This window comes from Dryas octopetala, chromosome 9 (genome assembly GCF_963921425.1).
Source record: "Dryas octopetala chromosome 9, drDryOcto1.1, whole genome shotgun sequence".
NCBI lineage: Eukaryota > Viridiplantae > Streptophyta > Magnoliopsida > Rosales > Rosaceae > Dryas > Dryas octopetala.
In genome coordinates this window covers 7,152,253-7,273,371 of record NC_141374.1, presented here as the reverse complement: position 1 = coordinate 7,273,371, position 121,119 = coordinate 7,152,253, and the positions used below count along the sequence as shown (strand labels likewise).

At 35.1% G+C, this 121,119-nt stretch overlaps 12 protein-coding genes and 5 pseudogenes across 17 annotated transcripts; 6 read left to right on the top strand and 11 right to left on the bottom strand.

Annotated features, from left to right (window-relative positions):
* The first annotated feature begins 3,683 nt into the window (after positions 1 to 3,683).
* On the top strand, positions 3,684 to 5,927 carry CSR1 (chlorsulfuron/imidazolinone resistant 1). Its single transcript, XM_086228065.1, has one exon. The coding sequence runs from the start codon at positions 3,759 to 3,761 to the stop codon at positions 5,751 to 5,753; it is 1,995 nt and encodes a 664-aa protein (XP_086084191.1). The 5' UTR covers positions 3,684 to 3,758; the 3' UTR covers positions 5,754 to 5,927.
* A 2,303-nt stretch (positions 5,928 to 8,230) lies between these two features.
* On the bottom strand, positions 8,231 to 10,642 carry LOC147273548 (rust resistance kinase Lr10-like; annotated as a pseudogene).
* Positions 10,643 to 10,653: 11 nt separating this feature from the next.
* Positions 10,654 to 14,611, top strand: LOC147273547 (rust resistance kinase Lr10-like; annotated as a pseudogene).
* An 8,452-nt stretch (positions 14,612 to 23,063) lies between these two features.
* LOC147273546 (uncharacterized) lies at positions 23,064 to 24,888 on the bottom strand. The gene is made up of 6 exons (XM_086257330.1): positions 24,848 to 24,888; positions 24,593 to 24,766; positions 24,404 to 24,511; positions 24,248 to 24,317; positions 24,050 to 24,148; positions 23,064 to 23,448 (listed from the first exon to the last, which is right to left on the bottom strand). Exons 1-6 carry the CDS (start codon positions 24,886 to 24,888, stop codon positions 23,359 to 23,361), a joined length of 582 nt encoding a protein of 193 aa, XP_086113456.1. The 3' UTR covers positions 23,064 to 23,358.
* Positions 24,889 to 25,101: 213 nt separating this feature from the next.
* LOC147273545 (uncharacterized) lies at positions 25,102 to 27,182 on the bottom strand. Its single transcript, XM_086228234.1, has 7 exons — positions 26,964 to 27,182; positions 26,654 to 26,866; positions 26,471 to 26,563; positions 26,274 to 26,387; positions 25,576 to 26,160; positions 25,200 to 25,475; positions 25,102 to 25,134 (listed from the first exon to the last, which is right to left on the bottom strand). Exons 1-7 carry the CDS (start codon positions 27,171 to 27,173, stop codon positions 25,102 to 25,104), a joined length of 1,524 nt encoding a protein of 507 aa, XP_086084360.1. The 5' UTR covers positions 27,174 to 27,182.
* A 335-nt stretch (positions 27,183 to 27,517) lies between these two features.
* LOC147273544 (uncharacterized) lies at positions 27,518 to 30,209 on the bottom strand (annotated as a pseudogene).
* A 46-nt stretch (positions 30,210 to 30,255) lies between these two features.
* On the bottom strand, positions 30,256 to 31,800 carry LOC147273543 (uncharacterized; annotated as a pseudogene).
* Positions 31,801 to 33,674: 1,874 nt separating this feature from the next.
* On the bottom strand, positions 33,675 to 36,569 carry LOC147273542 (rust resistance kinase Lr10-like). Of its 2 annotated transcripts, XM_086257328.1 has the most exons (3): positions 35,817 to 36,569; positions 35,401 to 35,436; positions 33,675 to 34,926 (listed from the first exon to the last, which is right to left on the bottom strand). In XM_086257328.1, the coding sequence occupies exons 1-3, from the start codon at positions 36,535 to 36,537 to the stop codon at positions 33,878 to 33,880; spliced, it is 1,806 nt and encodes a 601-aa protein (XP_086113454.1). In that variant the 5' UTR covers positions 36,538 to 36,569; the 3' UTR covers positions 33,675 to 33,877. The 2 variants fall into 2 exon arrangements, with proteins under 2 accessions (XP_086113454.1, XP_086113455.1); XM_086257329.1 differs by lacking the exon at positions 35,401 to 35,436.
* Positions 36,570 to 36,696: 127 nt separating this feature from the next.
* Positions 36,697 to 41,763, top strand: LOC147273541 (LEAF RUST 10 DISEASE-RESISTANCE LOCUS RECEPTOR-LIKE PROTEIN KINASE-like 2.4). Its single transcript, XM_086257327.1, has 4 exons — positions 36,697 to 37,628; positions 39,778 to 39,813; positions 39,935 to 40,006; positions 40,404 to 41,763. The coding sequence occupies exons 1-4, from the start codon at positions 36,836 to 36,838 to the stop codon at positions 41,552 to 41,554; spliced, it is 2,052 nt and encodes a 683-aa protein (XP_086113453.1). The 5' UTR covers positions 36,697 to 36,835; the 3' UTR covers positions 41,555 to 41,763.
* Positions 41,764 to 43,703: 1,940 nt separating this feature from the next.
* LOC147273540 (protein transport protein Sec61 subunit gamma) lies at positions 43,704 to 45,129 on the bottom strand. Its single transcript, XM_086227346.1, has 3 exons — positions 44,972 to 45,129; positions 44,757 to 44,869; positions 43,704 to 43,867 (listed from the first exon to the last, which is right to left on the bottom strand). The coding sequence occupies exons 1-2, from the start codon at positions 45,063 to 45,065 to the stop codon at positions 44,757 to 44,759; spliced, it is 207 nt and encodes a 68-aa protein (XP_086083472.1). The 5' UTR covers positions 45,066 to 45,129; the 3' UTR covers positions 43,704 to 43,867.
* Positions 45,130 to 54,432: 9,303 nt separating this feature from the next.
* LOC147273539 (uncharacterized) lies at positions 54,433 to 56,619 on the top strand. Its single transcript, XM_086228040.1, has 4 exons — positions 54,433 to 54,750; positions 55,288 to 55,349; positions 55,462 to 55,554; positions 55,672 to 56,619. Exons 2-4 carry the CDS (start codon positions 55,305 to 55,307, stop codon positions 56,617 to 56,619), a joined length of 1,086 nt encoding a protein of 361 aa, XP_086084166.1. The 5' UTR covers positions 54,433 to 54,750; positions 55,288 to 55,304.
* On the bottom strand, positions 56,566 to 61,383 carry TOM2B (tobamovirus multiplication 2B). Of its 4 annotated transcripts, XM_086228042.1 has the most exons (6): positions 61,250 to 61,383; positions 60,976 to 61,145; positions 59,628 to 59,693; positions 59,468 to 59,532; positions 58,791 to 58,881; positions 58,345 to 58,566 (listed from the first exon to the last, which is right to left on the bottom strand). In XM_086228042.1, exons 2-6 carry the CDS (start codon positions 61,105 to 61,107, stop codon positions 58,528 to 58,530), a joined length of 393 nt encoding a protein of 130 aa, XP_086084168.1. In that variant the 5' UTR covers positions 61,108 to 61,145; positions 61,250 to 61,383; the 3' UTR covers positions 58,345 to 58,527. The 4 variants fall into 4 exon arrangements, with proteins under 4 accessions (XP_086084169.1, XP_086084168.1, XP_086084167.1 ...); XM_086228043.1 differs by lacking the exon at positions 58,345 to 58,566 and adding an exon at positions 56,566 to 56,698 and having other exon boundaries at positions 60,976 to 61,346; XM_086228041.1 differs by having other exon boundaries at positions 60,976 to 61,341.
* Positions 61,384 to 64,592: 3,209 nt separating this feature from the next.
* On the bottom strand, positions 64,593 to 65,789 carry LOC147273537 (serpin-ZX pseudogene; annotated as a pseudogene).
* Positions 65,790 to 72,288: 6,499 nt separating this feature from the next.
* On the bottom strand, positions 72,289 to 73,926 carry LOC147273536 (uncharacterized). The gene has a single exon (XM_086257671.1). It carries the CDS (start codon positions 73,761 to 73,763, stop codon positions 72,489 to 72,491), a length of 1,275 nt encoding a protein of 424 aa, XP_086113797.1. The 5' UTR covers positions 73,764 to 73,926; the 3' UTR covers positions 72,289 to 72,488.
* A 2,900-nt stretch (positions 73,927 to 76,826) lies between these two features.
* On the top strand, positions 76,827 to 78,072 carry LOC147273535 (uncharacterized). Its single transcript, XM_086228233.1, has 2 exons — positions 76,827 to 77,928; positions 78,059 to 78,072. Exons 1-2 carry the CDS (start codon positions 76,827 to 76,829, stop codon positions 78,070 to 78,072), a joined length of 1,116 nt encoding a protein of 371 aa, XP_086084359.1.
* An 8,131-nt stretch (positions 78,073 to 86,203) lies between these two features.
* On the top strand, positions 86,204 to 95,470 carry PKP3 (plastidial pyruvate kinase 3). 2 transcript variants are annotated; one of them, XM_086256073.1, is made up of 13 exons: positions 86,204 to 86,599; positions 87,176 to 87,460; positions 87,962 to 88,127; positions 88,807 to 88,941; positions 89,060 to 89,170; positions 89,273 to 89,361; positions 89,876 to 89,938; positions 90,774 to 90,949; positions 92,501 to 92,603; positions 92,817 to 92,965; positions 93,959 to 94,067; positions 94,157 to 94,265; positions 95,299 to 95,470. In XM_086256073.1, the coding sequence occupies exons 1-13, from the start codon at positions 86,369 to 86,371 to the stop codon at positions 95,310 to 95,312; spliced, it is 1,740 nt and encodes a 579-aa protein (XP_086112199.1). In that variant the 5' UTR covers positions 86,204 to 86,368; the 3' UTR covers positions 95,313 to 95,470. The 2 variants fall into 2 exon arrangements, with proteins under 2 accessions (XP_086112199.1, XP_086112200.1); XM_086256074.1 differs by lacking the exon at positions 95,299 to 95,470 and having other exon boundaries at positions 94,157 to 94,542.
* Positions 95,471 to 95,555: 85 nt separating this feature from the next.
* Positions 95,556 to 101,064, bottom strand: NRT1.5 (nitrate transporter 1.5). Its single transcript, XM_086256072.1, has 5 exons — positions 100,956 to 101,064; positions 100,536 to 100,650; positions 97,840 to 98,057; positions 97,146 to 97,708; positions 95,556 to 96,839 (listed from the first exon to the last, which is right to left on the bottom strand). Exons 1-5 carry the CDS (start codon positions 100,980 to 100,982, stop codon positions 95,969 to 95,971), a joined length of 1,794 nt encoding a protein of 597 aa, XP_086112198.1. The 5' UTR covers positions 100,983 to 101,064; the 3' UTR covers positions 95,556 to 95,968.
* Positions 101,065 to 121,119: the final 20,055 nt, after the last annotated feature.

Genomic DNA, 121,119 nt, shown 5'->3' with positions numbered 1-121,119 from the left:
ATTTTCAATATAAAAAATAATTTAAAATACTCTAAAGAAGCCTAAACCCTAATATCATATACCATATCCTAGTTTGAGGTTTTTGGGCAATTGAAAAAAAAAATGATTTGAGATTTCGTTTGGCCGTGTTGGAGTTTCGTTTAATTGTTTTTAAACCCTAAACCAATAAACTCTAATACCTTTTTATATAAAAAAATAATTAAAAATATCGTAAAGGACCTAAACCCTAATATTCTATACGATATCTTAAATAATATAGAGTATAGATTATAAAGTATATAGAATTTAGTGTATATATTATAGAGTATAAATAATATATTAATTTTATTTATTCATTATACTAATTTTATTTCATAGTATTTACCTTCAGCGCGCATTATATTCATCTTATATCACATGAAACTTACTATATAATTTGGTTTCTTCAATGTTTTTTATCAATATAGTAGATAATATGTCAAATAAATATATAGTAAAGTTTCATTCAAAATTTCCGTATTTTGATAGTAATTTCCATCGTTTCCGTTTTAATTTCTGTCGAAATTTAAAAATCTTCGAAATTTCCGTCGAAATTTCCGTCGAAATTTCCATCGAAATTTCCATCGAAATTTCCTCGAAACCCGAAATTTTATTCCTTGCTTGATTCCAACTTTTTTTTTTTTTTTGTTATTTGGGTTTTAATGGGAGTCGTTGCAAATCAAAAGTGGCTTAATTTTAATGGGTTTTTCAATTTTGTTTTTTGGGAAAATTTTTCATTCAGGACACCTATTTTGGGGTCAATCCTATTTTAGGATACCCGTTTGGGTTTGTGTTAGTGTAGGACACATATTTACAATTTGTATTTTTGTGGGACAAACCGTCACCTCCGTCAAGAATTCCGTTAAAAATAGACATGTGCCATGCACATGACCTATTTTCAAGGGACAAAATGGACAATTCACCATAATATATTAAAATAATTAAAAATAAACAAGATTAAAACTAAAAATATATTTAAAAAGTTTAAAACTATAAACACAAAAAACACAAAAAAAAAAAAAAAAGGATTGAAGAGGGAGATGCAGATCTCACCCCCCCCCCCCCCGTTTTCACTCAGCCCCAACCACCTCCGGCGGTGGCTTTACTGCCGGCGACGACCCACCCTCTCTTCTCTCTCTCTCTCTCTCTCTCTCTCTCTCCCCATCTCTCCCTCTATTTCTCTCTTCCTCTCTCTTTAATTCTCTCTCTTTATCCCTCTGTCTCTCTCTCTCTATCCCTCTGCTACTCGATGCGCAACTGCGCATCCTTCACACCTTCACCCTTACTGCAAGTCTAAAGAAAGAAAAGAGCAAAGTCCACTTGCTATTCTCTTTATCTAATCCTCTCTCTATCATTCCTATCCATGTTTGCTCAAAGATGTAGACTCAAAGTCTCAAAATTTTCTTTTAATTTGTGAATATTTTTTACTTACCTAGAGAGCGTCAAATGTCAATGCCTGAAGACTTCAATGTTTTTCTTTTGGCTAGAATATGGCATTTCCGTATCAGACAAAGGGTGCTGAGTATGATTAAGAGGAATCAATCTTGATAGTTTCTGTAGATTTCTAAGAGATAAAGATTGCTCCATTTGGGATGCGTGGAAAGCAAATTGAGGTTCAGATCTAATTATAATTCTTGGAAATTTCATAAATAAATTTATATACATTGAAATTTCATCAATCTCTTAGAAAACCTTGAGAGAGACAGAGAAATAGAGAGAAAAAAGAGACAGAGAGAGGAAGAGAGGAAGAGAGAAATACAGGGAGAGATGAAGAGAGAAAGAGAGAGAGGGGGGAGGGTGGGTCGTCGCCGGTGGGTAAGGCCACCGCTAGAGGTGGTTGGGGCGATGTGCAGAGAAATAGAGAGAGAAAAAGGAGGGTGCGATCTGCAGAGAAAAAGAGACAAAGAGAGGAATAGAGAAATGGAGGGAGAGAGAGAGTGAGATAGAGAGGGGGGATGGTGGGGTCACTGCCGGCAAGTATGGCCACCGGAGGTGAGTTGGGGCTGGGTGGAGAAGGGGTGCGCTGCCATCTTGTTCTTCTTTCTTTTTTGTTTTAGTTTTATTTTTAATTATTTTAATATATTATGGTGAATTGTCCATTTTGTCCCTTGAAAATAGGTCATGTGCGTGTCACATGTCTATTATTAACGGAATTCCTGACGGAGGTGACAGTTTGTCCCACAAAAATACAAATTGTAAATATGTGTCCTACACTAACACAAACCCAAACGGGTGTCTTAAAATAGAATTGACCCCAAAATATGTGTCCTAAATGAAAAATTTTCCCTTTGTTTTTTGGGTTATGTTGACTATCAAGCTCTGTTGCTGCTTCTTTTGCAATCGACTCTAAGGAATCAGCAAAAAGACAAATTCCAAGTCATCCATTATGAGAATGTTAGGGCTTTGTTTTTAGTGAATTGGATTTTATAAATCTTGGAAGATTCATTCACTCCAATGGATAACCACCTGCCACAATGCTTCGGTGGGTAGTTTCGTTGGTAGTTTCGTTTTGAGGGGTGAATCGGTGGGTGGGTGGGTTGGGCTTGGGTTGTGGTAGGATGGGGGGTGTGCTGGTGGTGTTGCGTGATGGCCGGGTTGGGGATTGCTGGGAAGTGGGTAGGAGAGTGATTGGGTGGGTGGGCTGTGGTGGTGGTGGTGACTCGGCCATCTTGGCCGTTGGGGTGGTGGCTGTGTGGGTTATGCTTTTTGGAGGAGAGTTATGGTGGAGTGAGGAGGAGGAAGACGATCGTGAGGAGAGTTCACCTCATGGCGATCAGTTTTTTCATTTCTTTTTCTCTCTTTTGGTCTTCACGTTTCTTGGTCCACCTCTTTTGAGAAATCCATCTTCCGCATATACTATGTATATTGCCATGGATTATAGTTTCTCAATCGTGACTGTGACATATTAAGCTTGCATTTGAACCCAAATGTTTAATCCCTAACCCTTTTTATGCTCCAAGGGTCTTAAAAAAACATGTCAAAGAGAATGAAAAAAAGACCTCAAAAATGTCAAATGTTCAATCCCTAACCCTTTTTATGCGTCTTTGCAAAAAAAAAAAAAAAATTGTCAAATGAATCATTGCTTCATTGGTTACAACACAATTGGTATATTTTTAAGAATCATGTTTTAGAATTGGGCAAAAAGGGATCATGCTTTAGAAATAATTTATGTTCTTTTGGTATAAATGGAATCAGAGGAATACACTTGTTTTTCAATATAAGGCCACTAATCCTCAAATTATTCAATATGGAATCTGGAATATGGTGTTGACTCCAAAAATATTGGGATATTTTGAAAAATCTGGAAGACTAATCTATTTTAATTGCTATTAAGGATTTTTAACTTTATTTTTTAATTTTTTAATTTTAATTCTTGAGTATGCCCTAGTTCTCTTCAAAAAGTGCTCCAACTCTCTCGAGTGATACTATTCCTACTAATATTATGGCAAATGTTCTTGCAAATTATGATCATAATGTAACACCTGCTTGTAGTACGGTGAAGATTGGTTTTTGACGTGACATAAGTTGTAATATTTATTTCTTGTTACATTAAAAAAAGACCTACAAAAAGAATCTACATATAAATAAGACTTTTCTTGAGAATATATATAAATTACGACTTGAAAGGGCAAAAAACAAAATATAAATAGTACCTCTTGGCCACGAGTCTCCCACTTCTAGCAGCCACACCCCAAAAGCTGAACCTACCAATTCACTCACTCTGTTCTGAAGCGCTCAGCATGTCAACAATGGCGGCCACCATTGCTGCACCCTCTTCTGCCTTCTCCAAACCCTCTTCTTTCCCTTCTTCAACAAAAACCCAAAACCCCATCTCCGGATTCACCCTACCCTTTTCCCCTTTTCCTCAGAAACACACTCCTTTCCGCTCTCTCCATATCTCCAACTCTCTGTCTTCCAAAACCACCACCACCACCACCGCCACCACCGCTACCCCCACCACCCATTCAGATCCAGCAACTATAATTCCCCGATTTGCCCCTGACGAGCCCCGAAAAGGTGCCGACGTTCTCATCGAGGCCCTCGAGCGCCAGGGCGTCACCAACGTCTTCGCCTACCCCGGCGGCGCGTCGATGGAGATCCACCAGGCGCTCACGCGCTCCACCACCATCCGCAACGTCCTCCCGCGCCACGAGCAAGGCGGCGTCTTCGCCGCTGAGGGCTACGCGCGGTCCTCCGGCCTCCCCGGCGTGTGCATTGCCACCTCCGGCCCCGGCGCCACCAACTTGGTCAGCGGCCTCGCCGACGCGCTCCTCGACAGTATTCCAGTGGTCGCCATCACCGGACAAGTCCCTCGTCGGATGATTGGCACCGACGCCTTCCAAGAGACCCCAATTGTTGAGGTAACGAGATCAATCACAAAGCACAATTATCTTGTTCTTGATGTAGAGGACATTCCTAGAATTGTTAGTGAGGCATTTTTCTTGGCCACTTCGGGTCGACCCGGCCCGGTTTTGATTGATATACCCAAAGATGTACAGCAACAGCTTGTGGTTCCTAATTGGAACCAACCCATTAGATTGCCTGGGTACATGTCTAGGTTGCCCAAGTGTCCCTCTGAGGCCCATTTGGAGCAGATTGTGAGGTTGGTATCTGAGTCCAAGAAGCCTGTGTTGTATGTTGGTGGAGGCTGTTTGAACTCCAGCCCGGAGCTGAGGCGGTTCGTGGAGCTTACTGGGATCCCGGTTGCCAGTACTTTGATGGGTCTCGGGGCATACCCGAGCTCGGATGAATTGTCACTCCAAATGCTTGGAATGCATGGTACTGTTTATGCTAATTATGCTGTAGATAAGTCTGACTTGTTGCTTGCTTTTGGAGTGAGGTTTGATGACCGGGTTACGGGGAAGCTGGAGACGTTTGCTAGCCGAGCTAAGATTGTTCACATTGATATTGATTCGGCGGAGATTGGAAAGAACAAGCAGCCTCATGTGTCTGTTTGCGCGGATGTGAAATTGGCATTGGAAGGGTTGAATAAGATATTGGAGGGGAAAGGAAGAAAGCTGAAACTTGATTTTTCAGCTTGGAGGGAGGAGCTGAACGAGCAGAAAGTGAAGCATCCATTGAGTTTTAAGTCCTTTGGGGAATCCATTTCTCCTCAGAATGCTATCCAGGTTCTTGATGAATTAACTGATGGGAATGCAATTATAAGCACTGGTGTTGGGCAGCATCAAATGTGGGCAGCTCAGTTTTACAAGTACAAGAGGCCTCGCCAGTGGTTGACGTCCGGGGGATTAGGAGCTATGGGTTTTGGATTGCCTGCTGCTATTGGGGCTGCTGTTGCAAACCCGGGTATGACTGTTGTTGACATCGATGGTGATGGGAGTTTCCTTATGAATATCCAGGAATTGGCCACTGTCAGTGTGGAGAATCTTCCCATTAAGATTTTGCTGTTGAATAATCAGCATTTGGGTATGGTTGTTCAATGGGAGGATCGTTTCTACAAGGCGAACAGGGCTCACACTTATTTAGGGAACCCAAAGAACGAGTCTGAGATATTCCCGAATATGCTGAAGTTTGCTGAAGGTTGTGGGATACCAGCTGCCCGGGTGACAAAGAAGCAAGATCTTAAAGCAGCAATTCAGAAAATGTTGGACACTCCTGGTCCGTACTTGTTGGATGTAATCGTTCCTCATCAAGAGCATGTCCTGCCTATGATTCCGAGTGGTGGTGCATTCAAAGATGTGATAACTGAGGGTGATGGAAGAACAAGTTATTGATTTCCTCAGCAGCATCCGTCTTGTTTTAACCTTTCATGCGTGGTATGTACAATTTTGCAGTGCATTTAAAGTCTTTAGTTTATGTAGTAGTGTTAGTTTGAACAAGTTGTACTTGGAATAATCATAAAGATGTGTTAGGTTTCTTAACTTAAAAGTTATGTGTTGGGTCTGCCATCTCGTGCATATTTCAATTATGTTATATATTGTTCTCTTCATTCATAAATATATGTTATGCAACTGATAAAAAATAAAAAGATCAAGCTAATAAAATTGGCTTTCCAAACAAAATCCTCTATTTTGTTATCGAAACAAGGATGAAAACAGAGGTAAAGCCTCATTCGTTGTACAAGCCGAGAGAAGTAGACACTAGAATTAAAGAAGATGCAGGAGTAAATTCTTTGGTGGTGACGATGAAAAGCTTTTGATTGAATCTGGGGTGAGTTATTTGATAGTTGAAACTTGATACCACTAAACAATGTTTGATGTAAAATAGCTCACAACATAATACAACTAGCATATGATGTAAACAAACATAATTTTGCAAATGACTGGTATAGTAGTGGGAGCCAAAATCCACCACATGCGAAAGTCTTGATCTACCTCTTCTAAGAACATAAAGAAACAGTCTTCAAAAGGGCATAAGTTTGGTGTCTGCTAAGGACTTGAGAAGAAATGATAACTTGAAAGTAAGCTGGAGCTAGAGTTGCCCAAGTGTTGTGTGCCTTTGATTAATCATAGGTATATGGGTTTTTATATTGGAGGGGTCTAAGTGGCAAAAGGATCGTAGGCTGACTAGTCTGTAAACCCAAGACTCAAGAGGATCCTGATTCTTGAGATTGTTGGAGTTGATCTCCCTCCAAGGGTTTAACTCTTGATGAAGATTGAAGAGTTGTAACCCAAATTTAAAGAGATATGACACAACATTTGGAAGAGACATGTGCATCTCTATCTATGTAAAGGGATGATTCTATGCAGATTTCACGCAACCAAAACTCTCATTCCTCTATTGAAATTCCTGCTTTTCTCGCCTATGACATTTCAAAAAAACATCATTTTTTTTACTGTTTTCACGTAAGAAAAAAACATATGACAACCCTATGTTTTCACGTAAGAAAAAAACATCATTTTTTTTACTGTTTTCACGTAAGAAAAAAACATCATTCCTCTATGCTTTTCTCGCCTATGACAACCCTATCATCATTTTTTTTTACTGTTTTCACGTAAGAAAAAAACATATGAAAACTAATATATTGCAGAAATAGTTTCTAGAAATTCTTGGGCCGTCTTGAAAACTTTTTTTGGAGTGTTGGGTTGGTCTTCGAGAGTGCAAAATGCAGGACCAAGTGACCAACAATAGTAAATTGCTAGGCTTTATTGTATTCTAGAGACTTATTTGCACGTTCCACTTTGAATACTTGCAAGGGAAGGTAAATTTTTTTTTTTAAGGAAAGCATAAATTTTTACGTGCCATTGAAATATTATTTCCCTCTAGCTATAGAAAAATTATAACCCACATATACATTGTTCCAACATTTCTTTGTAAGGGGGAGTTTGTGTCCTACTTAGGGCTTTACCCATATTGGATAAAGAGTGAACTTGATTGGAGACTACACTTATTGAGCATTTTATATAGGAACGTCCCAACTCAGGGAGTTGACAACCAGAACTTGGAGACCACAGTCCTCAAGTCCTTGGCTATGAGAGAGAAGGCTTCTACTTTTGATTGAGGATGCCCAACTCAAACGGTCTTCTCGATCTATATATAATTCATCCATGTCTTCAAAGCATGGGTTATCTTTTGTCTTGGTACTTGGTTAATTATTAAAAAACTTCTTGTGGACGTGCTACTCGATACCTGGATTCCCTATTATCCTTATTTTTACTTCTTTCATTTATAACCGAGCAACATAAATCCAGGAATTGTAAATACATAGATGCCACACAATCACACCTAAAAAATGTTATAAATCTAATTAATCTTTTTCCCTTACCAATTGATAATAAATATATGATTAGGATTAAAAGGAGTAAAAACAAGTAGAGGATCTAAATTTGTAGATACCCATGTTTATTGTCTAACTGCCTTCTTGCACGGGATAATAAAAGATTTACAGAGAAGGTATATTCTCGATTCACATCAACATCTTCAAAGAAATGTTCAAGTTGAACAACAATGAAATTTCTTCAATGACGATTAAGAAATAAGAACAAGAAGCAAACATCATAAGTGCGCTTTTCCTTGACACAATGACACAGCGATGTGAAATATAAAAAATTGGCATAATCATAAATCATAGTCTCAATTACAAGATGTGAAACGTACTATCAATTATTTCTATTTTAAAACATAGCAATATGAAATTTATTGAACGCATTTGCTTAATTAACTATATACAACACCATAACTATCTTATCATGACAACACATAGTGACAGGTAATTCTTGAGGTATAGGTAGTTCTTGCAGGAACAATTGCATCAATTTGAAGTAGATGCAAAAGGATTAGGAGGCATGATTAGATTGTCACCTTCTCCTTCTAACATTTGAGCTACAAATTTCATGGAAGGACGATCTATTGGGTGCCATTGGATACACCATAGACTAACAATTGCAAGTTTCCTAGCAATCCGAACGTCACCTTTGTCCTCAATATGGATCTGTAGGTCGTTTCCTTGTTCTAAAAGGTTATAGATCCATTCCGGGAAGTAGACTTGGTTGGTGGAGTCTTCCATGACTTTAAAATTTCTTCTGCCCCCAACCATTTCAAGCAATAGCGTTCCAAAACTATACACATTGGCCTTATAGGACAAGTTACCAAAGTTCCTAGAGAACACTTCAGGTGCAATGTAGCCCATGGTTCCCCTAGCTGTAGTCATAGATATTGCACTTTGATCCTTGGAGCACAACTTAGCTAGACCAAAGTCAGAAACTTTTGGAGTGAAATCCTTGTCTAGCAAAACATTATTTGGTTTGATATCAAAATGGAGGATTTGTTGGCCACACCCTTGGTGAAGATATTCGATTCCTTTGGCTATGCCTAAACCAATATCTTGCAACTTATCCCAACCAAGGAATGAGTTCTTGTGATCTGCTGATGATAAGAAATTCTGCAATGAGCCATTTGGTAAGAATTCATAGACAAGAGCTCGTATAAATCCATCAGAGCAAAAGCCAACCAATCGAACCACATTGACGTGGTGGATTCGACCCATTGTTCCCACTTCGTTTATAAAATCTTCCCCCCCTTTTAACCTGAATCAATGTTGTCAAGTATTTTTACAGCAACAAGTAATTCAGTGGAAAGCTTCCCTTTAAACACTGTTCCATAGGCCCCTTGGCCCAACTTATCCTTGAATTGATTTGTCATCCTCTTAATATCAGCATAGGAATATCTACTTGGCTTGAGAGCTTTGTAATCATCTAAAAACCTTTCCATTCTCTGCTGATTTTCTTTTTCTATTTTGTTAGAGCTATACACATAGTAGATGACAGAGCTGGTTACTATAGCAACCACAGAAAGTGCGCAAGTTCCTGCATAATATGAGCGTCTGTGTTAAAAACACCCATTTTCTAGAAAAAAAAAAAAAAACTATTCTACATTGCCTCAATAACACCCCAGGCCCCTTGTAGGAAAGAAAAAAGGAAAGAAAATTAATGAAAAAGAAAAAAATCAAGAGTGATAACTCACCTAGTATCTTTAAGTTTGGCCTTCCATGGTTACCACCTATAAAATTAAGTTGTTAATGAAAGAAGTAGTTAGGTTTATCAAGTCAAATAATCTGCATAACATATAAGTCTGCATTCCTTGCATAAATATACAGACATACATACATACATATGCATACAACTAGCCTTGTCAATGAGCGGTTGGATTGGGGAGAAGTGGGAATGAATAATTTGAGGGAAACGGAAATGAAAGGGTATAGTAGTTTTGAGGAAGTAAGTTTTTCAGTTTGGAATGATTAATTGGAAGGATAAGATACAAACAATGTTATGTTGCCATCCCTATGAACTTAGACCTCACATTTAATCAAGAGTCAACTTAATCACTGATTTAGATTTACAGTTAGGTAAGAATGTAAGATTAACATTTTTCGTTAATTGGGATGACTGAAAATATGTTTTCGCAGAAGCAAAAAGTGAAGATAGATGTGGAGCTTAAATGGCATACCTTTTGGCACATCTAAACATTCAGTTTCCGTCAGGTTGTCTGCGAATTCATTCTTCAATCTGCATGTCTTGCCTTTCTCCTCGCAATGTTCACAGGACGGTTTGGACCAATTCAGTGTCAGAATGGGCAATCTAATGTCTGGAACTGATGTGTAGTCATGCATCTTGGTACAAGACACCAGGGGCAGTGCATCAATGGGTTCTATATAACCCTCATAATCAGAGCATACAGCATATATCTGGTTGCTAGGATTGCCAAGGCAAGGGCTCAATTTCGTCAGCCTGTAATAATAAGAGTCTGGGGAATATTGATCTCTTTCTATTGATGGTGGACAACTGAATAAGGTACAGTTAGTTCTGTCCTCTACGCATTCGAAGGGAAAAGAAGATGAACGAAGGTCGAAAATCTGTCTAGGCTAGCAACCACTTTGGTAGTATAATTCAATTTGTTGAGACGCATAGTCAATCTTTTTAACGAACAGCTCATTATTAGCTGATGATGGCATGTCGAGCACAGTTTGCTTGTCTTTGGTGCATGATAGATCAAAGCCCTGGTAACCACAATGGCTTGGCTGCCTGCCTTTAAGGCAAAATTGGAACCGGATGGCAGGGCCGTGGCGTTTACATCTTACTTCTGTGCTGCAATCTTCAAGGCCTTGTACTCTGCCGTGCACTACATCTACTACTATGAGCAACCACCATAAGAAATTCAGAACCATTTCTATTTTTAATGAAAAATTTGAATGCCAAAGATAATTCGGATTGTACCCTGTCCTGTGGCAACATCAACATAAGCTTTCCATTTCGATTACAAGGAGACCCTAAACACTGTGGGATCAAAAGGTACGTATGAGCTATCTTGTGAGCCAAACACTACTACTACTACTAGCACTGCTGCTGCTGTATTATACTTGTATTCGGGAAAGTATTACGTATTGGCAATCAATTACAGCAACTTCAGAATACGAGTTGTGGATGCTGATGTTGTTGATCAGAAGAAAGGCAACAACTACTTCTCCAGCCCGCATTACTCTTTAAGCGGCTCTAACTTCAGTATTGTTGAAGATTCTTACGCCTATTATGAACATCCCGACAGACCTACGTTATCAGAGCCTATAATTTTTTTGATGTGTGCAAATCAGATGAATTCTCCTATGTTTGTTGAATCTGCTCCATGCACAATGGACAAGAGCAGCGCCTATTCTTATCTCATGGTTGGCAACAACATCAGATCATTTGATTTGGGGGAGTCCTGCAAGATAACACTGATGGTTATGGTATCGCCTTCAAACGACAAGTACATGAAGTCTTGTGAAGGCATTTATAATGAAATAGGGAGTGGCTTTGAACTCTCATGGTTTAATTTCGGATGTGGATGTGGAGTTGATGAGAGTTGCGAGGGATTAGCTGCTCCCGCCGGACAGTGAAAGGTAGTACCACTAGCACTTTATCACAACATAAGAGTCAATCTATATATACCTTCATCCCTGCGCTTATTGCTAGATTATCCATCATTTAGAATTTAGATTTCAATTTTTTGGTTAGCGAAATGTAGCTAAGACCATAGAAAAAATAGCCAAGACACTGCATGTCATGCGGATGATTTTGACCCTTGGATATTGGCGGATTCACCTTTCCACTACTAGAATATAGTTTCTCTACTTATAGATTTGTTTATGCGAAAATTCAACATCAACTTGTTTCTTCTTAATTTCACTTTTCTTGAATGTTCTTGTAACCTACACACATTTCAAGACACTGTATACATCCTGTTAATAAATTCTAAATTAAGGCAAGTAGGCAACAGTATATTAATCTGTTGTAATTAATGGTTTTAGATGCAGAAAACTTTTCTTGGTACCACATGTTGGGTCGGCCCAGGCAGCGACTAATATTAATTGCATCGATATATACCATTTATAATTTAATCACTATATGGAGTTTTTGTTTTTGGCCAGGCACTATATGGAGTTTAAGTGTGAAGTTTTATCTGAAAAAATCTCTATCATGTTATAATTATCAATATATGCTCTTATGGTTAGTACAGATATGCTAATCTTTTTGTTTTCTTTATCTATTTAGAATCTTGGTACGAGAGACTAGAAACAAATTATCAGGTGAGTGGTCTCATCTCTCCAACCAGCTTATATAAGTGTGTAGTTAAAATTTTCTTTGTCCTTGCATTTATGATTGGTCAAAGTGTCAAACCACCTTATTCATTTTTATCGAATTTCTTCACTTCGTTTGCAGGAATACTTCTCATAAAGAACTTTTTTCTATTCTACACTACGCTCACTACCAATGGAATAGTTTACATCGGTAAGAGATGGATTTCAAAATCAGTTTGTTTAAAGCATACATATATACATATATATATATATATATATATATAAAGGGATTGCACTGGAGGGACCACCCCGCAATGTAGTCCAATAATCGGAATCATCTATTTTTTAAATCTTTATTTAAGAATCATCCCAGTAAATAAAAAAACGGAAGTCGTTTGACCATTTTAGTTATCAGAAATGTTGTCTTCGTTTATTTATTTTGTCATAGCTAGAAGATTAAATGGTTCCGATTTAGTTATTTTTTTGCAAGGATGATCCTTATATAAGGACCTAATAAATAGATGTGCGATTCGGTTCATTAGATTACATTGATGGTTGATCCCACATATGATCCCTTTTGGTTCTTATCTAAATGGATCCTCTTTATAAGTTTCTCATAATATATATGGAGGCCCTAATATATATATATATATGATTGTATGTATGGAGGCCCCTTCTGTTATGTATACAGTTCGACTCATATAAGGGACTTAATATGAGGGACGAATGAGGCATAACACATTCAATGTATTTAATATGATTGTAAAATCAATAATAGATAATGTTGCAGCCTTGCAGGCCATACTTTGGCGCTGCATGGTTGTGATCAACCCCTTTTGTGGTTTGAAGAGGGTTCAAGTTGGCTAGCGCCAATTTTGAACCGTGATGTAACAGTTTGGTTGAATCGCAATATATAATCAAGCCTTTGGCTTTTCCCTCAAAAAAAAAAAAAAGAAAGTAAATCTAACCATTAAATGTGTTGTCTCTCACTTGTCCTTTTTATGAGCCAAATTATCTATATATATTAGTCAATCCGACTCATATAAGGGACTTAACATAGGGACAAGTGAGGGACAACACATTTAAGGGTTGAAATATTTACTTTAATGAATATTAATTTCACAATCGTATTAAATTCAACCATTAAATATATTGTCTTTTACTTGTCTCTTATGTTATGTCTGTCATATGAGCCGGACTGATATATATTCTCATAATGAGCTAAAGGAAAATAATGCGTTTGATTGCAGATAGCTATGTGAACATGGATTTGGAAGGACATATATATCATCATTCCAAATAATTTTTGTTGTCCAAGGACAATGACAAAGTGGTTGATAGTATTATTGAAGCAGTCAATGTCTTCTTTCATTCTATTGATTCCATTTTATGAACTGCAGGATTTTACCAAGTAGCCAAATTTTTACTTGGCCTTCCCTTACTAACTGCATTACTAATATACAAATGGCGAAGAAGGCACTTGTCAATGTATGAAAATATAGAAGACTTTCTGCAGAGTAATAATAATCTTATGCCAGCAAGGTACTCTTACCTGGACATTAGAAAGATGGCAAAAGGTTTCAAGGACAAATTGGGTGAAAGAGGCTATGGCATCGTATACAAGGCAAAGCTTCTTAGTGGCCATCTTGTAGCCATCAAGATATTGGGTAAGTCCAAAAGTAATGGGCAAGAATTTATTAATGAAGTTGCTGCCATTGGAAGGATTCACGTACCATGTTAATGTGGTGCGACTTACTGGATTTTGTGTCCACGGATCAAAGCGTGCTCTTGTATATGATTTCATGCCCAATAGATCTCTTGAAAAATACATTTTTTTCTCAGCAAGGAGTTCCCTTCTTAAGTTGCAAGAAAATGAATGAAATTGCGCTTAGAGTGGCTCGTGGTATTGAGTATCTACATCGTGGATGTGACATGCAAATTTTGCACTTTGACATCAAGCCTCGCAACACATTCTTCTAGATGAGAATTTTTCCCAAGGTTTCTGATTTTGGGTTAGCAAAGTTATACCCATTGGATAATAGCATGGTGCCTTTGACTGCAGCAAGAGGAACCATGGGATACATAGCTCCAGAATTATTCTATAAGAACATTGGAGGTGTTTCATACAAAGCTGATATATATAGTTTTGGAATGCTATTGATGGAAATGGCTGGAAGAAGGAAGAATTTGAATGGAGACATAGAGCATTCAAGCCAATTTAGTCAAATCTACTTTCCTACTTGGGTTTTTGACCAATTGAGTGAAGGAAAAGACATAGAATTATGAGATGCCACTGAGGAGGAAAAGAAAATCATAAAGAAGCTGATCATGGTGGCATTGTGGTGCATACAATTGAAGCCTAGTGAACAACCTTTCGATGAATAAAGTAGTTGAGATGCTTGAAGGAGAAATTGAGAGCCTCCAAATGCCTCCAAAGCCTTTTTTGTATCCACAACAAATGCCAGTAGAGGATGCTGGGGATAATTCAAGCACTGCATTGGCATCAACAGTGGCAGAGTCTGCAGAGATCAATTTGATTGCAGATGAAGTTAAATGATTTATTGTTATGTGCATGCTTAAGGGGAAACTTAACATCCCTACTCAATAAGGGCAATTAACTTCTCTTTGTAAACTTTTTGTCCAACAAACTTCTCTTTGTATTTGATAGCACAAATATACTCTTATTTTTAGTTTTAAATGATTAAGCAAATAATTAAGCTTTGCAGCAAAGGCTTTGCTTTAGATTTCTAATAGCTATCTTGATGTGCAAATTCAATCTTTGGATGTATATATGGGAGGGAAATAAGACAAATTTGGTTTCTTGCTTTGTAAACAATGATATTGGGATTAGAAGTCATTTTGACATTTTTTGAAATGCATGAAAATGGGTATCTTGAGTCTGATATGTGTTGGATGCTCATAGATAGAATGGTGACTCAGCCTCCTTTAAATTGGAGGCCCATTTAGCTATTTACATTGTAAGCCCACTTAATTAAATTATTTGATTTTTGGGTCAAACAACTCAAACTCACTTATATAATCAATTATATAAGTTCATTGCCCATACGTGGCTTTACTTTAAATCCATTTTTTTTCGTCACCTTTTTTAAATATAATCAATATTATGATTTGTTATAATAAAAAATTTAGATTAAATATCAAATATCAATAATTTTTTCATAAAAACAGCAAGAAACTAATTTTTTTTAGTTTAGGTACTAACCTAGAGCAAAACATTTTGGATTAGATCATAAATTGGTTTGATATACAGTTGTGACTGTCGAATAGTCACAGTTGCGACTGTTTTAAATTCATAAAAATTCAAAATTTATAAGGGTTTAATGCTTTTCATTTAGGCTTGGAGGATGAAGTCTTATAACACGTGACTAAACATTAAAGTTTAAACCTTGCAAATATTGAAAAAACAACAAATCAATTAAAAAGTTATGACTGTTAGACAGTCACAGCTCGGTATAACCATGTTTTTAAAAATTAGTATATAAACTGAAATTTAGTATCTAAAGTGAAATGATATAAATGTTTTGGTGGTTAAAATGAAAAAACATTGCAATTTGATATCTACAGTCAATGGACTTTTGTTATAAATTATAATCAATATAATCCCTTAAAATATTATGATTTTTATTAATATGTTTGTTATTTTAAACTTTATAATCTAAAATTATAAATTTTAAAATTATTTTAAAATATTAAATATTAGACTCATTTGAAAGATCTAATTGAGACATTTTTAATAGAGGTCCGTTGATTTTAGGTACCAAATTATAATGTTTTTTCATTTTAACTACCAAAACATTTATGTCATTTTACTTTAGGTACTAAATTTCAGTTTAGGTAATAATTTTAAAAAACATGGTTATATCGAGCTGTGACTGTCTAACAGTCATAACTTTTTTATTGATTTGTTGTTTTTTTAATATTTACAAGGCTTAAACTTTAATGTTTAGTCTTTGAGTTATATGACTCCATCCCCCAAGCCTAAATCAAAAGTATTAAACTCTTAAAAATTTTAAATTTTTATAAATTTGAAACAGTCACAGTTTAATCACAACTGTAACTGTTCGACAGTCACAACTATATAACAAACTGATTTGTGACCTAATCCAAAATGTCTTACTTTAGGTTAGTACCTAAACTAAAAAAAATTAGTGGCTTGCTGCTTTATTGAAAAACTATTGATATTTGGTATTTAATTCTAATTTTCTATTTTAATAGTTTAATTTATAAAATAATTAAATTTATAGTTGTTAATTTATAAGAGAATATATAAAAATATTAAAAAACGTATAGGTATTGACTTATACAATTGACTTAAACTATTGTAACAAAATAATTTCATGTCAAGTCAATAATTAACACAATTAAAAAATAAAAGTCAATATAATTGAATTGAATTGTCAATTAAGACCCATCATTGCACATCCTCTAACAAAACCAGAGCTAAAGTAAGACAAATAAGAAGCATTAATAAAGGCATGAAAGCATCAAGCAAATTCTAAGAAAGAGCAAATAACCCATAACTGAAATTGCTCGGAGTACCATATCCTTGAGTGTGACAACGGCTAATGTTTCTCTGCAATCGAACGGTTGACATGATAGTGGTTGTGGCCACACAAGGTTATATCTTGATTGTTTATCTTGTCCATATCTTGAAGAATGAGGACCCTGAACCCTATATCAATCAATCAATCAATTTTCCAAGAAGCTTTTTGGCCATATTGAAAGACTTTGAACTTTCAAACAGCCCTCGCTTTTCAAGTCAATATATATCAATCAATTTATCAATAATTTTCCAAAAGTTTTTTGGCATTACTGAAAGACTTTGAACTTTCAAACAGCCCTCGCTGAGTCGCTTCTGGCATTATATCCTTTGCTGAAAAGCACTAGATATTATTAGATACAACCAAGGAATAAAATTTCGAGTTTCGATAAAATTTTGATAGAAATTTCGATAGAAATTTCAACGGAAATTTCGAAGATTTTAAATTTCGATAGAAATTCGATGGAAATGACGGAAATTGCTATAAAAATACGGAAATTTTGAATGAAACTTTACCATATGTTTATTTAACATATTATCTACTAAATTGATAAAAAATATTGAAGAAATCAAATTATAGTAGGTTTCATGTGATATAAGGTGAATATAATGCGCACTGGAGCAAATATTGTTAAATAAAATTAGTATAATGAATAAACAAAATTAGTATATTCTTTATACTGTATAATTTAATTATACACTAAAATCTAAAATCTAAACCCTAATACTCTATATATTCTATATACTTTATATATTCTATATACCCTAATACTCTTTATACTTTATAATCTATACATTAAACCTTATATACTCTATATTTTTTTAGAATATTAGGTTTTAAGCCTTTTAGGATACTTTTAATTATTTTTTTATATAGAAATGTATTAAAGTTTAAGGTTTAAAATAACTAAAAGAAATCTCAAACTTTTTTTTTTTTTTTTTCCAATTGCCCAAAGGCCCCAAACCCCCCCTCATTTTTTTTATTTTTTTTTCTTTCCTTACTTTTTTTCCTCGTGCCTCTCTCTTCAGTCTTTTTATTATTTTTATTATTTTTATTTTATCTTTCCTTCTTTTTTTCCCGTGTCTCTTACCTAGCCAAGCTCTATCTTCACTAAGTGTAACAACCCAAATTTTGGCTTATGGTAATTTTGTTATTTAAATTTTTCAAATTTATTTTAAGGTTTGTTTAAAGGAATTAGAAATTTCTTAAAATTTATTTTAACTAATTTAGACCTTTGGTTGTGGTTCTAGAGCTTAGTTGTGTGGAAATGAATTTTAGAAAATGAAAATTCAAGAATTTGACGATTATTATTGTTTTCATAATTAAATTATAAGAGTAGGATTTTTCATAATTGTTTTGAAGGCAATTTGACTATTTTGAGGTTATAGGAAATTAGTACTCATCAATACGAGTCCGTAGAATTTTTCGGTGAATTATTTGGAGTCTCGGGCTATTTTTGGTGAATTTCTAAAGTTGGAGAAAATAGAAAACATGAAAATTTCGATAATTTCGATAAATTTCGAAAATTTTGAAAATTTCAGCGAAATCTTCCCGAAAAATTATTAAACATGTGTTTTGATTTCGACACTCTTAACAAACGAAATTTTCGGCGAAAATTTCGAAATTTAAATCCTTGGATACAACCGTCCTATGCAACCTCCTTCTGGCAGTGTTTTATTAAGAAGATTAAAACATTATTATAACAACAACTATCAATGTAGACAATTATATTGCTATTTAACGCATAAAAAAGTTATATTTCTATTTAAAATTGAACTTAGAAATTTGAAATTAATTGAATAATATCTGAAATCATTTGCTTAATTATACAACACTAAAACTAATTTAATGACAATACTTGATCACAACGCATCTCAGAGGTGACTGGTAACTCTTGAAGGTATAGGAACTTTTTGCAGAAACAATTGCATCAATTTGAAGTAGATGCAAAAGGATTAGGAGGCATGATTCGATTGTCACCGATTCTCCTTCTAACATTTGAGCTACAAATTATTAAGAGTACTGTGGAACAATGTCTTACATTAGAAATCTAGAATTTTACATATGTGGTTATAAAGTTTTGGGCTTCTTAATTTATTATCAATTAATTTTGGGTTAAATTTTTTTTAATATTTTTTTTCATATCATATATATATATTTTTTTTATCACGTAATTTAATATATGATGAGAAAGATGAACAAGTTGAATCATTATACTCTTTTTCACATCAAGCATTTTTTCTTTCTTCCAATTGTTCAAAGAAATTCGAGCTTCCTTAATCCTTGTCACTAGCTAGTACATCTCCTATTTTTTAAGTTAAAATTTTATGTTTTTTCAAGTCAACACCAATGAAATATCTTCAATGACTACAAAGAAGAAGAAGCAAACATCATAAACGCAGATTTCCTTGGCAGGCGATGTGACATGTCGACATATTTTTCTCCACGGTGCATTTCCTTGGCACTTCTTTTTTTTTGGCCAATTCCTTGGCACTTCAAGTACTCTGACACCTCACCATAAGTAATTCTCCTTTGACAACGTCTATAGTGCTTCATCCAGCGATGGAGCTGGTTTCTTTTAATTATTAAGAATTTTTTTCTTATATAAAAGGGGCTGACATCTTTCCAAAATACTAAAAAAGATGAGTTTTTATTTAATTTGAAACCTTTCATTGAAGTTCTTATTACTTTGGCCAAAAAATAACATGAAAATCAAGATTTTGTAAAATTAAAGATAGATTTCGCATGCGCAAGTGTCGATAAATGGGCAACAGCAGTTCACAATCTTTTTTCTCTCTCATACTTGTATTTTAATTATATTTGTAGGATTATTTAAGGTTTATTTAATTATGTTTAAGTATGATATAGTATGTTTTATTTGATTTATGAGTTTAAGATTTAAAATTAATGTTATTCTTTTATATATATATATATATATATATAGTGTAATTGCAATGTGCGCTATAGCCTATAGCATGAAGTGCTTGAAAGTTATGAAATAAAGTGCTGGAATTATAGGAATATTAGAAAGTTGTCAGGCCTTAATAATTAATGCACTCTATTAAAATTATATGGACCTAATTAAAAAGACACTTAAACAGTCAAACTACATGAACTTAATTGGTCATTTTTCCTAATTTCTTTTGAAGCCTATATGTAAATCAGGTTTTGGAGCCTTCATGATTTTTTTTTTATTTTTTATTGGAATGAGAATTCAAACTTTAGATTTTTTTTTTTTAAATGTGAATAGAAATACTACTTAACCACAAGATAGTTGGGCTTCATGATTGCTTTTTAGTCCGAAGAAATTTCCCTTTCGTAATTTGATAAAAAACATGATTACAAAGAAAAAAGAAAAGTTGACATAGACCCTGCTAAAATCTGACACCCCTTCACAGGGATGTGCATTCACCACACATAGACTTATCTCATAATAACCACATCATACCAAAGACATATTCAACAAGTACTCTAGCTGGCCCTTTTTGGTTCAGGTTTTGGTAGCATGAGAATGAGAAGATATTTTTATTTTCATATTTGGTAAGTGCAAACATGATAAATTATTGTTTGACTCATGAGAATCTGATGCTCCAAAATGGAGAAAATGAATCATTCTTCTTAGCTTAGGTTTGGTTTTTCCTTTCCTATGAGAAAGTATTAATTATACTTTTTCAAGACCATTTTACCTCATTTTATTTTTTATTTCTTCACAAACCAAACATGAGAATAGAAATCTTACAATCTCTTCCCCTAAAAAAATACATAAGAATTGATTTCTCAAGAATTCAATTACATCAATTATGCAAACCAAACGAGTCCTAGAAATAACACAATTAAGTGAAGAAATTGAGAGGTGCTTGATGGTTAGGGACATGGGCAAGTGCATTCACAACTTGCACTTATCCAGGTCTGGGTTGGCATCAAAGTCCCAAGAAAAATTATTGTATGCATGTAAGAGTTATATATAACCTCTAATAACTGTTTCTCATCAAATTTGTTTAACAATTTTTGTTCACCAAATAATATGAAAGTGGTTTATTTGTGTAAATCGATTTGAACCAATTATAGACTTCTCATCTATTTTTAACAAGTAAGATATTGACATGTGTACTAACATATTATTTTATGAGCATATTAGTGAAGTAGTTTGATGACTCTTGCATTATTGGAAAAATTATTCTATATAATCGATACACTGTCAAGTGATATAATCAATCTTTCACAATAATTCCCTTATACTAGTTACACTATATGTTGGTATATTGATTATACCCAATAATTTTTCGCATTGTTGATAACAACCTTTCACAAGATCAAGAGCTAAAGAAAAACAAAGAAGAAGCATCAATGTAAGTTGGGGCTTGTAACTCGAGTGGTTGAGAGTATTTACCTCTACACCTAAGGCCAAAGTTCAAATCTCCCATCTCGCTTTAGTCTTCTTTGTAATAATAATAATAATAATAAAAAAAAGCATTAACAATGGCATGAAACAAGCATTAGGCAAATTCTAAGAAAGAGCAAACAATTGATTGCTTGGAGTACTATATCCGTGAGTTTGATAGCGGCTAATTATCTGCAATCCAACGGTGGAGATGGCAGTGGTTGTGATCACACAAGGTTGTGTCCTAATAATTTGTCATAACCATAAATGCTTCATCGTGTAATACCAATTCCAAGTCAACACCAATGAGTCTGGTACTCTTGCCTGATATTTATCGTTAATAGACTACATGCCTAAGAATGAGAACCTTAAAGAAATTTGCAAATCAATATCAATCAATAAACTTTCCAAGAAGTTTTTTGGCATTCTTGAAGACTTTGGCCTTAAACTTTTGGTATTATTGGAAGACTTTGACCTTAAATAGCCATCGCTTTTTTTCTTTCCATCATTTTCTTCCGTGGGAAAATACTAGATTAGAAATATCAAACAGGTCGGTCTGATCCGTTTAAGATAGACTCATCATGCTTTCGTGTCATGCTTATTAATTTTGGCCCATATAGTTAAGATCTAGGCTCTACTAGCTTGTTTTTCTTTTTGTTTTTTAGGGTGTAAATCCTATGATATTTTTTTTTCTTTCTTTAAATTAAATATTAAGATTTCTTTACTTGAAAAACTGAATTTCCTTGTTAAAAAGTTCTTTTTTTTTTTTTGGGCTAGGAATTGTTAAAAAGTTCTTTAAACATGAAAAAAAACAATGTTAAATAAGTCATGCCTAGTTCGGGCCTATTTTGTGTTCGTGCTTGACCTCTTTTGTGCTCGTGTCGTGTTGTACCTGATGAGCTAAAAACTTTGGCCTGGCCCGCCCATTTACTCATGTCATGTCGTGTCGTTCCTCACTACTACAAAAAACGTAATACACAACGGATTTTATCCGTTGTGTAAGTTGCCAAAATACCGTCGTCTAATCGACCGACGTCTATTGGGGTACCATTACACAACGGTTATTTTCCGTTGTCTTTATTACATTAACACAATGGTAATTACCGAAATACCGTTGTATATACATACTAAAATCTCATGGTTTAAAGGCTACTGTTGTTGAGTATATAACTACACCACGGTTTTTTCCTCGAACCCATTGTTTTATGTTCTCAAGACAACGGTTACGTGTACTAATACATGTATTTTACAACTATTTTAGTTATAAACACGAGGTGAAATACTCATTAACACAACGGTTTTTGGATTTTAACCGTGGTATAGGTCATTCTAAAAATAGGTGTATAAGATGTGTATATGTCTTTCATACTATGGTGTTTATATGAAACCGTTGTCTTCATTACATTACCACAATGGTAATGACAAAAATACCGTTGTATATACATCCTAAAAATCTCATGTATTAAAGGCTACTGTTGTTGAGTATATATATACACAACGGTTACGTTTACTAATACAAGGTGAAATACTCATTAAAACAACGGTTTTTGGATCCTAACCGTGGTATAGGTCATTCTAAAAATAGGTGTTTGAGATGTATATATGTCTTTCATACTACGGTGTTTATATGAAACCGTTGTATTATGAATTTAAGAACATCAGATTTAACTATATAACCGTTGTGTAAGATAGTAATTTCAAGTTTAATTAGATGTCTATAGATATTATATACATCGGCTTTCTAAGGTTTGTGTGGTATTGTTATGGATTATACAACGGTTTCTAATATGGAACTATTGTAAGTTAATGTTACAGACCACGATTTCGTCAGAAAAATTGTTGTAAAATGTTCCTGTTTACATTTGGTTTACATAGGCATGCAGTACCTGAAATAGCTACCTAGGTGTTTTTGGTACAACACCATTGTTCCAAGTAGCATGTTTCCCTTTATAATGTTAACATTCCTAATAAATTATACATTAATTCACAAAATCACAATTTGTTCAAATTTAAACTAATCCACAATAAATAAGGATTTTGGAATTGATAAAGTACCAAATATTAAAAGGAATTTCAAGGTAGCTAGTAATTGTATATATGTAGTTTACTCTCTAAACCCAATGCTATTCACACAACCAGCCATGCCATACACAAAAACCATCTATAACTCAAAAATCAACCATCAAGTTTCTAATCTACCAATTTGCTGCCATCAATCTAATCTAGCAATTAATTAAGCCTAGCTATCAATCTTGGCAGCACCCAAAAGAAGCTAGCAAAGTGATCAATGATATATATATACCCCAAGCTAGTCTAGCTAAACACATGGCCTACAAAATCAAGTTCAAAAATGCTATACGTCAAAAATCCACCTTCTACTCGATCTACATATACTGCCCCACAAAGTTTGCCCATTCAGCCCGGACTTCATCGATATCTTCTTGGGTATAAGTATTGTCCTTCCTTCGCTCCCACTGAAACAAGGCAAAAATGGAGTAGTAATTAAAAAGAAAATTCAACTCAAAATAAAAACATAATGAATCCAATAAAGAAATAAACAATATGCCCCTTAGGTAAAAAAGGCCAAGACAACTCATGATATAAGTGCACAACTACATTAATTAAGAATCAAGCACACATATATAACCAGCAAAATGTCCTAAGCTAACTGCACCCAAAACAGAATCCCCCAATGGCCTAAAGAAATTGCACCAGACCACTCATGAATTTGTTATTAATAATATAAGTGCATAACTACATTAATTAGAATCAAACTGAAATCAACCTCAAATTCACACATGCAAGTGATCATCAAACATGGGCCTAGCTATATAACATGGTCACTTCCACAAGTTTGAAAGAATCCACCCAGTATTCCCAATCTGCATGCACCCAAAACAGACTCCCCCAAGCTAATTTGTTTCCTTTTATTCCTTTACTACATTTCCAATTTTTCAGCCACAAAACAAAGAAAAGAATTTCAACATTTCCAAGTAAAAGACAATTTTCATATCACTACTCAGAGTTCACATGACCAACATAATGCCAAGTTACTTATACTTCACTAATGCATACCTTATTCACAAAAGCTAAGCTCTCATCTTCAATTATTTCCTTCATAAAACGCATAATAAAATAGCCACACTCCTTATCACTTGGCTGTTGAGGAATGCCCTAAATGCAAATAAACATTAATTAGAATGAGCACATATACAGTCCACTTAGCAATCTGTTATTTGAGTTTTAAAGCAAACTACAAACAAGCCAACCTACCGCCATATTTTTCCAGATTACTGCCTTACGCCCTTGCCTATTCCCTTGAGCATTGAAGATTCTAATCCCACTATCGCATGAAAAACCAAATGATTTTAACACTTGCTGATATATGTAAATGAACTTATAAACTGATGAGGCGTCTAATCAACTTACTTGTCTACCACAGTTTTCCATTCATCGCCGATCAGACGTCTTCTCATTGGGTCCATGAAATAGACAATCTCCTTGTCCGGATTGATAACAGTCAGCATCCAATGACATCTACACATTTATAATTCTCATTAAATACCTTATATGGTTGGAAATCAGTATTTACAATGACCACATAAATGATTAACTTACCCGGAATTGTAAGGGACCAAAAAAATCTTATCATCACGAGATCCAGCGAACCTATCTGCCAAGTACCTTGATCTTTCAGTTACATTTCCACACCCTATCGCACCAGTTCTCGCAGGGTCAACAAAACCAACCATACTTAGCATTTTTGACCTCTTTACCACATCGTAGAGGTGCCTAAAAAAATATTCCGTAAGTAATTGCATAATCTCTTTTGCTGGATATAAATATGTATAGAAAAGTAGTCTCATTAAATACCTCATGTAAACGACAATGCAGGTTGCTGATATTTCAACCATGCCACCAAATTGGACAATATCTTCACACAGAAGGTGGGTTTTACGAGTTGCCCCAAAAACATCTGCCTCTATTAAAAAGTTGATTGTACCCTCATCATTCAATACATTTTGTGCATACATGCACAACAACTTCAGTGGCGTAGGCATTGTTTGAAGATTCAACACAATCCCTTTCCCCCTATATTGCTTCTCGCCCTTTCCTTTGGCACGTTTCTAGGTTAAATTATCAATATATGTTAGAGGTAGCTTTTAAAAACACCCAAATCAGTTAAAATTACAACAATACAATTAGGTGAGACATAAAAACATACCTCTTTACCAACTTCCTGCTGCTTCTGATATGTTACAAGATTTTTCGGCCATGCTACAATTGTCCCAACAGCTTGACCAACAGTTACTACTTCGTCTTTAATTGGGATGGGAAGCAAAACTGAGTCATCCAACGAAGTATAAATTGCAACCCGCAGGCATCCCTCTGCCAAAGGAACACCATGCAGTGTCGGTGGGTTGGCATCGTCAACTTCAAGTAATGTAGCGTATGCAACAATATTTTCAAGTGAGCCAACAGCCAACATGCATTTTTTCTCCTGTGCAAATAGCCAAGATAAAATAGAAGTTAATTTAATGACTTTCACAACAAAAAATTAAGGCAATTAAACGTTGGGTAAGCTAGGATGAAATATATACCTTCGAAACACTATTCTTGTCACTCACATAGTCTAGGTCGACACAGTCAGCATCCAACATGTTCGTGTTGTGCTTCTCCTCCTTTGGATCATCAATCTTTTCCATGCCCATATTCTCAATCTTCTCAATTTCATTCTCCTCATTTATCTCTATTTCTTTCTCCACATTCATATCAATATTCTTCACAACTTTTTTCTCCACATTGGTGCTTGCCTTATCAGAGCCATATTCAGCAGTATGGGGAGTTGGGGGAGTACGGGGAATAGGGACTAACTTTAATGGGGTTGGTCCCTCAGCCTTGGAATTCTTCCCTGCCTCTACTGAATTCAATTTATCCATCCAATATTTTCGCTCCTCTGCTATTATTTTCTCTCGCTCTTCTTCCATGATCTGTTTGACACTTTCTCTTATTCTCTCTTTCATACTCTTTCGTGGAGGGAAGTTAAAGTAAGAACTGGGCTTCACATAACCTCCCACAGCTCTAACTCTCCCTGAGTGCTCAGGGGTCCCTAATGCCATTGTTAGCACATCACTGGTACCAGAAGTAGATAATGTCCCCTCAGATACTTGTTTCTTCAAATCATCCTGCAACCATACATGAAATAAAGCCAAGATAAATTAAATTATTAAAGAACTCAACACTTTCAAATCTAACATTGGCAGAATTATAATCAATGGAATATCTATAGCTTACTTACAATTCTGGCAGCAGTCTCAGCTACTTTTGCATCTGGGATCTTCCCATTTTTATCTTCATGTGCTTTAATCCAAAGGGTTGCTCGATCAAACCCCCCCTCAGGCATTGTTTTCATCTTTAAAATAACAAATAAATGTAAACACTAACCAGTTCATGTTTAATAATCATTGTACCAAGGCAGTTAAAGTAAACACTAACCAGTTCATCCTCCAAACCAGCATACCCTTTACGCGATAGTCTATGATGATACTCATGCTTAGATTTCCTCTCCACTTGTTCCTCGTGAAGTTGCTTCAAAACAGAATATTTCCACACATTGAGTTATATACAAATTTAAAGACAACAATTGTACGAAAATATATGTAGAAAGTAATAGCTTACCCCAAACTGATCCGTAAGCCTATGTAGCACAAACTCCTTCCAATCTGACTTGTCAATAAATTGATAGTCTTTAGGAGGATCACTTAATAGCTCAGGTTGATCTTTGTAAGGGAGAACAAATTTACATGTCAGCCTAGACTTGAATTCTCTCCACTTATTTGATGCAGATGCTAACACCATCTTCTTACATTGAGGACTCAGCACAAAAGCCATCTACAATCAATGATGTACTAGTTAAATAAATGATACTATATAATGTTTTAGTTAAATGATGTACTAGTCATATAAATAACCAAGTATTGTTGCTTACCTCTACATTTTCCCAAATTTTATTTTTCATATCCTCCGTAACATCCTTCCACTTCTTTATGGTAATTGGGATCTTTGTACGTGCTAAAGTCCCAATGTAAGACTGCATTTCGGTTGCTGCCTTCCCATGTGGCTGCCCTTTTGAATTAAACTCCACCACCTTTTTGACTTTCATTATTTTTCGCCTTACAATGCGATGCATTGTAACCATCCCCCTTTTCTTCCTTTTTCCATTAACTGAGCTATCTGTGGTAGCAGTGTCCTTTGTCACCTTCGATTCAGTTACAGGAGGCTCAGCTACCTTTGATTTGGAGGTTTTCTTCCTCGAGGAAGCCACTCTCTTTAGCGCCATTGTCTAGGATGAAATGAAATGATATGAAACAGTTTGTAAATAGAGTATATATTTAACTAGTAAGAAGTATATATAATAGAGACAATACAAAGATCGATTAGCACAGTGTAACTTTTGCAAGATAGATATGTTAATGGAGGATCTTGTAAATGGATCCTTGTTTAATTTTCTAGGGATCTTATAAATGGATCCTTGTTTAATTTCTAGAGACCTTGTAAATTAGAATGAACAACCTGCACGAGAATCACATAAATCATCATGAGATAAAAAAAACTAAATGCAACTCAAAGGGAAGCAATATGAAGCAATCTAGATTTTCCTGGAGCTGCCAATAAAAAAAGACATGCCAACCAAGATTGTCTAGAAAGAGCCAGCAGTGTCAGAATGAATAGAATGCAAAGTTTTCAACCCATTCCAAGATAAGTATATATACGAATGTTCTATTCCTCATTATCCAACTGCATTTAAAGTTGAAAAAATTCAAAGCTCACAATCACCTTGATGATTTCAACAAGCTGGTCTACTCCACTTTCACCAGGAAATAGAGGCTGGCATAATAGGCATTACTTAGTTAGCACATATATGTGAGTCTAAAGATAAAGGAAACTCACATTAAAGAAGAACAACACCTACCTGTCCAAGCAGTAATTCTGCTAGAACACAGCCAGCAGACCAAATGTCAATGGCTGTGGTATACTCAGTTGCACCAAATATAAGTTCAGGTGCTCGATAGTACCTCGAATAGATGTAAGATATGTTGGGTTCCCCTCTTACCTGTCAAATGTACATCCAATGCAGTATTGTAAAACCATTAGCCAGAATGAGCATATTTAAAGAATGCTTGGATGCAGAAAACAAACCAAGACTTTTGCACTCCCGAAGTCACAGATTTTAAGCTGGTGAGTACTTAGCCTATCTTGCAAAGAATGTTGTGAAGCACCTGCAGAACCAGAAATAAAAAAACATTAGAAATAATTCATACATGCAGAAACACACTTAAGAACAAATCACACATTAAAAATAAATCACACAATCATTGCCACACCAAAAATAACCAGTCACCTTATATAAATGCCATTTTGATGCTACTTATCAATCCATATACCCTCACCATCAGGTCTAATGCAGTTTGTAGGATTGTCTCTAACCATTTCATCCAATGTCTCAATAGATGGCAGGCCTCTAGTAAAAGGTTGATGGTCAACCATACTATCCCCTAACTCATCATCATTATAATCGACATCATTGTAATTTCTATCGGGGGTTGATAGAACAACAGACCAAGCAGCATCTGCAGGGTCTTCCACGTAAAAGACTTGACTCACTTGTCTTGCCAAAACAAATTGATCATGCTTGGAACCTATCCTACTAAGATTGACCAAAGTAAAGCCTAGATCATCTATTTTAATTCCATTTGTACTCTCAACCCAATCACACTTAAAGATAGGTATCCTAAACTTGAAATAATCAAGTTCCCATATTTCTTGGATCACCCCATAAAAACACATATTTGTAATGATGGGGTTTTTATCCTTCGCAGATGCAACTTGCATTGTCTCCCCTTGCCAACACACGCCACTGTTTTGAACAGCCCGAACGTCATCACGAGCCTTAGTATTAAAATGAACCCCATTAATGGAATAACTTGCAAATTTTGGGACTTCCATGCATGGTCCATCAGCTAGCCACCTCAGCGTGTCTGGTATGTCATGAGTTTCACAATTGAGTTCAGATCTAACCTGTAAGGATAAGCATTCTAATAAAATACAGGAATTACTTACATACATTAGTGCATCCTTTGAACAAATTAAACTTACTCGATTCTTTAACCAAAGAATGAAAGTGTGATTGTGCTTATCTTGCAGCCACTTCTCATTTTTTTTGAACCTAGGATTTGTAGCCTTTAAATAGCTCATATGATCACTACACAAAATTTGAGATTCCTCAATTAATATTGAGAATTCAGCTAATCAAAGACATAATTAATGAAAAGACAAAGGAAATCTGGGATTGTCTTACGCGATATAAGGCGTCACTTCATATGTATTCTCTAATACAAACAGATGAGCTTGGTCCAAAAGTTCACGATCAACCCTATGTATAGAAGCACCAGATAAGGCCATACATTCCTTAGAAGATCCTTGATTGTGTCTTGATGAGATTCCAATTGAACTGCCAGTAGAAAGATATATGTTCAGAGCAAAAATCTAAAGCTTCTTCGGCAATATAACACTCGGCAATGCAACCCTCGGGTCGATGGCGATTTCGAACATACCCCTTTAGCACTTTCATATACCGTTCAAACGGATACATCCATCTGAAGTAAACTGGTCCACACAACTGAACTTCTCTAATGAGATGCACCGTTAAATGAACCATAATATCAAAAAATGATGGTGGAAAGTACTTTTCAAGCAAACAAAGTGTAAGCACTAGATCTTGCTGCATCTTATCTAGTATAGAAGCATCCACCACTTTACTACATATAGAATTGAAGAAGAAACAGAATCTGGTTATAGCATATCTCACAGGCTTCTCCAACACTGAACGTATGGCCACAGGGAGCAATTGTTGCATGAAGATATGACAATCATGTGACTTCATTCCAACAAGTCTTAAATCCTCCATTGATACCAGACTTCTAACATTTGAAGAATAATACTCAGGGACTTTCATACCAAGAAAGGATTTGCATACAGTTCTCTTCTCTTCCCTAGACAGATTCCAACTTGCTGCAGGCAGATGTGTTCTTTTTTCTCCAACAATAGGTGCTAATTCAGTACGTACCCCCATGTCCAGAAGATCTAAACGAGCAGCAAGACCGTCTTTTGTTTTTGTAGGAATGTTCAACAATGTACCGATAATACTATCGCATACATTTTTCTCAATGTGCATAACATCGAGAATATGGCGAACATGAAGAGATTTCCAATATTCCAGTTCAAAAAAGATTGACTTCTTCTTCCAACACGCTCTTGTATCACCCTCCACATGGTTACGGGGCCACTTTTTTTTTCCGAAAGGCAAGAAATTAAGACTATCCACCTTTGCCAATACTTCCTCTCCACTTAATGGCACAGGAGCTGGAGAAAGTTCTTGACGATTATTAAATGCAGCCCTTTGATTTCGATAAGGATGAAATCGTGGTAAGAATCTTCGATGGCCTATGTATGAGCATTTATTACCGTGGACCAACCTGTGGGGTTTTGTGTGTTCTCCACATATTGGACATGCATTATATCCTTTTACGACACAGCCAGATAAGTTACCATAGGCTGGAAAATCGTTTATTGTCCACAACAATACAGCCTTTAGAGTGAAATACTCTCCTTTGTATGCATCATACACTCCTACAACTCCCTTCCATAAACTTTTTAAATCATCAATCAAAGGTGCTAGGTAAACGTCTATATCATTTCCAGGTTGTTTAGGACCAGAAATCAATAGACTCAGCATCATGAACTTTCTTTTCATACACAACCATGGTGGAAGGTTATAAGTGACAAGTAAAACTAGCCAGCAACTGTATCTGCTGCTTAAAAGAACTATGGGGATTGAACCCGTCAGATGCAAGTGCGAGCCTAAGGTTTCTAGGATCTTCAGCAAATTCAGGCCACTTATCGTCCACTAACTTCCAAGATGGAGAATCTGCAGGATGCCGCATCTTACCATCTTTCACTCTTTTATCATAATGCCAAGTCAAACTCTCAGATGTTTTACTAGACTGAAACATCTTTTTAAACCTTGGGATAATGGGAAAGTACCACAACACCTTCGCAGGCACCCCCTCCTTAATAGTTGAATACCTACTTAACTTCCACCTTGACACATTACAGTTAGGGCAATTAATCTCATCTGCATACTCATTTCTATACAAGATGCAGTCATTAGGGCATGCATGTATTTTCTCATAGTCCATCCCTAAAGCACACAAAATCTTCTTTGCCTCGTACATAGATGTGGGTATGTTATTACCTGATGGAAGAAAATCTCCAAAGGCAATCAAGTAGTCAGTGAAACTTGCATCACTCAATCCATGCTTCGCTTTCAAATTGTACAATCTTACCAGTGCTCCCAACTTGGTGAATTTATCACAACCAGGATACAAAGGTTCATCGCCATCCCCAACCAAATTCATGAAATCGTTAGAATCATTTGAAAATTCTTCCTCTTCATTATCTCCCATATCCACTGTTTCGGAGACAAAATTATCTTCTTGTTCCTCCACACTTCTAGCTGCATTCGGAAATGTACTAGAAACTTCTCCGTGCCATATCCAATTTTGGTAACTTTGGTCAACCCCATTAAAATATAGATGATCCCTTATAACTCCAATCCCAAATTGTCTCATATTTCCACATTTTTGGCAAGGACAATGAATGAGGTTTGGGTTTCTAGCATGCTGTAATGCAAACTTGAAGAATTCTTGAATCCCTAACTCATATGCCCTTGATCTTCTATCCGCATACATCCATGACTTGTCCATCTTTGACTTGTCCATACAAACATGCATGTCATTTATAAAATCATACCAAATATTGACTCTAGTGAAACAAAAAAAATACAAAGATAAACTAAACACAACCACTATACCATTGAACATGGGCATGCAATTGAAAGCTAACTGGTCTTACAGTAAAACCCATATCAGTAAAACCCAATAAACCCCATATCAGTAAAATCAATCACAAACCAGAGAATTTAACACAACCCATGAATATTAACTAAACCCAGAAAAATACCCCAAATTTTTATCAAGCCACAATAACTTCACCCAGAACTAGAACAAGAATAAGAGAGACAGAGTAGGTGACAGAGAGGAAATCAACACTAACCTGCAGGCTGATCTAAATTAGATATTTCAAGCTAGCACAATGCATCTTAAAATTATACACCTAGTTCAGTCTTAGTAATTTCCTCAATCGAAATAAAGCAAACACAATGGAGTAAATGAACTTAATTATATGGTTTCTATAGGGTAGGGGAGGGGTAGCAACTTTCCACTTCAATATACAATTACTTACTCATAACTATTTTTCTCATCAAAATCAAACATTCATTATAATGAGTAACAAAAGTTAATCAATAGCATCAAGAAATCAATATAATCCTTTCAATAGTCTACAAATAAAACCCCTACCATCAAAATAGAAGAAAACAAGATGCCAAAACCAACAAAACGAAAAAAAAAAAAAAAGGGCCTGATGAACTCACCTTTCCAATTCAATCAGCAGCCTAGCTATTTTCTTTCCCCAAGCTCAACAATATCACCAAATATCACCAATATGAACTTCACCTTCAGCAAAAACACAAAACAAAAAGGTTTAGAAGAACCTCAAAGAACAAAAATCAGATATGCACAAAAAAAGAAAGAACAAAATCTAATGAGGAAAAAATCCCCCAAAATCAAACCCTATATCAACTGTACCTGAATCGGAGTGCAGAGATGCGCGAAGATGATTCAAGGGAGTGCAGAGATGGCCGGGCGATGAGGAATGGGCGGAGACGATGAGGACGGAGATGGAGGTCGGTGACGTCAAGAGACGTGTAGATGGAGAGCGAGGGACGATGTCGAAGATGGAGATTGACGCGCAATGAGGACAGAGATTTATGCGCGAGAGGGAAGATCGATCGGTGAAGCCAGAGGATTGAGTTGAGGAGGGAAGATCGATTGATCAATGAGGACTAAGTTGTGGGCTAAGTGTGTGTGAGTTCCTGAAAGGTGAAGTCAAAGGGCTTTGACCCAAAAAGACCTAATTAAGGCGCGATATATTTCATTAACGCGGTCATGCGCTTGTCAAATACAAAGACCCGCAAAATTTTATAATTTTGTGAAACTTGCCCAACACAACGGTATTCCCTAAAACTATTGTCTGTTAATTATTAGGAAAAATTATCAAACCAAATACCATGGGATAATATACATTAATATAACGGTTTGTTAAAAACCGTTGTGTGGTAAATTAAGATAACGGAAAAAATACAAAACGTTGTTTATTGACCGATGTCTATTACATTTTTTGTAGTAGTGCCTGTTTTAATTGTGATGTGCCCGTGCCCATGATTGTGTCCTACTCGTGCTGGCCGGTCCGTTTGACACCTTTACACTAGATATTCTTTGTTACAATCGTTTTATACAACCTTCTTTGTGATCAACTGTGTATGTAATTAAGTTCCATATCTTGAGGTTAACATGTTCTCGGAATTGGGAATGACCCTCCCAAATGGAAAAGACTCAAGAAATCTTTTTGCAGTTATCAAGTTTTGTATGTACTAATTTTTTTTTTTTAAAATGGAGGCAATAGGTGATACCGCTGTGAAATAGCAGAAATTGGCATAATCATAAATCAGTCTACAGTATAAGCTGTACCACCAAAGTACAATCAATTATATTGCTATTTAGAATGTAGAAATATGATGTTTATTGAACATATATGATCTGAAAGCATTAGCTTAACTAGACAACACTACAACTACTTTAATGACAACACTTGAACACAACTCATCTCAGAGTTGATTGGTAACTCTTGAAGGCATAGGAACTTCTTGTAGAAACAGTTGCATCAATTTGAAGTAGATGCAAAAGGATTAGAAGGCATGATTAGATTGTCACCTTCTCCCTCTAACATTTGAGCTACAAATTGCATGGAAGGACGATCCACTGGGTGCCATTGGATACACCATAGACCAACAATTGCAAGTTTCCTAGCAATCCGAACGTCACCTTCGTCCTCAATATGGATCCGTAGGTCGTTCCCTCGCTCTAAAAGGTTATAGATCCATTCCGGGAAGTAGACTTGGTTGGTGGAATCTTCCATGACTTTGAAATTTCTTCTGCCCCCAACCATTTCAAGCAATAGCCTTCCAAAACTATACACATCAGCCTTATAGGACACGTTACCAAAGTTCCTAGAGAACAGTTCAGGTGCAATGTAGCCCATAGTCCCCCTGGCTGTAGTCATGGATATTGCGCTTTGGTCCTTCGAACACAACTTAGCTAGACCAAAGTCAGAAACTTTTGGGGTGAAATCCTGGTCTAGCAATACATTATTTGGTTTGATATCGAAGTGGAGGATTCGTTGGTCACACCCTTGGTGAAGATATTCGATTCCTTTGGCTATGCCTAAACCAATATCTTGCAACTTATCCCAACCAAGGAATGAGTTCTTATCGGCTGATGATAAGAAATTATGTAGTGAACCATTTGGTAGGAATTCATAGACAAGAGCTCGTATAAATCCATCGGCGCAAAAGCCAACCAATCGAACCACATTGACGTGGTGTATTCGACCTATTGTTCCCACTTCGTTTATAAAATCTTCCCCCTTTTCACCTGAATCAATGTTGTTGAGTATTTTTACAGCTACAAGTAATTCAGTGGAAAGCTTCCCTTTAAACACTTTTCCATAGGCCCCTTGGCCCAACTTGTCCTTGAATTGATTTGTCATCCTCTTAATATCAGCATAGGAATATCTACTTGGAATGAGAGCTTTGTAATCATCCAAAAACCTTTCCATTCTCTGCTGATTTTCTTTTTCTAATTTGTTAGAGCTATACACATAGTAGATGACAAAGCTGGTAACTATAACAACCACTGAAAGTGCACAAGTACCTGCAGACAGGGACAGAGCAAGGAATTTTAGATAGGCTGGGCTAAAATATACATGAAAATTCAGTCTTAAGAAATTTCTCAGAATTGTTGTAGGATTCCCAAAGTGAATGGAACTGTGTGGATAGATTTTTATTATATAATTACTTGAGTGTCAGGGATGTAGGCTATATATGCATAGCAGTAGGAACCTGTAGGTGAGCTGGGCTATAGTTACACATTTGTATTGATTAATATAGGCACAGATTGTCTAAATCCTATTTTGTTTCAGCTTGGACTGGGCTATAGCACACCTAGCTAGTCCGGTGTGTAGCTCCGTCCATGCCTGCAGAATATGAGCTTCTGTGTTAAGAACACCCATATTTTCTAGAAAACAAATTATTCTAAATTGCCTTGATAACACCTCAGGTTCCTCTAGAAAAGAAAAAAAACAATTAATGAAAAAAGAAAAAGAAAATAAAGAGAGTGATAACTCACCTAATATCTTTAAGGTTGGCCTTTCATGGTTACGACCTGTAAAATCAAATTGTTAATGAAAGAAGTACTTAGATTTATCAAATCACTCAAATCTGCATAAAATCTAAGTATGCATTCCTTGCATAAATCTACATACATACATACATACAAGCATATGCATACAAACTAGCCTTGTCAATGAGCCGTTGGGGTTGGGGAGAAGTGGGAATGAATAGTTTAATTAGAGGAAACGGAAATGAAAGGGTACGTATGTTTTTTCAGATTAGAATGATTAAATGGAAGGATAACATATAAACAATATTATGTTGCCACCATGTGAACTTAGTAAGAGAACATTTTCGTTAATTGGGATGACTGAAAATATGTTTTCGCAGAAGCAACCAAGTGGAGATAAATGTGGAGTGTAAACGACATACCTATGGAAACATCTGAACATTCAGTTTTCGTCTGGTTGTCTGCGAATTCATTCTTCAATCTGCATATCTTTCCTATCTGCTCGCAATGTTTACAGGATGGTTTGGACCAATTCAGTTTCAGAACGGGCAACCAAAGGTTTGGAACTGATGTGTAGTCATGCATCTTCGTACAAGACACCAGGGGCATTTCATCAATGGTATGGAAGGGAAGGCCAACAAGGCCCTCATAATCAGAGTATACAGCATATGTCTGGTTGCTAGGATTGCCAAGGCAAGGGCTCAATTTCGTCAGCCGATAAGATCGAAGGGAATATTGATCTCTTTCTATTGATGGTGGACAACTGAATAAGGTATACTTAGTTCTGTCTACACATTCGAAGGGAAAAGAAGATGAACAAAGATCGAAAATCTGTCTAGGCCAGCAACCATTTTGGTAGGTTAATTCAATTTGCTGAGACGCGTAGTCAATCTTTTTAACGAACAGCTCATTCTTAGCTGATGATGGCATGTCGAGCACAGTTTGCTTGTCTTTGGTGCATGATAGATCAAAGCCCTGATAACCACAATGGCTTGGTTGCCTGCCTTTAAGGCGAAATGGGAACCGGATGGCAGGGCCGTGGCGTTTACATCTTACTTCTGTGCTGCAATCTTCAAGGCCTTGTACTCCGCCGTGCACTACATCTACTACTATGAGCAACCACCATAAGACATTCAGAACCATTTCTATTTTTAATGAAAAAGGTGATTGCAGCTCGCTTGTTATTACGATGGGTCTCGTGTTGTGTGGTTCTTATTGTGACTTGTTGTCTCTTGGGTGACTTGCTAGCTTTTTGGTTGACTAGTCAGTTGTTTTTAAAAAAATATTTAATGGGTGCCAACCATTCACATCTCGCATTTATCCTAAAACATATATTTCATATAATTTTTTTCTCGTAATTAATTTTGGTAAAATTTTATATTAAATTGGAAGTTCCTCCCTAGCTCCTTCCTTCCCAGCCTCTCCTTCTAGCTCGCTCACCATGTCTAGAGGAAGTCTCTTTGCTGCTCATATCACAGCCTTTCTCCTCCTTCTTCCTCATTCCCTCGGTTCACAAACTTTGAATGCCAAAGATAATTCTGATTGTTCCCTGTCCTGTGGCAACACCAACATAAGCGTTCCATTTCGATTAAAAGGAGACCCTAAACACTGTGGGTTCAAAAGGTATGAGCTATCTTGTGAGCCAAACACTACTACTACTAGCACTGCTGCTGCTGTATTATACTTGTATTCGGCAAAGTATTACGTATTGGCAATCAATTACAGCAACTTCAGAATACGAGTTGTGGATGCTGATGTTGTTGATCAGAAGAAAGGCAACAACTACTTCTCCAGCCCGCGTTACTCTTTAACCCGCTTCAACTTTAGTGGTACACAAGATTCTTACAGCTATTTTGATAAATTTGGAGTGGAGATGTACACAGCAAAGTCATCTATAATTTTTTTGATGTGTACAAATCCGATGTATTCTCCTCGCTTTGTTGAAACTGCTTCATGTACAATGAACAAGAGCAGCACCTATTCTTATCTCATGGTTGGTGACAACATAACTTCATTCGATTTGGGGGAGTCCTGCAAGATAACACAAATAGTTTTTGCATCACCTTCAAATGACAAGTACATGATGTCCTGTGAAAGCATGTATCATGAAATAGGGCGTGGCTTTGAACTGTCATGGTTTAGGTACGGATGTGGAAAATGTGGAATTCATGAGTATTGCCAGAGTGACAACAGTGGCGAGCATGAAAAGATTAGCTGCGAACAGTCATATAAAGGTACTACTTTTTTTCACAAAATAAGAGTCAATCTATACACAAACAGTGAATACACAGATGTTAAACTTACTTTGCTAAAGAATGAACCACTCGATCCCAAATTATTCCTGAACTCATAGGAAGCAGACTAAAAGTGATGTAACAAAGCCTCAACTAGAGAGCAAAGCTAAAATCAGATCTGACCACCATAAAAAAATAAAAAATCACAAAAACAAAACCCAACCGACTCTGGCGACCTCCTCCCAACCGGCTGCCACCCGTAGAACCGAGTCGGCTCCATCTGTGTGACAAAACTGCTTGATGGGAAAAGATAAGAAAAATCGGTTGGGCAAAGTTGAGTACCTATAATATGAGGCTAGCTAGAATAAGTTATTCAGCAAAATCTTCCAGGTTTTTTTAAGCTAGCAAACATATAAATAATGTCAATGCCTACCTCGACTTCTGACGAGCACTTCCATTTTCGCATGGTAAATCAACAACTATAAGATTCAAGCCACAATCAGATTCAACTGCATTTAAAAAAAAAAAAAAAAAAAAAAGGTGGATACAGGGATGGTGTCGGTGTTGGGCCGTTGGCTCTATAATTGTTGATTTTTTTTTTCCTGTTATTTTATTGTCACCCCCCATCCTGTATTAAGAATAAATCTCAGATTAAAGAGTAAATCACACTCTAATTATAAAATTAATTCCTATAATAGAATGTGACTGAGGAAAATAAAATAAACATAAATAAAATCTTAATACTATAATACAACAAAACTATATTCTAGCTTAATTTACATCATACGTCTTACTCATGTACATTACATCATATAAAACTTCAAAATTGAACTCAACTTCAAACTCGATTCATGCTTATTCACAATAATTACTTCTTGTTGGTTCAGTTACGAGATTGCATTTTTGATTTATGCACTTGCAAAGTCTATAAGGGGGCGAGCACTAACCGCTCAATAGGGACGTATGACCTCATTATGCATAATTGATTAAATTGAATCTCAGTGAAAACACACAACTTTTAATAAATAATATATTATAATTCTAAATTGATGCATGGATGTCATGCTGACTCACTCCCTCAGTCCCTCGAAAAATAAATTACTATACATCCTATCTTCAATTGCAATTGAAGTTCCCAATGCGCCTTGTGAGTTTAGATCGTTTTATCAATTTCACTCCCCGCATACACTACAGAATTTAAATCCCAATTAATCAACTATTACCACTGCATTCACAATCCCTCAATGCATTCATGATTTATATTTCAAATAAATAACAATTGCATTAATAATTAATTTATAACTATTTATATAGAATAATTAATTAATTTCAAAATATTCAAGCAATTCATAACATACTCAAATAATTCATATATATAATTCACGTATTAGCACATATATCACATTTTTCAACAAAATCAATTAACTGTCAAAGGTTCCCCAGATCCCCCTACCTGACATCCTGAGCTTAGCCTGATCTTACATGCTAATTCGAAAAATCTCTAAGTTGTCCTTAGAACAACACTATCATCACCAATTCATGTGATTGATCCAAAACCCTAATTTCAATACAAAACCAACCATGTCTAAAGATCGATAAGCCCAAACTATACGGATCCAAGTACCTTCACAAATTCTACACACGAAATAGTATTAAACCCTACCTTTAGCTTGAATCAGTCATAGGTCAAACTTGGAGAGAAACCGACAACACAGGTTTCGGGGATAGTAACTAAAATAACTGAAATGCCCTTTTGATAAAATGGGGTCTATGAATTTATTTCTTAATTCAAATCAATCAGAGTATATGAATTGGGTTAACAAATGAATAGGGTCGCGTTTGTCCCAAATCATTTATTTAAGGATTTGGGTTCGGTTTAAAAAAAAAAAACCATCAAACGCTCGGTGCAAAAAACACGGCTGAAATTAAAACATGGGTTTATTTGTCAGAAAGTGGTCATATTTGAAATTGCAACATTTTAAGTGAGTTTAGTTATCATTAAGAGTCCAAAAGTGGACTATAGAATCATTATCTGTTTAAAAAAATAAAGTTTTGAATCTTAAAATATAAATAAATTAAATAACTTATTACAACAACGCTTATGTTAAGTAAGCATACGCTAACCTTGTTGTTTTCTTTATCTATTTAGTACCTTGGTACGAGAAGATGTACTACAAATTATCAGGCGAGTGGTCTCAACTTTTCAGCCAGCTTTTATATCTGTAGTTAAAATTTTCTTTGTCCTTGCATTTATAATTGATCAAACTACCTTATTCATCTGATGGACTTCGTCACTTTTGTTGCAGGATGGACAGTTTTCTCGATATGGGTGCATAATTTTACGGTTTCGTTCATTCTCCTTGGAACCGCTTGCCTTGGTAAGATATGGATTTCAACATCATTTGATTCAAAGCATATGTGTGTGTATATAGGGAAATGTTGACTTGCAAGACTACGAATCTAAATTATTGATTATGACTAAATGCATGTGTGGTCTAAATTTACAATTTGACAACATAAGCAATTAAGCATTTTATGTTGTTAATTAAACTTTCTAACAGGAGAAAATGAGCATTACCTATACATATTAGTGTACTGAAAATGAGCTAATTATGCTTTTGATTGCTGACTGCTATCTTGAGATGGATTTGGAAGGCATTTCATCATTCAAACCATATTTATTGTCCAAGGACAATAACAAATTAAATGGTTGATAGTATTGCAGCAATCAATGCCTTTCTTACTTTATGTTGATTCCACTTTTATGAACCGCAGGACTTTACCAAGCAGCCAAATTTGTATTTGGCCTTCCCTTTCTGACTGCATTAGTAATATACAAATGGCGAAGAAGGCACTTGTCAATGTATGACAATATAGAAGACTTTCTGCAGAGCAATAATAATCTCATGCCAGTGAGGTACTCTTACTTGGATATCAAAAAGATGGCAAGAGGTTTCAAGGACAAATTAGGTGAAGGAGGCTATGGCATCGTATACAAGGCAAAGCTTCGTAGTGGACGTCTTGTAGCCATCAAGATATTGGGTAACTCCAAAAGTAATGGGCAAGAATTTATCAATGAAGTTGCTACCATTGGAAGGATTCACCATGTTAATGTGGTGCGACTTATTGGATTTTGTGTTGATGGATCAAAGCGTGCTCTTGTATATGACTTCATGCCCAATGGGTCCCTTGAAAAATATATTTTTTCTCAACAAGGAGTTCTTTTCTTAAGTTGTGAAAAATTGTTCGAAATTGCGCTTGGAGTGGCTCGTGGTATTGAGTATCTACATCGCGGATGTGACATGCAAATTTTGCACTTTGACATCAAGCCTCACAACATTCTCCTAGATGAGAATTTTATTCCCAAGGTTTCTGATTTTGGGTTAGCAAGGTTATACCCATTGGATAATAGCATTGTGTCTTTGACTGCTGCAAGAGGAACCATGGGATACATTGCTCCAGAATTATTCTATAAAAACATTGGAGGAGTTTCATACAAAGCTGATGTATATAGTTTTGGAATGTTGTTGATGGAAATGGCTGGTAGAAGGAAGAATTTGAATGCAGCCATAGAGCATTCAAGCCAATTTAGTCAAATCTACTTTCCTACATGGGTTTCTGACCAATTGAGGGAAGGAAATGACATAGGAATAGAAGATGCCACTGAGGAGGAAAAGAAAACCATAAAGAAGATGATCATGGTGGCATTGTGGTGCATACAAATGAAGCCTAGTGAACGACCTTCGATGAATAAAGTAGTAGAGATGCTTCAAGGAGAAATTGAGAGCCTTCAAATGCCTCCAAAGCCTTTCTTATATCCACAACAAATGCCAGTAGAGGATGCTGGGGATAAGTCAAGCATTACATTGGCATCAACAACGACAGAGTCTGCAGAGATCAGTTTGATTGCAAATGAAGTTAAATGATTTCTTGTTATGTGCATGCGTAAGGGGAAACTTAACATCCCTGCTCAATAAGGACAATTAAACTTTTCTTTATATAATTCACCTTTGCAGAAAAGGATTTGTTTTAGATTTCTAATAGCTATCTTGATATGCAAATTCAATCTTTGGTTGTATGTGAGGGAAATAAGAGGAATTTGGTTTCTTGCTTTGTAAACAATGATATTGGGATTTGAAGTCATTTTGACATTTCTTGATATGCATGAAAATGGGTAACTTGAGTCTGATGTGTGTGGGGGATTTTCATTGATAAATGCATATGTTGTTTAGTTTGATGATAACTAGGTTTACACAAATGGGTTACCCAAGAGAGGCTATCAATTTGTATATGGATATGTTATTGAGCGGGCTTATGCCTAAATGGTGTTATATTGTCTTGTGCAAAAGTTAGAATCGATGTCATTCTGGCAACAATTGCATTCATTGGTCATTCGGTTTGGATTGGGTTTACACTTTATATCATTGTCTTCCATAGTTCACTTATGTTAATTTTATTTTGGTTTTTTTTCACATTTTACCCACTTGAAATTTAGACTTAATCTCACTTCACCACCTAAAAAAAAAAAAAAAATTTTTTTTTTTGAAGTCCAAAACATAAAATACCCTGATTGGCCAACCCACCTGCAAAATCACAGTGACCGACTAGTCCATGGTCACCGAGCGCTCGGCAAAATGCCACTGTTCACTTTGAAATTGCTACTGTCAAACAGTGGCAATCCTTGTTACTGTACGACAATAGCTATTTAAATTATAAAAACACCCTATATATTAGTACTGTGTGACAACGGCAATAATTATCATTATATGATAGGGGCAATTTTTTTATTTTATTTATAAAAAAAAACCCCACAGAGCGCTCGGCGCCAAAAACACAAAACAAAACATAACATTGACTTTATTCGTATAAAGTGAACCTATTCATCATTCCAACTTTTCAGATGAGTTTGTTTATCATTAAGAGCTGTAAAATTGACTTTAAAATAATTTACTTTAAAAAATTATGCCAATTTACTACTTGAATTAAAAATTTGTAGTGATATATTACATCTGACTAATTTTGTCAAAACTTTTGTTAAAAATAAAAGTGTTTTGGTCTTTTTCAAGTTCCTATTGTTAGAGTAAAATAATTTTTTTTACATTTTACCTATTTTGACACAATAAAAAACTAACTTGAAAAGACCAAAACATCCTTATTTTAACAAAAGTTTAAACAAAATAACCCAGAGATAGTACATTACAACAAATTTTTAATTCATATAGTAAATTAACACAATTTTTTTTAAGAGTTGAAGTGAAATTAAACTCAAAATTCAAGTGGTAAAGTATAATAAATCCTTTTATCTTAAATGTAGTTCTCTTAACAAAAGCTTCCATTGAGATCGGATCTGAAAAACCTTATTTAAGGGATAAAGTGTCACCCACTCTGATTGTAGTTTATATACAAGAATTAATTTGGAAAAAATTTATACAAATAACGAATGATTACATAATGATTACACCGAAAATACAATGTTCATCTGTTTATTTGATCATAATTAGAAATTTAAATAATTTTCATTTGATCACAATTAGAGATTTAATAATTTTCATTAATACTGTTTGGACAATTGAATTACATAGTAGATCCCACAATGCGTCCCTTAAATAAGATTATTTAAAAAATCTCTCAACTGAAGCTCTCTGGTTCTCCTTATTCATAAACATATGTTATGCAAGGGATCTACAGGATGAATGCCAAGTTCAATGTCATCAAAGAGCAAGTACATAGTACATTGCAATAGCTACTGATCATCTAAAGGCTTAAAGGTGATGCAAGCTCAAGCAAGCCCCTGTGCATTGGCCACTAGACAATAGTAGCAAATACATACATGGTACAATACCAGGTGTGTGTATGTGGGTGCGACAGGTGCTATGGTGAGTACGCTTGTAATATGACTTTATCTGGTCTTCTTGACCCAGCTCATAAAATTCCTAACGTTTTATATTTTTGGCCATTACAAACCCTGCTGCTCTTCGTTGGTTAAAGAGCACCAGGATAAACATTAACTTGGTAAACCAAAAGCAGAGCAACAAAATTGAAATTAAAAGGAAAGAGAATAAGGTACACATGGAATGAGGTCCCAAATATGAAAAACTAGAAAAAGCATGTATCATAGTTTTACAGAAATAAGGAAAACATATCTTTAAATTGAGCCAAATGAGAACTAGATACTACTGCATTCTCTTTGAATTCAAGTTGCTGCACCTATCATCTATCAAACTTACTCTTCTGCATACCTGAAATTATATAGGAAAACAAAATCAGTCCCCAATCCACATACTGCTCTAGAACAAAAAAAAAAACTTTGTTTTTTGAACACTCCTAAACCAACTGGAGAGTCTATGCTCTAAAAATCATAATCTAATGACACTGAAATCAATACATTTACACATATTCATAAACCCACTAAACATGTAACTAGCAAATAAAGTTCAAGGTATATGGATATTGGACTAGTTTGGTTCCACATATAATCAATGTTTGAGTTAACTGTTCAGGCTTTGATATCCAACTTCCAGATATCACAAGGCAGTATAATACAACAACAGTGTAAAAGCAGAACACAAACTTCTCAATCATTCATGTCACAAGCAGATCTACCCATTACATCATATCACCTCATATTTTCTAAGCAATACCAAGATGCAACACCAATGGATACCTATCTCATTTTCTCATCTATTTGTAAACCATACTGTGCTTAAATGCTCAAAACCAACAAACATGCACCAAATTACTAAACCAAAAATTTCTCATTCATGCATCAAATACCTACTCTCTCTCTCTCAAACAGGCTAATCTAGCCATATTGTCAGAGAGTACACAAAAGATACCTTCTTTATCAAAGTTTTGGATTCATGCATAAAATTGAACAACAAACACAAAATGGCATTCAATCTCCAAGGCATCACAAACTACTAAAATTTCCCAAAACACATTGACCAACATCCTAAGCACTTGTATAATCGTATTACATAACACACAATGATTGAAACAAAACTCTTGGTAAAATTACGCAAAAACATTTCTAAGAAAATCATACATTCATCAGGTGCATGTCAAATAAATCTCAATAAATTTAATTAATTAATTTGATTAGAATCAGATTGAGATATAACTCGATACCTAAGAGCCGACGATGATGTTGTTGATGGGAATGAAGATCAGCTTCACGAAAAACCCGACGAACCCCATTGCTACGAACCCGATCGCTGTACGGAGCGCCACCTTCGTGAATTCTACACCACAATCAATAAAAAGCGAATCAAAATCCCTACTTTCTATAAACCCGATCTAGAAAAAACGCAGATCTGAATTTTATGTGTGTGTAAAGCTTTTACCTTTGCGGTCAGGCTTGTGGCACCGCTTGACGAGTCGAATGCTGTCCTTGGAGAACTCTCTGAGTGGATCGACTACTGAGTCAATGGCATCCATTTTCGCCGAGAGAGAGAGAGAGAGAGAGAGAGAGAGAGAGAGAGAGAGAGAGAGAGAGAGAGAGAATGAGAGATGTTTGCGACGGAGACGGAAACGGGAGGTACACGAAGTAGTTATGACGCGTTTGGACTGTGGTCAAATATAGACGATTCTTTTGTTTTGGGTGCTATTATTGCCACACGGCCCATACACTTTTCTGTATTTCTAAATACACCCGCTTGTTTTGCTGAGACTTTTTTTTTTTTTTTTTTAAATCTACCCTAATAAAACTTAATAAATGAAGAATAAAATAAACACATAACATCTAAAACCAAAAACTCCAACTAAGGATGACAATTTTACCTAAGGGTACCCGTTCTATTTGGGATTGCTAGGTTTGAAGTCTCGGGTTCCTAAGTCTGATGTCCCAAGTCAAAGGATTCAATTTTGGGGGTCCGGGATCCCAATTTTGGAGTCCCGGGTTTGGGGTCCCAAGTTCCCGAGTTCAAGACCCCGAACCTTGAGTCCTAGGTTCCTAGGTCCGATGTCTCGGGTCTCAGGTACATAATTCGAGGTTTCAAAGACTTGGGTCCTGGGTTCCAAGGTCTGATGTCTCGGTCCAACTTTCAGATTCCTAGGTCTAATACTCGTGATAGCTTAAATGGGTAACACATACATGTGACAATCGTGTATGGATAGGCCATGCATAATACCTTCGAAAATGTACGTAGGAATAATGTAGGTATTGTTAGGGCATGGGTAATACTCGTGAAAATGTAAGTGGGTATGAATAAGGTGTAGGCAAATTTCGGCGGGTATAGGACTGATATTGTGTGTATGACCCAATGGGTAAAATTGTCATCCCCAACTCCAACTCGACTTCACCCCATAACCATTGTCCACCCTTATCGCGCCTCTTGCCACTACCCTCGAAACCAGATCCCTCCCCACTTCTCTCTTTATTTTATTGAGAAAATTACAGATTTAGTCCATTTATTTTATACTTAGTTCAATTTTGGTCCACGATATTTTTTAAGTTCTGTTTTGATTCACTAATTGTTCCACTTGTTGAATAAAGGTCCAGTTCTAAATTTCAGTTTTTGAATGATTTTAAATCCTTTTGGGTTGTGTTTTCTTCAATTATAATTGAAGTATAAGTTGTATTTTATCATTTCGTAGTCATAGGAACCAATTTAGAGTATTAGAATCGAAGAAAATTGAAGTTAGGCGAAGTTTAAAAAATCTGAAAAATTTTCTGGAAAAAATGGGTTGTTTCGAGTACCCTACTTTGAAGTTAATTATCTTGAGTTTTAGAACTCCGATTTGAATGATCTTTATAAAGTTGTAAAGAGGAGATGCATAGCTTTAAAACAAGTATATATTTGTTGAATTTGAGTGATATTTGATAGGGTAAAATGCGGACCAAATTTGAGAAAATAAATATGAACTTTTATTGAACAAGTAGAACAATTAGTGGACTAAAACATAACTTAAAAAAGCTCATGGACCAAAATTGAATTAGCTATAAATTAAGTAGACTAAATCTGTAATTTTCTTTTATTTTATTTAATGACAAAATGGAAATTATTATGAAAAAAACAGGGATATAGTTACCATTTGGGGGTTGGGGCACATATAAATTGTCCAATTTTGAGCAATTATGGTTGTTTTTATTGGATTTATGTGTATTGATTTCTTGTCTTAATTAGTGGATTAATACTCCAAAAGTAATATATAATAAAAGCTCATATTAAGGTAATTAACTTCTTAATTTAGATGTCACTAGCTAACAATTACATGCATGTCACTATGTGACAATGATATTGTCAAAATTAAAAGTAGATTAGATCGTCTAATTTTAAGGGAATTGAATTATTTTTTGTTTGGTCTCTCTTATTTAGACTTGCCTCTTAATGACCCAATTTCTTAGGGGAATGTTAAAAAGAAGAAAAAAACAAAAAAAAAGGTGCAACTAGAAGCAGCCTTCATATAATGGTCAATAATGATTTAGTACTCAAACTTTAACCCATGTTTTAACTTGGTACTTAAACTTTTATTCGATGTAATTGAATATTTTATTTGATCTAATTGAATACCCAAATTTGTATTTTATGTCTAATAAACCCTCAATTCAGTTTTCACTAGTCTATTTAATAGAAATGTCACTTTCCCAAAGGTAAATATGTCCTTCAAAGTATTAAGGTACTCAATTGGTACTCGTAAACATTTGACACTTCAGTTAAATAGACTAATGAAAAATAAATTAAGGATAGTACTCAATTGGATCAAATAAAATTTAAGTCCTAAGCTGAAACACACGTCAAAATTTAAGCAATATTCATTCAAATCCCTATAAAAGGCCAATTGGCGGTGCTTGGCGGGTTGAGCTACCACTTAGACAATGTTATCGACATGATGAGGAATCCAAGTACTTGGAGCAAGGATTTGAATGAACATCGCTTTGATTTGAAGTGTATGCCATTGGAGGATCATTTGAAAACAGAATAATTAAGCAAGAACAAAGAATTTTGTATACCCAAAAGAAAAGCCCCAACTTTAGAGTTAAAAGGCGCAAATGAAAGCCTCAAAAGCACATGTACAAGTGGTGTCTAAATGCAGGGCCACACGGATGGCCAAATGTGTGAAATGGATTGTGGGCTGGAAAGGTGATTAAGCCCATCAAATATGATTGAAATTCCATATCCATACCAGTTCGGCCCATCAATATTGAATAAGTTGAAAAGTTAATGGAAGTTCGTTAGTGAGAGCTAATAACAACTCAGAACTTAAGCCAAGTTACTAGCTGTGTTAATGATCACTAGGTCGCACTTAATGAGCCTTTGATGTCCCATAGCTCTAATATGTCAATTCACTTCTCTTACTCTCTCTAAAGTACTAACTTAAGCATTATAGTCCATTCAAAAATTTATATCAAATATTCTTTAATTCACTTTTTCGATTTTTTCATACTATCACCAATTCACCACATTATTTACATGACATTTCGTCTATGTGAAATGCCAATTCAATTTGGCGAAATTCACCTTCATAAAAACCCATATTTCCAAAATCACATTTTGAAGTTTCCAAAAAATATCTTTATTTTTTTTTTCACTAAATAATATTTCTCTTACATCTAATTAATTTGCCTTAAACATTCTTAATGAGGGGCATGTGGGTACACATAAAGAAGCTAGCCAAGGAGATGGGAATTAATGTTGGTGCTCGATCGTCCTTACAAGATTTGCTATTTTATATATAGTTCTGCTTGGACAGACACAAACCATTTAGTTGAAGATAAATGTTAAAATTCTAATTCTATGTATTAACAATGTTTGAGTTTGTTAACTTGTAGCTCCAAATATATATCACATTACTTCTACTCGAATGCAGTATAAGATTAACGATAAATAAGTTAAAATTAGAGGTTTCAATGTTTTCATACACAAAATAGTCTAGGAAGCAATTTTGTTGCGCATTAGAATGCTTGTTGTCACTAACAAATAGTGACAACCCAAAACTATGCTTAAAAATCTAGCTTTCGAAGAGTGTTTGAAATTAAAAACAGGTGGATTTGAAATTCTTTTAAAACGTGAGTTTTTTTTAAACATTACAAAATTTGGAAGGGGAGTTTTAACATTTACCACAAAAGGGGTGGAAAAGGACAATAATGAGAAGCTATATATATTCTATACAGACAGAGGCATATACAAGATTCTAGGTTTGCGGAGGCCGAAACATGAATGTTTAATTCTCACCAATATCTCACCAAATAATTTCAATAGTTTCTAAAAGTTTTTTTATTTTAATATACATGTACATATACATATATTAAATCTAATATCTCACCAAATAATTCCAATGAAATTGTTAAGTTGTGTACATATACATATATTAAATCTTAAGCAAATTATCTATAAGTACCTCAATTATACACTGATTTTCAATTTAGTACCCCAACTTTAAAAATTTGACAAAAAATACCTCAACTTTTATTTTGTGTCAAAATAGTACCTCCGTTAGTTTTTCTGTCAAAAAAACCGTTATCTGCTGGCGTGGCAGGGGTATTTTCATCTTTTTTCTCACATTTAAAAGATAATAATATTTTATTGGCAAAAAAAAAAAGATAATAATATTTTTAAAATTTTTGAATAAAAAAAAATTCTTACAAATTGGGTGGGGTGGGTGGACTGTGCGGGGCTGGGTAGGGTGGGGTGGGGTGGGGCGTGGCAGGGCTAGGGCTGGGGCTAGGTGGGACGGGTCTGCGTGGGTGAAGGGGGAGGGGGTGGGTCGGGTTTGGGGGGAGCTGGGTGGGGTGGAGGGAGGTGGGCAGGGTTGGCCAGGCTAGGCGAGAAAGAGGAGTGGGTCGAGTCTGGGTGGAGCTGGGTGGGGAGAAGCTAGTCTCGGGGAGGGGCTGGGCTGGGCTGGGCTGGGCGGGGCGGGTCTGCGTGGGGCGGGGTGGCGCTAGGTGGGGGAAGAAGAAACAAAGGCGAGGGGGGCTGCTGCTGGGTGGGCGGGGCTGGGTGAGGGGGTGGGGGGTGCGACGGGGTTGGGGCTGGGGGAGGAGGTGCGGCGGGGTTGGGGCAGGGAGAGAGGGAGGATGGGTGGGGGGCGGGGATGGGTGGGGAAGGGTTGGGTGGGGGCTGGGTGGTGGCAGGAAGAGGAGGGGAGGGCTGGGTGGGGGCGGGGGAGATAAGGGGATAGGTGGGGATGGGGGAGAGGGAGGGGGAGGGGAGGGGCTGCGTGAGGGCGGTGAAGGGAGGGGGACGGGGTTGGGATGGTTGGGTAGGGGTGGGGAGGGGAGGGGACAGTGAAAATTAAAAGTTTTAATTTTTTTAATGTTTATTTTAAAAGTTTTAATTATTTTAAAATTTTTTTTATTCAAAAGTTTTTTAAAATATTATTATCTTTTAAATGTGGGGGAAAAGACAAAAATACCCCTGTCACGTCAGCATATAACGGTTTATTTGATAGAAAAACTAACGGAGGTACTATTTTGACACAAAATGAAAATTAAGGTACTTTTTGTCAAATTTTTAAAGTTGGGGTACTAAATTGAAAATCAGTGTATAATTGAGGTACTTACAGATAATTTGCTCTTAAATTTTCATATATTAGTATGAATGGTAAGACATTCTTTGAATGACGCTACACCCAAAGTATATTCATAAGAATTTTGTAAATTCATTAAGATATTTACTGTTAGAGTTTATTTATTTTGAGCATGTTAAAAAATTATTGTTGGAATACTTTGTTTTACATATTTGTTGCACTAATCATCATCATTATCAATTGTCTTTGATTCTTTGTGTAATACCTAGTTCTTAAATATTAATTTTCTTTTTTTGATTTAATAAAGGTGTTTAATTAAAGAAATTGAACTTTGAAGAAGTATGGTCCTCAAAACAAAGGTAACTACAAGAATAAATTATCAATGGTTGTAGTTTTTTGCAAGTATAAATGTGGGGGGAAAATTACAGACAAAAAGTTGGGCTAAAAATAAGGTACAAAATAATTGGGTTCAAATAAACCCAATTTGTTTTTTTTTTTAAACGCAATATGATCAATTAAATACAACAAATAATAATAACCTCATAGTACCAATAACCATATATAAAGAATAAATATCTAAATGATGTGGTGATGCATGTTTGAGTTATGTGGAATTTGATTTAACTGTAATGTTTACAAAAATTATGGAATAAACGAGAAGAAAAAATGTATTTACAAACAACAAGTATACTCAACACATTGGTATTCTACAATTTATATTAATTTTTTTTTTTTCAAAAGTTTGCAGGGCCCATGGCCATACAGAAGCCAACTGTGAACTGTGCAGATCTCACTTCCAACCAGCTGCTGTTTTATTGTATGCGTGTGTTGTTACTCTGGAAGAAATTATTGTTTAGTTAAAAAGATAAGTGTGACGAGGTGTTGCCTCTTCATCATCAGAGCATCATATGATTAATAAAATATTAATTATCAGTTTTTCTTAATAAATTGCTAGCAAATAGAAACAAGATTTACCGTCAATCTTGATGCTTGATGGAACACCTTATATATATAACACTGAAAATATTGAATAGAAAATACTTTGTCCATTGAGTTCACTTCAATATATTCTCACTTGTTCAGCCCATGAATGCATGCATTTTTGTGCATCTGTATGCATTTATATTTACTATTCAAATACAAAAAAATGACATATTTACAGTTCTAGAAATTTTAAACACTTTTGTTGATGTCAAAAAATGAATGAACAATGAATTATCGTAAAATTATATAAACACACAACAATACGAAGGTTATAGTGGTTCACTCAACTCATAATCTAGAGCTATTGGACTACGATCGACCACATTGTTGTCGGGTTTTCACTAGAAGAAAGTGTTATATTTACATTGAGAGAGTAAAAGAATGAATGTAGGAATGGATAGGGTGAAGACGTACCCTTTGTGAGTAGAGTGAGGGACACTTTTATAGAGATAAGGGGCCCTCCCTTGTACATGATGAGTAATGTGAGGTTATGGTGAGGTCAATTCCACATGGTACACACGACTCTTTTGGATTCCTTCCACAAGTTTGATGATCCAATTTCAAAACTATCCTTTTCTTTTTAGGTGAAATTAGCTTGGAGCATGGGAATTTAGAAGCTTGTTGTACGTCATGTTGATTTTACAATCTGAGGCTGATTGTCGCCCTCTTGTGTTTCATGATCCGACTATATAGTTCATTAGTTCCCTTGTATGGGCTTGCAGGGATTTATTAAATGCTTCTTGGATGTTGAGTTCATCCACATCTATAGGGAAAGAAAGTTTTGGTTTATCTTTAGCTCACATGAGTGAGTCTCACCTCTTTTAAAGAGATGACCTACAAAATAGTCAGTTAAATATTTTCTCAAAAGATGAGAATAACAAACCCAAAAGAGCGCAAATATACATGTATTTCAGATTTTCCTTTCATGAATATCTTATACCCATGTAAAAGGTAACACTCCCAAGAGTGTGCTTAACAAACTTGAGAATGCCTCTCATATCCATTCTCATGCCCCAATTCCACAAACCAAAAAAAACCTGTGGGGTTAAACTTGTCAAGAATAGGTTCAAAACTATAGAGAAAGTGGCAGGCGATTGCTTCAAGCAAAACAAAGCATCGAGCAATTGACTTTCTTGTCAATTAATTGGCGCTGAGAATTCATAAAAAAAAAAATAATAAAGTACAACTAACCGCGCGTACATGAGAATTATTATATATATATATATAGTCCTTTTTTAGAGAGAATATCCGCGTTTTTCAAATTTTGCGGATGTATGGACTATCCGGTCGTCGTGTGAACATCCAAACTTGCTACAGCACCTGTCGACCGGATAGTCTACACATTTGCAAAATTTTAAAAATGCGAACATCCCCTTTAGAGAAAATCTCTATATATATAGCATAAAAGGTGTTGCGTTGTTTGTATTTTCTCTTTTAACTTTAACAAAATATTTCGACCGAAAAAAAAACCCTTTAACAAAATATATATTTTGTGTGAATTGAGATTCTATTTGACTTACATAATTTATCAAAAGTAACCAAAAGTATTAAGCATCGAAAAATACCGAAATAGTGATCATTAGTGAAATATACCGTATACCAAACCAATTTTTTGGAATAGTAAATGGTTTTCTGTTTTCATATTCCAAATTTTAAATTGTGGTTTCAATAAGCCCTAATATTGAACCGAAAAGACTTAAAATCACCTCCATACGTGTTTGAATTAATGCTGCAAGCAAACAAAAATATTTCCAATGATACTTGACTTCTTAAAACTTGTTTATGAACTTAGGTTCAAGTAACATTAGGGTAAGATGTGAAAATGATAAAGCATATCTTATATTCTTAAAAGTTTTGGTTTACCTAAAATACCCTTTGCTTTAAGAAACTATTAAAACAAGAAACTTTATTTGAAGAGGTTAAAAGAAAGAAACTTAATTTAAAGAGCTTAAAACATTAATTAATCATTTTAAAATAAAAATAAAAATAAGGGGTTTTATTAAAGCCTATTTAGGAAAATAGGGTGATAAGCCGGCCCACTTTAATGAAAAAAATGTAAGGGGCATGGAGCCTAGCGCACGACGTTTTTTTCTTCTAATGTTTTACAACGTGGGTGTTGTTGAACAATGTCAATTATATATAGTGATTGTTCAACAATGGCTATACTCACCGTGCAACAACTATTAAAAAGAAAAAAAGCATTATTTTGACTACATGACTAAATAATGTTTAATTTGTTTGATTTTGTGTAGAGATGATCTTTGAAGGGTGATATAAAAAATAAACGGTTCTGATCATGAACTTACACAGTAAAATAACAGAGTTTTGATTAATTAGTATAAGATTAGCACATGAAAGATTAGCAGAGAATCTAATCTGTTAATTATAGGTTTTTTTTTTGTTTTTTACAGAAACATGTCAAAAGTTCATAAAAATAACATAAAACACACAAAATTTACGCTTGGAGTCGCATCAACCATTGTCATGTCCGTTGCTACAAAGTTACTATAGAACAATAACTATCTTTGCAGAATTACTGTCGAACAGTAGCTATCGACAATGTACAATGCCTTATGTGCACTTAGCACCTTTGTTTTTTCTTTTTCTTTTTTTGTCAATTTGAGCGTCTTTTTTTTTATATATATAAAGTGAATTTATTTATGATTAAGTGGACATTTTTACACTTGAAAATAATAAGTGCGTGCATTTATCATTAACGGCTGTAAAGTGTATTTTAAAATAATTTACTTTACATCTTCTATTGTCACTCATAGCGGGTGTCCAGATGGTAGATGGAATAAAAACCTTAAACTTAAAAGCATTTGTGAAATTCCAATACCTGAACCATTTGCCACCCTAAGCATTCAATTTCTCAGAAACTTCATGCAAAAAAGGAGTTGAAAGACTCCTCACCTTCCCCTTTGGTTCAAAATTCTAAACTTCTGACCCAGTGAAGGTCTTCGTAGCTTATAGTCCTTTTCAAGAAGAGTTTCAAGGAAACTTCATACCGTAAACTTCAACCAAAGGGGAAAAAAAAATTTTTGAAGACCAACTCATTATTTTATGACTTGAGAGTTAAGGCAGAGACGTTATATGTGATTTATGAATTATAATAATGCACTCTGAAACTGAAATATAGGTCGGTGTACGGCAGCTCCATTTTTTCTTTACTTTTCCCACTGAATTCTTCCAATCAAGCAACAGCACTGAGAGTGAAAGCATACATAAATTTCTTATTTAATTGCCAATTTGCTTAAATAATAAGAAATATATTATTGGCTTTGTCCATTTGTAAGCTCTCAAACAAAGCATCTCTTATACGGCATCTGCGTATATACCCCTCCTCTCTCTTTCTAAGCACATTGTTTCCAATTACATCAGATTGTGAGAAAAAAAGTGATATTTGGTTTCTTCTGCCATTTGAAACAATTTTGAGGTTACCCATTGGAACCCACATGACATATTTTGCCAAAAGAATGTCTAAGAATGTTGAGCAAGGCATTGTCAGCGGTCACAAGACTCAGTGTGGTTAAAAAATTTACCTTTGCAGCTCAACGTTTCTCATCCCCAAAACCCATATCAGATTTCTCAGCTCCACTTGTTTCACTTGCTCTGCTTCATCTCTCAGCTTGTTTCAGTTTTGTGGGGTTTTAAATTGACTCTGAAAAAGGTATGAAATAAGAGTTTTACTATCTGGGTTTTGTGTGTACTAATGTTATTTTTCATCAAGTGGAAAATACTGATTAACACAGTTGAAATGGGAATTCATAGTTTCATACCTTTGACTTGTATGAATAAATCATGGATATAGAGCTTTTTGATTTTGCACTGGTAAAATGGAGGCATGTCTTGGGATTCATGTCATGATTTTGGGGACATGGGGGTTGACACTTGTCTTCATGTGTTCAGTGGTTTCTTGTAGTTTCTTAGTACCCCATGAATAATAACAATAGCTTAGCATACACCATAGGAGGTTTTGAATCTTGATCTTCTTTCTTCTGTTGTCCTTGTCATAGATTCTTTCATATGTGAAACCTTTGTGATCAAAGCCACTTCTGCAGCAAAAGGGATTTTTGTGGTGTTTGGGCTAAAGCCTTTTTTACATGCATAACTTTGTTTTTGCTTCTAATTTGTTATCCTCTTGTTTATGAAACTTCGATACTTGTTTAAAGGACCTAAAAGATATATTATTTGTCTCTATGGGCAGTGGTGAGAATTGATACTATGGGGAGGAACACTGGTGAAATTGTTACACATGCAGGCGCTGAGGTAAGTGCTGATAATCAAAGATCATACTTTTCATTTGATGTGAATTATGCATTCTAGTTCTTTGTATAAATTTGTATTAACAATTTTAATGAACTATGGACAAAAATAATAGGCCATGATGGAAGGTAAATGCAAAAAATCCCTTTTCGCTTCTATACACAAACCACCAACAGATGATGGCAGACCAAGAAGTATGGTTATTAAGGTAAAAATCGATTTAACTCTTTTAAAGCATCTTTAATTTCTCAAATTTGAATTCAGATATCTCAAATAAATCTGTATCTGATTGGAAATTGTTTGGTTAAATTTTGAACTACAACAGAAAGCACATACTATGATTCCTCCTCACATTGTAGCTGAAGCAATATCAACACTCCATGGTGATGGTCTAGAACTCAGATGGTCAGGCCCCATCACACCAACAGAAATGGAATATGTTGAACAGTATGTACTGGCAAAGTATCCACAATATGTTGGGCTTGTAGAAGGAGAAAAGTTTGATCTCTCAACTATTTGCATCAATGAGGAATCTCCTGAGTCCATGCCTGATGATAAGAGGAAGTCTCCAAGGGGTACTTTCAGAGAGTCACCAACACAATTCTCTGCAAGCAATCTTCCTGACTTAGATAGGACTCAGCTGGAGCCATCAAGGTTGCTTGACATTCTCACCGAAAAATCCTCCTTCCCTGGAAGTTTCATCTCTATCCCCGAGATACAAGCTCGAAACAAGGTCTTGAAGCACTGTGGATTGCCTGATGATGAGTACCTTGTTCTCTTCACCCCAAACTACAGGGATGCCATGGTGTTAGTAGGGGAGAGCTACCCTTTCTTCAGGGGAAACTACTACATGAGCATTACTGGAGGAGGAGAAGAAGACTGCATAAAGGAATTTGCTAGTTACAAGGATTCCAAAGTGATTTTAGCACCAGAGTCGTGGTTGGATTTGAGGATCAAAGGTTCACAACTAAGCCAGTATTTCAGGAAGAAAAGTAAGCACAAGCTGAAAGGGTTGTTTTCTTATCCAGCTTTTATAAATGGGATTCATCACTCACTACATTGGGTGTCGGAAGCCCACCGGAACTCATGGCATGTTCTTCTAGATGCAACCGCACTGGTTATTGGGAAGGATCACTTGAATCTTATGCTCCACAGGCCTGACTTTGTTCTGTGTAGTCTTGACAATTCTCATGGCCAGGCTTCAAAGATCACTTGCCTTTTGGTCAGGAAGAAATCATTTGATACTACAATGGCTTCATCTCCAGGTCAATGAGTCATGAGGACTATATATATGTTTATGTAGAATATGTTAAATGGCTTTAAGCAACATCCATAATCAGTAACATTTTTAACTGTGAAAAGGCAATATGAACATCAGCAGGTATAATCACTAAATTGAACGAACTTTCGATGACTACAGAAATTAAATTGATAGAAGTACAATAAAATTGTTCACATTTGTGAGTTTCTAAATATGGTGCACTTGAATTCCCATCTTTGTAAGTATTTTTATTCAGATTGGGATCTCATTCTTAGTGAACAAAGAAATCTGTGTGGTTATTTAGCAAATTTATGTTTTTGGAGTCAAGTGATTGTCATTTTACATTTGCATTGGATGCTTTTTTAACCATAATAAGAACATTGTTTTTTGCTACAATGCAACTTTGACCCCTGTTTTGTGTTTCTAGCTATAGTGCTATACTGCATCCTATGTAACGCCTTGTATCTTTTTGCTCAATTGAATCATGGAAATAGACATTAATGCAAAACACAAATCATGTCATTCATAAGGCATCACATATAAACTGGTTTGGCAGATACAATAACACTTATCAATGTAGCAACTGATCAGTTGCACTGATGCAACCATTAAATCATAGGGAAAATAGAAGCTAAATTTATTTGAAATCTGAATCCTAAGATTCCTGATGAGTGATGACTGTAACACAGCTATAAGCACATTTTAGAAATTTTTCCAAAAACAAAAAACCAATCATTCATTCCAAAGAAACCATAACGAAAATCATTGAAACAGGGATTAAAATGATAAAGTCAATTAACCAAGAAACTAAAGCCAAAACAAATGTTGTACTTTTGATCGAAAATAATTAGTATGAAGGACAGGGACCTTAGTCTGATGTACTATTACCTTTTCAGCCATTGCTAATAATCAAGTTGGTAAACCAATCCTGAGCATCAAAATATATCATGTTACAACTCTTAATCATGCCCATGCAGTGCTCAATTGTGCAGGATTTAGGCTCAACATAGACAGTCACGAGACACAAGCATGTTCATGTTCATGCCATGCACGTACTGTATCTAAATTTGTGTGCTTTGGCATATAAAACCAGAGATTGACATAGATGATATTGTGCCATGTGATTTTTCTAAAATATATCATGTCTCTACCATACTTTCCCTGACTCAGTCCATTTTACATCTAGATTTGAGTTCAAACTAGAGCTCCCTGCACTTGGGATAGAGAACAAGGGAAAGGAAATATAAATGCAGGAAAGTGTTCTCTGATTTCCACTGCTGTAGTCTGTCAGCAGCAGACAGCATATATTAAAACATAGGAATGCTTATGCATGTTACATGATAGTACATATTATGTACCTCAAGCAGGAAAATACGATATGGGAAATGATGGCTGTGGTGTTAAATTGAACCTACAAATGCTAAGAAAATGAACCAGCCTGTCTGTTTCTCAAAGTACATAAAAGAAACAGTGCCAGAAGTACCAAAATGCAGGACAAAGAATAGAAACGGGTCAGGACCCCTGAAAGGATAAATCAGCTCCTGGATGGGTGCACAGCAATTTGGCATCCTATACTTGTAGGATATACATTTATAAGGACTGAGTAGATGGCTGAGCAACTACCCATGCAGCAGATATTGAGTGTGCATCTGATGAGAACATAAAAATGAAATTCAAAGGACTCAAGAGATCACATCATGTTGGTCAACATGGATTCTTCACTTTATGTTAAAAAAATGTAAAGAAAATAACTTCATATTAGTCTACTGACATTATCCGATAACGTGTTTATGTACATTGAAATCATACATAATTTACTCTGGCCATTTTGAACAAGAACACCAAATGTTTCTTGTGACCAACGTTATGTATATCTGCTTAAATACAATCTTCAACAATATGGCTGCATACTTTGGATTGTTAGCCTACTTTTGGAGGTTGATTTTCCACCTCTTGTTCCTGGGAGAGGACAATATGGAATTTAAAATAAGGAAAATGCCAACGAAAGAGCTCCAGTTCTTATGCAATAATTGAACTTAGCTACAATAAGGACTTGAGGGAACAAAAAAAGATTTGAGCTACTTTGAAGTAATTTATTATGCTTCATTCACACCAAAAAGAAAGGGTCACATTCTCATGAGAGAGAGAGAGAGAGAGAGAGAGAGAGAGAGAGAGAGTTTAACCTCTTGAAGTACAAGAGCTTGAGAGAGAGAACTAAGTTGGCTGCTTTCCATGTTTGAGAGTAACTGGATGACAGTTTGCAGATGAGGAACGCTGCAAAAATTGTAACGGATGTTAGGCAAAGAGTGCAAGAACAGAGATGCCCTACAAATAATTACTAGTGGGCAGATATGGGGCACACTTATTTTCATGGTGAGAAAAATTGTGGTTTTGGTATACAATCACTACCCATAAAGGCAATAGGATGCATTCCATCACTTTAATTATGGATTGGGTACATAATTTGCACTCAATTTGATGAATACAAATTTCAATTATGCTGTTCATATATCACCAATTATCAAGATTTTGGTCTCAAGTCCACCAGCGATTCCATGTACTAAGCATCAATGACCAAGTGGCTTGTAAATAGGGCTCAATAGCAAATCAGAATTAGGGTAACCCACATTGCTGTATGCCCAAAATCAAATTACCAATTTTGTTAATTCCTCAAAATAATAAACTTATAAATGTTTCATGTCACAATTATACTAGTTTAGATATTAACAACAAAAAACATCATCACAACTGTTAATTAAATATATTCTTCATAGAACAAGAGCCACTTTAGGAAAAGTGTTGATGTATATAACTGCATACCACAAAAGATTTGCCAAAGTAAAACCTAAATGAGTACAACCTGTGTAACCCATTTTCCATATGTGCATCCAGAGATGAAATCACTCGAGGCATCTGCTCCAACAACTGCATAAAAAAAGAAAGGAATACAGGACCATGAATATAACATGAACATGGAATGTTCATAGTCAAGTCCCTAGCGGTGAAAAGAAAAAACATACTTGTCCGGTATTCTTAATTGTAGATGTTTTGACCAAAAGATTCTTTGGAAGCTTTATCAGTTGGGCCTGCAGAAGAGAAGAGATCAAAAATATAAGTAACAATGCGCAATAGGCTAATGAAGCAAAGTCAAATCAGGAGTCAAGTAACGCTATCACACACATACTGCAGAGTGGCAGTTTATGACCCCATTACCTCATGTACCCATATGGTATATAAGATGGAAATTAAGGGAAAAATGAGTAATTCACATTGCATTGTGACGTTTACATTCCATGTCTGAAAAGTTGCAAGCAAGAGAACTTTCACGAGATTAATCCAACTGATAACCAAGGAATATTAAAATATTATGATGATTGTAAAAGGTGAATCATACTGAAAATACAGATTTAGAAGAGTTACATTATCATGCTGTATGAACAAGCCTTCCATTTCTAAGTTAGTGACACATGCTTGTACCGACCCGAGTAGTTTCCCCCTCATTTCTTCTCCTTTCTGAAACTTATTCCCATCTCTAACAACTCAATATACATTTAAAAAAAATTGAGAATGAACTATATCTTCAAAATTACAGCCAGCACAGCAGCTACCTAATAGAAATTTAACGCACCTTCACTCCATCGTCCATCCCAACGTGTTTATTCCATCATCACAGTTTCAAGACTTATTCAATTTTTAAGGCCCCATCCCCTCACCACAATCTAACCAAAAGATAATTAACACTCATTTCCAATAGCAAAAGAAATTTACATCTAAGAAACCTGCCTATATGTACCCCCTTCCTGTTTCACCCAAAGTATCCTTCACCAAGGCCTCCATAAACCGTCACACTTCCTATGCATTCTAACTGAGCATTTTACTTCATTGATCCATCCACTATTTGTATCAATTCTACCATCCTTCACCAGGAAGGGTGTCTGATAATTTGCACATTAGTTTCTAGTATTTCAATCCTTCAAGCATCCAATTTCATAGTCTTCAGGTATTTTCCCATAACAAAATGTTTGCCTACAACTATCTTTGAGGTAGACCACCTGAGCCACATAGAATTCTCCTTCAAATTTTACTCTTTTATAAGATATTTGCCTATATTTTCCTGATTAAATCAAATCAGCATCAACATCTGGAATAACAAAAATAAGAAATTAAAAAAATCTATGTAATACATAATACATTCTCCTTTCCCAAGTCTAACCAAAACCCAGAAGGCCAATTTGGTTTTATAACAAGAAATAAAGCAAACCCATTTGATCACTGACCACTGAAGCTTACACAGCTCTTCCATAAATATTTCTGACAGAAAAACTGGAAAAATAAAAATAAAAATAAAAATAGAGAATAGGAGGATGCCTGGGAAGGTGAGGATTGTTGCATGAGGTGGAGAAGGTTGGAAGTGGATAGTACGGCTTGAGAGATCTGATCAGACACCATGGCTTTTGCCGTATTCTCTCTGCTGCTTCCACCTGGGGTTGAGCTCGCCATTTGTTTACTTCAGTGCTCCTACCTAGGATGCGTGACAACTAACAAGTACAAATAAACTGTCTTTTTAGGCCTCTACACCAAAAAAACCGTCTTTTTAGGCCCAACTACTACAAACATGTATCAAGCAAAAGTGAACCAATACTGTCTTCGGAAGTAGTTGGGGACAACCCAGTTTTGAGTTGTGTGATGATGGGAACTCACTCTCTTTGTTTTGAATTCGGAAGTAGTATCTCCAACCATTAAAATCTCTAAGTTGGGCGTCAATATCTTTTTTTTTTTTTTCCTTTAAAATCCCTAAGTGGAAGTCAAACTCTTTTATAACACTTTTTTTTTTTTTTTTCTTTTTAATCTTCCACCCCGGGACAGTTACAAATGCTTTTGGTCGGAGTTACAATTTTTTTTTTAATTTCTTTAAATTTTAAAAGGTTTATTGGAGGTTATTGACTTATTGGAGACTCGTGTTTATTAGTATAATTAGGGGTTTAGAGTTAAATAATTAATTACTTTAGGTCATAGAATTGTGGTTTTAGTGCTTATGGTTTAGGATTTTGAGAAAATTTCAAAACTTGATAGGTGTTTGCACGATATCTAGTTTGTCTTGGTGCTGGGTTTTCTTTTATTCTTTTGGAAATTTTCGAACGGCGTCTTATGAAGAGACTAAAAGAGTTTTAGATTCAATTGTTCGACGTTTGCTATAGTTATATGTCTAGAATTGTAATAAGAATCGAATTGTAACTCTGTTTAGTTTTCTTTAATAAAGTATCTTTTAATAAAAAAATAAAAAAAGTCTAAAGTCTAAACCAATATTGATTTACGAAATTCTAAAAAACCAAAAATAAGTAAAGAGTGGTGTTATTCAACTTATTCTCACTATGTCAGTCTCAATGTTATATTTCGTTACATCCACTATTTTGGTTGTTGAAGCTCTTGGTCTTAGAGATGGACTCAACAGGCTATCCAACACAGTTATAAGCAAATCCAAATAGGTTACTCTAAACTTGTCGTGGATTGTGCTGATACTACAACACAAATTCTTTGATGGCTTAAACACATTTTCATGGATATTCAAAACTTACTGCACTAGTTTTTTTTTTTGGCCGAAATGAACTGTTTGATAATGTGGAATTGTGTCGTGTGTACCGCAAAGCTAATGGGGCTGTTGACTGGCTAGCAAATTTTTATTTTTGTGAGGTTTAGATAAATAACATTATAATTGTGTTTAGAGTTTGGAACAATAAAAAATCAACCAGATTTTTCTTCACCTCACCTCTCTACATACAAGTCAATTTCAATTATTTCAGAAGGCTATCCACACGTTATTTGTCTCAGCATATACACTTTGCTCCTTTCCTTTCTATTTGAATTATCACCTCTCCACTGTCAACTTCTAGAATCAACAAGACGAAAATAGCAGATGAATGACATTCAATTACGCTTGCACAGCCACAAGATTGTGTTAAATTATTAGGAACTGTTAAAATGATCACAATTTAACACAAACTAAATGGCAAGCAAAAATTCCTTGGCAAAAAATAGGCTAGCAAGTATTTATTAAAATCTTGATATATTTCCTTGCAGATTGAAATTAATTACAAGCTTCTTTTATTCCTGAGATGATCATATTTATTACTCGATTGTAACTCAAACTCATATAAATGCTCAAACAACTGAACAACTCCAAACCAATGTGTATTTATGTTTGTAATTTTTCTAACAACACTCCATTTTCCATAACCAGCAACATATATATCAATCCCCAAGGGCTCACATGGGTTGATCTGGAAAAACTTGCTCGTCCTAATCCTGGCTCTCTCTGCGCAGCCATTGCAACAGCTATCTCACATGCCAGACTCACCCCAGGAGATTGTTGGAGTGATATTGACAGTGGATGGATGCCAGAATAAGAATTTTGCATCATATGGCAAAAACAAAGACCATATCGCATAGCTGCCGAGTGTTGCCAAGCCATCCTTGACTCCCGGCATAGGTGCAGGGTTGGATTCTTGGTGGTCAAAGGTCTGCAACAAATATAGTTCACTGAACTATGAATTCTGCAACTTGGTACAATGGTAGGTCAAGAATATGGGTTGGCTGCAAGCTGACATTTATTGTCTTCTACTAACACAAGCCAATATAATTTCTCTTCAACAACCAAATAAATTGGATCGATATATGGATTTTCTTAACATGGAGGAATCGATGGTTGTCAAAACCCAGAAGGGATGCATAAACATAGGATAGGTTTTAGGTACTAACCTTGTGAACATCAATATACAAATTATGTTAATCCCATATGAATATCATATAATTCCAGGCTGATTACATCATTCTGTAACAATTGACATAACAGATAAATGAAAGATAAACTAGTGATAGGAACTCTATATTTCAAATTTACAACTTGCAGGATATGGAGAGCGCTAGAGCTCTGTCAAAGGCTCATAATTGCCATATTGCAGGGAAGAAGAGATAAACTGTAACAGCTAATATATATTTTCCTATTTACAAAGTTACCAAATATATACATTGTCAACTACATAAACTGTTCGTAGCTCCCAAAAATACAGGATATATTTAAATCACAATCAATCATTTGTTTCTATAGACAATTCCCTGAACCTTATAGAGTGAGGAGTGCCAATTTTTATCAAGTAAATGCAAATATCAGAAGCTGCCTACAATTTTTGGTTAGATGAACACAAAAAGTTTATGAACCCCCAAACTGTAACTTATAGCAAGTTTTAGATCGTAGTATGTCAAACAGAAACTCAAAAAAGTTTAACCCAAGAAGATTCTTATCAGAAAGTGGTGGCAGCAGCTTTGCTAACAACTGACCAAACGAAAGTAATTTTCAGGATTCTTTTTTTTTTTTTTTAATCAAATTCAGGATTTATGTTAGAAAAAAATAAAATTGTGGACATTCTAGGGGATCTACACTAACATATATGATGCAAGGAAGCTAATTACTTTTGAGTTTTGTAACTCAGCCGAAGACTTGACAGGATGAATTTGCAGGTTGCAATTTAAAATTTGTAATGATAGTTGGTATTTACAATTCTCAAAGTCCTGAGCTTGAAAATTATTAAATCATCCAGCCTGGGTAAGCAACATATATATAAAAACAAAAATATAAAGTCATTGCAAATCTATATTATCATAATCTCAAGTCAAATGCATAAAGCACTGTCTGATCACATTGACAAAGAGTTCTACAATCAAAACCAACTCCATGTTGCTGAAAGAGAAGTCATGCTAGTTTTTGACTTGATTACAAGAAAGCCGGTGATAACCAGTATTCTTAAATCTTCAACTCGAGGCCCAACATGAGGGTCAAAAAAAAAAAAAAACAGAGACAAATTTTGGAAGCTTCAAGCCAAAACATGAAATCAAAATAAAATTAGCATATAATACTCAAGTATCTTTTCCTCCTCACCCAAACATAATCAAAACATTTACCAAGCAGATTGAATCCTCTTATATAAAAATCAGCCTTGAAGGGGATTGAGAACTTGCCCAATGAAGAGCACCGCTTCGGTCATTTGTTCTCTGATGATGAACAAGAATGGGTGATCAGCCACAAAGTCTATCTTTTCATCATCAATAAGAGCATAACCACACATCTCAGTATCAGTAACAGCAGCAGCTTCTGTGCCTTGTTCATTAACTTCAATAAAGGAATGATGTTGTATGTTGGAAATATGTGGGCGGTCATCACCTACAGCATACTCCACCATCTCTGTCAAACTTCCTTCATCTTCACTGAAAGGCAAGACCAGTCCTAAACCCTTGAGAACATCCGAAGCTTCAAACCCAGAAGAAATCTTAAACTTTGGGATTCTAAAGTCTCCCACTTCAACTCGGTTGTAGGAAAGGTGGCGATCCAAGAACCCGGACTCAGAACAAATCTTCTCCACTAAATCTTGCAGTCCATCTTTCGCATCTGGAAGAAAAATGTACATTGAGAAACGACGCGGCATGTCGTGATCACCTTGTTCATAAGGGAGCTCTAAGACTTTGAAACCCTCAAAAGCACTTGCAAACTCAGTTTCATCCCTGGTCATGAAGGGTACCTTAACGGTGCTCCCATTGGGAAGGTGGAAGTCATACTCTTCTGTCATTGATGCATCAAACTCGTCAACCCAGGCTCCTTTGAAGTACAATGCATTAGCAAAGATGACCCTGGTTTGGCTGTCAACTGAACCAGGAGGAAGAACATCTTTGATGAGGCCCTTAGTCTCCTTTTCGGCCCATGAATTCACTTCAAGTCTCACTTGTTCAAACTTGGTCTTGAAATCGACTTGGTTCAGAGCTGCCTTGTAGGCAGTGTTCACTACCTGTTTGAAAGGAGGCTTGAGAGGGGTCCTCTTCTCGACCCAAAGACCATTGGCAAAAGACAAGCAGGGCCCGCCCCTACTGGATCCGTCGGCGAAGACAAAGGGAATGAGATCAGAGGCCAAAGAGTTGAGTTGGTCGGTGGAATTAGACTTGAGGAAAGATAGCAACTGGTCCAAGGTGGAACCCTGTGACCCAGCCGCGATCACGCTCAGCACCGTGTGGATGGACAGCGGCGAGTACACCATGTTCTTATTCTTGCCTACGGTCAGAAGTAGTGGCTTGGAGAGTCTCAAAGCGAAGTCGGTTTGGTTGCTGATGGCTTGTTTGAGATCTTTGGGAGACGCCATTGTTGATAAGGAAGGAAGCGTTTGAACCAGAACGACTCTCTTGCTTAAAAAACCCTTGTGAAAACAAAACCGGACCTTTGGCTTTTTGTAGTAACACAAACAACCCTAGTGATTTGGGTGTGGATTGACAGGACTGCCCCTCTCTTACTTGGGGAACAAGTATTCTTCGTTTCTGATTTTTTTTTTTTTTTTTTTTGGTCCAAAATAACACAAAAGTGGGCAATTTCAAATTGATAGGATTCTTTATACCACGTGAACAGGGATTCAACATTTGATAAAAGAAAAAAATAAAGGGTTGAACATTGGAGCAGATTTTTGAGAATTTGAAGATGCCAAGTTTCTATTGTGTAGATAAAATATGAAAATAAAATTACTTAATATCGTGATTATAATTAACTTATAAGGGTTGTTGAGGCTCTCGCCCTTGAGATGGACTCCAATGGCCTTTGCCCCTTTCTACTTGGAATTACCATATATCACCTCCTTATGTCAACTTCCAAAATCAACAATATGAAACTAGCAGATGAATTACTTTCAATTACACTTTCCTACACACTATTGTGTTAGAGTGTTAAGAGTATTAGGAACCGTTCAACAATATAATACAAACTAAATGTCTGGGCAAATTTTATTAAAAATCTTGGAATGGGATTAATAACAAGTATCTTTTAATTCCCTGAGATGATCACATTTGTCACTCAAACTCATATCAATGCTCAAACAACTGAACAACTCCAAATCAATGTGAATCTATGTTTGTAATTTACCTACATTACACCATAACTCCATTTTGTGAATTTTCAGAGTATTTCTCAATATTACTCCACCTCTCTTGTTTCCCTCTTGCCAGTTGACACTTGCAGGTTCCCAAGACATGAGAAACCATGCCTTGTACTGTACATGCAGGTTTCATGAGAAAAGCAAGACTTTGGGAGGACGGGATCCATAACTCATGGGGCCCACCTCATTGTAAGATGATGCCTCATGCCCTATTGCGGCAGCCCCATTGAAGACTAGAGCAGTTTCCTTTGGTCTCTTATTCTGACATCAAGAGAGAGAAGAAAATTCTAGCTTCTCTTCACAGCTTCAGCGGCATCAAGAGTGAAAGATGTTGAGAGTTGAAGATAAAAATGAAAATCAACAAAACAAAGGATTGTCATTACAGCATGGATGAGAAGAAAAGGAAGAAAACACATGGATTTCAAATGATTCCTTGTTTATAGTTATTTCAAAGCCATTTCAAATGTATTGCATGATTTGCATCTAGTAATGTCAAATCCACTCTATCTAATGTTTTGTAGCTTCATTTTAAACTAACTTAGCCTAATTATGAAATCCAAATCCTTTATTTTAAACCACTCCATCGAAATGGGCCCTCCATAGATTTTTATATTTACAGCACTGCTTTTCAGAAGAATCAATGAATTTGAACCCATGCTCAGGTCCCCAACAATTATTCTTTATTAATTTTTCCCCTATAGTACCAGCGGATATTGAGATAAATTATGTTCATCACATATGAATATCATATAATTCCACACTAATTACATTATTATTTCAGTCCTAGTTTTGCTGATAAAATTCTCCACTAAGCCTGCCCATTTCCAGCCATACAAATGACATAATAGACAAACAAAACATAAACTAATAGTCAAAGGCATGGCTTGAAAAATTCAGAATATATGATATGCACAGAGAGCTCTATATTTTAAAGTTACATTAAAAGTTACCTCTCTGCACCTAGGAATACCATTTTAAAATCCATTAATTAAGGACAGGCCAGAACTCTATATTTCAAAGTTACAACTTGCAAGATGTGCACAGAGAGCTCTATCAAAGGTTCATTTATTTCTTCCTTCAGGTATGCTTAAGTAAAAATGCTTGCCTGTTTAGTGGAACCCCCTAGCAATCAATTCACTGTTTAAAGCAAACTTTAGTTTATCAGTGTTTGATTTCAAGTATATCCTACTTTCCCACCTAGCTTGCTTCCAAAACAAGAAGTAGAATAGCCCATTTAGATTCTAATTAAGAGAGATGTAAAAATAACTTGCACTATGGAGCATCAGCCACCTCAAGCAAAGAAACACAGTTATACTTGAAAAATTAATAACATTCAAAGTTTCAAATTATAGCGCAAGCTGAATCACCCAGTTCATCAATACTGATAAATTTCCTTGAGCTAGTTCTACAATTTTGAACTGATGAACTAAAGGATCACAAATTAAATAATTAATTGTTCATTTGTCTGTAAATAATCACATTGATAGCACTTAAATGTAACTCCAAAATTCTACAAAGTCATTGCTATTTTAGAAGACAATAATGTAATGCATGGGAGTATGTCCATGTACACAACCAAAAATCTAACCTTAACCCATGCATACAAACTACAAAGCCATTAAGTTTGTTGAAATTAAAAGCACAATGGGATCGATTCAACGTACCTTCCGACCTTAACCTTGGCAGCCACAGTTGTCATACCAGTTCTGGCACGCAATGTTTTTCATGTCCCAGGACCCGAACCAAGAAATGCTGCAAAATGGTCCAAGGCATCATAGATAAATGTACCATTCCAATGTACACACATGGACAATTTGGCCAAAGACTAGAAAGTTCAAGTCAGATAACAAATAATATCCAATTTATACAAGTTGATCTGACATCTACACTTCTTAACAAGAAATACTAGAATGTTCAATTTTGATAATGATAACAAGTAACATTCAATTTATATGATTTAGATATAGTGTCTACATTTGTTGCCAATAAACAAAATATATGTATGTATATAGTGACTCAGCATTACACCTTGTTCAACGAAGTTCCCATCTTGCAGAACTTAAAAGCATCCTAGTTCAGGAATCATATCCTAATTACTTGGAGGCACTCCTCAAACAAAAAGGGGAGAGTTATAAATTTATTTTAAGCAACCGTTCAACAGGTGCTATTCAGTAATTGGAAAAGATATTTCCAGCATTTTTTTAGAAGGAGAGAAAAAAACAAGATGCAGAAATCTGTTTTAAATATTGTTTCTCTTATCATATATTTCTGAGCTCTATAGAAGAAGCTTTTGGGTTTCTCAGATCACACTTACCAAAGAAGGAGAAGAAGACCATGCATAGGTTTTCTTTAAGAAAGTTTAACAATAGCATCATAAATCAATCTAGAATTGTTTATCCATTCATTGCTGGTCATAGCCAAGTATTTTACAAGACAAAACAGACTAAGATCAGAATTCAAAAACTATTTAAGAATTCTTTTTACATCTAGGATTATATATACAACATATATCACTGTCAAGAGCGAATTTCTTTTTCTTTTAAAAAAAAGGTAGGCTAAAATAAACTTGAAAAACAAAGATTGGGTTGTTCTATATGATAAATTAATAATGACGTATTTAGGTCAGAATTACATCAACACACGCCAGCATAAAAAGAATTCAAATTCCATAGAAGCGAAAATCTAAAAGAGCAAAGGATTCCATCAAACCACCTTTAAGCTGAGTTCTTTGAAGACATGTATACCTCATATAATGCCACCGCAACCTTGGTCTGTTTCAATAAAGCAGAAATAAGAATACTGTCAATTAAAGAACAGTAAAAGTCAACTGGAACCACCCAATGCACCTACTACTAAAATGGGGGGGGGGGTTCTTTGATTCTTGCCAGTTCCAATTATCTAGCATACCTAGGGATTTCTTGTGAACGTTGATGGGTGCCTGAACGAGATTTTCATATCCTTTTTCATCCACCAGATGTTACCACTTACCAGGCCTTGCATGCTGCCAGACATTCAGCCAACTGGCCTATTATGTTCTGACTAAAACCAGGTATAGCATGCTCCTCCAAATGGAGCAGTCTGTGCAACAGGAAGACACATTCAAGTTATCACCACCAGCCTTCCACAACCAACCAACAGTTAATTCACATTCCATCATCAGAAGACTAAAAAGGTCATTGAAAAGAAAAGGGTTGAGGATCGACTTCATAGGATAACACATTCTGCATTTTGACTTCAATTTTTCTTTTTGTGCCTGCACTCTAGTGTGAGACAAGACAAATGGCCATCCCAAGAAACTTGATGTTAAGAGGAAGAAGAATGGACGGAGAATATGGGGGAAGAAGAGATATACTGCCACAGCTAAGATTTTCCTATTTAGTCCATTCTTGCCATATTAATCAACTTACAGATCATGATCAACTGCTCTCAAATCTAATGAGAATAGAAGTAAACAGTAAACTATTGATTCAAGTCGAGGAAATGTTAAGCATTTAATATATCCTCTGGCTTATCATGTTTTTGGCCAATTGACTTTTCAACATGCCCAGTAAGAATCCCAAGCCCCTCCAAATGCAAGTCTAAGCAAATAATATCAAGATATTGATTTATACTACTCTAGGGCAAACGGTAACAAAGATTCCAAATATATACATTGTCTACTACATAAACCGTCCATACCTGACCTAGAAACAGGATAGATACAAATCACAATCAACCATTTGTTTCCATAGACAATTCCCTGAACCTTCTAGAGTGAGGAGTGACAATTTATTATCATGTACATGCAAATTCAGAATCTAGCCACAGATTTTAGTTAGATGAACATGAAAAGTTTATGAGCCACTAAACAGTAATTCAGAGCAACTTTTGATCTTAGTATGTCAAACTGAAACTCACAAAAGTTTAACACAAGAAAATTTCTTATCAGAAAGGAGCTGCAGCAGCTTTGCTAACAACTGATCAAAAGAAAGTAATTTTCAGGATTCAAAACTTGGAGAATTAATAAAATTCTGGACATTCTAGAAGATTTACACTAATATCTATGATGCAAGGAAACTAATTAATCTAAAGAGTTTCTTTAACTCAGCTGAGGACTTGATAGGATGAAGTTTGCAGGTTGCAATTTAAAATTTGTAAGGAAAGTTGATATTTACAATTCCCAAAGTCATAAGCTTGAAAAATATTAAACCATCCAGATTGGGTGAGAAAGCAAATCTGTCTTATCATAATTCTCAAGTCAGATGCATTAAGCACTGTCTAAGACATATGAATGTAGCAGGGTTTTTCATCATGATATGATCACTTTGATATGAAATTCTAATCAAAACCAACTCCATGTTTCTGAAAGTGAAGTCATGCTAGTTTCTGGAATGTGCAGTACTTACAACTTGTTTTTTTTATTTTATTTTTATTATGAGAAACAGAAACCTTCCATTAAACAAATGAAAGAGTACAAAACAGTGGACAAGAAGTCCACCGAAATACAAAAAGTGCAATACAAAAGCTAGGAGCCCTCAGGAGAAATACATCAACAGCATTACGACAGCCCCTTAACCACAAACCCCTCACCCCAATAACACTGATGCTCCCCAATCTGAAAATATTACATAAAAATATGACTCCCTAAAAACAGAAGCCCATAAAGATGCCAAAAAATGAACCCTTTCCCATAACTGATTCAACTCCTCCCCCTTAGCATCATCAAAGGCCCTTCTATTCCTTCCATCCAAATAACCCAAAAAATTGCCATCATGGCACATCTCCCCAGAACCACACCCCTTTTCTTACCTCCAAAAAATTTAAATTTCTCACATAAAAGAGAATTGCAGGAAGCAGGAATAACTCAACTTAAACGCGCCTCCTGGAACAATCGAGACCATAATGAAGAAGCTACTGGAAAGTGAAGAAACAGATGGTCCAAAATCTCAGCCTCATTTCTACACATACTACACCAATGGGGGGATAGAGAAAAGGAAGGCTGCCTACAACTTGATTACACGAAATGCAGTGATAAATAATACTATTCTTAAATCTTCAATTCGAGGCCCAATATGCAGTCAAGGAAAAACAGAGACAAATTTGGAAGCTTCAAGTGAGAACTACAAAATAGAATAAAGTGCCACGTAATGTTTAAGTATCTTTCCTACTCCCCAAACATAATCAAAATTTTACCCAGCACATTGAACTTTTCTAACTTTAAGTTTTGCGTGGCCCAAATTCTACCTCAGTCTTTGCTGCAATAATTCCACAAACTGAGAAGAGAAAGTCTTGCTCAAACACAAAGAATGGAGAGGATGCAGCAAAGACTGGATCAGCCTTATGGCTATATTTAAGATTCCCTTGAAAGGGAGAGGGAGAGTAGGTTTCCTTGGTATTCAACTATGGCAGGTTCTTAATAAGCTTCAAATTAAAAAAATAAAATAAAATAAAATAAAATTAAAGCAGCAATACAGAGCATTAGGGTTAAATACTGTAATCTTGAACATTTACATGACTAACACCTATCATCTTGCTTTTGAATTATAAATAGGCACCTTGACATCAGTCATACTCATATCCCATTCACTGACATACATACAATTGATCTAATAAAAAATTATTGAAGGCAATCAATTCAGCTAATAATTCGCTGAAATTAGCCAGTAAATTAGAGAGGATTTCAAAAAGGCACTGAAAACATAATCTTTGGTATATATTTCATACGTAAGAGCACCTGAAGTAATAAACATAAACTATATAAGCTATAAATAAACTTCATTGATACAATCCTTCCTACAAATTTCCCATGAAAAGTTTAAACTACCCTAAAAAACCCTGCCACACTACTCATGCTACATCTTCACTGAATAAAGAAGATAGCATGAATTTACGTAAAGCGAAAGCTATACATTCCAAAGAAAAGCAAAATGTCAAACCTTGCTAACCGGTAGCAGCCTTGATAGCTCTCTGCAATTCAGATTCTAAATCACTAGCGTGATTGCTATTCTTCTTCAACTCTATTTGCCCATTATCTTCTTTGACACACTTCTTGTTCCTCGACCTTTCGAACTCGCCATCACTAATGTGATTGGTAGACTTCTTCGACTCTATTTTCCCATTCTCTTCTCCAACACTCTTCTTGTTCCTCCACCTTTCGAACTCACCAGAAGTCTCACCCAAAGGCGGCACCACTCTCTTCCCAACAGCATCACTCTCCCCATAAAAATGCTTCCGAGAAACTCCCAACTTCATCTCCTCCAACCTCTGCTTCATCTCCCTATTTTCCTTCTCCAAGGCCTCCAAATCTCTGCTCATCCAAAAGCACATCCCCTTCAACAATTCTAAATCCCCCACATTACTCTCAGCATTCTTCTTCTTCTCTACATTTAACTCCTCAACTCTCTCAATACCAATCTTATTCACTGTTAAATACGGCATCTTTGTACCAAATTTTGCTGGAAAATTCACACCCCAACGCATATTCACCACCACCGCTTTTGTCAATGGCAACACAGTCCTTGCCATCACAGCAATTCCAGACAACCCATCTTTCCCACCATTCTTCCAAGCCAATGGCGTCTCTGACACAGACCCAATTCCACCATTTAAATGAACCCCACGATTAGCCCTATATTCACTGTCCACAAGCCCAACTTTGCCACCACAAGGCTCCAACCTCAGCTCCTGCCAAACGGATGACTCTTCAGAGACAAACCCATCTCCAAAATCACCATTTGAAAGAGACCCAGAATCCAAATGAGCACCAGCATTAGGGCAAGACCCAGAAATCTGTTTACAGTTAGGGTCTGAAAAGGTGGTTTTTTTGAGTGAAAAGTTTCCAAATTGGGGCTTGATCTGGAGAGAGAAACTGGGGTTTGTGTGGGAGAGAGAGAAGTGAGCAGTGAAAACAAGAGGGGAGTGGTTCGGGGAGCCAAAGAGGCCAAGACCAGACTTGAGGGAGAGGGAGAAAGGGGAGGGTGTGGTGGAGGTGTGAGAGTAAGAGAGTTTGACAGAAGGGCCAGAAGAGAAGTTGGATGAGAGAGAAAAGGAGAGGTGAGAGGAAGAGTTGGTGGGTGTGGTGGTGGTGGATGGAATGGTGGCAATGGCAGAAGTAAAAGGCTGGTTGAATATGGTAACGGGTATCTTTGCCTTTATCAGTGGATTCCGATAGTATTGGACCTCTTGGTCTTCTTGAAGCTTAAGGGAGATCTTCATCTCTCTATGATTAGCAGGTTTTCTCTCTCTAAGAAGCAGCTGCAGCAGTAAGCTCTTGATTGGGTTGGTATTTCCAAGTGCAGTGTAGCGAGAGCCTCATGTTTCTACTTTCTACTTTCTGGGCAACTGAGAAACAACGCCTCCTTCGAACGTTAGCCCTTGTGCCATTTTCCTTCGAGGACACCCACACGGCCACACCTATTCTTTTGTTTTGTTTTGTCTTTTTGAGGAGAACCCACACCTATTCTTTCGACACCATGTTCCAACTTCCAAAATATGTTGTGTCAATTTGTCCTAGGACAAAAAAAAAATACACTCAATTTTTTTTTTTTTGACAATTGGGATTATATGCACACCATTTTTCTTCTCTTTACACACCCATCTCTTTCATATTAAATTGCAATTTTAGCCCAATCTTAAATGACCATAAAGGACAACTCACCCAAACCCAATTATCCTATGTCTCAACCCCACCGCCCGCCACCACTATCGATGGTAGTCCAACCTGCCAACCTCCATTTCTCTCTATCTCCCATCTCCCTCCTTCCCTTTATCTCTTTCCCTCTCTCTCTCTTTTCCTCTGTCTCTTGATCTATGTTGTAGAGAAGAGTGAGAGAAAGGCAGAGAGGAGAGTAGGGAAAGAGAGAGAGAGAGAGAGAAGGGGAAGGGATGCCAACCCGCCGACGACAGTGGCATAATGTTAGATCACCGCCGATGACGAGTGGTGTGGTCAAGGTCAGGGTGGTGGGGGTGTGCTGGGCTTTGTGATATATTACATATATTTTAAAAAATTTAGGGTTGTGCATTAAGAAATTGATAAAATTAAAAGGAAAATGAGGTGTGAGGTGAAAAAGTGGTGTGTAATGAGAGAATGAAGAGTGTGCATATAGCAGCCCTCTTGTTTAATCATGGTGGAACAAACTTAGTTTTTAACATTTTTAGCATATAAAACCATGGCCAATGTAGAGACTTATCAGAGTTCACTCCATATGTTCTTAGCTTGGTTTCGATCATAATTTTATAGTATAAATTCAAGGGTGTGAACAAAAAGTAATTGATTTGCCTATTGTCTTTTGTTTTTTTTTTTGGCCATTGATTTGCCTATTGTCTGATTGGGCTACAAATATGGCCTAGTCTATAGATGGTGCAAATCGACACTACAAGAAATGTGAGCAAAGCTCACCAATATTAATTGGTTGCTATAAAATGGGTGGCAATTGGGAATTTAGTCCCTATTGCCCAATTGCCATCCATTTCTGTTAAAATCAAGGCACTTTAGTCTCTATTGCCTAATTGCCACATCTTTTATAACAACTAATAAGGGTGGGTTTTGCTCACATTTCTTGTAGTGCGAGTTATTCTGCTTTAGGTCCACCAAACAATGAAAAATATAAAAGTGTGTAGCTTTAGAAATCGAAAAACCTAGGTAGGTTAATTAGCTATGGCGATTGATCGAGACGAAGAGAAGAAAACTTTTAGAAATTGGAAAACGTAGTTTTTCGAATTTGGAGGTGGAGGAGAAGAAAGCCATACAATTATTTCAAGAAAGTGTGAAGGGGAAGTCCCTATGCTTATGTTCTCTCAGTGCTTGAATGATTATGAATTTTCCGTTGCTCTCGTTGTTCAATCCATCAAATTGTGCGATGCTATTGATGGCCATAGACATAGTTCAAATAATTCCAATAATTTCAATATTTCCAATTTTTCACCGGAGAGATACCCAACAAGGATGAGCTTAGAGATATTTGGATGTTTGAGGCTGATCCAAATGTGAAACCGAACTTGCGCATCAAGCCATTTCCAATGCATGAGAGTTTCATGGATAAGAAATGTTACCCACTGCCGGTGGAGCTGCAGGGCAAACTCTATGCTCTCTCCACTTACGACTATTTCGATCAAGCTACCTTTTTCGAGGTTATTCGACCCATCATTCCACATGCTGGAGTGTTCTGCTTCCACCCTCAACCTCATGAACCAACAGTTTGGAAAAAACTAGATTCTTTGGGAGATCATGGCCTTCCCTTTATAGGCATTGTTAGAGCTTTTGAAATTCATCATGTTTTCTTAATGTTTATCTATTATCCTGGTAAACCTACTATATCAGTCTTCCTCACCTCACATCAGTTTGAGTTTCTCCTCCCTTTGGAACCTCTGCAGCTACCTTTTTTGCCTCTTGAATTTACAGACTGTTGCCACCAATTTAGCTTTTCCCATCTAGGAGGAGGTGCATGCTCAAAATTTCTGCCTTCGTCTTAGCAGATTCTTCAGCGAATACAAGTATGAACTTGGGGGTGTTGTTCATGATAATGATTTTCCACAGCACAGTAGCAAGGGGATTCTTCTTTTCATAACATTTAAATATGAAATCACCAAATCGGACTCCGGCTTCGAATTGGAATCTAAGTACAAACTCCTCAGTACTAACCGAATTGATTACTGTTGAAAATTAATGCACATAATTGGAAAATACTACAAAATTCTAGAGACTTCCTCAAAGCCCATACAAATTAAAGCTAGAATATTTCACATAGTTCTACATAATTCTAGAAGTTTAGAAGATAGCTTGATAAGAAGAAAGAGTATTCTAGATAAATCTATTAGTAACTATCTTAACTAGAGAAGTCTACATAATTCTACATAAAAGAAGAGTCTAGAATATTAAGCTTATATAAGAATGTACTAGAATATAATTAAAAGTGTAGTATACTCTAGAACCTACTAGTAGCATGTGGCTAATAGATGTTCTAGAGAAGACAAGAGGGTTCATCTACTCTCTATATATATAGGATGTACCCATATCTAAGGGCAAGCAAGAGGCAATACTAAAAGCCACTAGTCCTAAAGTCCTATTGTCCTAGACATCTACATCTCCACTTGTATCCTCCTTTGTTCATCAATAAAAGATACTTTGTTTTATAGTTCAAACACTTCTCATATCAAGCATAGATAGCTAATAGAAGCTTACACAAGCCATTAGCTACAAGTGTCCTAAACACCCTCTAAATTTCTAACAGTGGTATCAGAGCTTTCTTATTGGGCGTAGGGTCATCCTAATTTACCACCATGTCTAATAACTCTAGCCAAAACTCTGTCCCTCTTCCAATATTCTCTGGTGAAAACTATGATTTTTGGAGCATCAAGATGAGAACCTATTTTATGTCTCAAGACTTATGGGACATTGTTACTAGTGGGTTCTCTGTTCCAGAAAGACCCACCGCTGAGCAACGAAAGCAGGCGAAGAAGGACGAGCAGAGAGACGCAAAGGCTCTTTACGCTCTACAACAAGCTTTGGATGACACCATATTTCCAAGGATCATGGGAGCTACAACTTCAAAGGAGGCTTGGGATACTTTGAAAGAAGAGTTTCAAGGAAATGAAAAGGTACGTAGTGTCAAACTACAAACTCTAAGGAGAGATTTAGAAAATCTTAAAATGAAAGATTCTGAGACCGCTAAAGATTACTATTCCAAAGTAAATGAAATAGTAAATCAATTGAGAGCTTATGGTGAAAAGATAACTGATACAAAAATTGTAGAAAAAATACTTATTAGTCTTACTGATAAGTATGACCCTATAGTCACTGCCATTGAAGAGTCAAAAGATATAACGGCTCTTTCAGTGACAGAACTAATGGGTTCTCTAGAAGCATACGAACAAAGACTGAGTAGGCGAAATGAAAGTTCACTAGAAAGTGCCTTCCAGTCAAAAGTCAATTTAAGGTCTCAGAAATCTAGAGGAAACTGGAAATCAAAAGAAAATTCTAGAGGAGGAGATAAACCCAATAACTGGGAAAATAAAAATGAAAACAAGGAGAAGAAAAACTTCCCTCCATGTGGAACATGTAAAAAGACAAGTCACCTAGAAAAAGATTGTTGGTTTCGAGGAAAACCAAAATGTCGAAACTGCAAAAAGTTTGGACATATGGAAAAAGACTGTCGGCTTAAGAAGAATTATCAAGCCAATTATACAGAAGAAAAGGAGCAGGATGAAGAGCTTTTCTATGCTTGTCAAGCAGCAACTGAAGTGAACAACAGGAAATGGTACATCGACAGTGGCTGCAGCAACCACATGACAGGAGATGAAAGCATCTTCTCTGAAATAGATACATCCATAAAATCCCAAGTTAAATTGGGAAATGGCGCACTGGTGGAGACAAAAGGAAAAGGTACGATCTCTATCCATACAAACAAAGGAACTAAATTAATTCATGATGTTCTTTTAGTTCCTAGCTTGGAGCATAATCTATTGAGTGTTGGCCAAATGATTGAAAATGGATATTCTCTACACTTTTCTAGAGACTCCTGCATAATATATGATAAAAAAGATAAAAATCATATTATAGCTAAAGTAAGGATGGAAAATAGAAATTTCTCATCCATTGGCAATATGTCAAAAATATGGCCATGAAAGTAGAACTAGAAGATTCATGGCTTTGGCATAAAAGATTTGGCCACTTCAACTTTCATGAACTACAATTACTTCACCAGAAAAATATGATGAGAGATTTGCCAAGCATAAAGGAGAGTGGTGATGTCTGCAAAGGCTGTCAACTTGGCAAACAACATCGACAAGCATTTCCATCCGGAAAGGCTTGGAGAGCAAAAGCCTTGTTGGAGATCGTGCATACAGACGTCTGTGGACCAATGAGGACCCCATCTCTCGATCAAAGCAGGTACTTCATTCTTTTCATTGATGACTATTCTAGAATGACATGGGTTTATTTTCTACGTGAAAGATCAGAAGTCTTCAAAGTCTTTAAGAAGTTCAAGGCTCATGTCGAAAAACAAAGTGGCCAATACATCAAAGCTCTTAGAAGCGATAGAGGTAAAGAGTACACCTCAAAAGAATTCAACAAGTTTTGTGAAGATGAAGGAGTAGAGCAACAATTGACAGTGGGCTATGCTCCTGAACAAAATGGAGTCTCGGAAAGGAAAAATAGAACTATAATGGAGATGGCTAGATCAATGCTATTTGAAAAAGGACTACCAAAGATATTTTGGGCAGAAGCAGTATACACAGCAGTATACTTGCTAAATAGATGTCCAACAAAAACTCTACAAGACAAGACTCCTATTGAGGCGTGGAGTAACCAGAAGCCATCAGCAAAGCATCTCAAAGTCTTTGGATGTGTATGCTATGTGCACATTCCAGCTCCAAAAAGACATAAGCTAGAAAAAAAATCAGAAATTGGCATATTTATGGGATATAGTTCTCAATCTAAAGGCTATCGAGTCTACAATCCAAGAACTAAGAAGCTCGTGATCAGCCGAGATGTCGAGTTTGATGAATCTGCATCCTGGAATTGGGATGAAGGAAAAATAGAGAAGAAAGGTGCTGTCATGTCAGGAGAACCAGAGACAACCCCAACACAACAGCCTGAAGAAGACGCACATGAAAGAGAAATTTCAGAAACGCCAGGTACGCCTCCTGCATCTTCTTTAACTCCTCCATCAATAGAAGATGAATCTTCCTTTGAGTCATCACCTAGAAGAGTAAAATCACTCAGAGATATATATGAAACATGCAATTTCATAACTTTAGAACCTGAAAGTTTTGAAGCTGCAGTAAAACAAGAAGTATGGAGGAAGGCTATGGAAGAAGAAATTAAAACAATTAAGAAAAATGAAACATGGGAGCTTGTAGAATGCCCACCAAATAAAGAAATCATTGGCGTGAAATGGGTCTATAAGACCAAAATTAATCCTGATGGCTCAATACAAAAACATAAAGCAAGATTAGTAGCTAAAGGCTACTCACAACAGCCAGGAATAGACTATAATGAAACTTTTGCGCCAGTGGCAAGACTTGATACAATAAGAGCACTTATAGCTCTTGCAGCTCAAAAGAAGTGGAAACTCTACCAACTGGATGTAAAATCAGCATTTCTAAATGGAGAGCTCGAAGAAGAAATCTATGTGGAGCAACCACAAGGATTCATCGAGGAAGGAGGAGAAGACAAAGTCCTAAGACTAAAGAAAGCCTTATATGGACTTAAACAAGCACCAAGAGCGTGGAACAGCCGCATCGACAAATACTTCATCAATGCTGGATTCAAGAGAAGCAAAAGCGAGCCAACACTCTATACCAAAACTCAAGGTAACTCCATTCTTATTGTCTCTCTATATGTTGATGATCTTATCTATACAGGAGACAATGAAAAATTAATTCAAGAATTTAAAGAAGATATGATGAAGGCATTTGAGATGAGTGACCTCGGTAAATTGCACTATTTTCTTGGCATTGAGATAAGCCAAGAAGAAAATGGAATCTTCGTATGTCAAAAGAAGTATACTGAAAATCTCTTGAAGAAGTTCAAGATGTCTGGGTGCAAGACCGTGGCTACACCGCTCATCACCAATGAAAAGCTAAGAAATGACGATGGATCCGGAAAAGCGGAGGCATCAACGTACAGAAGTCTCATTGGAAGCCTACTTTATCTAACAACAACTCGACCAGACATTATGTACGCGACCAGCCTACTTTCAAGGTTTATGCAAACTCCAAGTCAGATACACTATGGAGCAGCAAAAAGAATATTAAGGTACTTGCAAGGAACTATTGACTATGGCATATGGTATAGACCTTCTACAGAAACAAGCCTCTTCGGATTCACAGATAGCGACTGGGCTGGAGCGGACGACTTCAAAAGTACATCAGGCTATGCATTCACAATTGGGTCTGGCATATTCTCATGGTCTTCAAGAAAACAAGAGACAGTGGCACAATCATCAGCAGAAGCGGAGTATGTGTCAGCGTCAAGTTCGGCATGCCAAGCTATATGGCTGAGAAGAATATTTGAAGACATGAGAGAACAACAAAATGAAGCTACTAAAATATTATGTGACAACAAGTCTGCTATAGCGATGGCAAAAAATCCAGTGTTTCATGGTAGGACAAAACACATTGCCATCAAGCATCACTTTCTACGTGAAGTCTCAGCAAACAAGGAGATAGAACTCAAGTATTGCAAGACGGAGGAGCAAATAGCAGACATCTTCACCAAGGCACTTCCAAGACCAAGATTTGAAATGCTACGAAGCATGCTTGGAGTATCCCAAATGTGCATTAAGGAGGAGTGTTGAAAATTAATGCACATAATTGGAAAATACTACAAAATTCTAGAGACTTCCTCAAAGCCCATACAAATTAAAGCTAGAATATTTCACATAGTTCTACATAATTCTAGAAGTTTAAAAGATAGCTTGATAAGAAGAAAGAGTATTCTAGATAAATCTATTAGTAACTATCTTAACTAGAGAAGTCTACATAATTCTACATAAAAGAAGAGTCTAGAATATTAAGCTTATATAAGAATGTACTAGAATATAATTAAAAGTGTAGTATACTCTAGAACCTACTAGTAGCATGTGGCTAATAGATGTTCTAGAGAAGACAAGAGGGTTCATCTACTCTCTATATATATAGGATGTACCCATATCTAAGGGCAAGCAAGAGGCAATACTAAAAGCCACTAGTCCTAAAGTCCTATTGTCCTAGACATCTACATCTCCACTTGTATCCTCCTTTGTTCATCAATAAAAGATACTTTGTTTTATAGTTCAAACACTTCTCATATCAAGCATAGATAGCTAATAGAAGCTTACACAAGCCATTAGCTACAAGTGTCCTAAACACCCTCTAAATTTCTAACAATTACACACCCGAGCATTTTGAAAAAGATGAATCTGTGACCGTTAATTATCTTCTGCACGATGCCTTTGTGGATGTGAGTTTTTCTAATTCATATATTTTCTTTAACTTCCTGATCGGTTGGTTTATTTACATTTATATTTTATCAGTGATTTTCTCTCAATTGCAAGTGTCTGAATGATAAACTAAACCTGAAGATTGCTTAAGAAGAAAACTAAAATGGTAGTCCTGAACTCGAGAAGAAAACTTACTTGAATTGGGTCTATAAACATTGCTTTCATTGTCCACTTTTACTGTTTTTGATCCATGAAATTAAATTGCTTTCAATGTCAATATTGACTAGAAGTTGCCCCAATATATATTGACTAGATTTTACAACATGCAAAACCCCAACCGTTGATTGTTTGGCTGCTATATAGAAATAGTTGGTGCTTTGAGGTTTCTTGAACGCTAGTAGAAACTCAGTTGCAAATCTCGTCTGTGCTTTCTATTATCCAATAAATATAGTAAACCCAAAACTAGAGAATAGATAATAAATGTAATCTAGTGCATATGTGAAGAAGAGGAAAAGTGTTTGGAAATATTACACAAGATGAACAATACAAATTATTTAACAAGTTAAGAAAATTTGCGGAACCAAAACGGTACATTGGTGGTTTCTATTAGAATTTCATACATTGTTAGATTATCAATTAATTAAACAAATTAAAACTATGCTTATCCTTTCACTTATGTGTAAAGTTTGTGAAGTAGCCAAGGTTAATAGTCTAAGTTTGTTAAGTAATGAAGGATTCTGAAGCTTGTTGATGGAATGGCGGATGTTTTCTTTCTTTCTTTTATTTGCTAATCCTTGTGAAAAGTAAAAAACTAAAAACTACCATTTATATATATATATATATTTTTAAGTTTGTGATTGAGTTTTAGCTATTGGATTAGTTAATTTACTTTATGGGAAAATATATATACCTGCATATGAATTTTATGTTTGTTCATTTGCTTTTAAGAAAAATTGTTAAATTTCAATTTTGGTCTCTGAAGTTTGTGCCATTTTTCACTTCTGTTTCCATAGTTTCAATTTTGTTAATCACGCCCCTGTAGTTAGTTAATAGTTCCAAAATTACAATTATGGTCAAATCAAGATTTCTGTTGAGGCTAGCTATTCCAGTTTTTTTGTCCGGGTTTAGAACCTAACCTAAAAAGATTGAAATATTCATGCATATGGGCATATTCTGTCAATTAATTTGACGGAAATCTTGACTTGGCCTTAATTGCAATTGTTAATTACTAGGTGGATACGATTGACAAAATTAAAATCACTTTCCTAAACTTGAAAATGGCTCGAATTAAATGAATCAAAATTATGTTGATACAATATATGGTTTCTAAACTGTTGCATCCGTACATAATTTTTTTTTGTGTTCACAAATTTGAAGAGATTCATAATGACACAAAATCTTGGAGTATTTAATTAATTAGTTGTAGTGGACATGTATTTATTTGATCTGCATTCGGTTTGTGATTTATCCTATTCAACATAACAGGAAAAATATGGAGGACGAGGAGAACACTGATGCTTAAGATGAATGAAGGTCATGGTTTTGAATTTCCAAGGTTGTTCCCAGCAGCGGGCTTTACTTAATATATCTCTTAGGTAAAGTTGGTTCTATTGTTTTAGTTAAATTTATTTTGTGTTTCGGATTCTAGAATTGAGGAAAGTAGGAGCGCTCAACGGGTTGCCTCTTGGTCTTGGCTGCCTTCCAAAGCCACTTTTGTATCCCCTTCCGTTGGATTGACAATGTACATGGAGGGATAATCTTATTTTGCAATTAATGTAAAATTTCCTATCAAATAGATTTCATTCGGTCAAAGCAACCCTTGGTACATAAAAATGGGTACAAAGCTTTTAAGACAAGGGCATATTAGTGTGGGACCCTTTTGGCTTTAGACAGTAGACGATGTGTAGACTACTGTGTAGTGTAGAGTGTAAACTCAATAACACATGGCTGCCATTTGGGTATCTTCAACCTCAATTTCATTTGGCCAACAAAAACAAAAAAACCTCGAGTTCATGGCAATGGTGGTATGACTTGGAAAACGGCGAAAGGATCCAAGCTCTCCTCATTCCCTCAAAACAAGCAAAACCCACTTTGCTCGGCAACTCAACTAGGCCAAATCCGTCACTCACCAACTCGTTCAGGCACTCAGTGGTCCACGACCTCATCTCACTCGTCGCCCACACTCTATTCCCTTTCCCACACACCCTCTTCAACGTCTTCGCCAACCCAGCCATCTCCTCCAAGTTTAGAAGGTCAAACTCGCTGCTGAGTTGACTCCCACACGAGTTCTCCCCAATTTGATGTTAAGTTTAGAAAATAGTTAAATTTGGAGAAAGTCTCTCAAATGTTAAAGTTTCATTTTAAATTGTTTTCTTTTTTGGGTTTCTAATCTAAAATTTGGCTTTTGTGGTTTGGAGAGAGTTTACAGCCTTATCCATTCAACTTGATTTGAATAAGTTTTAGAGAAATTCGCTCATGTGGCTATTTTAAAGAAATTAAGTTCATACTAACAATGAGCTATGTCAGCATTTAACGGCCCTACTGATGGAGGGTGTAACCGAAAACATGTATCTACTTAGAAAATTGAAATAGAGATATGCAAATGCCAAAATTTAAAAATAACATACCAACTTGCAATTAGAGACAAAGTTGAGATACTAAATTACGGTTTGCCCTTAAATTAAACACATTAATCACAAATGTCATATGGGAATATTCGAACTAATCCTATACGGAGATATTTGTATATATATTTTTTTAAAGATGTTCTTGTATAGCTTTTGATGAGAATAATTGAATATTTTCATGATTTGATCCAATAGCAATTACTTGCTCTTGGGTTTTGATTGAATATTATATTTGAATTAAAATGTTCCTATATTATAAATATCTTTATAATCTTTCCTTGTAAGTTTCCAATTATAAAGACTTTCTTCTGAAATAATTGTATTCCATTTTTCAGAGTTGATCATTGTATCTGAGTTTGATCCTATTGAAGACATAATTTAGTTTGAAAATGAAAATAATTTTGTACACCTAGTTAAATCTAGGATGATGCACCGTGCTAAATAATTTTGAAAGATAAATTAGTTAGTTGAAAGACCAAAAAGTATAGTCTAGGGGAGTTGAAGGGTGGGACTAGCCAAAAGGCCAGTGTTATTCCGACTACTCTATTTTAAAATTTTAATTTTGTTCGTCGGTTTATTCGACAGTTATTTATTAAAATATTTATAATTTTTCGATAGTTATGTGCTGAACATTGGTGGATTATTCGGTGGACAAGCACTAAATAAAAATAAAAAAGGTATTCGACAGTTATTTGTCGAAATATTTATATTTATTCAACACTTATCTACCGAACATTGGTAGATATTTCGGTAGATAATTACCGAATAAATTTGGGTAATGAAATTTCATCATGTTTTTGCAGGGTAAAATAGGAAAAAAAAATTGAACAAAATATGTTAAGGTGGTTAACTTAACAGCTGAGGGTGGTATGCATAGCCTTCCTCTACCCAAAATTCATCTCAGATTCATATATAATAAAAATATAGTATGATCCCCTTTTATTGTCTATAATAGATTGATTACATGATATGTGTTTTATAATTTATATAAAATATGTAATTTAATAGATAGATATATATATATATGTTTATAATACCCTATACCATATACCTTATAGCTATAATAATTTTTGTATATATGGTTTATAATATATACAAACTATGAATTATAGACTAATAAACCTATAAACTATATAAAATTATAAACTATATAGTATTATAAGCTATATACTATATAAACTGTAAACTATAAATTATAAAATATAATAAACATATCTAAACTATAATAGGACGTTTAGTTTTTTCTATAATAGGTATTAAAATCATATTCAAACCAATTAATATATATTTTAAGTGGTGGTTCAATTCGATTAAAACAAAAAATTTCAACATTAAAAACCAATACCAAACTGCTCACTTAAGTTTGGTTCGATTTAATCAATTTAATTCGGTTTGAAACCTAATTTTTCGGTATTTTTGTGCACCATAGTTTAATAAAGTGGTGAGGTATTTAATAGTAATTCTGGAAGGGAATGTGCTCAAAGACAAGTGGATTGGCTCTTTCTCTCGTCCTCAATGCTTTTAGCACATGTAATTAGAAAGTGGACCAAACTTAATGTTGATATGAGTGTTGGACCTTTTTGTCTTTAGCACTTGTAATTTAAAGGTATTTTCAACTGAGATTTTAATGAATTTTAAAATATATAGAATTCATTAAAATTTAAGGAAAATGACTAAAATTCTTATGATATTTGTTATGTGACAAAAATCTATCCAAATTCATTAAAATTCACCGCTGATCACTTAATGAAATTCATATGTTTTTTAGAATATCTAAATTATAAGAAATCTATTAAAATTTGAGTTGAGAATACTTTTTTTTTTTTAAGAAATTTATTAAAATTTTAATTGAAGATATCTAGATTTTATTGAATTTTTAAAATTCATTAAAATTCAAATTGGACACTCCCCTTAATTTGTGCTTCTCCAATATTGCTGGAATAATTTGTGTTTTCTTTTGTGTACGTGTATCAGTGTATCTGTGTATGTAAGTGAAGTGATATTATTATTTGATTGACAATGAGAAAAACATGAAAGGAATGAAAATATGAATAATAGGAAGGGAATGTGCACAAAAAGACTAGAGAACAAAGGAGACGTAGTCCAACTGGGCAACTGTCCAATTCCTGCCTTCCTGGTGTCCCTTCTCCAACGAGACTCTCTCTCGTCCTCGCGTTCCCTCTCTCCTACTTCACCACATAGCCCCCATAACTATCTCTCTCTCCTTATTTTTTTTCTTTCTCTGTAACCATATTTTCTCTGAGCTTTTTCAATGGCGACGCTTAATGTTCCCGCGAGAATGTCCCACTTGAAACCTCACGACAGGACCTGGGCCAGTGATCGGCTGGCTTGCTCTAAGAGCCTGAGTGATTTTATTGCGCTTGACTACAGACCCAGAAGAACATATGCCCAGAAGCAAATCTTTACAGTTAGATCAATGAGGATCACCCAGGACAGCAGCAGCGGCCATCTTAACTCACCCAATGGTCCTCTGGGTAGTGTTGTAAGTGTGCTTCCTTTTCTTTTTGTGTTTTTTCTTATATGGGTTGTCGAAGATTGTTGATTTCATGTGGCTTTTGTGAGTGTTCTCTGATTTGGTTTTGTACTATTCGGTTGCTTAGAGTGTGGGTAACTTTGAAAATTCGAATTTGAAATCATGGGTTTTCTTTGGTTGCTTGGAAACTGAGGCAGAAATCGCTTCCTTTTACTTCAAGTAGGCTCAAAACACCAATGGTCTTTCTTATGATCTTGCTCTGTTTGGTTGGTGTGAAGGTTCAGAATAAGGGAACAAATTAAGATACCAAGTCGTCAAATTTTCATTATGAGGAGCTGGGGACTGCAATACCCCTCCTTTCATAAGGCTCAATACAGCTTTTTTCGATTAGTTGATATTCTCCACTGGCACAAAATTTATGAATACAGAAAATGGATGGTAATCTATTGGTTTCTTTAATACTTTTTCTGCCATTGCCATTTTTTCGTGTACTGAAGATGTGTATGCCGTAAGAGTGTAGTTGATAGTGTAAATTGTGTGTGTTTTAAATCTGTAACTTTAAAAATTGTTGTTGTCTTGTTTCAGGGCAAGCTGGGCTCAACTTTTGAACTTCAGTCTGATATTGATTACCCTCTGGGCCAGGCAAAGGTATCTTCAAGTAGTCGAAAAAAAACTAAGATAATATGTACGATTGGTCCTTCCACAAGCACACGTGAAATGATATGGAAACTGGCAGAAACTGGAATGGATGTTGCACGTTTGAATATGTCACATGGGGACCATGCGTCGCACCAGAAAACCATTGATCTTGTCAAAGAGTACAACTCTCAATTCGAAGAAAAGGCTGTAGCCATAATGCTGGACACTAAGGTATGCTGATTGCCTTTTATCTTTCATAGACCTGCTCATATCCTATTTAACTTATTGTTACGAGCACATGTTTCTCCATCGAGGATTGTTGCATTGGAGGCTACAATTGTTTTATTTTCTGTGGATCAAATGTAGGACAAAATTCAGAAATTATTATATTTTCAATATATGATATTGTATTTTTTTTTTCCTGAGACAAATGGTTGCTCATTATGTAAAATTTGGTTATTTTTACTATCTAGACTATTCCTTTGGTATCTACTTCAGATTGTGTTTTATAAAACAGGACTGGAATTTAGTGAAGCTCATACATTGCCCTTTCTAGAATTAATCTTTCTTTTACATCTACCATGTGTAATTGGGATTGTCACTTCCAAATATTCTAAGGATCTTTTTTAGGGTCTTAGTATCAATGCATTTGCATCTCATGGTCATTTCTTTTCTATTATTCCTTTCATACTAAGGTAATAGTTGATATATGATTTTTCATTCTTCATGCAGGGTCCTGAGGTTAGGAGTGGAGATGTGCCTCAACCAATTATGCTCAAAGAGGGACAAGAGTTTAACTTTACAATTAAAAGAGGAGTTAGCACAGAGAACACTGTTAGTGTAAACTATGATGACTTTGTGAATGATGTTGAGGTTGGAGACATACTTCTGGTTGATGGTAAGTATAGCTGTTGCTTGAGGGTGCTAAATTGGTGGATGAGTTAGTTTATTGTCTTAAAATCCTATTTTAAACGGTCTTGCTGTGAACATGCAGTTGAAGTTTTATAATTATGGAAAAAGTCTTTGGAGTATATTCAATAAGGAGATTGATGGCCCTAGTATGTGCATGCAATTCCACTAAATTTAGAGTTTTGTAATTGGGATGAGATGGAATTTTAGACTATTCTATAAACTGTTGTGTATTATACGGGTTATTGCTTTGACCAACTTTAATGGGAATGCCATATTGTAGAACTAGTCTAGTTTTCGTATTGAGCTGGTGTCTGTTAACCTCAAGTTATTGGACAGTTTAGTCAGGCAAGAACTTAGCTACACTGATGTTAAGAGTTCTTAATGTAATTGCAAGTATTTTCCTACTGCATTTTGTCATTTACTGAGAAGGAAGATGGCTACCTTATGTCAGGAGTCAGCTAGGTTGTCCTCTAGGTACAGAACCCATTTGATTTAGTAAGTTCAAGTAGTTGCATTAGTTACTTACTATCTCAGTGGTTAGAGTTTATAGGTTCTTAAAGCTCACAAACTACGTTGTTACAAAGGGAGGTCTTCGTCTCTCACCCATTCTCTGATTCTACTCATCTGTTTAAGAGACCTGATGATATATTATGTCTCTGTGCTAGGTGGAATGATGTCTTTAGCTGTCAAGTCAAAGTCAAAAGATTTGGTTAAATGTGTAGTAGTTGATGGTGGTGAACTAAAATCCAGGCGCCATTTAAATGTGCGTGGAAAAAGTGCAAACCTGCCTTCAATAACAGGTAAACGTCAGTAATGCTAATGGTGGTTATTTGAACTTCTTTGTCCATTTGGTGTTCAAAAATTCAAAGACCACACAATGTTCAATTCATTGGTATGCTTTCTCGGTCTCTTCTTCAGAAAAAGACTGGGAAGACATCAAGTTTGGAGTGGACAATGGAGTAGATTTCTATGCTGTCTCATTTGTAAAAAGTGCTGCGGTGGTCCATGAGTTGAAAGATTATCTCAAAGGTAAACTTCTTTAATATCTTATCAGTGTATTCAGTTAGATTTCTTCTTTATGGTGCGTTTATACTATTGACTCCTAAAATGAATTGCGTATCTCTTCTGTAGGTTGCAATGCAGATATTCATGTTATTGTGAAAATAGAAAGTGCAGACTCTATACCAAATCTTCATTCAATAATTTCTGCATCTGATGGGGTTAGTCTATTCAGTTTTTCTCCTATCCGGTTGCCTAGATTTTAACTAAAATACAGTTCTGCCGTTTAATGCTCTAAAATCCACTAATCTTTCCATGCAATGATTTGTCTAATGCACTACAGTATTGTTGAACCCTATAATGATTACTGATATAAAAGCAATATACAATAAAATAGAATATTTTATTTTCTTATTCAGTGCAGTTGAAGATGAATCAAAAGTTAACAACGTAATCAAATAAATAAAAAATTGTTGAGGGATGAAGCGTTTTACATTCCTGATACATGTGCATATGAAGGATGACTTTTCACAAACATCCAGATAATGGTTTAATCCACAGAACCGTATTTTAGTTAGATTCCGGCCATCCAGATAGGTGAAAAGTTCAGTCTTTATTTGTATTTTTTTTTTTTATTCTCATGCAACAAGAGCCTTATGATCCTTAATCCTTAATTGTTTGGTATTAGTGTTGGGAATGGTATATTATCTAATTTTTTTCCGGTTGACTTTATAGGCAATGATTGCTCGTGGAGACCTTGGAGCTGAGCTTCCAATTGAGGAAGTTCCTTTGCTTCAGGTAAATTGATCTATGTTGCATATTTTCCATTTCCTATGTAGAAGAAACAAGTCTATGACATGCTACATATAGTAACAGTAGTTAACTAGTTAATTTTTTGCATATTATGGTTCTGATTAAGATATGAGTATTCAATATCTGATTGAGAATGATGGATCTGCATATTGTAATGATGGTTATTTCAACAAAAAATTGACGCAAGAGCACTGTGCCAACAGTTTTGAATCTCCTATTCACCAGTTTTTTTTTAACTTTGAACTACCATCTAAATTTGAAATAGTTCTGTTACGAACTAAAATTGGCCTACTTAATGAATGCATTATTTTTTGGTAACTCCCCCTTTTGTTTTAATATTTTTTATAATTTAAGATCAGTATTTTATATGTGCTTTAATTTGTACAAGTGATTAGATCTTTCTTTTTTCTCTCCATAAATCGTACAAGCAATATATCAACACAACATTTATGGAGTTATTTTCAAATTCGATACCCATAGGAATACTGAATGGTGGCTGAAGAAGTTTAAAGGAGGGTTTAAGAGTAATATAATCAACAAGATCTCAAGACTATATTCAAGACCGGATAGTAGTTCTACATTACATTTGATAATGGGCTTCTCTGGGGATTGGAGATGATAAATAATAGATGTTGCAGTGTAGAATATACTATGTGTTTGCATCTGTGCTAATATTTGCATCTGTGATCATGTTTGCTAGATATAGCCTTGTTTGCTAATGATTAACTTGAATTTCTCTAAAATTTCTCATTTTTAATTTTAACATTTATGATGGTTCTCTTATGTCATTATGCAATGGAATCCTATGTTATCTAAACAGGAGGACATCATTAGAAGGTGTCATAGTATGCAGAAACCAGTGATCGTAGCAACCAACATGTTGGAGAGCATGATCGATCATCCTACACCTACAAGGGCAGAAGTCTCTGACATTGCAATTGCAGTAAGAGAAGGTACAGATGCAATCATGCTTTCTGGAGAAACTGCACATGGAAAGTAAGTCAACTGGTTAACATTTGGTGGTGTCAATACTTATCTTTGATTTCCATTTTGATAGAAATCATAATCTATTTATTTGTAGAAATTGTGCCACTTCAGGGTGGGATCTTTTTTTAAATTATTATGTTTGAACCTTTGAATGATGGTTTTCTGATACCTATCAACTTTTGCAGGTATATAAATATATCAATTAATCCATTCAATTTATTTTCTTTATTTACTTGTTTTCTTTTTAAATATTCTTTTATGGTCCAGTTTAGGTTGACCTGCTCGAACTACCCTTTTCATATTTTGACTCCCAGTAAGATATAGTTAGCGTTTTATCAATTTTCATTAAAAAACTATTAATCTCATCCATTCAATTTGTTTGCTGGTCCTGGTATTTTGTGTATCAGTTCATCAAGGTTGTTGTGTGGTTTATTTTTATAGCCGCTGGAACCATTACCATATTAGAACACTTTTGGTTGATTATGGATTGCAAGCTTGTTATGCCATCATGTCCAAGATTAATTATATTGGTTTGAGCGTTCCCACTTTTTTGTGAAACCTGAGGTTGTTTACCATGTGATCAAATAAGGATTGTTTTTCAAAAAATTAGAACTTTAGGCAAAAGTACTTCATCCGCATCTTTCTTGGACAAGTCCAATAACTTTGGTATTTTTTTTTGGATTAGTTCCTTGGACCATTTGATTAAGTCAAAACTTTTTTTTTTTAAATGGGGTTTAAAGTTTTTTTTTTTTCTCTCATTCCAAAATTGTCTCTAACATCATTAACTGCAGTAACTTATGAGATTTAAATTAGGGATCTCAAAAATTACGGAATTTAAACGGTAGGAACCCAATCCTACAATTTAAGGGATTTAAACTAGTTACTTGTGCAAAAACAAACATAAAGTACATGTTAGCTCGCAGGTACAACTGACATTACTTTGATATATGGCAACCAATATAATGTTGGCTGTACTTGTAGGTTGACTTGTGTTTTTGTGTTGGCATGCTTGTGCAGGTAAATAACTTAAATCTCTTAAATTGTGGGATTCCTACAACTTAAGTCTCTTAAATTGTGTGATTGCTTCCATTTAAATACCGTAATTTACTTCAATTAATGATGTTAGGGGTAATATTGAATGAAATTTTAACAAAAGAATATTTACCAAAAAACATAAAATTTTAAAACCCATAATATTGGCTGAATCACCAAGCCAATTAAGGTAATCCAAAAAATAAAAGTTACTGGACTTTTGTCTAAAAAATATCTTTGTAGTAGGGAGAGAGCAAGAGAATTCTACATTTGGGTTCGTTTTGTTTATTACATGGGATTCTTGTTTGTTTACTTACCTAGTTTTCATGCCTAATTGAACACATTGGCTATTCTTCTTTTTTGTTTTCCCTTGTTCATGCCTGGTTGCCCATAATATAATATTATTCGTTTTTATATGTATATCCAAGATATAATACTTCTTGTTGAACCAGCTTAGTTTTCATGGCATACAATATCTGGACCAATAGTTCAAATTATATTTTATAAATTCTGTAATTGCAATTCTAGGTATCCATTGAAAGCTGTTAAAGTAATGCATACTGTGGCATTAAGAACTGAGTCAAGTCTACCAGTTAACACTATTCCTCCAATCAAATTGAGTGCCTATAAGGTATGCACTGATTACATTGAGGATTTGTGGTCTTTTAGGCTGTATAAGTTATTTTGGGGATATGATTTTTTTTATATCTATTTTTGTATGATACTATTTGGTTGTATATGATTTTCTTGATGATAGGTTGATTGAATTTAGAATTTTAGCATACCCTACAGCTGGCCTGAGTTTACCTATTGAATCTAATTACTTTGTGGGCACTTTTCACAGAGCCATATGGGGGAAATGTTTGCTTTTCACTCCACAACTATGGCAAACAGTCTCAATACACCCATCATCGTTTTCACAAGGACAGGATCCATGGCTGTACTTTTAAGCCATTATCGGCCTCGCTCAACAATCTTTGCCTTCACAAATGAGTAAGTCCAGTATTGTAACTTATGAAGTATTCTTTTTCAGGTCACATGTTAACTTGTCATGTGATCTGTATCTTGGACAATGGTGCATATGCCGTTAAATCATTTCTAAAAAATTTCAACTCTAGAATGATTGGCATGCTGGCATCTTGCTGCATTTATTGCAAGTTTGGATCATGTTTGTATTTTGGATGAATAAAATGGGAAATTCTTGTGTATATCAGTTTGTTCGTAGAACTTTCTGACATTGCTTCTAGTTATCTTTTGTATGCATGTTTGGCCTTACAGTGAACAAATATATGGCGCAGATACAGTTATAAGGACAAATATGTGAACTTTTCATATATAGCAGAGTTCAAAATTTTGTCTTGACAAATGTGCCTGCTAACATGAGCAAGTTTGAAAAATATTGAAGAACAAGAATCGTAGATAGAAAATTCAGTCAGGAAGATTACCAACTGTGATATAGGCCTTAGATTATTATAGCTTTGTTGGTAAAGGCTGACCAGTTTTCCACTTTTTTTTTTTGGTTATATTGTGTACTTTCATTTATAGAACTTGTCATGCAATAAGTTGCTTGGGATTTAGGGTGGTTGAAGCTTTTGACTACAGAAGTTAAAAGTATTTGAGAGCAAGGTTATTGGGTAAAAGCTTAGGCAGACAGGATAAAAAGTTTTCTATATCTGACAAGCTGATGACATGACATCTTATATCTTGTATACATTTTGTGCAGAAATATTGCTTGGAAAACAAAAGTTTTAAATTAGAATAATGTTTTAGCTATCATGTGGAAGAATGTAGTTTGACTCTTCAGATCTGTTGCGCCATTGAAAAAATTTCATTGGCATTCCACATTAGTTTTAGTTTCACAGGGTAATTGCAAAAATTCGATAATAATTGTGGTCTTTTTCTATCTAGAGGATTATGGAAGTGTACTAGCGAATTGTTTTCATTATCTGTTCTTGCATTTATGTGAGATGATTTCATGCTTAGCAGAGAAAGGATTAAGCAGAGATTGGTGCTCTATCATGGTGTCCTCCCCATATATATGCAATTCTCAAATGATTCTGAGGAGACTTTCTCAAGAGCAGTAAAGCTTTTGGTGGTTAGTGATTTCTCAATTCTAGATCTCCTTTTATCTTCTTAAATTGTCATCTTATATGGTCAAAATGTTTCCATATATTCCATGCATAGGCTAAGGGTCTTTTGAAAGAGGGAGAGCATGTTACTCTTGTCCAAAGTGGTGCACAACCAATCTGGCGTCGAGAATCTACTCACCATATTCAAGTTCGTCAAGTCGAAGGTTGATTCTGCACTTGTGAGGAGTTTTCTTTCTTTTATTTTATTATTCTTATAGTTGCTGATATTTAAATTGAAGTTTCAGTTTTAACTTGTTGGAATCTTGTGAACCCATTGTTCCAAGTTTGAAAGAAAGGTAGTTCAAATTAATTTTGTATCCAGTAATGTCAAGCAATTATGCCATTGATTTAGAATTTTAGATGTTGGAATAGTGTCCTGTAAAATTTTGGAATAATTTTTGTGTGTTTCTTGGTATATAAATCATCATTATTATTCAAGAATGATCTGCATGGATCATATTCTGTAAATCTATGCCATTTAGAGCTATAACTCGTCATTGTGAATGCTTGTATTTTCTTTTTTGGTCTTTATTCTTTACCATTGTCCTTGCCAATATACTTTTGAAAGGTTTATAAGCCGTACTGTTCTTCTTTACATGCTTTAAAGCCATCTTCCTCTGCTTGGTCTTATGGTTAATTGGGAAAGGATTGTTGTTTTGTTATGAGATAGTTATGTAGCCTACTACGAGTTTATAGAGCTTGCACTTTGTTTGACAACCTCTAGACCTCAAAATAATGGGCCAAAAATATGTATAGGTTTTGAACCTAGGACATTTTGGAATTTGGAACCAAAGTTTTGATACCATATAGAAGTTAGAAAATCATACCCAAAACAAATTGGTAAGGGTGAAGAGGCCCATAACATTATATATTGCAACACAAAGCTTATGATTCCCAATACGGGAATTTTATAGTCTCAACACACGCGTTGACCTCAAACAAAATCCTTGCCAAGTTTCACCCTCAGGAACTTCCCATTCCGCTGGGGCAGAATGTGAATCCTTGACGAGTTTTATCCTCATGAACAGCAATCTTCATCCTTCTCAAATAAAAACTTATTACAATGCTCAGTTGCTGTGGCAGTTTTCTATGATGCCATTGAGGAATCAGTTTTTATTTTATTTTAATAGTGGAATGTCATAATGCCATATTGTTAAATTCTTTATTTCTTATCTGATGCTGTCTATCATAAAACAGGAATCCATCTTTGAAAGCAGTTTTTCTTGGAAGATTACACTTTGTTTGAAAGGGTAGGGAGGGGGCATCAGGATATGCCTAGGGAAACTGTCTTCCATAAAACTTAGGGCAAACCCTGGCAAGAAGCCTTGTTTTCAGCTCTCCTTTACCTTGCCAATCCTTTGCTGACATGGTTCACCTATTAATCTGATGCATCTCTGTGGTGCCACATTAGTTTCCTATAGATAAAATCTGTTAGGAAATATGCAAATTAAGTCTGATTAAAGGGGTTCTTCCATTAATGTTGGAGAGAGTAGTTCTCAAACTCTTACATAATTATGGTACTACAGCTTTACAGAGTGCCCCATCATATTACAGTAGATTTCTCTAGAAGCACATGTTAGTCCTATGGCTAGCAATAAAACAAACAAATGAGAATGAGGGAAGATCCGAGACCTAACCCAAAAGTTACCCACCTCTTCAAACACTCTTCAACTCAAACCAGCCTTGACAGAAAAAGTACACTGTTGGTGCTGCACATACAGAGAAATACAGAGAGACGAGTGTAAGAGAGTTTGTGAGAAAAGGGGATCTCTTACGCCTGCTGACTTTGTGCCAACCTCATTCTTCTTATTTAATATAAGTTGCTAGCATAGGCTTTAACATGTCTGGTTGATTTTTACAGCACCCATCAGACTTTGAAGTTTTCCGCTTCATCATTTTCTTCAAATCTTCCCTCCAACTTGATACACTTGTACCACTTGGCGCATGCAATGTAGACAACCAAATCTATTGATGTCAAGGCAGCTAAGAGGAAGAAAAACCTATCTAGGTGACCTCTGTTTAGGTTTCCAGGGATCCATCCTGGCATGTGATCCTCGGTTGAGATCTTCATGACCATGCTCACGAGCAAGCTGCTAACGTAGTTACCCAGCGAGATAGATGTCATGCACAGGGCGCTTCCAAAGCTCTTCAGCCCATCTGGTGCTTGTGCATTGAAGAACTCCAATTGACCCACATACATGAAAACTTCAGAAGCTCCTATGAATGCATACTGGGGTATTTGCCAGAAGATGCTTAAGGAGCTCGAGCCATCACAGTGTGTGCATTCTTTGTTGGCATACTTCAGTCTATAGCACTCCACAATTCCAGCTGAAACCATTGCGATGATTGCTATGATAAGGCCAATGCCCATTCTTTGAAGCTGAGTAAGTCCTTTAGAACTCGATTTTTTAATTCTGCTTACAAGTGGGTCAAGAATTCGCCGGTAAAAGAAAATGAAAATTGCCACACTCAGGATGTCGAAGCTAGACATGCTTGCTGGTGGGATTCGAAACTTTGATACAGTAGTTTTCATGGCAGCTCCTTGCTCCACAAAGAGAGAAGCCATCTGTGTAAAAACCACTGAGTAGAGAATGGTGCAGAGCCAAATTGGAAGTAGCCTTAAAATGCATTTGACTTCTTCCACTTGTGTGATCGGGCAGAGACGCCATGGGCTGTGAAGGCCCTGCTTCCGGTAATCTAAATCTCTTGATGAAATGTATGCTGCCCTGTCCAAGAACCTGCAGTTTATGTGGATGAGATTGAGTTAGCTCTGTATTTCAATAGTCATAAAAACTGGCTATAAATCTGTCAGGCTTTGGCTTAATATTTGTTGGTTGGGTTGGGAATAACAAATTATCATCCAAATTAACTTGAATATGAGAAAACCAAGTTAATTCAAGTTGCCTAAAATTCAGCAGGATTGTGAGATTGTACCCTAGTTCATAGTAGTGCCAACAAAAGCCATAAAAGTGAGGTAGAAACTGAGGGGATTAGCAAAGTTTTAAGACCATGGAGTGAATTAGGAGTTTATGCTTTGCTCTTACTTGAATCCATGGGTGTAGAGTATCTTTCTGTTGCTATTCATGGAACACTCCTTTTTCTCCTCCTGATATAAGTCGTCTCCACCTGGTGGCATCTCCACATTGCATTTCTTCATTGCAGCAACTAAGACTTGGCAAAACCTCTCTAGAGGGTTGCCATTCGGCTTGAAGTGTCTGTACCTAGGAGTCCCAATAAGAAACAAGACCAATGCTGCAAATGCAGATGCTGTGGACGCCCAGAAACCGATAGCCCAAATTCCTTCATCCTCAAAGTATCCCAATATGGTGTTGGAGAAAAGGGAACCAAGGTTCAAAGCCAGGTAGAAGTAGCTGAAAAATGCCACCTTCGAGTGTCCCTCCTTGTGGTCCTCTTCATCAAACTGATCAGCTCCAAATGTTGCAATGTTAGGTTGGTACCCTCCATTTCCTAGGGCAATGAGGTAGATGGAGAGGTAGAATAACCAAATTTGCAAGCTTGAATGAGTCCCACATGGATTTTCCTGGCTCCCACAACCTTTGGGCTTGAGCAAGAAGGCTTGTGATGATAGTGACAATGATGCAAGACCCTGTGGTCAAATGGAAATAGGCATTATAACAAAGCATTGAAAAGAAAACTAACTCATCCTCGGTGTTATTCTTTATAGTCTAGGGATGCAAAAGAAGAGAGGCAAAAAGAGCTAGCTCATTATATACTCACTATGACAAAGATGATTTGAAAGATAGCACAAGTCTTGTATCGTCCCCAATAGGAATCACTGAGGAAAGCACCAACAAGGGAGAAGATGTAGACAGTTCCAGTCCATTTGCTCACGTTGTTAGCAGCCATTGCATTGTTTTGCTGTAACACCCTTGTTAGGAATAAGACCAGGTTCACCCCGACTCCGAAGAATGCTAGGGTAGCCAGACCTTGGTTCACTGGTTTTCATTGAACAATACAATAAGAATAGGGTCAGAAGGTTGGCAAATTAAGTATGGAGTTTCAAGCAAACAAATATTATGCATAATAAACTCAAAGCCAAGTGGATTTAAACACATACAAAGAGTTTGTCTAACATTCCTTAAGCCAACTACCTTTATTTATACAAATTCCGAAATGGGTGTGGTTTTCTTGTTTTGTGAAATGAGACACACAACATTTTTTTTTATAGGGTGAAACAATCACGCACAGATTACGATCCTTAAGCAAGATTTAAAAACCAAAGATTGCAAAGGTATACTTGATGAAGTTTCATGTATTGTGTAACCTTCAGTACAAATTTCTTTCTTGTTTTTGTTTTTGTTTTTTTCCTTTAAGATCTTTCTAAACTAGAGAAAATGACACTTCAGAAGCCAATTAGGTTAACATATTATCCCAGGCTGTATGTGACCATAGAAATCGTTTTCAGAGTTGCAAGGAAGCAATCAAAATCCTAAGCATTGAAGATGCCAAGACTTTTTATCAATCAAGCATGTTCAACATGTCCCAATTATTAGGAAGAGTGGAAAGAGAAGTTTTCCAAAACCATTTTGAGAACAAAATCAAAACCCATATATGACTAGAATTTATGAAGCATGTTCAAGATAGTCCCAATTATTAATAGTCGGTCCATCTTCCCGTCTTCAAATAATTAATCCAACGGTTGCAATCGTATCTCACTGAAACCAGACTCTTCCACCAGAAGATCAGCCAGTCATTAATAAGCAAAATCAATCAACATGCATTCATACATGTGCAATCAAACTATATATTTAGCAACTTGACAAGCACAGCAGAGGAATACATAAACAGGGCCTTCTCGAATCTCGGAGATAGAAAGCACCATAAGATATATATAAATGCTTGAAAAAACATGCCACATAATTAGGTTCATCTCTGCAATACTAAAATTAATGTGATTGTGTCCTCTATCAAATAGTTTTGGAGGAAATTAAGGTTCCTTTTGAAAAAAATGTAAAACTTGGTTGTTTTTTAACACTAAAATTGGCCCAAACTGATGGCTGGTTTGTGGGGTATGACTAAGTTATTTGAATTTACAGTCATGCTTTAAACAATTATATAGTTACCTAAATTACGAAACTTTAGTGGAAACTAGGACATCATAAACCCAGAAATAATCAAAGACAATTAAAACTAGATTCTAGACACTTAAAAGTTTTCATAAATTATAGTTAGTTTAAAATAAAGTAAAAATTATGAAAAAATAAAAAATTATATATTTATATTGGTATCTTTTTTTTTTTTTTTTGAGAAAATATTTATATTGGTATCTAAAATTTAAAAGTTTGTTTAAATAAAATAATTAAAATAGGCCGAAAATGACATAGACAAAAGTTGATACTACTTTTTGGGCCCTGAAAATTGACACTAACTTTTGCTGAAATTAAAGAAGACAATGGGATTGGGGAAGGCCGGAGTGGGATGTGGGAAAGTGGGAAGTGTCTTTGGTTCTATTAAAAAAATTTCTTTAAAATCTTTTGTAACGTAATTTTGAAGAAAGACACGTGGCAAGAACCCACGTCATGCAAAATCAAGACCCTGATTACGTGTCTGGCACGTATTACTTTGAATGCATGCTTTCCTCACCTTCACGGCTTCACTCCCTCTCTCAATTCGCTAGTCATGTCGTCTAGTTTCCAAGTTCTGACAATGAAAGTAGTAATACTCAGCCCAAGGGGCTCTCTCTCTGTCTCTCTCTTTTCAAGCTCTCTCTCTCTAAATGTCTCTTAATTTCTCTCTCTAAAATAATGTGGTGGTTTTTAGCTGGCGAAAGCCCAGCATGCAACAAGTTTGCAACACTTGCTTTTGGTTATCAGTGCCAGATGTTACCACTCCCTTAACTTATATTGTCTTTTTCCCTTTCACTTATTTTTATGACTTATATTTGAAATCACTTCTCCAAAAACTCTTGGATCTGTCCTTGTAAGTTGTAACTACTTATCTTATTCTATAAAATTACAAGCACTTTTCATTTCAGATAAGATAATACACTACAGCTAGCCGCTGTATGTATCTCTTAATTTCTTTCAAAAGTTCTTGAATGTTCTTTGGAACAGCCACCTACCCCAAGCAATAAAAAGCAACAAGGATACAAAAATAAGCCCCATCATATATGTATGGCATCCATAAGACTAGGAGCCCTTGTAAGCAAAAAAAAAAAAAACAGAGGACCAATTGAAAGTGACAATTTAATGAAGTACTTAATTTTTGTATGAGCTTTTGAAGGTGTGATCAAGAGTGGTTTTCTAGTATTATATATATAATTCAGGCACCTCTTCAGGGTGGGCTTTCATATAAACAATCTTAAAAGACCAAAAAACCCAAGAAATTAATGTTTTTTTTTTTTGTTTGAAATTTTATCCAAAAATTGTTTCAAAGGGATGGCTAATTTGGTAATTTGGAGTTAGCTAGCTTACCAAGTATGATAATTCCAGCAACCCATCTTCCAGATTTGGCTCTGATTGCAGGGTGGCCTTTCAGATCAACTGTACCATCAAGAGTGCTTGCTTCTTGATCGTCTTTGAACTTGCCCTGATGATGACAATAAATTTTTAGAAAAAAAATGGAAAATATTAATAAAAATTTATCATAGTAACTAGTTTTAGTACTGCTATGATCATCACACATGATCAGTGGTGCCATTTTCCAAGAATGCATGTTGGTGCAAATATTGCTTGAGGAAATTAAAAACAAATCATGTACATAGTGTGCAAATAACTCCCTACAGAATTTATCATATAAAAAGTAAATTAATATTTGGAGAGAGAGAGAGAGAGAGAGAGAGAGAGAGAGAGAGAGGGGGGGGGGGGGGGGAGGGCATTGTAGCTTTTGCTCACCTCCTTGCAGACCTCTAAGCAAGCCATTGGTGATGTTGAAGAGTGAGAAATTTGCAATGGTAGTGCAGAGGATGAGACAGAGGAATTAAGGTGGTGAAAGGCAAACGATACAAAGAGTTACTTGGGCAAAGAAAGAAGGGGAGACGAGTTATTATATAAGGGAAGGGAGAGGACAATTGAGTAATTGACGGTGGAGATTTTAGTGAAGAAAGTGGGGTCACCCACATGACAAAATCATCCATTTTCTTTTTATTCTTTATTTTTTGCAGGGTGCAATAACAAAAAAGAAAAAAAAAAAAAAGGATTGAGAAACAGATTCGAGGAGTGATGTGGATGTGGTGTTGTATTCTGTAGTGGTAATTGCACGTTTGTCAACTTTCTAAAACTCAATATTTCAGTTAGAATCCCAGATACAGCTGTGAAAAAGGCAAAAAAAAAAAAAAAAAAGTAGAAGTGGAGAATTAGATTTTGTTATTGTTTTTCTTTTTTCTTTCTTTAGTTTAAATTGAAAAGAGGATGATGAGAATTAGATTCTTGTGTGTGGAAAATAAGTTCACTTTTTAATGAAAGCTTATTCACACCATTGCCTCCTGTGAGATACACTTTTTTTCACTTTGCCCCCTGAAACTTAAATCCTCTCAGTTTGCCACCTGAACTTTACACAGTTGTTGCAAAAGACCCTATGCCGTCAACTCTGTCAATTTTTCCGTTAAAATAACTGACGTGGCACCTATATGGCATGAGTGAGACCCTTTTTTAGTTATGTAAGATCCATGTGAACAAAAAAAAAATAAAAAAAAATTTTTAAACTAAAAAATAATAAGATCCATGTCAATTTTTTATAATTTTTTTTGTTCACATGGATCTTACATAACTAGAAAAGGATCTCACTCATGCCATATAGGTGCCACGTCAGCTATTTTAACGGAAAAATTGACAGAGTTGACGGCATAGGGTCTTTTGCAACAACTGTGTGAAGTTTAGGTAGCAAACTGAGAAGATTTAAGTTTCAGGGGACAAAGTGAAAAAAAGTGTATCTCACAGGGGGCAATGGTGTAAATAAGCCTTTAATGAACTACAAAACCTACAATTTTAAGATTGAACAAAAAAATAATGGCGATATGAGATAAGAATAACACTCTCATGTAAACGAAAATAATTGCTCCATGAGCTATATATATATATATAAAACCCACAAATTCAAGATGAAGAAGAAGATGACCGTGGATAATACTCGTGTATGGAGGACAATCGAGAATCAGACTCTCGCGTACGTGAATTAAGTGCTCTTTTAATAAATTATATATAAAACCCGCAATTTCAAGATCGAGAAGAAGATGACCGTGGGTGGTGCTTGTGTAAAGAGAACGAGACTCAAACTTCCGCATACGTGCTTTAAGTGCTCAATCTTTTAATGAATATATAAAACCCATAATTCCAAGATTGGGAAAAAAATGACGGAAGGACATGCTCGTCACCATTGATGACCCCCTTTGACATATGTGCAAACCATTTGCCACCAACCACATGTTAATGAACTATAAAACCCACAATTTTAAGATTGGGAAGAAGATCATGACGGGAGGACGAGAACCGGCCAAACTCTCATGTACATGAAAATAAGTACTCTTTTAATGAACTATAAAACCTACAATTTTAAGATTAGGAAAAAGATGGCGGCGGAAGATGCTCATTTATGGAGCATGAAAATTAGACTATCATGTAGGCGAAAATAAGTGCTCTTTTAGTGAATTATAAACTCACAATTTTTAAGAACAAGAAGTAGAGGGCGAGAGACGCTCGTGTATGGAGGATGAGAATCAAACTTTCATATACATGAAAATAAGCGCTCTTTTAGTGAACTATAAAACCCATAATTTTAAGATTGAGAAGTAAATGATGATGAGAGATGCTCGTATATGGAGATCAGACTCACGTGTATGTAAAAATAATGCTCTTACAACGCAAGATATGAGTGACGAGAATAAGACTATTTTGTACGTGAAAATATTAAGTGCTTTTTTAATGAACTAAAACCCACAATTTTGAGATTGGGAAGAAAATGACAGCGGGTGATGCTTGTACATGGAGAACAACAATTTGACTCTTGTCTATGGGAATATAAGTGCTATTTAATGAGCTATAAAGCCCACAATTTCAAGATTGGGAACATGATGACCGCGAGAGATGGTTTGTATGGAGAATGAGAATTAGAGTATTGTATACATGAAAAAAAGAGCCCATTCAATGAGCAATAAAACTCACAATTAAGATCGTGAAGAAAACGGTGAGATGATTCGTGTATGGAGGATGATAATTCGACTCTCGTGTACGTGAAAATAAGTGCTCTTCTAATAAACCATAAATTTTAAGATTGGGAAGAAGATCTGGGAAAAAAGAAAAATTGGAAAAAGATGATTGACCACAGGAGATGCTTGTCTATGAAAGACGAGAATCATACTCTAGTGTACATGAAAATAAGTGCTCTTTTAAAAACTTTAAAACCCAAAATTTCATGATTGGGAAGAAGATAACAACACGAGTTAAACTATCGTGTACGCAGAGATACGTTTTTTTTAATGAACTATAAAAATAAGATCAAGAAGAGCTCTTTGTATGGAGGACGAGAATCAAACTCTTATGTACGTGAAAAAAAGTGCTCTTTTAATTAACTATAAAACCTGAAATTTTAAGATCGGGAAGAAGATGATAGCGGAGAAGCTCTTGTATGGACGATGAGAATCAGACTCTCGTGTACGTGAAAATAAGTGCTATTTTAATGAACTACAAAACCCACAAGTTAGGATTAAGAAGAAGATGACTACGGGAAATGCTCATATATGGAGGATGAGAATAAGACTCTCATGTATGTGAAATAAGTGCTTTTCTAATGAACTACACAACCCACAATTTTAAAATTGGGAACAAGATGACGGCATGAGATGTTCTCGTGTATGTGAAAATAAGTGCTTTTTTAGTTAATTATAGAACCCACAAGATGACCATGATAAATGCTAGTGTATAGATAACCAAAATCAAACTCTCATGTATGTGAAGTAAATGCTCTCTTAAATGAACTATAAATCACACAATATGACACAAAAATTAATGGTAATATAGTCTAATCATTGGAGAATAGAAATCCTACGTACCTTAATTTCTTGAGCACGGGTTCTTTCTCGGTCTGTTCCTACGTGCTCGAGTCTAAAACTTTTTAAGGTATGACTTCTATTCTCCAATGATTTTTTAAGGGCGAGAGACCTTAAGGAGAGTGTGAGATAAATGTAAATTTAATTAATTTATATCTAAACTATACTTTTAAAAAAAACTTTAGACCCGAGCACGTAGGAACGAACCGAAAAGGAACACATGCTCAAGAAATTAACGTAGGATTTTCATTCCCCAATGATTGGACTATATTACAATTAATCTTTGTGTCATATTGTGTGGTTTCTTTTCTTGTGATGATATTTCTTTATTAAATATATCAAGTCCATTATATTAGTGTATAAACTGTTATTATTAATCTTGCTATTATTGATACCGTGAGTGTGCACTGTGAAATTTCTTAAGTCTGTGACATACTCAAATTATATAAGATTAGATTATCATTCATGTACAATTTAATCTATGTACACATGCATTGATCATCTTTGCATGCATAATCATAAGTGCATGAGGAAAGTGCGGTGGTAAATAGTGTGAATAAACTATTATTGGAGACACCAACGGGAAATGGGATGTCTTTGCTAATCTCGTGATTATTAGAGACACCAAGAGGAAAAGGGATATCCTTGATGATTTTATGATTTGTGGAAGAATGGTTGAAGGAAAAGTGAAAATAATAATATTCAAAATATTTAGGTTTAAGGGACAGACATATGTTGGCTCATACATAGGACATTCAGAGCCACAGTGGTAAGATGCACGGTGTGGGACGTATAAGCCTGTTTGTCTTGGTATGTGTCAACGAGAATAGTTAAAGAGTAAGTACATGCATTTTTATTGCATATAACTGTAATCATTATCCGTGTTTTCTTTTACTGAGACATTGATTAAATGTGATAACTGACCATTAGAGATCATTATACCCTACTGAGCCTTAAAAGCTCAGACCATAATAGATTGTGCAGGTGACGAGAATATGACCGATGATGTGGAATACTCAAGTGAAATTTAGAGAATTTTCTGGAATGTCATGTTTTGTTTTATTATCAATAAATTGTAATACCTAAGAAGATGAACATCTGGTGTGGTACTCTTGGAATAGTAGTTTGCTAAATAAAGTTTATTTTCATACTTATTTTAATTAGTCTCTTAAATTATTCTATTTTATTTTATTTTCCTTTCTTTTCGCGTCTTAATTGTAGAAATAATTTTATTAATCTGCGATTAGCACGTAAGTCACACTTCACTCCGAGTTATTAGGTTTTATTTAGGGTTGAGGTGTGACAATGAGAGACACTCATGTATGGAGGATGAAATCAAACTCTTGTATACATGAAAAAAGTGCTCTTTTAATGAACTATAAAACCCACAATTTTAAGATTTGGAAGAAGATGACGACGAAAGATGTTGTGTATCGAGGACAAGAATTAGACTCATGTGTATGTTAGAATAAATGCACGTTTAATGAACTATAAAACCCATAATTTTAAGATTGAGAAGAAGATGACGATGTGAGGTGCAAATGTATGGAAGACGAGAATCAAACTATTGTGTACATGAAAATAAGTGCTCTTTTAATGAACTATAGAACTCATTATAATTTTAAGATAGAGAAGAAGAGGGCGAGAGAGGCTCGTGTAGATGGAGGATGTGAATCAAATTCTCATGTATATGAAAATAAGTGCTTTTTTAATTAACTTTAAAACCACAATTTTAAGATTGGGAAGAAAATGAAAGCAAGAAATGCTCATGCATGGAGAACGAGATTCAAATTCTTTTTTGCATGAAAATAAGTGTTCTTTTAAAGAATTATAAAACCCACAATATTAAGACTGATAAGAAGTAGGATCATAATTAGACTCCAGCGTACGTGAAAGTAAGTGCTTGTTTTGGTTACAAAAAATTAGTGCTCTTTTGACGAAATACCCGCAATTTTAAACCTAAGAAGAAGATGGCAAGAGACGCTCGTGTATGGAGGATGATGATGTGCATGTGAAAAGAAGTGCTCTTCTAGTTTATAGAAAATAAGTGCTCTTTTAATGAGCTATAAATTAATTAAACCAGCAATTTTAAAACTAAGAAGAATGCAAGAGATGCTCTGTGTATGGAGGATGACAATTAGACTCTTATTTACTTGAAAATAAGTGCTTCTTTTGGTTACTAAAATTAGGCTTCTTTACCAAAATACCACCTGGATTATAAGGGGTGTGCTCTCATACCACCCAAACTTTTTTTTTTGCCAATTTATCACCTGAAGTTATTAATATGTGCCAATTTGCTACCTAATATCCATTTTTCTGTTAAATCATCAAAAAATTTCCCAAACTTCCTATTTTGTCCATGAATACAATAAAAATAATAATATTATTTTAAAAACTATTTTTAAAATATAATTATAAAAAAACTTAAAAACTAAAAAATAGAAAAATGAAATACCCTTAAAGTCTTTTATTTTTCTAGTGGGTTTAATTAGAATTTTTTTTTCAATATTTCAAATGCTTTTATCATATGAATTGACATAAATACCCTTAAAATAAACAGAAAATTTAATTGAAATGACGATAGGTGGTAGATTGGCCAATATGTGAAAGGTCAGATGGTAAATTAACAAATAAAAAATAAAAAATTTGGGTGGTATTTGAGTACACCCCCTATAGTTGAGGTGATATTTGAGTAAAAAAGCCCTAAAATTAAGTGCTCATTTACTTAACTATAAATCCATAATTTTAAAACTAATGAAAAGAAGAAGACAAGAGACGCTCATGGATGTGAAGAAGTATGCTCTAACAATAAGAGTTTGACTCTTATAAAAGAGAAGTGAGAGACAACATTTAATTGTTGAATTTAACACGATTATAAAATTAATAATTCTTTAAAATAAATTCAATTTTTAAATATGTTGTCCCTCGTATAAGCCCTATTAATAAAGTATAAATCCGCAATTTAAAATTTTTTTTTTTCGATCGGCAAACAGTTTTTTTTATTATATAGACATACCTAAAAACGGACCTCATCCTCTGCCGGGCAAAATATACCAGACTGGTACTAGACTTTTAATCCAAACCCTTAAGTTTTCTTCTATAGTTGAGATGTTGCCACATCACCAAACTAATTTTCCCCAAATTAATATTAAAAACTTAAAAATTAAAAAATTAAAGAAAAACACCAGTACACTGCCCAGACCCACCCCACCGCCACCTCCCTCTCCTTATTTCCTCCCGACCACCCTCCCTACCTCCTCTCCCATTCCACGTCACCATCGGACCACCCTCCTCTCCCACCGCACCACCCTCCACAGTCCCCACCTCCTCCCATTTTTTCCCTCTTCCCTTCTCTCCTCTCAACTCTCTCGGCATAATGACGGTGGTGTAAGCAAAGCCCCCAAGTCTGAAACCCACTTCTTCCCACACTCTCCCTCTTGAATCATATCCAGAATTTGCTGCTCAAAGTTCTGAATTTTTGTGGGCATGGTGTGATGATGAACTTCAACAAGAAAGAAGCCCTAGCCACCGCTGCACCATCACCTCTGCGTCGGACTTCGGGACTCCGATTTGGAAGGAAGAGAGAGAGAAAAGGAAAGAGAGTGCAAAGGGAGAGAAAAGAAGAGAGAGAGAAAAAAAGGGTAGGAGGTAGGGACTAGGGAGGGTGGTCGGGAGAGCCGGAGGAGTGGGTGATGCGGTAGGTGCGGTGGGCTAATGGTGGTTTTTTTTTTAAATCTTTTCAATATTATTTTGGCCTATTATTTTATGAAAAAAGAGGATTTGTTGATATGGCAAGATCTCAGCCATCAAACTTGAATCAAGGGTTGAGATTAAAAATTGGATACAAGTCTGGTATATTTTGCCTGGCAGAGGATCCAGGTCCCTAAAAACTATTAGGTTGCTGTAGGAAAAAAAAAAAATAAAGAATATAAGTTATGCCTCTGATATGGCATTGTCTGTTATACATTTGGTAATTGGTTGAATATAGGCAGATTTGACAGACTCCCTTAATGATTTTCTAGAATACAGTATTTGAAAAAGTATTGACTCTTTTTTTCGTAACGTATTCCTAATTTGATGCTACTTATACTGCTGATAATCTCCATTTTTCCTGGAAAATTTACACAAATAAATTTTCTTTCCCATTTTTTTAAGTGATTATCTTCATACGCTACCACACTTTTTCTTTGATTAATTTTTCGTATTGCAATGGATGATGTCTTTGCGCAACTTGACATTATCCTATTTCAATAAGTTAGAATCAATCCCAGTGTTGTTTGTGCAGTGAATTAGCTTGTGATTTAGTATTCTAATTAGATATACCATTATTCTGAACATATGATATATATATATGTCCTATGTCTTAGAGATTTGCATCTAACATCTTGACTTTGCTGCTCAATTATTACATATATAGCTAGAGGATAAGATTCCTTAATTATATGCACAGTTCATCAATTACACAAGAGTTCACATTCCTTTTAAGGGAGATTTGGTGGCATGTCTTTTAAGTGAATGTTGGAATATTTTGTGCAAATAATACACTTTTTTTATTGATACAAAAAATTACTTTATGCCACAATGCTAAGACATTCTCTTACACACAAGAAATATGCCTTTAATTTATACATATTTTCGTTAATAGGGGGTATTAATACAAAAGATACTTTATAGTCCAAACATATTCTATATATAATGAATGAGTGATTTGAGATGAATAATATAAATTATTGAACGGAATTATACTTATGTCAGTTAATATGCCCTCTCTCTCTTTTTTCTTTCTTCAACTACGAATTAATATATATGCCTCCTTTTTTCGACCAAACAAAAAAAGCTTCCTTTTATATCACATTGGGTTTTTTTAAGGGGAAAGATGCTTAAATTCTTGTGTACTTAGCTCTTGTAAATCATACAAATTTCTTCAATAATAGTATTTCATGGCCAATGTTTCTCCATGCACGTTGGAAACAAGAAAAAGATCAATCTGCTAGCTGTATTGATTTGCTCTTTTATGTACTTGATGTACTCGTGTATGACAGCAAGAATATATGGTGTCATTTTTAGTTTAACTGAGACTTTCCCCAAAATTTAAATAATATGATAAACAATACAAAATACCCAAAATCATTACTCTACGTCAGAAAATAACATGAGATGCACCAAAAGTTTTGGAGCCATTTCTTACAACCATTTAATGACATACCACTATATTTAATAGTAAAAAGAATTATACTATAATAGTAGAAATATGAATCTATCGACATGTAAAGGTCAAAAAGTAATTAGATGTTATATAATGACTGCATGTTAGAGATTTACAAAGTTTACTTACATTTCAATTACCATGTGACAAATGATATGACAATATTTTATTTATAAAATTAAATCAAGTTTAGTGTTGTTCCATGTGAGGAAAAATTGAAAGTTTGAAACACTTCACCATGATTAATTAGTTGGGATCTATATTTTAGAATTTGATTTGTTGCAGTATTACTTTTTTTGGTATATATATATATATATAATATATTTATCACATATTGATAGCTGATCAGAAGTGATCGAGAAAAAGGAATTCAGGAAGTTCTACATTACCAAACATCTCAAGTGTTCTTTCAACTTCTGATTAATTTTCCTGGTGATTAAATGTGGCAGACTAGGTTGTGAAGAAGTAGGGCATGCAGAATCATTGAAAAAGACTTCAATAATGCAAATAATTAGAGACACCTTACTTGATGAGGAGACAACTGCCTTACATATATAGAATAAGGATCTCCCAACAGTTAGCTAGGGATATATGGCACCTTAATTATTGCGAATTATCTTGGCTTTCTTAAGTCCTCGATCAAGCAATGATGAATCATATCTGCATGCACTTCAGATAGGAATAGCATTTTAGAATTAATTTGGTTATTCTATTATTTTAAACCAATATAACTTTAAAACTCTATGGGATTTTTTTTTTTTTTGGTAAAGTGATAATTATGGGAAAGAATTACATGCAGTTAGTGATATTTATACTGTTGTAAATATTGACAATTCAATGCCAATTGACTAATTTACTTTTGGTGATACTGGTATTATTTGTACAGGCTGTACACTATGAAAGAAACAAAGAACGAAGGGAAATCATAAGGAATTCGATGGATCATTTATAATTAGACGTAGGGGTGCAATTTGATTGGGCTAACCCGAACCCGTCGGAACTCAACTTGGATTTAAAACCTAATAGACAAGTTAAAAAGAGCAGTGGCCAAAAAAAAACAAAAAAAAGAGCCAAAATCCAATTCGTGCCCAAACCCCTATTCAATTATTCAACCCAATTTCTTTATACATTATATAATATAAAGAAATTGGGTTGAATTTACACAATTAAGCTTACTGATTAGGATTAGATCGATTAGCTCACTTGTACAGAGCACAATCTTATCAATTCGGACAATTCGAGACCAACCCGAACCTAATCATATATTTCATGGGTTAGAGCTAGGTTCAATAATTCCCAACCCGATCGACTGAACTAGAGCCCGAATTGTAAAGTGTGGGTTGTACGTGGGTTGGTTTGCCTTCTAACTCGCCCAAGTTGCGCCCCTAATGTCAATTTTATTTTAGACACATAATTAGATATTACTATTTCCTTTAATTGATTTTGTTTTTGTCCCACTAACATGCAAACATCTTACAAAAAAAAGTTGCTGATTATATCGCTCATAGCCATTTTTTTTGGACTTTGACAATTAATCCTATAAAGGATCATTATCATTTTATTTACGGTCCTGCTCCAGTTTCTCAATATAAACGGCTACGACATTACAACAAGCTACAAACAATACTTCCACTCGTCGAATCAATTTGTATGGGGTGCTGCTCCAAGTGGAAGTTTCTCAATAAAAATGATTATGACATTACAACAAGTTATAGACAATATTGTCATTCGTGCTTCATGTTGTGCTCGGGCTGGCCCATTTATTAATTGGGTTGGGCTAAACCGAGTCTATTATTTTAAACTTTAAGCCCAGCTCGGCCCATAACTTATCCCATAACGGGTTGTGTCGAGTTCGGGCTAGCCCGATTAATTATTTTATTTTATATTATAATTTAATAAGTCAAAAACTTAATTTTTAAAATTAATTAACAATATCAATATAAATTTAAAAAATAACAATTAATAAGAAATAAAGTTTGTAATTAAATATATAATTATATTTAGATTTTGGGAAATATTTTTATTCATAGAACCAAAAATTAGTCTTTAAATTTTAAAAAAATAATTGAGAAACTAATATAAAAAGGCCGACCCATAAGTACGGACCGGGCTCGACCTGGCCCACTTAATGACGGGCTAGGTCAAACCAGACCAACTTTAAATGAGTTGTGCCCGTGCCGGACTATGACCGGCTTGGCCCGATGTATATCTCTACTCATACTAAGGTTGGAAACATAACTTATCTTATGATCAGATACATCTTAATTTTTTGTTCGTGACTCAAAACTATCACTATTTGTTTATCACACTCATTAATTATCCCTGACCGAAAGTGAAGCGACTTTTAATTGAAAATTCTCAATCTGCTAAGCCATTTTTCTAAGAAACTACAGAAGTTACTCAGTGCACATGAGCTGATGTAGTTTAGATCAACTAACTAATAAGGTAGTCGACTACAATGGCTAATAATTAAACAATGTACAAAGTGTTGATTAAAAAGCATTTAGTTGAGACTATTCTTAAGGCCCAAGATGTGACTTATCTTAACTTCATACAATATCTCAATTTCTTGTCGTGGTTCAAAAATGTCACTATTGAATATTTTGCTCATCACACTAATTATTAACTTATTTTTTGGATTAATTATGTTTGTGATCTATGTGTTTTGAACCAAGTCCGACTAAGGTTCTTATAGTTTCAATTGTGTCAAATTTACCCTTAGGCCTCCTTGGGTTCACAGGTTTAAGGCTTGAGAAATGAGAAAATAATTTATTCCCATGATTGTAAATGCAACCTTGGAAAAAAAGATTCATGCTTCATATATGGGAAAGTGATGCCCCAAAAGGGGAAAAATGAACCCTCCACCCAACTTAGGTTTCAATTTCCTAGCTTTCCCATTGTAATCTAACACCAAATTGCCCCCGCTAACAATTGAAAATAACAATTATATTATATATCATTATCTAATATATATATATATAATAAATAGGGCTTTTTAAAAAAAAAAAAAAAAACTAGTTTAGAAAATAGAAGGACAGGCCTACCCACCCTCAAAAAACTGGTGACAGGCTGGTCAACTTTAATGAAATGCTCGACATTGTTTACCGAGTGCTCGGCAATAGCCACTGTCCAATAGTGGCAATAATTTCCACTACACAATAGTGGCTATTTGAAATTGCATAAAAATAATAACTATAGATATACTTTATATATTTTTTTACATGAACATGTCAAAAACTAATGAAACCAATATAAAACACAAAATTTAAGCTTATGGAGTCACATCCGCCCGCATTAATTGCCACTGTTTGACAGTGACAATCTTCCTAGTTTAAAAAAAAAAAAAAAAAACAGATGTCGAGGGCTCGGCAGGGTGGCGAGCGCTTGACACAAAAAAAAAAAAAAACACGGAGCATGTTATCACATGATTTTATTTGTAAAAAAGTGGACCTATTTGTCATTATAACTTTTTAGGTGAATTTATTTATCATTAAAGACTATAAAATGAACTTTAAAATCATTATATATAATAAATAAAGGTATAATAGAAAAGCTGAATAATTTTTGTTTCGTATTCCTGCACATAACAAACATGGGAATAAAAATAAAAAGATATTTCATAGTTACTTTCCTAGAATTACCAAATATAAGAAGGTGAATCTTGTATTCCCTTCCCCATAGAAAATGCATATATATGAATTGATTTCCACAAAACTTCAATACGCGAACCAAATAATTTGTTAATGATTGTAGCTTGAGAACACATCCGTAATCCTCTTATTTGGTTGACAAAAATAACACAGTTAGTGCACAAGTTGAGGTGTCTTAGATAGTGTTAATGGAGCTAAATCACCCTAAAAGTCTAAAGTACTCATATTTTGTGCATTACGTGTTATTTTTGTCGAACAAATCGGCGGTGTTAAGAATGTGTTCTTGAATTGAAACAGTTAGAAAACTATAGAAACAAAATTGGCACAATTAAAACTATAAATACCTTAGTAGAACATGGCCCAAACTACAATGACCACAAAGGTAATTTGACCTTCGTTCATTTAATGTGTTATACTATAAAAGGGGACAACGCGAGGTCCTAATAAACCATCACAACAATAATTTAGGAGTAACATTCACATTATGCTCATTATAAGAATGAAATTAATTTTTTTTTTAATATGAAGAATGAAATTAATATATAATTAGTAGCAAAATCATTGTAACAAAGTATACATGCATTATCTTTTCCAGATTAATTATGTATTACTTCAAATAAAATATCTGCTCAATTTTACTTTTTGTCTTTGCGGTTTGAGTCAAATTTCATTTTCATCATTTTATTTTTTATTATTTTAATTTTAGTTATGTATTTTACAAATTGTTGCAATTTAAGAACATGTTAAAATTTTCATCTATTAATTAAGTTGTCAAATATGTTGCGATTTTGGTCATGTACTTTTCGAACTATTGTGATGTTGGCCGGTCATGTACTTTACAAACTTGTTACGATTTTGGTCTTGTACTTACAAACCGTTAGCAATTTAAGGATGAATTTAACGACTTGATTGACAGGAATACGAACTATCCTTGAATTGCAATGGCTTGTAAGTATATGACCAAAATTAAAAAAAATTAAAAATATAAGAACGAAAGTAAAACTTGATCCAAACTACAAGACTAAAATTTAAATTTAGTCTAAAATATTTTTCAGAAAGATACATCCTCTTTGTGCAGTGTTTTTCCTAACTTAATTTCCCTTTGCTCAAACAAGATCGAAGAGCCTAATCAAATCGACTTACCAATTTCTAGTATTTTTTTTTTCTGTCTACTTCATTTGTACAGTCAATTCAAGCTCGCACAACTTTGTCGGGCACCAATTAATTAGTTCATTGGAAATCCTTAGTTCACAGTCAATTGTACAAATCATAACAGAAAATTATTAAAAGCAGCCTTAATTTCCATTCTTTTTTTTGGCCATCATAATATTTCTTTTTTTTTTTTTGGCCATGTTCAACATATTATTTCTAATTAATTAATTTCTTTAAACTTCACTGCATGTTGGAACTTACGTAGAACATTTATCCAGCTCTCGCACAAATTCTCACTGTTGAGAGTTTGACTCTCGTCTTTCTCGTTCAGCTGTAACTTCTTCATCTAATAAAAGTTAAAGAAAAGTTATAGAGAGAGGAAACATTAAAGTTTGTTATAGAGGAATACAACTATTAAGCATGACATAAACTTCTGCATCTTCTAGAACGAATTGAAAGGAACAAATTAAAGAAAAGACCATTCATACAATATGTGTGGGATACCACAGCTGGCATTACATATTAATTCCAGGTAAGCAAACTCACTTTGGTCCAAAATTTGGCGTGCCATTTTGGCAATTTAACCATTTATGGTATTTGCAACACTTAACCAGCTAACTAGCCAGCTCTACAATATTCATGCATGGAAATCAGAGATTTTAATTAAGGCAAAGTTAGTAGGTGAAACTTCAAGTTGTCAAAGTTTACATTTTCCAATATTGGCTTTGTCACACATATATATATTGTAATATTGATTGATAGATTGATTGATAGTTTTGATACATATGATGATCATATACCTAACTTAATTTGAGTGTGAGACGTAATGGCTCGTATTGTGTCAATGCACTGACTTATCAACAGCAAAATATAACACACACCCATTTATAAGAAGATCCTGTATCTGTGTGCATTACATGTAATTTGGATTTGTCTTACGCAAGCATACACTAGCCTACTACAAAAAGTAGCGATAGTGTTTTTAAAATACAGAGATTGGCTTATCGTATGTTTCCAATTGCTGCATTTCTTGTGGTTTATTAAATCTGAGGTCTGCTTTTGCGAGTCGGATCCCACTTAATTCGTTTTCAGAGAGAAAACGTCAGCATCGTTACCACAATAATCGAATATCCACTTTGATGCAACAGCTTAAAAGCTTCGTGATGTACCGAACTGTAGTCTCAAAATTTTGGACATCGCAAATGTTGTAACAGTATTTTATTATTATTGAGTTATTTGTATTTTAAATATGCTCAGAATCATATTTATTTTCAACAAGTAATTATTAGTGTTGTCGTTAAATTAATCAAATATTTATTGGGTGCAACACCTTAAACTTGATATATAATGATAAAGGTACTTCTAAAATTTTATTTCTCAAATGATCTCATGGTGTTTCTTGTATCATATCTAAACTTATATTGAATCTCATTATTAATTTCTTTTAGATCGATAAAACAACGTAGTGTTACAGGTAGTTCCTATACGGCCGATCAAGTTCCATTTTCATTCGTATAGTTTTAATTATTTTGATTTTTATCATATTTTATAAATTGTTGTAATTTAATGACATACTAGTATTTATGTCCATTAAGTTATTATATCCGATCCAGAATTGCTAATGGTTTGAAAAATATAGGACCAAATTAAATCACAACAGTTTGTATAAAACATGACCAAAATCTCAACAAATTGTGAAGTATAAAACCATAAGCGCAACAATTAGAAATAAAATAAAAATAAAAATAAAAAATTTAACCCAAACTACATGAATCAAAAATAAAATTTAACCCGATTAATTTAAAACATGATTTTGCAAATCAAAATTCGAAAGGAAATTAAATGAGTCTATTGTGATATATGCAGCCCAACTAGGCTTTGGTGCATATATGCCCCCAGGCCAACATCAACATCAGCAACAAGACTAATGGGGGAGACAATGACCTGTTTTTTTAGTCTAGTCCATGTTTACAAGCACACTGCTACAAACCCATTGGTTGCACCTGTAGTGTGCCCCAACCGAGGGGGCAATTCTTCTCCTGCCGCCATTGATTCTCTCAGCCTTCTTCTTGATCTCCTGTTTTCACCACTACTTACAGTTGAGTTTGTAGCTCGCTGCTGTTATAGCTAGTAGTGCTATTAGCTAGCTGTCTCCATCCTTGAATTCACTTATCAATCAATTTGAATACGCATATGAGTTTTGTCCAAGAGCTCAATATATGGTCCAAATTCCACCAACAGATTATCAGATTTCTTGTTTCTTGTGATGGGTTGTGTCTTATTTGTAACATATATATGGATGAGATCATAAAGGAATTAATCATTAAGATTATGACTTGTTTGGTAATTAATGATGGCATGGCCGGCGAAGCCACTAGGAAGCCTAACCTAATAATTCTATCGTGTTTTCATTAAGTTGGATCCACAAATATTATGAGCCTATGAGGGCTTAGCTTCATCCATCCATTGCTACTATTATTAACCTAAATAGGAATATATTATTAATATATATGTTTACCAAATTTTATTCACTAATTTTTATAAAAAAAAAAAAAAAAAGTTCACTGTTGGGACATTTATCTTCATTTTTTTAATATTTAAATCTATTTTTAATTCTAAAACCTCGATCTTTTTTTTTATTTTTTATTAAGTATCACATTCAATGTCTTATAAAAAATATATATATCATATAATTTGGTAAACAAATTTTGCGAATTTAAATAGAAAAAAAGCTTGTAACCATGTACTGATAAATCTTTCAAGTGACTACAACACCATGTAACATGCTAATGTGGTATTATCAATCTATTCAAATTTTAACACATATATAATTATCAATATCTAGAATCTTAAAATTTGAACTCTTCAAAATTATACAGTTGTTAAACATTGATAACACCATGTCAACATCTCACGTGGTGTTGTAGTCGCACACAAAAGTTTTTCCTCAAGTTGGGTAATTAAATTATGGAGTTGGTGCTTTAAATTTGCGCATGCTTAGAATTGATCATTAATTAGGAAATCTAGTTTGGGATAGAGCTTTAATTAAACAATAAATTAATGGAATAAGAAACAATGTATTTGGTGAACATGCATTTTTATGATCAAGTTTTTTTTGGGCAAATGATGGTTCATTAAAAGGCCCAGCGAGGGGCAGAGGAACAACAAAAGGGGTGGGTCCCAGAGGAGGCCCATACAGAAGAGATAAGGAAGGAAAGGCAAATCAATCACAACAGACAAGCTCCCGAAAAGAAACTGAAGATTACTAGATCTGGCCAAGCAAAGAAACTGAGACAACCGCCCAGGTCAACCAGAGCTATAATCTTCAGCTCCAAAAACAAGTTAAGTCATCGGAGGGCATGGTAGCCCATCGCGAGACAACACAAAGACAAGGGAAGATGGGGGTCTTATGACCCAGTCTTATGATCAAGTTAGACATAGCTAGAAAGAGACCTGTTTGAGCTAGCAATTAATGACCAGCTAATACTACTCAGATATAAAATTAGAGGCGTATACGCCTAAGCCCATGAGCCACATATCATTTTATCTTTTAGGTCATGAACCGCCGCCACCAGCACAATTACAATTTATATTCATGTTCAATTTTATATAATTAAGATGATATGGTGATAATGGCCAAAAAAAAAAGATGATATGGTGATGACTGATAATGAGCATATATGATTTTTATTTCATTAAAGTTAGGTATATATATATTTAGCAAAATTTATATATAGTTTCTAGTGGGAGACATTGACCTGTCTATATACCCATGGAGGTGGACATAATAAGAGCATTATTAGGCTTTGATGAGCAATCATTTCAGTTAGGTCATCCCACAAAGGAGAGCAGAACATGTCTCTGATCTCTTCCTCCATGCATGTTTGCCTTTTACTTTTGTGCCAAGCACCACAGCTGCTGGTGGATTTCTTGCTTCTGTGGCAGCTAACTAATTAAAATGCCAAAGACCCAAAAAGTGCATAACATCCATTTATGAACACCAAGGCCTCACATGATACACTTCTGCATAAATTTTATATTGATTTCTGTCGTGGTGTGTTCAGCATTAGACTTTTTTTTTTTTAATTTGATATACATTATTAATTCATTTTCTGACATTTTTTAAAATTCAACGGTTATTGTTTAACATCATATATCAAAGTTCTAATTTTGAAAAGTTTTGGGTTCAAAAACCTTCATTCTAGTCCCCACTTATCACTTAGTTAACTTGAAGGGTGAGGCTGCGATTAAAATGTCTCTCCACACACATGATATATGCGACTGCACATGAGGAGTGGTGTGGGGGAGCGTGTTAGTTTGATTCATTCATTTTAACCGTTTAAGTTTATAGAATCTAATAATTATCTAAATTTCTATCCTCCATCAGTTACATATATTTTATAGTAAATTAGGGATATCCCCATCAAACTCATAATTTTTTCCTATTTAAACCCATGCCTTTTTATTTTCATGTGTTAACCCTCTTGACAATCTCCCAACTCAACCACTTTCATTTTTTATTTTTTCTAGTCAGCATTTTATAAAAATAAGATTTTCTAAATTCCTTTTATGCCCTTTCACCTAATAGACGTTTTGTTGTAGTTGACTCTTTGTTTTTTTTGTAACGGTTGTAACTTCCCCTTAATTTTGGTTGCTTTAATGCTGAGTATCTTCTTTGTTTAATGTTTTCTTTTGAATTATATTAATGACCTACAAATAACTTACAGATTATTCTCATAAATAAACAATGAACATAAAAAAAAAAAATCTATATAAATATAATGAACATATACACACAATTCTAATAAACTAAATTATTAACAAATAAATTACCTACAACAACTAATAAACCTACATACAATTCTTTTTTAGTGATAAATAACCTACACAAATTAATGAACCTAGCTATATGAATTAAAACACCTATATTATAATGAACCTACATACAATATATTCTCAGTTGTAGGTTTCTTATTTGATTTAATTATGGTCTGAAGAAGATATATATAAGAAGATATTTGACTTAATTATTGATCAAAGGAGAAAATATATATATATATCTATTTATATATATATAAGGTGTCTTAAATTAAGTATTTTAATGAAATTTAGGGGATTCATTTTCTAGGAAAATTGGAGAATTAATGGCAATTAAAGAGTGACACAATTTGAAAACAATTATTAATTACATAATGGCACAATGTAAATAGTAGAGATCTAATGAAATATTGTTATTCTATAAGGAGCAGAATTTTAAATATGAGCTTTAATTAACTATTAAAAGAAAAGTAATAGTATTAGACTTTAGAAAAAAACAATTTAATGGACTAATATTGAAATCATCCTATATTTTAAGCCTATGGTGAAATGGGGTTTGACTGTAAGTTTTTTTTTTTTTTTTAGAGGGAAGAGGGAGGGTTCGAATCCGGGTGGGCAGGGGGGGAGCTTTTGTCCCCAGCTAACTAGGCTAACCCCAATTGACGGTTTGGGTGTAAGTTTGAGAGGTTTCATATTCTATTAATTTGATTTTAAACCACATTAATTATTTTTCTTGCGTTGCGGAATTTTTTAATGGTTTTATCACATTGTAAAGTTTGAGATAATGTTGGTAACTGCCTCTGACTGTAGGTTTTAAATGTGTATCATGTCAGGAATTGACCAGTTCTATAATTGGACCCTCCTAATTAATCTTTCCTTGATTGATCACAGAAGGATAACGTATTGTTATTCAAACATGATATGTGCACCATTGATGGTAACACGTCGGTTGGTCCAAATTTTCAGATTAAGATCAAACCCAAATTTAGTATAAAGTTGGATTGTTGGAACACAACACAGTTTAATCCAAAATGGACTAACAATTCACTCTCACTTCAACACGTAGCACTTGTAGTTGTTGCTGGCAATGCTCTAAGCAGGGCGGTTCTGACTTTTGGAAGGCGCAGGGGCGAAATCTAAATTGGGCTCCTAATAAAATCTTTGCAAAATAATTCACAATTGACAAAAAATCAATTAGGAAATTTTCGATCACATCAAGAAATCAATTTAAAAAATTTTGGTTGAACGTCAAGAAAATAATTGAAAAAATAATAATTTATAGGAATATAAGAGAAAATTAAAAGGAAAAACACACACTCAAACATTAATTACCTTCTTGCCTTAATGAGACCTCTCTAATTTCTTTCAGATTGAAAGAGCTTGTGGAGAACAAAAAAAAAAAAAAAAAACCAGTTTTCCACAAGATTATATGGAGAGGCAGAGATTCGTCTTTGCCAATTCAAAGCTAACATGCTCTTTGAATCCAACTTTCCAGAAAGAAAACATGTACCTTTGATGAAAAAAAAAAAAGAGAGGTGTAAACCTAAGGGCAAAACGGATTCACTTCCATGCAGATGAGGATGTTGGCTTGCTTCCTAGTGATTCACGTGAGAATCTAAAGAAAAAATGAAGCAAGTTGGCCAAACACAAATTAAGGAAATAAAAATAAAAATAAAAATGTGGCTTTCAACTAATAATCAAGGAAAAACAGGTTGCAGAACCCAAACTTTATATCTTACAAGGGTCTAGTTTTTTTTTTTTTTTGTACAAAGGGGAGCCTAAGCCCAAAGAAAGAAATTAGATAATTACAGCTCTGACACAATAAATAGAAGGGCCTAGTTGCAACGAAGACATTATTAATAGACCAAATAGTTATTTTTTAAATATATATATAATATAAAAATTTGTGAGCCCTAGGTGGTCGCACTCGGTGCCCCCCTTCAGGGCCGGCACTGGGAGTAACACTAAAATCTGGGTTTCTCCAATGACCATGTTTTGAATGGACATAGTTGGTGGGTGTCTGTGTCATTTGGTTAGAGAATAATAATGGTGGCAATTTATACTTAATGAATGTGAAGAGGACAGATTGAAATGTAATCCAAGAAAGCAATTTCTTTTTTAGTGAGAGAATGAGAGATTAATGAAGGAATGCGTTGGGTGTCACAATAAACAATATGCAGAACCCAATT

What these genes read in the sequence shown, in the direction of transcription:
- LOC147273539 (XM_086228040.1), top strand. Translation starts at nt 55,305, where the DNA reads ATGGGGAGGAACACTGGTGAAATTGTTACACATGCAGGCGCTGAG. An exon ending in TTACACATGCAGGCGCTGAG is followed by an intron (nt 55,350 to 55,461) that starts GTAAGTGCTGAT and finishes CAAAAATAATAG; the next exon opens with GCCATGATGGAAGGTAAATG. An exon ending in CAAGAAGTATGGTTATTAAG is followed by an intron (nt 55,555 to 55,671) that starts GTAAAAATCGAT and finishes GAACTACAACAG; the next exon opens with AAAGCACATACTATGATTCC.
- LOC147273545 (XM_086228234.1), bottom strand. Translation starts at nt 27,173, where the DNA reads ATGGTTACAATGCATCGCATTGTAAGGCGAAAAATAATGAAAGTCAAA. An exon ending in GGCTTACGGATCAGTTTGGG is followed by an intron (nt 26,564 to 26,653) that starts GTAAGCTATTAC and finishes TCTGTTTTGAAG; the next exon opens with CAACTTCACGAGGAACAAGT. An exon ending in ACAAGAATAGTGTTTCGAAG is followed by an intron (nt 25,476 to 25,575) that starts GTATATATTTCA and finishes CTATTTGCACAG; the next exon opens with GAGAAAAAATGCATGTTGGC.
- LOC147273546 (XM_086257330.1), bottom strand. Translation starts at nt 24,888, where the DNA reads ATGGTTGAAATATCAGCAACCTGCATTGTCGTTTACATGAG. An exon ending in TTGGTCCCTTACAATTCCGG is followed by an intron (nt 24,512 to 24,592) that starts GTAAGTTAATCA and finishes ATAAATGTGTAG; the next exon opens with ATGTCATTGGATGCTGACTG. An exon ending in TGGAAAACTGTGGTAGACAA is followed by an intron (nt 24,318 to 24,403) that starts GTAAGTTGATTA and finishes TTCATGCGATAG; the next exon opens with TGGGATTAGAATCTTCAATG.
- PKP3 (XM_086256073.1), top strand. Translation starts at nt 86,369, where the DNA reads ATGGCGACGCTTAATGTTCCCGCGAGAATGTCCCACTTGAAACCTCAC. An exon ending in ATCTTTGCCTTCACAAATGA is followed by an intron (nt 92,966 to 93,958) that starts GTAAGTCCAGTA and finishes CATGCTTAGCAG; the next exon opens with AGAAAGGATTAAGCAGAGAT. An exon ending in GAGCAGTAAAGCTTTTGGTG is followed by an intron (nt 94,068 to 94,156) that starts GTTAGTGATTTC and finishes TTCCATGCATAG; the next exon opens with GCTAAGGGTCTTTTGAAAGA.
- LOC147273536 (XM_086257671.1), bottom strand. Translation starts at nt 73,763, where the DNA reads ATGAAGATCTCCCTTAAGCTTCAAGAAGACCAAGAGGTCCAATACTAT.
- LOC147273535 (XM_086228233.1), top strand. Translation starts at nt 76,827, where the DNA reads ATGTCTAATAACTCTAGCCAAAACTCTGTCCCTCTTCCAATATTCTCT.
- NRT1.5 (XM_086256072.1), bottom strand. Translation starts at nt 100,982, where the DNA reads ATGGCTTGCTTAGAGGTCTGCAAGGAG. An exon ending in GCTTAGAGGTCTGCAAGGAG is followed by an intron (nt 100,651 to 100,955) that starts GTGAGCAAAAGC and finishes TGTCATCATCAG; the next exon opens with GGCAAGTTCAAAGACGATCA. An exon ending in TTCAAATCATCTTTGTCATA is followed by an intron (nt 97,709 to 97,839) that starts GTGAGTATATAA and finishes ATTTGACCACAG; the next exon opens with GGTCTTGCATCATTGTCACT.
- TOM2B (XM_086228042.1), bottom strand. Translation starts at nt 61,107, where the DNA reads ATGGCGAGCTCAACCCCAGGTGGAAGCAGCAGAGAGAATACGGCAAAA. An exon ending in AACAATCCTCACCTTCCCAG is followed by an intron (nt 59,694 to 60,975) that starts GCATCCTCCTAT and finishes TCTCTTCTGCAG; the next exon opens with GCCCAACTGATAAAGCTTCC. An exon ending in CAATTAAGAATACCGGACAA is followed by an intron (nt 59,533 to 59,627) that starts GTATGTTTTTTC and finishes TTTTTTATGCAG; the next exon opens with TTGTTGGAGCAGATGCCTCG.
- CSR1 (XM_086228065.1), top strand. Translation starts at nt 3,759, where the DNA reads ATGTCAACAATGGCGGCCACCATTGCTGCACCCTCTTCTGCCTTCTCC.
- LOC147273540 (XM_086227346.1), bottom strand. Translation starts at nt 45,065, where the DNA reads ATGGATGCCATTGACTCAGTAGTCGATCCACTCAGAGAGTTCTCCAAG. An exon ending in CCACAAGCCTGACCGCAAAG is followed by an intron (nt 44,870 to 44,971) that starts GTAAAAGCTTTA and finishes ATTGTGGTGTAG; the next exon opens with AATTCACGAAGGTGGCGCTC.
- LOC147273542 (XM_086257328.1), bottom strand. Translation starts at nt 36,537, where the DNA reads ATGGTTCTGAATGTCTTATGGTGGTTGCTCATAGTAGTAGATGTAGTG. An exon ending in ATGTTCAGATGTTTCCATAG is followed by an intron (nt 35,437 to 35,816) that starts GTATGTCGTTTA and finishes TTGATTTTACAG; the next exon opens with GTCGTAACCATGAAAGGCCA. An exon ending in GCCAACCTTAAAGATATTAG is followed by an intron (nt 34,927 to 35,400) that starts GTGAGTTATCAC and finishes CCCTGTCTGCAG; the next exon opens with GTACTTGTGCACTTTCAGTG.
- LOC147273541 (XM_086257327.1), top strand. Translation starts at nt 36,836, where the DNA reads ATGTCTAGAGGAAGTCTCTTTGCTGCTCATATCACAGCCTTTCTCCTC. An exon ending in GATGTACTACAAATTATCAG is followed by an intron (nt 39,814 to 39,934) that starts GCGAGTGGTCTC and finishes CTTTTGTTGCAG; the next exon opens with GATGGACAGTTTTCTCGATA. An exon ending in CCTTGGAACCGCTTGCCTTG is followed by an intron (nt 40,007 to 40,403) that starts GTAAGATATGGA and finishes TATGAACCGCAG; the next exon opens with GACTTTACCAAGCAGCCAAA.